Genomic DNA, 118,392 nt, shown 5'->3' on the forward strand with positions numbered 1-118,392 from the left:
TGGTGCCATGTCAGTTGTGCTGCAAGCACGGAAACCCAGGTCCAGTGTCACTCTGACCCTGAGCCATATCCCCAGACATGGGGACATCTAGCCCAGGTCCGTCTGTTTTGTGGGGGGGAGCACTGTGTCAGAGGGCTCAACACGGCCCCCTTAGTCACGTGCACATGAGTGACAGCCGCTTCCAGGCTGTGTCCTGGCTTAATGGGCATTCCAGGCCAGGCTCCTCACACTTCAGAAGGAAGGTCTGCCTCAGTGACTGCTTACAGGGGAACCGTTTCATTTTTACCTCTCTACTCCACGATGGGGCACTTCCTTGAAGTTCTGCAGGGTCAGGGTTTGAGAACTTGGTAAACAGAGGCCACTGTTCAGCTCTCCCTGGTGGTTTGTGCAATGCCAGACGCCAGGGCTTTCCCATGGGCGTGCTTCTGAAATTGTTAGGAAGAAGAGCTCCAGGCCCTTCACCTCCATATCATTTTGGTCAGTCTTGCCTTTTCTTGGACTTGCATGAAAAGTAGGATCCAGGCCAGTGGACTGAAGTCTGGGTGCCTTCCTGTGCGTGGGTCATTTCAGACATTCAGTGATTGAGGCCCTGATGTGCCTACCTGGGGAGAGGTTTTCCAAGCAAGCAACTGTGTGTAATCCAGTCTGCAAATAAATCCGTTGGTCACCAGATGCACTGGAAAGAAACACAGGCCTTAACATACCAAGTCAAAAAAGACCAGCTAGGGCACCTGGATGGCTCAGTCGGTTGAGCGTCCTGCTTTGTTTCGGTCCTGATCTCACAATTTGTGGGTTTAAGACTTGCATCAGGCTTTGCGCTGACAGAGCGGAGCCTGTTTTGGATTCTCCGTCTCCCTCTTTTTTTTGCCCCTGCCTTCCTCCTTGTGTTTGCTCTCAAAAATAAAAATAACCCAGGTAGGGCAGGGCTGCGCACAAAGTCCTGATTGACATCTGCGTGGGGAGCCTTCTGGAAATGGGATGTTGAAAGCTAGGACTCGGAAGAACCTTGTTTATGATGCTTGGCGGTGCTGGCTTGAAGCTCTTGAGCGCAAGTCCTCAGTAACTCCTGCCTACTCCAAGAGTAACACCCCCCGTCTTTATCTTAGCGTTTCTATTACTCCTCCGTATTTCAAAAGTTCACAGGTATGAAATGCTTATATTTATCAAAGCTAAAAATAGAAAAAGGGGGGTTGGCCCCTGAGTGGTGGCTCAGTTAAGTGCCTGACTTGATTTTGGCTCAAATTACGATATGGTTGGCCTCTGGGCTGGCAATGCAGAGCCTGCTTGGGATTCTCTCTCCCCTCTCTGCCCCTCCCCTGCTCTCTCTCAAACTAAATAAAAATAAACTTAAAAAAATTATAAAACCAGCTAGTGTCTAAAGCATCAAGGATTGTCACCTTCTCTAGGGAAAGGCACAAGAATTTGGAATAAATTCTTTCCCCTCCATCCCCTGACCAATGAGAGCAAGACCTTGGGAAATCTTGGAGGAGCTCGTATACCCGCCCCCAACCCCCACTGCTCGCTGTACTCACCTGTGCTTGGGGGCAGACAGCAACAGGTCCTCTGCATTTTCCCAGCCCTCCTGGATAAACATTCAACATCTCTGTGGCTTTGTCTTTGTACGTGACCAGGTCATTTCTCATGAATAGGCATTGCTTTTCCCGACTTGGGGAAACCCCTCATCAGCCCTTCTAGATACCAAGCCATTTTTCTACTCCCCTGGTGCCTTCCTCTCCCTTTCTAGAACCCACTTACAAATAGTCGTTTGTTTCTACTGATATGGGAGTTCTCAAAGTCCCCAGTGACTGCAGTGGTTCCAAATCAGTGGTACCTTCCCAGTCCTCTGATGGCTGCTGCCCGTCCTCTTCCTCCTGACCTCTCAACCGCAGCTGGCCCAGCTCCCAGGTGCTGGCTCCTGTGGGTCTGATGGGCTGAGAGCGCGCTCCCTCCACCCCAGCTCACCCGGAACCTCACGGTCCTCCTTGCCTCCTAGTTGTCTCACGATGCCCCAGCCGTCGGCTCAACCCAACAGGCTCTCTTGCAAATACAGGACAGGATAAATCACCCAGGCCCTCCCGCCTCGAGTTTGCAGCCTCGCTGGACTCCCCGCTTCCCTCAGCCCCTCCAGCCCTTGCCCCACAGAAGCCAGAGTGACTTCCTGACACCTTAAGTCACTGCAGTTCTAGAAACTCTCCAAGGACTTCCACTGCACTTGCCATGATCCGCAAGGCTGTACTCGATCTGGCCCCAGAGGCCCATGACCTCAGCTGCCGGCTCAGCCTTACTCACTGCAGTCCAGCCACACACAGGCCAGTGCTCCTCCTCCAAGGGGCTCAGGAGGCTCCCGCCTCAGCTTGGCCGGTGTCTGAAGCATCAGGGCCAGGTGCACACCCTGGCCCCCACCCGCAGCCATGACATCCCGGGGCTGGGGCATGGTGCCATGGACCACCTCACCACATTTACTTCCTAAGAAGTCTGAGGTAGAGGCCTCCCAGGTGAGGAGATGGCACTTGCCAGCCGCAGTCTGCACAGCCCACGCCCCCCACACACGGGCGTCTTGTGGCCACAAGGCTGGCTGCTCTGGGAGCAACGGCGACGGATTAGCCACCTCTGAGGCCTGCAGCTGGAGCTGAGGGATGACCAGCAGTCTTCACTAGGACCAGCTCCTGCCTGGAGCAGGAGGCTGCCCCAGGAGTCACTCATGTCCCTGCCTAGACAGGGGCTTGTCACCGGCACTAAATAGCCCTGTAAGAGGTATTGACATCCTAGGTGTCTAGGCCTGGGTGGAAGTGTTCGTGTCAGAAGGGCCAAAAGAAACATCTCAGCCAAAAGAAATGTCTGGACTGCACTGGCCTCAGAGGACCTCAGCCAGCCTGAATTCCAGGCCGTCTCAAAGGGCTGTACAAAGCTGCTCAGTGCCCTTGGAGGTGGAGGAGGACGAAAAGCAGGGGCGGCAGCAGCCAGAAGCAGGGGAGGTGGGAGGAAGAAGACCAAGAGCAAAGGTTCCACACCCTGCTCCAAACTCTCCCAGAGCTCTTAGAACAAAATTCACACTTAGAACAAAAATTTCCATCACAACCTCACGGCCCTACAAGGCCACGCTCCACAGTCCAAGGCGAAAGTCAAGGGGTCAGCAGGGAGACCAATCTATGCCCCGCACATGAACAGGCTGCAGGCAGTGGCTCACCTGCTCCACGAGAGGGAACGGGGGGGGGCAGGGCTCCAGGTGCTGTAGGGCCAAGGACAGTGCAGTGACTGGAGTCAAGCCCCTAGACACCAAGGCCGACAGCTTGAGCTCTTGAGCTGCCCCATCCCGTCTCACTGAGACCAAGCTGCTGGCACAGGGCAAGCAACGAGCAGCGTAAGAGAGGCAAGGTTGGAAAACAGGCCTTCTGGGACTTTCCGTTTTGATTTCTCTCATGGAGGGCAGAGGAGGCAGCTCAGGGTCACTCGTCCCACAGCCAGGGCAGGAGCAAGCAGACATCATGGTTGGACCCACATCGGGACAGAGCAGCTGCAGGACCCCTGTGGGTCACTCACTCAGCCAGGGCTGTGCTCACAGGCTCAACCTAGCCTGCAGAGGGGTGGACCCAACCAGCGCCTGAGCGGCCCGGTACCAGGGCTGAGTCCCGCCAGTGAGGGCCTTGCTTGAACACTCCATGGGCATCGTCTAACCTCTATCTGCAATCAAGGCCAAGCACGCTATCCCCCTGGCACCCAGCAGTGAAGGCAAGAAATCTGGCCATGTGCCCACTGGCCACAGGCAAGACTGCCTGCGCTGGGGGCACAGCATTCTATACACCAGGGGGGCCTCCGGGGTGTGTGGGAATGGGCCCAGGACATAGTTCAAACCATAGCTCAAACCTCCTGTCCCTCCAGCAGTTCCTGTGACTTTCCTTGGTCCTGCAAGGAACAGGAGAGGTCACCACACAATAGAGGGGGTCAAAGCCAAGGCCTGGGCCAGGAGTCTGGCCATGCCAGCCAGCCCTACACCTGCTACCTGTGCTGTAATCAGAAGGTTGAAGTCTGTGGTTTGGAGTGGGCCTCTGGGCCCAGGGTATGGGAGATGGGGAGGAGCAAACCTCTCCCATCCCCTCCCTCCTCAGAGTAGTAGACATATGCCCTGACTGTTAGCTAATGATACCATTTTCACAACTCTATGATCTGACTACTACTGTTGTCTCATTTTATAGATAGTATCACTGAGGCTCAGGAGAGCTTAACCATCTCACCCAGTGACCAAGAGCAGGGCCTGGATTCAATCTAACCTCTCTTATGTCCAGATCCCTGTAATTCAGCAAGGTAGAGAACAAGCAGGGATCAAATACCCGCACGGCTACAGACCACACATACCTCTTGTCCTCTCTGGGCCTCTGTTTCCCCAAATTATAAAATGAGAACACATAAAAGCATCATACCTCATAACATGATTTTCAGGACTAACTTACGTAGTTTCCATATCTTGATCTTCCACCTGAAACCTGAGTTCCCCTGCCCAATCTCCAGCAGCCCCTCCTCCCCAGGTATCGGCAGAGCCAGACCTGGGAGCCATTCCTGACTGTCTTCACATTCACACCCAACTCACCAGCACATCCCATCAGCTTTCCCCTCAAATACAGCCAGGATCTACCATTCTCCACCTCATCTCCTCTGGGGTTCCTGCCTGCCCACTACAGCAACCCACAGAGAACCTGTGAAGACCTAAGTCAGGTCCTACCCCTTCCCTACTCTAAATCCCTCCATGGCTCCCATGTCCCTGCAGTCATGGCCTGCAAAGCCCTACTCAGTCCGCCTCCAATCTCTTTATCCTCATCCCTCCCTGCACCCTAGCCTCACAGGCCTCATAAGTCTCTCTTGAACACACCAACCACATGTTCGCCTCAGGGCCTTTGCACTGGCTAGTCCCTCTATCTGAAACCCTCTCTTTCTACCCATCCCCACAGTTCCTTCTCTTAGTGCCTTTCCTGACCACTTATTTAAAACTGCAGGCTCATCCCACCCCACACTCCCAGTCCTCTCACCTGGCCCCCCTGCTCAGTCCTCCCTAGTGCCTCATCCCTGTTTCAACCCAGGGGCTCCTTTCCTACTACACGGGGAACCCTGAGAACTGGCTCTGTTTCATTCCCCACTTTTTTCTCTCAGTTCCCAGTGCCAGAAGAGACCCAGCACACAGTAGGTGCCAAGTAAGTGTTAACTATTACTACTACTAGTTACTCGCCTTCCACACTCTGTGAGTAGGGGTGCTGGAGAAGAGGGTAGATTGAAAACACCGACGGTATCCAGGACACTGGGGTGTGAGCCCTCTCAGTCATGAGGACTCTGAGATGATGCATGGGAGCAGCCTGGCACCAGAAGGTCTGGCACACAGTAGGTACTTAACAAATGCCCCTGATCCTTAAATGAGGGTATTCCCATAATTGCTATGTTCAAACCCTGAGCCACTCTCCTGAGACCTAGTCTGGGGAAAAGAGAGTCCCTCATAGAGGTGACTTGACCAGTCCAGGCCAAGGGCACAGAGCAGGCCTGGCACACAGTAGGCACTTAATTAAAGCCCTGAGACTTGGCTGCTGTTGGCGGCGCTTCCCCCAAGGCTGGCCCCGCCTGGCCACGCAAGGCTGCAGCTGGGCCAGGCTGGCCGGCCCGCCCCGCCAGGAGCAGCAGCAGGGGGCAGTATTTCCCGCTGATCCCAGCCTGGTCCCTCCTCTGCTGTTTGAAGAGAAACTAGCAGCGTTAACCCTCCCAAGCCAAACCTACCCAGGCTGCTTCTTATCCTCCTGTCCCCGACCTAGGCAGCCAGACTTGGTACGGAGCTGGCCTCCTGGCAGGGCAGGGGCCAAGGTGTCAGACCCGCAGGCTTTAGCCATCAGCCTACCCCTCTCGGAGCCTCAGTGTTCTCATTAGAGAAACAGGTTTCCCTAACCTCCAGGTTAAAGATGAGGATTTGGTGAGAGTGGGAGGCCGGGTGGGCATAACAGGCCGTCCTCCCCTCCACGAAGCCCCCACTGCAGGTCAGAAGCTCGCACCCCAGTCGCGCTGGCCTCATTTATCTGACCTAGGGAGGTTCACTGCAGACGGAGGTGACTTTGCAGCTCCGGTCGCTATCGCTTCCTGAGCTTCTCTTGGGAACAGGCCGTACCGCCCGCCCGAGGAGGCCGCTATCTGGGGAGGGAGGTGCAATTAAAAGCGCCCAAACCTCTCCCCAGGAGACCAAGGAGGGTTGGAAGGGACCATAGGGGCTGGCCTGGGCGGGGAGGACGCGTTTGGACTTGGGCTGGTAAAGCCCTGGTCTCGCTCCGCCCTTCGCCCCCGAGTCAGGAGACTCCAGCGCCTCCCTCTCTCCAGCCGGCCGGGAACTGCACGGCCCCTTTAAGAACGCGCGGCCCCGCCCGCCCCCTCGGGCCGGATCCGAATTCCAGGGAGGCGGGGCGGAGGCGGCGGGCGGGTGCGGAGGCCTCAGCCGCGGGACCGGATTGCTGTGACTCGGGCGGCGCCTCCCGGCGGCGGCCCCGGCCCCGCTCGGCCCGCCGGGGCGATGCTCCCCGAGGCCGCAGGATGAGCCAGGTGAGCGCGGGGACCCCCCAGCACCCCCTGCCTGGCGCGCACTCCCGGGGACCTGGTGGCTGCGGCCTCTGTTCCCCGGGGCTGTGTGACCTTGGGCAGCCCCTCACCCTCTCTGGGCCGAAGCCTGGAGGACAGCCGCGGCTGGCGGAGGCCATTCTGAGTCCCGGCCCGCACTCACCCAGCCTGCGGCGCTAGGGAGGCTCCTTGGAGGAGGCGGGGCCTCGCTCCGGCCAGCGGGCTGCCGGTGGCGCTTGGGCTCTGGGCCGCCTGGCTTTGCCACCCTCTGCTCTGCGACCTTGAGAGAGCTCTTACCCTCTCTGCACCTCAGTTTCCTCATCTGTAAAATGGAGATAATATCACTGGCACTCAGCCCTGGGCAGGGTCTTTGAGGTTACTGTTACTATTACTGCTGTTATGTCATTGTTATAATGACACATTCCTCATGGAAGGGGAGCTGAGGGAGGACCCGGGCACCTTCGCAGAGGAGGTGGGACGGGCATCAGCCTTGAGCGATGGAGGGTCGCTAACCGTTGCTGCATTTGGGACCTGGATTCCTGTCCTGCCTATCCATTGAGTGCATGGCTGTGGGCTTCATCTCTCTAGGGCTCCGCTTTTCACCTACCTTATTGGGCAGTAAGGATGCCTGCCTCCCTTCCAGGGAGGGAGGACACAGCCAAGCCCCCATTACCCCCCCCCCACAAATAGCAAAATAGCAAACATTTATAGATACTAAATCATTCATACAAATTATCCCATTGGGTCCTTCAAGGAAGGTAGTATTGTACCCATTTCACAGACAAGAAAACCGAGGTACAGTGAACTTTCTCACAGCTAGCACGCAAAACCAGGCATTTGGCCTGAGATGACAGGCAAGTACAGATGGTCAGGGGTTTAGTCTGTACTGAGTCCTCACAGCAATCCTGTGTCCCTGCCCATCCACAGTGACTCGGCCAGCCCGGGCATGGCGGACCCAGTGGCGGGCATCGCGGGCTCGGCAGCCAAGAGTGTGCGGCCATTCCGCTCAAGTGAGGCCTATGTGGAGGCCATGAAAGAGGACCTGGCTGAGTGGCTCAACGCCTTGTATGGCCTGGGTCTACCCAGTGGTGGTGAGGGCTTCCTGACAGGGTTGGCCACGGGCACCACTCTGTGCCAACATGCCAACGCCGTCACCGAGGCTGCCCGCGCTTTGGCCGCTGCCCGCCCGGCCCGCGGTGTGGCCTTCCAGGCACACAGCGTGGCGCCTGGCTCCTTCATGGCCCGAGACAACGTGGCCACTTTCATCGGCTGGTGCCGATCGGAGTTGGGTGTGCCCGAAGTGCTCATGTTTGAGACTGAGGACCTGGTGCTGCGGAAGAACGAGAAAAGCGTGGTGCTGTGCCTGCTGGAGGTGGCACGGCGCGGGGCCCGCCTCGGCCTGCTTGCCCCTCGCCTTGTGCAGTTTGAGCAGGAGATTGAGCGGGAGCTCCGTGCTGCACCCCCGGCCCCCAATGCCCCCGCTGCTGAGGAGGACGCCCCTGAAACTGCCACGGCGGCAGGGCCTCCTGCCCGAGGGCCCCGCATGACAGCCAGCGACCTGCGCAACCTGGACGAGCTGGTGAGTTCTTCAGGGAGTGTGCACACTCGCGGCCCTGCTTGTGCCCCCACTGGGCACCAGCGACGGGACAACCTGCCCCATAAAGTGGGTGCATGTGTTGAGCACCAAGTGTATTCCTGGCCCCAAGGAGAGGAGCAGACCCAGAGAGGGAGAGGTGCTGGGTGAGGTCTGAGGCCCAGCAGGGCCTGGGATGAAATCTGAGCTCCCCCTTTATGGGCTTCCAGTGCGCCAGATCAGCTCCTCCATCCAGGGGCATGATTTGAACCCTTCTGTACGCCCTTGAGTGCTGGACAGTTGCATCCACAACATCACAGAGCTTGAGGCTGAGTGGATACCTGTGCCGCTTGGCCCTGAGCAAGGTGCCTGGCACCCAGTAGGCTCTCAGTGAGTGCCTAGGGCAGGTTCCAGGAGCTCTACAGGCGCACCCACTCCCCAAGGGCTTATCTGGGAAGCCCAGGCCCAGAGCTTTCACTGCTGCTAGGAGCCAGAGGTCCTCTTAGGACGGGATTAGCTCTGCTGTGTGCATAGCAGGTGCTGGGCTGTGCCCCTGGCTCCCTGCTCTTTTTCCCAGGACCTAAGTATCCCTGACACCCCCGCAGCCTGGCCAAGAGTTGCCTTCTTATCAGAAGGGTAGGACCATGGTGTGCCTATCCCAGAGGGGGTAGCTGGACAGCCTTGAGCAGAGGCTGTTGTCCCACCCCGTCTTGGGCCTGGGTCACCCGAGGCTCCACCTGCTCATTTCCTCTGGCTCCACTGTGGGCTGGGAGGCGGGCAGAGCCGCCCACACGGCCAGCCTGGCAGCTCCTGGCTTGGGGGTGGGGGTGGGGCATGTGGGCAGATGTGTGCTCCCTGGGCGTGTGGCCTGTGTGCGGATGCTGGTATGTGTGTACTCTACATGTCTGTGGCACTGATGTGGTCTGGGTTCCCTGCACTCATGTCCCATGGCCTGTGTCCTCCCAGGACCTGGCCTCCCTGTGGGCCTCAGCCTATATGTCTGTGAAGTAGGTGAAGAGGGCGGGGAGTGAGGATGGGTTCCAGGGCTTCCCCAGGTTCAGGGGCCACAGGGTTGTACCTCAATGGGGTCCCGAGCCCTGGCCTCACCATTGCCCCTGACCTCCGAAAGCCAGAGGGGAAGGAGAGCTGGTGAAAGGTCAAATGTAGAGGCTGCACCCAAGTCTGGGGCAATACAATCTATGTCCCCTTTCCCCGGAAGGACCTGCTTCCTCCTACCCTGGAGCTGCTGACATCAGGCCCCAGGAGGAGGGACTTGGTCCCTGACCTCCAGCCTCTTCTCTCTGACCTCAGGTGAGGGAGATCTTAGGCTACTGCACCTGCCCAGACCAGTTTCCCATGATCAAGGTCTCGGAGGGAAAGTACCGAGTGGGAGACTCCAGTCTCCTCATCTTCGTGCGGGTAAGAGTTCGGGGCTGCCTGTCTGACAACAGCGCACAGTGGGCTGCCACGCCCATCAGACAGGCCGTGACCTGCCCATGCTGGGCTCCCACAGGTGCTGAGGAGCCACGTGATGGTGCGTGTGGGTGGCGGCTGGGACACCCTGGAGCACTATCTGGACAAGCATGACCCTTGCCGCTGCTCCTCCTCGGGTCAGTGCCTCTGGCAGGGATGGGGGGGGTGGCCGGCAGAGGGCTTGTCTTCTTGGCTCCACCCTTCAAATGCCACCTGTCCTCTCATCCCGCAGCCCACCGCCCGCCGCAGTCCAGGGCCCGCACCTTCTCCCCACAGAGGGTGTCTCCCACCCCCAGCCCCCGTGCTGGCAGCCCAGCCCCTGGGGCTGAGCGGCGGAGCTCCCGCTCAGAGGTGACACCTATTAGCTTACGCAGCTCAAAGGAGGGAACTGAGACCCCACTCAGGTGAGAGGCAGGAAGACAAAGGGGTGAGGGGTTCAAGTGGGGAGGCATCCCCCTGGCCTGGATGACGAAGGAGCCTGTGCTCCAGAGTGACTCACCCTGGGAAAAGTTCCCGTGGGTGGGGGCAGGCCTGGCTTCCTATCTCCATGGCAACACAAGCAACCCAACAACACAGCTGGGGTGGGCCCTGGGGGCTGGCCGGCAGCCAGTCCTACCGCTTCCCTCTGGCCTGCCCAGGAAGCTGGAGGCCTGGGGAGGGGGAGCTCAGAGCTTGGCGTCTTCCGCTGCCTGCGGGTGGCGTGGTGGCCCTGGCCGCCGGAAGCTGCCGCCCAGTGGCTCATTTCTCTCTGGAAGTCCCCAGGACACACGAAGCCCTTGATTGCCCCCAACCCTACCACAGGTGTCTTCCCTGCCCCTAACCACTCAGCTGTTTGTTCCTTCCACTGCCTGGTCTTTCTACACGCCAGCCCTCTCTAGAGATCCCGCATCTCTCTCTCTTGTTCCCTTGCCCCAGGGCCCGGGACCAGCTGCCCCCCCATCCCCGCTCCCGCCGCTGTTCTGGGGACAGCGACTCCTCAGCCTCCTCAGCCCAGAGTGGCCCCCTTGGTGCCCGCAGTGAAGACTCAGGCACCGGCTCCCGGAGGGAACGGCCCAGTCGGAGGCTAACCACAGGAACCCTGGCCTCCCCGAGACGGCCCCCAGCTCCGCGCAGCCAGTCCCGAGACCGGTTGGATCGGGGACGGCCACGTGGGGCCCCAGGAAGCAGGGGAGCCCAGCTGTTGGCCCCCAGCCCTGCCCGACGGGCCCGGAGCCAGGGCCGTGAGGAGCAGGCCACGTTGCTTGTGCGCAGAGACCGAGATGGGCAGCACTCGTGGGTCCCCCGGGGCAGGGTCAGCGGGGGCTCAGGCAGGAGCACTCCCCAGACTCCCCGGGCTCGCAGCCCTGCAGCCCCCCGGCCTCTGCGGGTCTCCAGCCCCAGTCCAGAGTTGGACACCACACCGGCCAGTGTCTTCCGCACCCCCCTGCAGCTTGACCCGAAGCAGGAGCAGCAACTGTTTCGGCGCTTGGAAGAGGAGTTCCTGGCCAATGCCCGAGCCCTTGAGGCTGCTGCTGGCGAGATCCCCACTGGACCAGCATCTGATGCAGCTCGGCCCCCAGACCCTCCAGCTCCTGACTCAGCCTACTGTTCCTCCAGCTCCTCCTCTTCATCCCTCAGTGTCCTGGGTAGCAAATGTGGCCAGCCTGGGGACTCTGGTCGGATGGCCAATGGGCTGCCTGGACCCCGAGGCCCAGCCCTGTCCAGCTCTTCTGATGAAGGCAGCTCCTGTCCTGGTGTAGGGGGCCCAAAAGATGCACCTGAGGGCCCCTTGGCCGGCCTAGAGCTCCCAAGGACCTGGGCACGGGGCCGGGTGGACACACAGCCAGACCGAAGACCCTCACGCATCCCAACGCCACGGGGCCCTCGCCGCCCATCTGGATCCGCAGAGCCTGGGTCCTGGCATGCCCTGCACTCAGTGAGCCCAAGGGCACAGCCAGACTCTTGGATGTGATGGACCAGCCCAGCTGCCCCTAGGCCCCTATTCCTTCTTTTCCTTTTCCTTTGTGGCCTTAACCCCTCTGCATCAGGGAGCTCCCCCTACCCCTGCCTCTTGGGTACCAGACCTCATGGGACCAGACCCCTTGGGACCACATGGCACAATGGGACCTCTGTTGTACATTCCGGTTGGGGGATGAGCGTTGCTATTTAATTACTAATATTATTGAATGCCTTAGAGGAGGCCAAATGAGGACCCTTCCCGAGGTCCTCTGGCCCTGCAGAGCCTGACAGTAAAGTATTTGTTCCAACCACTTGTGTCTGCTTCTTGGGTCAGCCTTGGGGTACCTTTTGGGGGAACCTTATTTCATGTTGGGATTCTGGCATTAACTGCCAGGAACCATGCCTGGCCTCTGACCTCTAAGGTTAAGATCATGCTACCCATCCAAGAAATGCTAAGTGTGCTTGTATGCTTGCATTGTTTCTTCCTTTATTACCTCCTGAGAGGTGCGATTTAAGATTGACCACCAAAGCCCCCAGGAGCTACCTGAGAGCTTCCAATCAGATTCATAGCAAGTCCCTTTCATCCAATGGGATTGTAACCCAATGAGGTCCAAGAAAGGACTGATCTTGCCCAATGTAGCTTGGGGCCTGGTTGGGTCCAAAGAGGCACAAAGAAGAGTCTTGTCGCCCAGGAGACTGGGTGGGAGGTTTTCCCATCCAATCAGAGAGGAGACTTTGTCTTGTCCAATCCGAGAGAAGTTGGGCAATTTCGTCCAATCCAGGTACTCAGTTGTTCACCAAACTGGGACCCTCCCCCCACCATCGGCGGCGTTGTAGTCCAATTCGGTCACATGAGGCTGCAGCGCGCCGGATGCAGCGCCCCCTGCAGGCGCAAGGCCGGGTGCGCGGGACGCGCACGCACCAAAGCGCAACGCAGCAGCTCGCGGAAGAGACGCAGCACGTGCCAGTTGTACTTGGCGGAACACTCGAGGTAGCCGCAGCGCCAGCCCCTGCGCACCAGGGCAGCCAGCGCGCGCCGAGGCCCGAAGCGCAGCCGCTGCCGGTCCCGCTTGTTGCCTACCACGAGGATGGGCGCCTCAGGTGCGCCTGCCGGCCTGAGGGGCCAGATGAGAATGAGGGCTGCGGTGCTGGACACTGACAGCCCACGGCCGGAGAACGCCCCCACCCCAAGGGGGTATGTACACTCCTGCGGCGGGAGACCCGTCCTAGGAAACACGAGACTCGTGTGGCCCAAAGAAGGCATCGCTGATAGTCCCGACACCGGGCCAGGACTGGGGAAGAACCCACCCATTACCCTCGGGCAAAGGCCCAACCAGACTGCCAAAAGCTCCCCTCCTCTAACCACACACACCTGTGGCCGCGTCCCTACCTGGTCTCTGAGATGCGCTGCCGTAGCGCCTTTACGTAGTCGAAACTATCCGGGCTGCAGATGTCGTAGACGAGCACGAAGGCGTCCGTGTCCTGCAAGCTCCAGTCCTTGGGGTCCGGCCACTCCTGGGGTGGGAGGCTGGAGTTTGCTAGAGACTCTTTCTCACTCTCCCACGCCCAGACCCTCTGAAGGGCTTTGACGCTAAACCCACGGTTCATCCTCACCCTTCAGCCAACGCCATCCTCCGTGCGCCAGCCATATCCCCAGGCCCCATGATCGCCAGGGTAAAAATGTCTACCCGTGCTTGAAGCCGGTCAGCTACCAGCCCTCCTTCACTCTCGGGCTCCTTTCTACCCACTGCTTCTCTTTTGCCTTCCAGCTTTCCAAAGCTCAACTTGGGTCATGCCCCTTCACCCCTCCCTGGTCACTACAGCTCCTCTAAGAAGAATTCCAAAGCACGGGGCTCCGTGTTCCCCAGGCCCTCAGAGATCACTGATTACGGACAGCTGTACACGTTCAGGCTCCCGCAGTACACGAGTGCTTTCCACGTGGAAGGCTTCTGCCACTTCATTTAATCAAAACTTCACTCATTAGAGGCACCTGGGTAGCTCAGTTGGTTAGGCCTCTGACTTCTGGCTCAGAGCATGATCTCCTGGTTTGTGGGTTGGAGCCCCACATCGGGCTCTGTGCTGACAGCTCAGAGCCTGGAGCCTGCTTCAGATTCATTCTCTCTCTCTCTCTCTCTCTCTCTCTCTCTCTCAAAGATAAATAAACATTTTTTTTTTTAAACTTCACTCATCATTCCAGGGTCAGCCCAAATGTCACCCCCTCCAGGAAGCCCTGCTTAATCCTGCTTGCTCTTTCCTCTTCACCTCTCTCAGGCATTCATCCAGCTCCAAGAATTCAAAGTCTGTCCTGGACTTTGCACAAATTAATGAAACGCGGCTTTGCTCCAACCAAGTCACAGGAATAAGGGTGCAGAGAATGACCCCTTCCCCTCCCCCTGGTAGTACACCTCTGTGTCTGGTCCCATCCTCCCCCACTGAGGCTCTGCGTAAGGTCTCAAACCTGCAGTGGTCACCCTCAGGAAGGCACAATCATGCTCCACCATGCACTGATCCAAACCCACCAACGGAGGCAGACAAATATACAGGCACTTATGAGTCAAAAAAGGCTGCTTTTCAAAATCGCCTGGCCCCTGGCCTGATCTTGGGCAACTCCAGGCCGGCAAGAAGGAGAGAGACCCACAAACCACCTGGACACATTTATCCTTCAATCCACGAAAACAGGCACTCCGGGGCTGTCCAGGTGGACATGCACGTGTGCACCAAGCACCCCCCCCCACACACACACACGCTGTCACACACCCCTGCCCGCCCCTCCAGCCGCTACCTCTGTCCCCCCGGGGTTCTGATTCGGGGGAGCGCCGTCGCCGTCCCGGATGCTCAGGTCGTAGACCGCGCCGTCGAGGAGCACCGCGGGCCGGTAGAGGCGTGGCCCGTCCGTGGGCCGGTGGCGTTCCGGGTAGTCACCGAACAGGAACTGGCGGATGATGGCCGTCTTGCCTACGCCAGGGGCGCCCAGCACGGCAACCCTCAGGCTGCCCCCCATGGCCCGCGCGCGCTGCCGCGCCCTGCGCTGGAAAACCTCATGGGCCAGCGCCGCGCTGTGCACTCCGCGTGCCCAGCCCCGTGCGCCCAGACCCCATGCTCCTCATCGGCCCCCTCCCCCCGAGCACCCGGGACCTGGAGAGGCCAGGCCAGAGGACGCGGCGAGGGGCGGGAGGGCAGATAGTCACGCTGGCCGACGGAGGACGCACGAGCAGCTCCGGCAGGTGCCGAAGCTCCGGAGAGAAGAGACCCCGCTCGCCGCGCAGACACCGCAGCCTCCGACCCGCAGCGCGACTGGAGGCTCCTCCCGCAGCCGGAGCACCGAGTTCCGACCTCCTGGCCGCGCGGGTCCCGCAGCGGAGCAGGGCGCGGGGACGGCGCTGCCTCTCGGAGCCTCCGTCCCTCCGTCCTTCTGTCTCTCTCTCCGGCGCCCTGAATTGTCGCTCCAGCCAGCGGCACGAGCGAGCGCGGAGCCTCCCGGAGGCGGAGATGAGGTAACCGCCCGCCAGCCCCTCCTACCTCCCCCTCTACCCACCCGGGATGCCCCTCGGGAAGGGTTGCGGGAAGGTGACTGGGGCGCAGGGAGCCCGGGGAGGGACCCAGCCCCCTCCGCGTCCCGCACTCCTCTCACCCGCTCCAAAATAGAAGTCCCTTACCGCCCACGTCCGCGTCCGCTCCTCCAGCACCGTTCCCCCAAGCTGGCTCCAGACAAACCCAGCGCACTGGAGTCAGGCCGCCTTGGGTCGGGTCTGACCCCATCTGTGTGACCTTGGGCGAGTCACCGCATTGCGCTGGCTATCTGCTCCATATCCATAAAAGGCAGACATCTTTCTTGATAACCTACTATGTGCGCGGCCCTTTACTAAGCTGTTGCCTAGTGATCACTGAATCTACAGCCTTATCCAGGTTATCTCCGTTTGAGAGAAGAAAATGGGCTGGAGAGGGGTCTCCAAGGTTGGGGAACAGTAGGTGGCCCCTGACCCACAGCCTTGTGGTCTCCTCTGAGGAGCCCTCCCGCCTTTGTCCTGCACACAAGGGTAAATGGCCAGCATTAAACAATGTATCAAATGGCCGTCATCCAGGTGGGGCTGAACAGAGTGTGCTGAGCTCAGTACACACTGGATTACAGCAGCTCAGCCCCAAATCCCTGTCCCAACAAGGCTGAAAGATCCAGAAATTGGTCAACACCACCTCTGTCACTGCTAAGGCCAAGTTTTCTGTCTGAGTCTCCACTTGTAGCTTCATTCAAAACCCAAATTCCCCCCTCCCTGGAGCTGGTGAAAAGCTCCTTCACCAACACAGCTTGGAAAGTCTGGGTTTGGCCAGCCCCCCATCCTCTGCTTCTGCTTGCCTTCTCCCTGCAGAGGAAGGGCTTCCACTTCTCAGACCAGATGCCCAGGCACTGGGTGTGAAATGTACAGACATCAGTGTTTCTGCACTGACCAAGGGTTTTCGCTTACCCAACTCTTCAACAAACATTTCCAGTCTTACTGCTTGCCAGGACTGGAGGGGTGGGGAGGATGGAGGAAGGGAAAACTCCCACCTTAGTAGAGTAGGTTCTAGAACACATGGGATCCAGGAGTTATAGGAGCATAGATAACAAACCCACTCCAGCCAGAAGGAGGTGGAGGAGAGAGGAGCTCAGCTCTGAAGTGAGGAGAGGGTGCATCTCTAGGAAGCCGGTGATGGCAACGGAGGGTATTTCTCTAGAGCACTGTTTGTGTTTTCATCCTCCCATGCCAGATAGGGGAACTGGGTCTGCTTTCACTCTTCTCCTCAGCCACTAGGGAGCTCAGAGTGACTTGTGGCTACCTCTGGCAGGTGTTCTAGGTCTTCAAGCCCTTTTCCTGGCTTCATTTTCCTTTCCTGCCATGATTCCCTTCACCCAACTTCCCCACTCAACTTTCTGACATTTGAAACTTGGGTTTTGTAAGCTGCCTCAATTCCTTGCAGGGAACAAGGCTGAGCATTAATAATTAATTCCCTTTTGGCATTCAGCAGGGTGTGCAGCTGACATCAGGATGGTCATCCTTAAGGTCCTGGGAGGGGCCCACATCTCTGACTGGAGCACCCTCTCCTCTTGCTTCTTGGGAGCAAGCCCACCCTTGAGAGCTAGTTCTGGAAGTGTCCTTCTTCCAGAAAGCCTTCCTTGATTCACTCTCTGACAGAGTGCCTTCCTGGGCAAGGCTTCTTCAGGACCAGCAAACAGGGCTCTGTGTGTCGGGGGGGGGGGGGTAAGGGGCAGATCTCTGGGTCCCAGTGTGGTTTCTCAGTGCGTGGTTTGGGAATGAGGAAACTGTCCTAATAAAGCTCCTACAAAGCCCTGCAGCCTGCACAGCGATCACCCATTCCCTAGGAACCTCGTGCATCAGCGCCCCTAACAGGAGTCTCCATTTAGCAAGGGCCTGTGATGTGGCGCATCTGTGCTCTTTGAGCCCTGGCAATGGGATGCAGTGGTTTGCCCAGGATTGCCTGGCAGGAAAGTGACAGCACAGCCACTGGAAGCTAGGACATTTGAGCCATTGAACCAGACGTTCTGAGCAGCCCAATTTTATCTAGGCCAGGGGACCAGAGTGCCTTCAGGAGAAGATCAGCCCCTGTCCTTGGTGGCCACTGAGCCATGCAGGAGTGGGCAGCCCAGCACTGGGCTTCCTGTCCTTGGTGGCCACTGAGCCCCTGTCCTTGGTGGCCACTGAGCCATGCAGGAGTGGGCAGCCCAGCACCGGGCTTCCTAAGGACTAGCAAGCCAGAGAACTCGGGCTTGGGTGAGAATTTCAAAGTTTCCCTCATCAGTCCCTTCACTCCTTCCCTGAAGGAGAGGCAGCCAGGGTGCTGTCTGCTGCACCACGGCTCCCACCCTCCTCCCAGGCTTCCATTTGGTGCCCCAGGGAGCCCTTGCCAAGCATCCAAACATCTTCTCCTTCAGGACTTGGTGCTGGGCCCCAGGTGGCCGAGCTGGTTCCTGCCTGCCTTCTGTGGCTTGTGAAGGAGTCACACATGCAGCCAGGTACAGACAGGTAGAAACAGGAGCACTGGGCTGGTTCCGGCCTGGGGGCTGAGAGGACCTAGGGGAGACACCGGCCAGTGGAGGTTTGGGGGCTCGGGAAGGTCCTAATGCCACAGCTAAGCTGAGCCCTGAAGGGTTGAACTACAGAAAGTTGGGTGGGCTGGGAGGCTGCTGAGAAGCCCTGGGCAGGGGTAGGCACCAGATGGAGAAATTTGAGCCCACAGCCTCCCAATGCCAGCCCACTGGGCACCCCCCTTCCCTACCACCTGGCCTGATACCAGCCCTCTCCTGGGGTTGAGAACCCTGGACTGCATCCAGCTTCTGGGGGCATTTGCTCTGCACTATGCCTCTGACCATGAATGTGGTCTGTCCTGTTAATCAGCGCATGATTCCATTTGTCCTAACAGTGACTCACTTCCGGAGCCCTGGATGGGGGGCGGTATCCCTGTCTCTCAAATGCTTGGTGTCTAGTGGGGTCCTTGGTCGTCATTATAATGCCACCCATTGTAGCGGTCAGCCTCTTAAAGGCCATCAGGACACAAGGGGGCAGCACAGAGCAGGGCTGCCAGGCCTCTTTCCAGGAGTGTGTTATCTGTGCAAGTTACTTAACCTCTAAGTTTCCCTCTCTGTAATGGGATAACAAGGTCCTGCCTTCACACAAGTTGTTGAGGGATGAGAGGAGAGAAAGTGGAGAGAAAAGCAAAACAACTTTAATAAGGTTGGGGAGGGACAAGATTTGTAAATTTAAAAACAATTTCATTTTTATATGCAAATAGCTGCTAGTTACAACCCTGTGGAGGGACATGGGGGTCTGACGGGTAACTACCCACAGAGAGTTGCTAGCTCTGTCTGCTGAGGGGGCCTAGAAGCACCACCCAGGAGAAACAAGCACACCTAGCACCTAGATCTTGGTTTCTAGGACCACTCGCCAGTGAAAGGAACCACGCTCCTTGGAGAAGTGGCTGATGTTAGGGTTGAGATAGAACTAATGTGAGTTGAGCCTGGAGCATCACGTAATGCTGGAAAGTAAGAAAGTTGCAAAGAGACAAAGGGATGAGGGCGTATCAAAAGGACACAGCGGCTCCCGAAAAGAGCTCCCAATGGCCAAAATGGACCAATTTAAGCAACAAAATAAATAATGTACTTTTGGATTAAGTCCAAATTGGAAAATAAATATCCATGAATCCAAACGGACATAAGTGACTGAATTAATAAATAAATACGAGAGTAGAAACAAATTCTTTCCTACAGAAGAATTTCAAATAATAATGTAGCCACTCCCTACCCCCACGATCTTTCCTGAGTGTAGGCTGCATGTGGTGATTTTGCTTCTAAAGAACAGAATAGGGAAAGGGAAGAGAGTAACTCCACAACAGAGAAAGCTTCGAAACACCACCGTGGCCAAGTGATCCAGGCCAGCGTGACAATACTAGAGCCATCCCAATGGTGTGTGACCCTGATTCGATGTGTCGAGAGGGCAACTCTCTGGCCTTCTTCCTAAAGACCCACAACCCCAATCTAACCATGAGACAAACATCAGACAAACCCAAACTGAGGGATAGTCTACAATATACCTGAAGAGTACTCCTTGAAATTGTCAAGGTCATGAAAAACAAAGTCTGAGAAACTGTCACAGATGACAGGAGCCTGAGGAGACACACACACATATAGAAAAGAATGGATGGGGTGCCTGGGCGGCTCAGTCAGTTGAGTACCTGACTTCAGCTCAGGTCAGATCCACGGTTTATGGGATCAAGCCTCGTGTTGGGCTCTGCGCTGGTAGTGTGGAGCCTGCTTGGGATCCTTCCCCACTTGTGCTCGCTCTCAAAATAAACTAAAAAAAAAAAAAAAAAAAAAAAAAAGAATGTAAAAGAGCCCATTTTACAAAGGAACCAAAAAAATTACTCCTGAATCTTTGTAAGAATAATTTTTAAAAATATTTGCTTATTTTTAAGACAGAGCGAGCAGGGGAGGAGCAGAGAGAGAAGGAGACAACTGAATCTTTTTAAAAAAATTTTTTTAATGTTTTATTTATTTATTTTTGATACAAAGAGAGACAGAGCATGAGGGGGGAGGGGCAGAGAGAGAGGGAGACACAGAACCGGAAGCAGGTTCCAGGCTCTGAGCTAGCTGTCAGCACAGAGCCTGACACAGGGCTCGAACCCACGAACGTGAGATCTGACCTGAGCTGAAGCCGGAGGCTTAACCGACTGAGCCACCCAGGCGCCCCAGGAGACAACTCAATCTTAAGCAGGCTTCAAGCTCTGAGCTGTGAGCACGACGCCCAACTCGAGGCTCGAACTCAGGTCATGAGATTAACAGCCTGAGCCAAAGTCAGATGCTTAACTGACAAGCCACCTATGTACCCCACATCTTTGTAATAAAAAATGTACATCTAAGGGCTTTTAAAATGAAGAAAACTTAAAATATTACAGAGATGGGACACCTAGCTAGCTCAGTCAGTGGAACATGCAATTCTTGATCTTGGGATTGTGGGTTCAGGCCCCACCCTGGGTGTAGAGATTACTTAAAAATAAAAAATATGCTGGGGCGCCTGGGTGGCTCAGTCGGTTAAGCGTCCACCTTCAACTCAGGTCATGATCTCATGGTTCATGAGTTTGAGCCCCACGCCAGGCTCTGTGGTGATGGTCAGAGCCTGGAGGCTGCTTCTGATTCTGTATCTCCCTCTCTCTGCCCCTCCCCGACTTGTGCTCTCTCTAAAAAATAAACATTCAAAAATTTTTTTGATAAAAAATAAGATTATTCTCTGTGCTGCAGTGTGGAGCCTGCTTGGGAATTTCTCTCTCTCTGTTCCTTCCCCGCTTCCTCTCTACCTCTCAAAATAAATAAATTTTTAAAAACTCTTTAAAAATAAAAATATTAAAATAATACAGAGACATAAAAGAAAGCATGAACTGATGGGGAAGCATCTACTTCTGTATTTGAATATAAAGATTAATGTTATTATTGACATCATTATAAGAAATGTCAATTCTCTGAGGTTAATGTAACCATTTGTTGTGATCCAAATAAAAACAGTACCACCAATTTTTTTAAAAAAAGACAAACAAGTTCCAAAGTTCAATTGGGACAAAGAGGGTGAATAAGATGATATTGTGAATATGAAAATACAAAGGTATGGTACTTTATTTATTTATTTATTTTAATGTTTATTATTTTTGAGAGAGAAGGAGAGAGACAGAGACAGCACATGAGCCGGGGAGGGGCAGAGAGAGAGGGAGACACAGAATCCCAAGCAGGCTCCAGGCTCTGAGCTATCAGCCCAGACCCTGACACAGGGCTTGAACTCACAAACCATGAGATCATGACCTGAGCCGAAATCGGATGCTTAACTGACTAAGCCACCCAGGTGCCCCAAAGTTACAATACTTAAAAAAAAACCCACTAGCCAACGAACAGACAAATTCTCTGGTACAGAAGAGTCCAGAAAAGCACTCATATACATATGGAAATGTAATCCATATTACAAATGACATTCCAGCTCTGTGGGGAAGAGATGAATTACTCAGTGAATGGTGTACAGGCAACTGGGTAACCATCTGGGAAAAGAGAACGTTGGATCCCTACCTCATCCCAAACATAAAGCCCAGATGGAACGTGGTTGAAATGCACAAAACGAAGATCAGACAAATACTAAATCAGGCAAGTATAGAAGAGGAAGATAGCATACAAAAACCATTTCGGCGTGGAAAACTAAGAAGGCAACAACAAGATGGGGAGAAATAATGACATATCAGTAAGAAGAGGACACTAACTCTACAGAAAAGGTTGGGCAAGGAATAGGATGAAGCAGCTCACAGAAAAGGACATACAAATGTCCTGAAAGCACACGAACAGAGGCACACTGAAAACACAGTAAGGTGGCAGTTTTCCCCGTCAGTGTGGCACACATCTGTACACTGGCTTGTTTGTGCAGGGGTGGGGGACGTAGGCATGTCGCTCCTGGCTGGCGGGAGTGGGCATTGGAGAATTTTTAGCAACAGCTACCAAAATGATAAGTGCACCTACCTCTGACCCAGCAACTCGTGTCCGAGGAATTTATCCACGTATAAAAGTGAATATTCTTTGCAGTATCACTTGTATTAGCAATACCCTAGACCCAACTCAATGGGCGTCACCGGGCTACTGGTTGGGGATGGTACCTCCATTCAATGGAAACGCATACAGCCATTACAAAAAGGCTTGAAGACTGTCTTCGTATGGGCTGATAATGGAAAAGTCTCCAAAATCTTAATGTGGTGCAGATCGGGGTGGATTCCATGCTACCCATTGTGTAAAAAGCGGGGGGAAAGTTGTATTTGACATCATCTTTGAGTCTCTCTTAAAAATTCTTTTTTTTACTTTTATTTATTCTTAGGAGACAGAGTGTGAGCCGGGGAGGGGCAGAGAGGAAGAGAGAGACACAGAATCTGAAGCAGAGTTCAGACTCTGACCTGTCAGGACAGAGCCCAACGCGGGGCTCAAACCCACAAACATGAGATCATGACTGGAGCTGAAGTCGGATGCTTAACCAACTGAGCCACCCAGGCGCCCCTTTGTCTCTTTGGAAGGTAACATTGCGTTCCTTTGGGAAGAGGAATGAGGAGTAGGATTTTTCACTTCTTTTTTTGCCTTTTGGATTTTGAGTCATGTGAATACATTGCCTTCTCAAAACAAGAAGTACACTTTAAAATATAAAATGCTACACCCTCTGGTCCAGCAATTCTGGAGCTAGATCCCACAGCTACATCTGTGCCCATGAGCGAGGACGTATGTAGGCAGATATTTACCATACCCTTGCTTGGACTCACAGAAGATGGAAACTTCCTGATGTCCATCCGCAGGCGCCAGCTGATGGCAGCCCGTCCACCCATGGAATTCTGAGGTGCGTCTGTTTGTACTGAGGACAGCAAAGTGCTGGTAGTGTCTGGAATGTACTGCCATTTGTTTAGTAACATCTCCATGGATTTGCTTGGGTGCCTGCACAGAATATTCCTGGAAAAAAACCCCAATCTAGCAACAAACTTGGCATCGAGAGAGAAAAACTAAGAACTGAGGAAGGTAGGAGGGACATTTTGGTGGCTAATCTTTTACCAAGGTCCAGAACCTAGCCCTCTCCGTAGGGAAACCACATCCTGCAAAAAACAACAAAACAAAACAAAACCCTAAAAACAAAGCAAACCACTAGCTAAAGATTAAAACAAAAGTAGAATGAGGCCACCCCCACAGGACTTACTTAGCTCAGTGTCTGGCGCACAGGGAACCTATGTGGCCCCCGGGCATTTGTTGGCCCTTTCAGAAATACCCGGTTGTTGGTGAACTTAACCGGCTGGGAAGGCCCAGAACATATGAGAATCTTCTATAGGATACTAAGGCTCCAGAGAGGTGTTAGGCCTGAGCACATCAGGACCAGGGAGTGCCAAGTGAGGGGGGTGAAAAGGCACGTGAGGGGCGACAGGGAAGCTGAAGGGTAGAGCTGGGACTGACTGGCTGTCCACTGAAGCATTTCTCATAAGACCTGGGCCCCAGGGGTGGCCCTGGTGCAGTGATGTGGTAAGGCCCAGGCTTGGGGGTCGGGGGGTGAAGATGCTCTCTCTGCCTGTTCTTCCTGCAAATGTGGACTCTGCTGGGGCCCATCATGCCAGGTACCACATAACTGGGGAAAAGGCACACTCATGTAAGGTCCTGTCCACAGCTTTGTAAGGGACGAGCACAGCTTTATATAGGACCCAAGGTGTCCAGCGACAGTCCAAGGTGCTCTGTCCCAGCAGACCAGCCTGTCTCATCAGCTCTGCCTTCTCACCCCAGTGACTCGGTCCTGGGCCTCATCATCCATCCTCCCCCCACTGGGGACAGCTCACCTGCACTTCCAATCTGCCCTCTGTGGCAGAGAGTGGGGAGCCATGACCCTGGCAGTACGCTCCCAGGGATTTGGGGTGGGAGCCAGGCCCTCAGGCAGTCAGTGGTGGCAGGCCACATAGCAAGCCAGGGTAAGTCTCATCAAGGGCTCAATACCCTGCTCCTCCAGCCCGCAGCTGAGGGTACAGCTGCATTGGTGTGGGGCCTTCTGAGCCCGGGACTTTCAGGTAAACTGAGAACTGGGTTGTGCAATCAAGGGATTTGGCTGCTCTAGACTTTTCAGGCCCAGGAGTTGAGAGGTGGGGCAGTGGAGAGCCAGGTACTCCTGACACTCTTCTTTCAGCCTCCCAGAGCTAGGAAAGCAGCAGTGGGTCAGAAGTAGGCAGTGCAGGGAGTGGCTGGGTTGAAATGGGGTCAGGGCACCCAGGCTTCTCCTCCCGCAGAGGCAGGCTGAAGGCCCACTGGCCACTAGGCACTGAGACCCACAGGCAGCCCTGGCTGTCAGGGCCCTGCCCAGGGTCTGGCTGCCCTCCCCTGGGATCCAGGCCAGTGCCAGCACTGAGGCCACACAGGATGTCCCTGGTGGTAGCTGGGGTGGGCTTAGTACCCGCACTCAGCCAGCCGCAGAAGTGGACAGGGGAAGGGCCTGCCCAGACAGGCCTGCTGCTCGGCAGACCCGACCGTTCCTTCTCTCCCGCAGCTGTCCCCGATCAGAGCACCTCCCCACTGCTCCTGGGAGCCTTCCTGATGGCAGGGAGCGGAGGAAAACCAAAACAGAAGTCAGCCCTTTGGGGCAACATCAAAAGGCAAGACGGCTGGGTGGAGCTGGGTCAAGGGTGGGAGAGGGGCCAGGGAGACAGCAGGCCTCTGAAGTCTGGTTTTAAGAACAGGGTAGCGGGAAAGGCACTGTCCTCAGACAGCCAGGGGAGGGGCTGGGCACACAGCTTGGGCCCTGGATCCTGGACCCAGGACCCCACCCAGAAGAGCCTCAGGACCTGACACACTGGCCAGGGACACACTTGATGTCATCAATTTTATTCACTTTCTCTTTTAGAAAATAAGAGTCAACATACATAATATATATATTATATATATATATATATTCTCTTTGTATATTATAGTTACTGCAGGGGTCAGAAAACCATTCTCAACCACTCAGAGGCAATTTTCAATTCTGACACTTAGTGGAGGGGGAATAAACTGTCGTGAATGCCAAAAGCAGAATCTTTCTTTATTATTAAACAGCAGTACAGGAAAACCTAATGGGTCTGTCAGACACAACTGAAACTCGGGAGGCCAGGGGAAGGGCAGCAGACACTAAGGAGAAACCCCAAAGAAACCCCAGATAGGAAGCACTGCGCTCGCCCACGGACCCCATCCCTCAGCCCTGTCTCTGCTTCAGGAACACAGGGGATGCCAAGGACTGGATCGTAGGCAGTGACCGTCCTCAGGAGCAAGAGAGGGAGTTGGGTGAGCGGGTGTGTGCAACTGCTAGGGGAGTAAGAGCCTGGGCGGGGGCTCTGGAAGTTTCTGCCCAGTCTTGCCCATGTGGGTCAGTGCCCAGAAGGCTGTGGCCCAACTGGCACAACCACAGGGCCCCAGCCTGGGTGGACGCAGGAGGGAGGGTAGGGGTGTAGGCCCTGGGGGCCCCAGACCCCTGACAGAAATGCTCCCCACCCCCCCACCATGAGAACCTTCCACACACACCAGGGCAGCATGGCATGAGAATGGCCAACAGGGAAGACCTAACACTGACCCAAGAGAGCCTGAAGGGCAGGGGGCTTCCTGGACCAGGAGCCTGAGGAGGGAGTCACACACTCGCTCTTCAGGCACCAGCTGGAAAAAGGAAGAGAAGAACCCTGGGTCGACCCGATCAGCTTCTATGGCCCCTCTGGCTCTGTTTTCTTTGGTCCCCTCCTCACCTGACCCTGACTGTCAGCAGCAACGGAAGAGGGGAGTCCCCGAGCTTTCACTCCAGGAGGAATGCTACCCCACCCCGAGGACCCAGGTGGGCCCGGCAGTCAGGACCAGGGAGCTCCGTGGATGGCCGAGAGCCTTGCTCAGCCTCTCCGGGAAGGAGGTGCTGCCACTCGGGGGGCTCCTCGATGGGGCTGGCAGAAGGCTGGGGTGGGCACTGGCTGGGGCCTCAGTTCTTGAGGACGGTCTCATAGGCCTGGTACACATGTTGGGACACCTCTGGTGCTCGACATTTCAGGGACAGCTGCAGGGCGGGGAAAGAGAGGTCAGGGGGTATAGAGAGCACTCAATTCCCCGAGCTCCTCTCTGGGGCTGGGAAGGAACACAGGGAGGGAAGAGAGGGGGAGACCAGATGGAAGAGTGCGGTGTGCACGTGTGACCTGGGGGCAGCACAGCTGGGGCAGATGTGCGGTAGAGCGGAGGGGCTGGCTGCTGCAGCCGGCTGGGCGTCGACCAAATATACTTACAGCCCACACACCTGCTGTCAGCCCAGCCACCGCGGCCCTGCTGGCAGGAGCATGAATCATGAGCAGGAGGCCGTCAGGGAGTGCCCAGCCCCCACCCCGCAGAGCTGCTGGGGCCCTTCACAGCCTGGGGAGGCCTGGGGTCTCTGAGGGGGCAGGGGAGATGAGAGGGAGCAGACCTCTGCCTGGAGAGACTGGGGGGCGGGCACTGGGGACTCTTCCTGGCTTCCCACACAGGAAGTTTTGCCGCATCGTGAGACTGAAGAGTAGAGGCAGAGGAGAAATGAGTGCTGCCACCACTTTTGCCAAAATTATTGCTTCTAAAGGGTGCGATTAGGAAAGGGAGGAGCGCATGGAGCTCCGGAAGCCAGAAGTGGTGGGCCGTGGGGCCCTGATCTTCTCTGGAGGGCTCTGTGAACACTGTGTTGGGAAGTGAGGGTACTGGCTCCTTAGTCAGATTTGCCTGGTTGGGAAGCTTTGGGGTGCCCTCTGCCTGGGGCCTGCAAGCACATCTGCCCGGCTTTGGGGAGCAGCAGGGTGAGGTGAGGGTGGCAGAGGCAGGGTGCACTGGAGCCAGGCCGGGATGTGAGCTGTGCAAGGTATGGCTGGGGAGAATGGAGGGGAAAGAGGAAGAGAAAAGCAATCTGCTAACCTCCAAGTCCTGCACCACGGGCACCGGCAGGGAGGGTGGGCATGCAGCAACCGAACATAGGAGACGGAAGTTACCATCACCGAAGCCACCGCCGCGGCCCCCACCCAACCACAGTGCCAGCACCACCGGTGGGGCCCAGGAGCAACATCTGGAGGGCCATGCCTGCCAGAGACTTCGGTGCAGGGGCAGAAGCAAAGCCTGGAGCTCTCTGGGGCATGGAACAGCAGCACGGCCTCCAGGATGACCATGCACTCCGTGGAAGCCATGTTCTGACTGGGGTCTGACACAAGGGCCAGGAAGGACAAGATGCTGGGAATCAGTGGCCTCCCACGCGGGCCCTCAGGCAGGAAAAGAGTGGGAGGATGGCCAGGGCATGGGCCCAGCAGTGCCATTTCCCAGTCAGGCGGGCCTCCGGCCAACTGTGCCACCTCACAGGGCCCAATGTTATAGAATCTTCTAGTTCAACTCACAGTTTGGTGACACAGTTTGGTGTGTGACTGGATAACCTGATGAGCTGAGCTGGGAGCTAGGGTCAGAATTCTGATGCTCATTCATGCCAGGTTCATAGGGATGCCAAACTCGCTGGGCTAGAATGCAGCCCAGCAGAACTGACCCCTAGTCTGGGAAGGAGCGAGGGCAGGAGAGGCTGCCCGGATCATGGAGGTAGATACCATGGGCTGGCAGGGTGGGAGCGGGGACTCTCACCATGAAGCTGGGGTTGCCTGGCTGGATACGCAGCTCTGCCAGCACCCAGATGCCGTTGGTCAGCTTCAGGGACTGGTAGAGCATGTCCTGGCCCTCCACGTTCCTCTTGGCAACCGTGAAGATGTTGCTGCTCTGTAGCCGGCTGCTCACAGCCTCTGAGAGTGAGAAGGGCCCCCAGTCAGCAGTGTGAGGGCCGGGGTCGCAGGTGCAGGGCAGTGTACACTGAGCAGGAGGGCAGGGGAGGGTGCAAAGTCCTACCTGCATTGAGGGGGCAGTCTCTGATCTGGAACTGGGCTTCATTTTCATTGGGAATGTCTTTCCATGTGGCCAGGAACATCTGTCGGTCTGGAGGGTGGGGGGCAGGGTAGAAGATGGGAACCCCGATAAACCCGTGGCCCTGCTCATTGACATCCAGCAGGAAGTGGGTCTGCTGGAGATGCCAACCTGAGCTGAAGATAGCTCCTGCTGCTTCCCTGAACAAACCCTCAGCTCTGTGAAGGTGGCCACCAGTGTGCTCTTAAAAGGTCCTGGGCTTCCCATGTCTGGGCCTTAAATCTCCCCTTCCCAGCACCCACGAATGCACTCCTTCCTGCTCTAGTCCAGGTTCTGCAGCCTGCTCGTTAATCACAGCCTGTGTCACAGGGCTTTTGTGGTGACTTAGAGATGATGTGGGAAAGTCGTCTGCATAGCTCTGAGCTGGCAAGGAGCCCTCCCGGCGTGGGGATGAGTGTTCTCAGGGGTTCCAGCCAGGGCACTGCAGATGGACATCAAGTGTGACCGGGTGTGGGCTCTGACCTTGGAAGCCCATAGGAGGACTGTCTAGAGCCCGTGGGGATGACTGAGGGGCAGAGCAGGAGAACCCAGGAGTGAAAGCTCCTGAATGGCATGCCCCCATTTCGGGGTCAGAGCTGGCCGGCAACGCATGGGGGGCCTTGATGGAGGTGTGACCCTCGCCTCAGGCTCTGCAGAGAGGCCGGCGACTCACAGACTTCACTGTGGGGCAAACCCAATCATTTTATTCCAGGGACTCCATGGGGCACCGTCAGGACTCACCCATCTTTCCATCCTCCACAAAGAGGATATGCAGTGGGTACAAAGTGCTGAAGTAGAAGACGTCAATGTTGTTCTTTACGGCCACCTAGGAACAAGGCCACCCTTTTGGTCCCTGATGCTCAATACCACCTCTGAGGCCCCAGGAAGGGCCTGTTCCTCGTGCCTCCCCGTGAGGAGGTTCCCTCACACACCTTCCCCGGTAACCATGTCCCTTCATCCCCTCAGATTAGGCCTCCCCTGCCAGCTCTTCGGCTAAGAGCACAACTCCAAGACACACCCCTTTGCCAACAAAGGCCAGACCCCAGACCTCTCTACCAGGCTCCCTCCCTGCGGTGAGTAGACAGGTGAAGACTGGGGTGCTTGGCCCTGCCTGGAGCCCACCTGGAGGTTGTTCAGAGGCTCCATCTTCATGACCGAGCCCACTGTGTTGAGAGGCAGGGAGATCTCCACAGTCTGGTTGGGGCTGAGTGGTGCGTGGACCTGGAGCGGGGCGGCAGGGGCCAGGCCGAAGCTGGGGAAAGAGAAGCCCCCGTGGGAATGACAGGGGGAGCAGGTGCTGTGTGTCAGGCTCCAGAGCTAGGGCACAGTTGGCAAGAGGCCTCTCCAGTCGGCTGGCCTCACCTCAGCTCTAGGCCCAGGAGAGAAGGATAAGTTCCTGATCCCACCCTCAATGGCCATGTGGGCAGGAGGAAGGAGCCCTGGGTCAGCTGCAAGCCTAAAGCCTATCTCTGCTCCTCTGGCCTGGGCACTGGGTAGGCCTGGGTGAACATGGCCTTGCTCTGTCCTGCCCTTGAGGAGCTCTGTCTAACACCAGGGCCTGGACTACAAGCTGCTCTTAACTGAAGTCTCTGCCGGCAATCCCCATCTCCCAAGAGGGATGTGACCACCCTCAGCAAGATGCCAGATTTCACTGTCTAGGTCAGAACTGGCCAGAGAGAGATTCAGGAAAGCCCTGCTTCTTGGTAAAGCAACATGTGGGTGTATCAGGAGGATCCCCATGAGTGTGATACATGACCATGACCCGACAGCTCACTGTGCCCAACCTGGACATTTGGTATTTACACCAACTCGTACCCTCATAAAAACAGCGAGAAGTATACATTCTCTCATCATCCAGGACACAGAGAATCAGGGAGGGACAGGCCTGTGTTCAGACCCTACGGGGTGAGTAGTACTGCTGAGATCCAGAGCTTGAGCTGCCTGACCCGGCCTGCACTTGCCTGTGATGGCAATCAGGCCTGCCTGGGACACGGTGGGAGGCGATGTGGGGGAACCCCAGGCCCCTGTGGTGGCCCAGCACTCCAGGCTTTCCTGGGAGCCTCCCCCACTGCCTGCTATGTGATCCTGACAAGGCACTTGTCCTCTCTGAGCCCAGGTGTTATTACCTACTGAACAGAGAATAATGGCACTGACTTCCCAGGGCTCAAAGTAAGATAATATGTACTCTTAAAGCCCTTGGCACAGGGTTTGCTACCCAGGAGGTTGTCAGCACACTGTACCTCTGTTATGGGCAAGCATCGGGACTGCCCCTTGGAACCCAGAGTGCTTCTAGGGCCTCCAGGGCCATCTGACGGCAGGTAGCAGAGCTGACGGACAGTCAGGACCCACTGGCTCGAGGGCTCTCCCTGGGGAAGCAGCCCCTTCAGTCAACTTCTTAGAGGCTCAGTTTGCTCATCACTAGAGCCGCTCAGGAAGAAGAATCATCAGGAGAGGCTGCCTGGGTCCCCTAGAGAGCCCTGGCCTTGCGGACCTGGCCCATAAAGACCCTCACAGTGTCAGAGAAGAAACCTTCCCCAGGACCTCCAGTGCAGGGAACCCAGTGGGGTGAGGAGCCCGGGGCAGCCACCACTCCCAGAGGCCCAGTCTGATGGTTTAATCCTGGGCCACAAGGGGTTGGGGTAGAAGGCCCACTCCCTGGCAGGCTTCGTAGAGCTGGGCCCTGAGATGGGAGCAACTCAGGCCTGGACAGGAGGCCATCTCCTGTTACGTGCGGTGTTTGCCAAAGGCAGGCTCCTAGTTTGGAGCTGGGGGCTTTTGTCAGCAAAACACTCTTTGAGCAGTGGAAGAAGGCTAAAATAAGGGGAGACACTCTCCCCCTCTGCCTGGTACTTTGGAGTCCATGTAAAGAGGTCACTGGGGAAGAAAAAAAAATCATGGCTTTAGAGAGGCCAAAAGGCCTGAGATGTAGTTGGGGGGAATATCTACCTTCACCAGAAACCAGGCACCGGACCCCCCTGAGGGCTCTGAGCTGCTGCCAACAGTCACCAGCATGGACTCTGGACAGATTGGCTGCAGGGAGCTCACCTGTTGCGGTTAAACTGGATGGCAAAGTCGGTCATGACCTGCAGGGCCTTGTTGGTCAGCTGCAGGTCCATGGAGATGGAGCCCACCTGGCGGGTGAAGGTACCGGATATCTCCAACCCCTTGGCCTTCATGGCCGGGAGCCACACCTGCGGGGAAGACAGCGGGGATGAAGCTCATGTTTGCCACTTCACTGAAACCTAACAGCTCACTGGGGGGGTCCTTTCCCCTCTCCTCCTTCACCTTCTCTCTCCCATCAACCACACCTGCCTTTACCACCAGGAGGTGACCATGTGGCTCCTGGGATGAGTGGCACGATCCTGCACGGCCCACCAAGGGCACCACCTCAGTGTGGCTGTGTATCAGAGCAGCCTGGGGTAGGGAGGGCTTTGGTGCACCCAAGGGCTGGCCAGTCTCCAGAGGTCCAAGAAGGAACACTCAGTCAGTAGCAGGAAGGTAATGAGACACATGGGTCCTGCTGGCCTCCTGAAGAGCCAAGTAGAATCAAGAGCACAAGAGCATCTGGGGCCTCAGCCAGAGCCTGAGGCCTCCCTGGCGGTCACAATCTGTCCTTCCTAGCGGAAGGCAGGGCTGGCCTTTTTTTTTTTTTTTTTAAAGTTTACTTATTTTGAGAGAAAGAAAGAGGAAGGGAGGTATGCATGTGCACACGAACAGAGGAGGGGGGGGGGGCGGAGAGAGACAGAATCCCAAGTATGCTCCATGCTGTCAGTGCAGAGCCTAACGCAGGGCTTGACCTCATGAACCGTGAGATCATGACCTGAGCCGAAATCCATAGTTGGACACCTAACCGACTGAGCCACCCAGGCGCCCCAGGGCTGGCCTTTTAATTGTAGAAACTGGCCTGACCAAGGACAGCACCTAAGAAGGCCTCTCTCGCCTGGCAGGCCCTCTGCTGCTTGGCTGCACGGGATCTCAGCTCAAGAGCCACCTCCGCTCACCTCGGTTCCTTCCCTACATTCACACTACCAAGACACTGTAACAGAGAAATGTGAGTCTGTGTGTCTGTCTCGCCTGCACTCAACCAGCACTTTGAGGAAAGGGGTCTGCTGTCTGTCTTTACATCCTTGGCTTACAGCCTCTGTGGCACCAGCATTCAGACAGCATTTGCAGAGTGAAACCGTTTGAATTAATGCCCCAATCATGAAGGACATCCACAGGCGTCACCCACAGCCGTGAAAATGCCCTTCGGGCCGCTTCTCTCTCAGAGGCCTTATCAGCCCCCTCCCGAGGTCAAAAGGCCCAGGTGCCCTCGAGAGCTTCCCCAAGGTACCCTGTATGGACAAATGTCTCACGACCTCTCAAGGTGCCAATACCAGAAACTTCAGAGACGTCTGTGTCCTCACCCTCAGCCGATCCCAACCCCTACACCACTGTCATGCAGCCCAGGCCCTGTGACATCTACTGCCAGGGGCTCTATTCCCCACAGGCACCACCTGCACTGAGCCACACAGTTCCCCAGGTAGGACAGCAGCTCACGTGGCTGGCCCAATCCCTCTTTTTCCACCCTTCTCAGCAGCCAAGTCACCTTTATTTATTTATTTTTATTCATTCATTCAGAGAGAGTACAAGCAGGGCAGAGGGAGAAAGAAAGAACCCAAAGCAGGCTCCAAGCTCAGCGTGGAGCCCAACACAGGGCTCAACCTCACGACCCTGGGACTGTGACCTGAGCCGAAATCAAGAGTCAGACGCTCAACCAACTGAGCTATCCAGGAGCCCCTATGGGTCATCTTTTATTATTTTTTTATTTTTATTTTTTTAAATTTTTAATGATTTATTTATTTTTGTTTTTTTTTTAATGTTTTTAATGTTTTATTTATTTTTGATACAGAGAGAGACAGAGCATGAGAGGGGGAGGGGCAGAGAGAGAGAGGGAGACACAGAACCAGAAACAGGCTCCAGGCTCTAAGCTAGCTGTCAGCACAGAGCCTGACGCGGGGCTCGAACCCACGAACGTGAGATCTGACCTGAGCCGAAGTGGGAGGCTTAACCGACTGAGCCACCCAGGCGCCCCTGTTTTATTTTTGATACAGAGAGAGACAGAGCATGAGAGGGGAAGGGGCAGAGAGAGAAGGAGACACAGAACCGGAAGCAGGCTCCAGGCTCTGAGCTAGCTGTCAGCACAGAGCCTGACGCGGGGTTCGAACCCACGAACGTGAGATCTGACCTGAGCTGAAGTCGGAGGCTTAACCAACTGAGTCACCCAGGCGCCCCAAGGGTCATCTTTTAAAATGTGAATCCAGGGGCGCCTGGCTGGCTCAGTCAGAGGAGCGTGCAACTCTTGATCTCAGGGTTGTGAGTTTGAGCCCCATGTGTGGTGTAGAGACTACTTAAATAAATAAAACTAAAAAAAAAAAGCAAATCTGACCACGGCATCCTTAAAAACCCTCTCAGTCTGGGATGCCTGGGTGGCTCACTCGGTTAAGCAAATGACTTCAGCTTAGGTCATGGTTTCACAGTTTGTGAGTTCGAGCCCTGCATCAGGCTGTGTGCTGACAGCTCAGAGCCTGAAGCTTGCTTTGGATTCTGTGTCTCTCACTCTGCTCCTCTGCCATTCATGCCTGCTCTCTCGGTCTCTCATAAATAAATAAAAGTTAAAAAACAAACAAACCAAAACCCTCCAGTCCTGCAATGGCTTCCACTCCCCATGGCCTCCAAGGCCTCATGCCCTCTCTGCCAGGCTTGGAATCCACCTGCTCTTCTCCCCCCACCCCTGGCCGCACCCCCATTGTTCCCTCTGTTTGGAAAGTGGTTCTGCAGGCCCCCCACCCCCATCCCATGTGCTAACCTGATCACCCTTTGTTTCCCCTGGACAAATGTGTGAAGGCAGAGTCTCAGGGCTTTAGCCTCAGCTGAGATGCAGCAAGCAGAGGGCTCAGAGAACACCCCCACAGTGGCTTCCCTGCACCCTGTACCACCCCCCACCAGCAGGCCCCCTTTTGCAGTTCTTGCAGAAGTGCCTGTCACTGGGACTGACTGCTGAGAGTGGGGACCTCATCTCTCTTGGTCACTGTGGGTTCATGGAGTCTAGCACAGGTCTGCCACAGAATTAATCCTCAACATTTCCTGAAGGACCCAAGGAAATACCACCACCCATTGGTCCAAATGCTTGAGGAACTCCAAGTTCTTGTGCAGAGAAAGCTTCATCCCCTTGACCAGGAACATTGGCGAACGGATTTCCCCCCACAGGCATAGGGGAAAATGCAGGTGAGACAGAGCATTCTAGGGAGTCACAGCGCTATGAGGAAAATGTAGACATACCTACTGCTTCTGAAGGCAGAGCACACCCACACCCCAGAAACTCCTGTGTCTGAGATAAAGGGGAAGGTCCTGCCTGTCCTGCAAGGATTCCTCTTGCAGGCAGCCTGCCCTGAATTCCTCTGACTGGGATGCCCTAACATCCCACTTCCAGCACTCCCTGTTGGCACACCCATCTGGCCCTCCACTAAGAAAAAGCAGTGACAGCCTCCAGGAAAACGAACACACAAGCAGAGGGCCAGCTCCCTGGGGGCCAGCTCCAGACTTAATATTCCCGACAGGTCTGCAGCCCTGACAAGGCCTGGCGCCCACAGGACTGTAGGAGTCATTGCTGCTCCGGGTTTCTAACATGTGTGCATCAGCCTCATGCAGTGAGGTGGCCAGTCTGGGGAGCAGTTCGTGATTCTGCCAACCTGTGGCACTGAGGCCGGCACACAGGGTGTTCTCAAATGCTCTGGGGCATGACCACGCAGGGGTCAGGAACAGAGGCTCTGGTGCCACCACCGTGCATCAGTTTCAGACTCTCACTTGCCAGCTACGTGACCTTAGGCTCACCAGCCAGATTTCTCAACCTCCGAACACGAGTCACAACACCCTAAGGCTTCTGGCAGGATTTAGTGGGATGGGGGCTGTGCCATGTGCATGCATTCCACAGCACAGAAGTGTGCAGCTGCTGGCACTTCCCGTCTAGACTTCCTGTCTGCCGTGGGCCCCTTGAGCCCACACCCCGCTATCACCACCGTAGGTGTAGCTAGCACACCTGGAGAGGCCAGGGCAGGGCAGGTGCTGGCTCGCGGGTCACCAGTCATAGCAGAGATATCTCATTGCCCCTGAAGCCCAGCAGCATCCTGCTCCGGAAGAGACGGGTGGGGCTCTGGCTGGGAATGAAGTGGCAGACGCAGTGTTTGACTGGAGCCTGGCCACGTGAGTCCCCTCTAGAGCTTCCTTGCTGCTGGGGGCCTGGCCCACATCGCGCTCTCCTCAGTGCTGGGCCCACATGATGTTGCCTCCCAAGCTCAGCTCTCCTTCCTTCCCCTCGCCCCCATCTCTGCAAATGGCACCTCCCCCATCCCACTACTTGAGCCAGCATCCTTTCCTCCCTGCCAACCCCCACATCCTGCCAGTCCCACTGCCTGAGCTCTCCAGTGCAGTCTTTTGTCTCCACCCTCCAAGGTGTCCACCATCTCCAGGGTGCCATCAGACTCCTACCAGTCTCCTCACTGGGCACCTTGCTTCTGTTCTAACCCTCTGACCTGCCCCACACACAGGGGGCAATCTCTCTTAAGTGCAAATCTGTTTCATCTCTGCTTAAAACCTTCTAACGGCTCCACAGCTAGGACTGAGAGAAACCCTCAGAGCCCGGTGCTGCTGACCTTGCAGGTTTCTTCCCTCCTGAATCTCTAGTGTAGCCAGGAGTCTTGAGGAAGTCCCGCCCCTAGGTACCATGGGGCGTCCTCAGGTGGCACAATGGTGGGGAGGCACCACATTTAGTGGGCTGGGGTCAGAGATGCTGGACATGCTGCTGGGAGGACAACAGTCCCCTCGATGAGCAATTGTCCTGCATCCCTCGAGTACACTTTGCATGGTTTCAACATACCCTGGGATTGTTAGGAACCTAACTGTGGTGAAAATCAAAGAAAGCCTGTTCCTCGTGTTGTTTTACTGGACCTTTACTGGGAGTCAGTCACCACTTCAGGAACTGAGGGCACCCCTGGCCACATCGCTTACAGCACCCAAACTACAAAACACCTGACAACTTCATCAGATCTTCTGGGGCGTGTGGGCCCAAACCTTTATAACACTGAAATACGCAATTTGATTCTCTTCCCTGTATGTCTCCTTTATGAAGTGACAGCATCTTACTAATTCTGAAATGATACACATAGGGAGGTTGCACAAGTCCACGAATCTCCTTTAAACACAGGAAATAATGGATGCACTAGGTTCCGTCTTATCCAGTGATAAGCGGTGTTTGGCACGGAGAACCGCTGCTCCCACGAGCCGGGACTTCTGCCAGCTGTCTCTCCCTCACCACCAGGCCCCTCCACAGGCTGTTACCTCCACTTGGAGCCCTCTCTCCACTTGTGTCTGGCCAATTCTGCCTTGATCTACAGGCCTGAGCTCTAGCAACTCTACTCTGGGAGGTCTTCCCAGGCCCCCAGGCCCAACCTAGCATCTCTTCCCTGCGCTCCCACAGCCCCTAGCTGCCCTCAGCATCATGTTGGCAAACTGTTGTTCCTGGAGCCCATTCTTGTTGGCCCGAGCCGATTCCGTGGAACGGGCCATCTAAGGAACCCACATATCAGTCAGTGTCTTAATTCTCTCCTCCTGCCGTGGAAGAAGGCATGGTACTTACTGCTTTGGGTGCCACGTACGATCCTGACAATGTGCCCACACCACTGGTCAGGTCAAAGAGGTCACTCAGGCCACTACCCATGGATGCTCCTAGGTTGGCTGGGACTGCTGCCGCCGGGGGTGCCACAAAGTTGGGGCCCCCGATCTGGAAAGGAAGGGAAAGGGGTCAGAGGTGGGCACATCAGGGGCCCAGGCAGGAGTGGAGCTGCCTGGCACTTCAGAAAATAGGACAGGGCAGGAGGGGGCTGCAGGGCTGTTGTCACAGCAACTCTAGGTTGCAGAGGCAAGACAGGATGAGGGGGGTGGAGAAGAGAGGCTGTGTCCTCCCATGACCTGCAAGCCTCCAACTTTAGGGGTGACCTCTGAGAAAGGGCTGGGACGCTTGTAAACTAACCCGCAGCCCACAGATAAAAGGAGCACCCGAGACCACTGCTGTGAGGCTGTGCTCAGCAGACAGGAGCACACTCTCTAGGATGTCACAGAGGACCTGTGGGAACTGAGAGGGTGGGTGATCCTTGGGATGACAAGGCAATTTTGTCTTAGGGTAGTGAGGATGGGACACTGGATAGAAGGCCATGGTTCAGCAGGAGGAGGGACGGCTTTGACATCATCCACCCCTTGGGGTGCTGGGCCAGCACTCAGGAAGAGCAGGGACAAAGGCTTGGGGGCACAGGGTTGAACCGTACCCCTTCAGGCTCATCCCCCATCTCCAAGCAGAAGCAGGCAGGGTGAAGAGAACAGGCAGCCACATGCAGAGAGAAAAGCCAGGAAAGAAGACAGAGACAAGAGAGAGAAGGAAAGAGGGAAAAGATTAGTTACTGCTGCTCCACTGAGAGGAGTCTATGGCAAGACAGTAAGACGTCTGTGCCAGGCGTAAGAGGGGGCCCAGACCATCTCTATGAAGGGCACCACTGCCTGGGCTTCACCCCACCACTCAGTTCCTGTGCCATGACCTTTCCTACCCTTTCCCTTATGATGCCTTGGGGACCTGAGCCAGACATGGCCAAGTGACAGGGGCTCTGCTACCCTTTCCACCTGGCTCTACTAGCTGCCTGGAGAAGTCCAAAGGAGATACTTAGTCCAGTCTTACCACCCCCTTTCTACAGGGGAGGAAGGACTGTCCCCAACTGCTCATGGGCCTCCCAGGCCTGCCGGGCTGCTGCCCTAAACTGGTGCAGGGTGTGGGGCTAAGTGGACACCAGTCTGGCTCCTCCAGCTTTATTGGGCCCAGGTCTCTTGGGGCTCAGTGGCTTGGCAAGGGGCCAAGGCCCCTGGAAGCCACATACTGTGCACTCTTGGAGGAAAGATCACCTGAACTCTTTAAGCCTTGGTTTTCCTCCCCTATAAGTAGGGAGCTACACTGTCACCTTGGCACACAGGTGTGCCTGAGGTCCCTGGTTGGTGAATGGCATAGACAGGGCCTTCAACGATTGCTCCTCTGAAGATCATTATCAGTGTCATCCAGAAGGGGCCCCAGGACATACCAGGCTATCGAGGCCTCCACCAAGAAGGTCCACAGCTCCCATCTGTACCGAGGAGGTGGCCAGGGGTGGGCCGCTCACCGGGGGGCCAAGGTCCAGGTTGAGGAGGTCACCCAGCAGGTCGCCCTGGGTGGGGATGACATCTGGCTGCTCACCAGAGGGTGCTCCAGCAGGGGCCGTCTCGGGGCTCTCCGTGCTCTCGCTCCTATGAGGACACGGGAGGGACAGGGTCAGCGGGGTGGGCATTGGGCTGTCTCAGGGAGGTCAGAGGCTCAGGTTCCAGGATCGCCCCCTAGGACAGGGATCTGTCTCCTCACAGTCCCAGAATCGCTGTCTACAGGCCCCCTCCTATTCCCCCTTCCCAAAACTGATCCAGCTTTTTGGCTCTCCAAGAGATCCAGCTTCCTGGGGGTGAGCGAAGGGAAGGGCCCCTCTGTATTTCCACCACTTTGTGCACTCTAAAGACTGGATGCCGGCCCTGGAAACCTGGGTACCCAGACCAAACCAACCACCAGGGGGTGGCAGAGGAGGGTGAGAAGAACAGGGCTCTGGAATTAGAATTGGGCCTGAGCCTAGCTGTGATGGCTGTGGGACGCCGCACAGACTCTTATGCTCTCTGTGCCTAATGTCCTTGTCTGTTAAATGGGGACACCTCTTGGTGCTATTGTAATGATCATACTTAGTCCACACCTGGTATGGAGTAAGCATTCATTAAAAAGTCACTAGAACTGGAATTTTCCTCAGACTCAGGTCTTGCCAGGGGTTCCCACATCAAGCCCGAGTGCCCGCGCTAATGACTTGGAAAACCAGGTGAGGAGGCTCAGCCTGGAGTCTGGCCCACGTCACTCACGAGGCGGTGCGAGGTGGCAGGCTCTTGTGCACAACGCCCCGGCCCCCCTCCACAAAGGCGCTGGGAGGCTTGTGATAGACCGAAGCCAGTGTGCCTATGTAGCAGATGAGCTCGTCCAGCAGTGTGGGCTCAATGAGGTCCGTCTCTTCGGAGATGAGTGGCTTCTCAGCCAAAACCACCTCCTTGGCAGCCACGGGGTCTGTGGAGAGCAGACGCCAGTAGATGTAGCCACGGTCCCGCAAGTCCGGGTTATCAGAGTCCTGGGGGAGTGGGGTGGGTGATGAGAAACCTATTAAACTCAGAGCAGAATAACAAGCTGAGGGAAAGCAGGGACACCCTCCTAAAACCCCGATCCAGACATGGTCACTGTGCTGGCCAACGACAGTGAACCCGAGCAGTGCCGCAAACCTGTCCCTAAACATGGCCTGGCCCCTTGGTTTCCTACTCGAGCCCAGCATTAAAGATGCAATTCCCACTCCTGTCCCCACTTCCCACGCCCCCTTCAAAATCTGCCCTCCCCGTCCTCCTACAAGACCCTCTGGTTCTCCTGGACCTCCCTCTCCTCTTTGGTTTACAGTCTGGCTCCGCTTCAGCACCTGACCCCACTCCATCTTGATTTATTTGTGACTGAGCTCCCTGCACAGGGATTCTGGATTACTCTAGGGCCAACCCCTCAATGGTGCCAGTCTTAGGGGCAGGACCTTGGGACAAAGGTCTAGCTACTTGGACCAAAGCGCCCCCTGCAGAGTGAGACCTGCACTGGGCGCAGCAGGGAGGCTGAGGCACTGACCTGAGTGGCCAAGCTGAGGACCTGCTGCACCAACTCCTGGGTCTCTGTTGGCTTCTTCAGAAAGAGTTTCACAATGGCTGTCAGTAGCTGAAGCTGGACCTGCAGGAAGACAGAGAGGTAATAAGAAAGAGTAGCAAGGGCTTCATGTGGGGAACGGAAGGAAACCAAGTCAGGCCCTCAAAGAGAGAAAAGGGTATTTTTCAAAGGTCCTGAAAGCCGAGAGCAGCTATCCCAGGTTTGGAGTTGGCCACAGAAAACAGACTAAGCCAGGGGGTTGATTGTTGGTAGCGATGAGTAGCATAAACCTTGGCGTTACCACTCAGGAAGGAGGGGGCCACTACTATTTGGACAGTCCACCCCATGGTCCTGAAAGCCTGACAGGGTTCCCAAACTCACAGCATCTTAAAGGAACTCATGCAGTTTAAAAAGACAACGTGTGTACCTGGTGTACTTCTTTTTTTTTTTTTAATTTTTTTAATGTTTTATTTATTTTTGATACAGACAGAGACAGAGCATGAGAGGGGGAGGGGCAGAGAGAGAAGGAGACACAGAACCGGAAGCAGGCTCCAGGCTCTGAGCTAGCTGTCAGCACAGAGCCTGATGGGGGGCTCGAACCCACGAACGTGAGATCTGACCTGAGCTGAAGTCGGAGGTTTAACCGACTGAGCCACCCAGGCGCCCCTTTTTTTCTTTTTTTTTTTTTTGAGAGACAGAGAGACAGCATGAGCAGGGGAGGGTCAGAGAGAGAGGGAGACACAGAATCTGAAACAGACTCCAGGTTCTGTCAGCACAGAGCCCAACGCGGGGCTCGAACCCATGAACCGTGAGATCATGACCTGAGCTGAAGCCGAATCCTTAACAGACTGAGCCACCCAGGCGCCCCTAGCTGGTGTACTTCTTAAAAGGGCCACCTGTCAATAAGCAGAGATGGTGCCAGGGGCACCCTGGGGACAGGGCCAGCAGGGCCCACAGAGCCAGCCTGTCATTGAGGAGCTGGGCTTCCACCAGAAGGTGGGAACCTCTCTTGCCCAGCCCTCTCTCGGCACTCCTTTCTCACCAAGCTGCTGCCCTCACCTGATCATGCCCCCTGCTGCCCTCAGCCTGGCCAACATCTTATTACCCCTCAGAGCTCATGCTGCCTGCACCCCCTCACTGGCATTGCCCTACAGTATTAGAAATGCTTTCCAGCCACCAGGTTGTCCTGTGGAGACAGGCCTTTGAGGGCAGAGATCATGCCTGTTATAACTGTATCCCTGGTTATTGCTTGATCTAGTGCCCAGTGCATTTAAGAAAAACCTGCCGACTCAAAAAACATCTCTGAAAGAACAATTCTCTGCACATAGTCCTTTCTTGGCCACGTCTCCTTTTTGCCAGTCCTGGGACAAGAGGAAGCCTGAGGCTCTGGAGCCAGGGCTGTGTCAGGGGCGGCCTGTGGCAGGAGGGTGGGAACAGGGCTGACAGCACCTTCTGGGCCAGGTCAACAGGAGGCAGAAATCCTAGCACACAGAGCGGGCTGATAGCAGGAGGCAGGATGGAGGGGATACAGTCCATTTTTGGAATCAGGCAATCCAGAGTCCATGCGATTTGGTTACACATGGGCAATGGCAGAGGAGCAGTGGGCTGGCTGTTGCCAAGGTAGGAGGCAGCCCAAGGAACTGGCTTCCAGGACCCGGCTACAGTCCCTGGACAGGTAGTCCAGGGGAAACCATTTATCCTCAGTTGGTGAGGGGAGGGGTGTTTTGCTTCAAGGGGTTCTTATGAGCTCTGCAAATGGCAATTTATCACAGCTGACTTCGAAGCTAGAGTTACATCACATCTCATTTGAACAGGACTCTGAACAAGTCACGTAACTTCTGAGTCTGCTTCCTTATCAATAGTGTGGATTTAAATACCTCACAGGGTTATTGGAAGAGTCAATGAGACAAGAAATGTAACGAACTGGGGTGCCTGGGTGGCTCAGTTGCTTAAGCATCTGGCTCTTGATTTCAGCTCAGGTCATGATCTCACAGTTCTATGAGATTAAGCATCATAGTGGGCTCAGTGCTGACAGCGCAGAGTCTGCTTGGGATTCTCTCCCTCTCTCTCTGCCTCTCCCCAGCTGGTACTCTCTCTTTCTCAAAATAAATAAATAAAAAAGCAGACAAACATTAAAAAAAGAAAGAAATGTAAAGAACCTATCAGGGATTCTGCACAATACACAATAGCTGTCACTGTGGTCATTGGTATCCCCACAGCCAGCAGACAGGGATTCTTTTTTTTTTTTTTAATTTTCTTAATGTTTATTTATTCCTTTTTTTAAATTTTTTTTTAATGTTTTATTTATTTTTGATACAGAGAGTGACAGAGCATGAGACGGGGAGGGGCAGAGAGAGAAGGAGACACAGAACCAGACGCAGGCTCCAGGCTCTGAGCTGTTAGCACAGAGCCTGATGCAGGGCTTGAACCCACGAACGTGAGATCTGACCTGAGCCGAAGTCGGAGGCTTAACCGACTGAGCCACCCAGGCGCCCCAATGTTTATTTATTCTTGACAGAGACAGAGCGCAAGTGGGAGAGGGGCACAGAGAGAGGGAGATGCAGAATCTGAAGCAAGCTCTAGGCTCCGAATTGTCAGCACAGAGTATGACGTGGGGCTCAAACTCCTGACTGAACTGTGAGATCACGACCTGAGCCGAAGTCGGACGCTCAACCGACTGAGCCACCCAGGTGCCCCAGCAAACAGGGATTCTTATCAAGTTCTCCTCAATTCAGGTCAGCTGGCTGCCTGGAATTACTCATCACTGTTGGGTCGGCTATGCTGCCTGGGAACTCTGGCCACTAGCCCAACTCTTCCCACCCCCTCACCAACACACAACATCCCTCATGTTAGCACACATGTTCACGGCAACCCTCCTGCAACGATGCCCCTGCCATCCAGACAGGGCAAGGCACAGGCTGGACTGACATACCACCTCAGTCAAGACTTTCTGAGCTCCAGGTCCATGAGTGGAAAGGCCTGGGAGCCCAGGAGAAGGGGACTCAAAGAGATAATCTAAAGTAAGTTTCCAAGCTGCAACGCACTTAGCAAGTATTCTTGTAAAAGTTCTGAATGGTGCTGTGAACCCAGGAGGCAAAGGGAGCTAGCCACTTAATTAAAACCACCACCACCATCACCATCATCCAGCTACTATTTGCGAGCACTGGAGTGGCCAGTTTACACACCTCATCCAATAAGCTTTGCAGGAACCCTGCGCTGGAGACAAAGAAACAGGCTTGGCAAGTTTAACTTGCTGCAGGGCACCCAGCAGGGGAGGAGCCTGGATTTCCTTGAGCGAGGCTCTGACCCAGCTTTTCCTTGGCCCAACTTTTCCTTGTCTGACTTCTCTAATCCTGGGCTCTTCAGCTGGCTTTGCCGGGAGGAAGCAGCTACAAAAGATTTCCTCTACTCTACAGGCAGAAACACCCCCCAGAGGACATCCTCTGCAGTAATCAATCCCAGGCAGGACTCGGCTGCAGGGGCACAAGTGATCCCAAACCACGCTCTGCTTCTCTCAGAGATAAGCGAGTGAGGGGGCAGGTGTGAAAGTGAAAGCAAGCCCGGGGCAGGCTGGCAGCCGCCTTGGCAGGTGGCAGTGGGAGCGGGTGATGGCAGGAGTTAGTACTATTATTTTGTGATGGACATCTGTTGTTTTTGCCCACCCAGCATCTAGTCTGTCTTCTGCTACCAGAAATGCTGGCTTTCCTTCAAGAAAATCACCCTCTTCTCTGCCCCGTCCAATCCCCAGAGACTGCGACAAATGTCCAACATAGTCACTTGGAATCATGGCGGCTGGCTCAGGAGAATGCAAACAGGCCAGGACTGTTGGTGGAACTACTGAGGGGAAGGGAGTTAGGGGAGTTGCTAAGCTGTAAGGACACAGCCTGGACCAACTGACCTCATGTAGGCCCCGCTCGTGGGAGCCTTCCTGAGGGAGAAGCCACCCCAGGGAGACAGAGACAGCCTGATGCCACCATCTGGGCACCCTCACCCAAGCATGCTGGAAGAGAGCACACTCCTGGAACTTGGCAGCGACAGGAACCGGCAGGTCCCCTTTGTTGCCTGCACCAATTTGCTTTCAAACCAGTTCTGACCAACACCAATACTATCATTCATGAGTATGGAATGATACATGTGCCCACCCATATGAGGGACCTTACACAAAGCATCTCATTTAACTTTCAGAGTGACAGGATGAGAGAAAGTCTTATGGTCTTTCTGAGTCTGAGTTAGAATTAGCATAAAGCCACCAAGCCAGGAAGGGGCAGAAGAGGGGTTTGGACTCTGGGGTCTCCTATTGCAAGGCTCATGCTCTGACCCAATAGGTTACACTTCCCAGTTGGACAGTAAAGATTTTTTGTGCTTACAAACATGTTTTAGAAGCCCGCTTGCATGAGCAGACAGTGCCTGGTTCACAGAAAATGGAATACAATATGAAAAGATGCTCAACCCTACTCAGAACAGAAATGCAACAAAACCAACCAAGGTACACTGTGTTGTTTATCAACCAAGGTACACTTTCGATTGGCAAAAATTGTTTGAGGATGTACTGGGCTAGCAAAAAGGTAAGGGGGCTGTGCCACCTCTGAGATTGGAATGTGAACCAGAATGCTCTCTACACCAAGGGAAATGTGGAACAGCTACTCACATCACCACTGCACAGGCCCTTTTACCAGAAAGAATTTATCCAAGGGGGCGTCTGCGTGGCTCAGTTGGTTACGTATTCGACTTTGGATCAGGTCATGATCTCACGGCTCATGGGTTCAAGTCCTGCGTTGGACTCCGTGTTGACAGCTCAGAGCCTAGATTCTGCGTCTCCTTCTCTCTCTGCCCCTTCCCTGCTCACACTTTGTTCCTCTCTCAAAAATATATAAACATTAAGAAAAAAAAAAGAATTTATCTAAGGATTTATCCCCCAGCTAGACTTGCAGATGTGTCCTACACAGGTTATTCACAGCAGTATTGATTTAAGAGCAGATGACAGACACCTTCATATCTATCTGGGGAGCCTGGTTAAATAAACATGGCAGTAAGCAGCTGCAGCTGCAGTTCCTTAAATTAGTAACAGTAGGGTATCTGGATACATTTTTAAGGGAAAAAGGCAAGGTGTTATACAAAGCAGGGTCCAGGCTCTGAGCTGTCAGCATAGAGCCTGACATGGGGCTCAAACTCACAAACTGTGAGATCATGACCTGAGCCAACGTCGGATGGATGCTTAACCGACTGAGCTACCCAGGTGCACCTTATTTATTTTTAAAGATTATGTATTCATTTTGAGAAAGAGAGAGAGAGAAGGAGAGAGCATGTGGGAAGAGTAGAGAGAGAGAGAGAGAGAGAGAGAGAATCCCAAGCAGGCTCTGCATTGTCAAGAGACAACAGAGCCAGTCAGGTGCCCCATGATAGTGTCTAAAAATAAATGAGAGGCAATTATGCACAGTTGAGCCTCATTATTCATATTTCAAATTTGCCTATTTCCTAAAATGTACTTGTAACCCAAAGTCAATGTCTGGGGGGCTTTCATGACCTTGCACAGCAAAGTGAAGAGCAGTGGAGAGTTCAAGTTGCCTGAGGTACATACTTGCAGCTGAGTCAAAGGAAGTCATACTCTGCCTTGTTCCCGCTCTCCTACCGTATATAAGTGGCTTTTTCACAATCTTAGTACCACATCTGTCACATTTTCTTGGGTTTTTTTTTTTTATGATTTCATTGTTTAAATGGTCCCCAAGTGTAACGCTGATGTGCTGTCTAGTGTTTCCAAGTGCAAGGAGGCTGTGATGTGCCTTATGGAGAAAATATGTATGTTAGTTAGGCTTCGTGCAGGTGTGAGTTAGATAGAGTACTGGTGGACATGAGTTCAATGTGAATGAATCAAGAATATATATTAAAGTGTCCCTAGAAAGAAACACACAAAAAATAAGATTATGTATTGACTGATGAAACTGTTGTAATCAGAGGCTTGTAGGAACTCAGCTCTATACTTCTCTTAGAAACAGTGGGTTCAGTACTCGCTAATTCAGTGTTTGCAGTGACTTTAGAGAACATAAGTACCATGAATAATAAGAAACAACTACATGTATATGTTTACTTGTACGTAGGGATGTGTATTCCTATACTATCTTTAGAAGTATCCCCCAAGAAACCAATAAATGACACTGATGATCTCTATGAGGAGAACTGGGTTGTCAGGGTGCCTGACTTCAGCTCAGGTCATGATCTCATGGTCTGTGGGTCTGTGGGTTGGAGCCCTTCGTCGGGCTCTGTGCTGACAACTCAACGCCTGAAGCCTGCTTTGGATTCTATGTCTCCCTCTCTCTCTGCCTCTCCCCAGCTTGTGCTTTCTCTCTCTCAATAATAAATAAATAAACTTAAAAAAATTATTAAAAAAACATTGGGTCATCCATCAGGAAAGTGGTAGAAGACTTTTCACTATATATCTGTTCGTATTTTTTCAATTTTGAACCAGGGCAAAGTTATTACTTATCCAAAGATAGATATGAAATGAAACCCAGAAGCTTGTGCCTTCAGCGCACACCATTAGTCTGTCCTCACTGTACCCGCTTAGGTACTGCAGAGTGAAAGGGAAAGGGGACACACCTGTCAGCCCTACATCCCTTGCCGGTCCACACTGTCAATGCTGTATTATGAAGGGCAGGGCCCTGAGGCCTGTTGGCTGAGGGGAGGGTTTGAGGGCAGGATGGCCTGTAGTGGTGCCAAGCCGCCAGTCGTGACCCACCCCTGGCCCAAGTCACCACACTGGACAGCTCACCTGAGTGCTCTCGTCGTGGAAGCCCTCTAGGAAGCTCTCCAGCAGCTCGTCAGCGTTGTCGATTCGCTCAGCATACTCGCCTACAATCCAAATCATGGCAGCCCGGGCCTCAGGCTCATCCAGGGAGTCCAGGTTCTCACACAGCGTGGCGATGACACTCTCGTACCTAAAAGATGGGCACACAGCCAGCATATGAGCAATAAAGGAACCCGGGTAACCCATGGGAGGCCCAGCAGGGGCCAAGAGACACAGGAAGCTGTTCCACAAGACTCTGAGAGGGTGGTGAGCAATGGGATTTGAGTTTATGTGTTACATTCTAGTGCTTATTTTGGTGTGGGGAGCAGAGGAGGAGAAGTAAGAAAAAAAAACAACGGCTTTCTTTTGAGAATGCCATTTATGGCAGAGAAATAAGGAAGAGGGGAGAGGCTCCTTCTTGCTTTTCCTCCCCGCCACCCCTGTCCCCAGCAAGAGCCACATCTCTCCCACACTGGGAAGGGTGGGCACGTACTTATTGGGGTACTTGCGGAAGATGTCCTTGATGACCACGATGGCTTCCTGGACCACGTAGTTGACCTTGGTCTGGATGAGATCCAGCAGCGTGCTCACACAGCGCTCTGCAGATTGCTGTGGGGAGAGGAATTTGGGCGAGGCCCTTGCACCCACTTCCAACAGAACCTCTGATGACCATGCCTTGGCCAAGGGCTCAGTCATACCTTGCCCCCTTCCCTGCCACAGCAGGAAAACAGGAGAACATGCTCCCCAGATAACAAGTGGGAGAATGCATACAAAATGACAGCCCGGGGATGTCAGGGACAGAGAGACAGAATTAGACTGAGAAGGCCGGCAGAGCTCCTGAGAGTGGGGAGGGTATTTGCAGGGCCTCCAGGCCAAGCCTTGAGGGCAGAATGACTGTGCTCTAGGCTGATACCACCCCTCTTCTACTGGTTTCTCAAAATGGGCTCCTATGACTCTATTTGAAAGTCTCTATTTGAATCCCACCCCCACCCCTTATTCCAATACGCTGCACTAGAGCCACAGAGCCCACGGTTACAGATGGGTGTGTTCATCTGCAACAACCTGAAGGCCTAAAAGCAATTACAGAGAGGAGCCTAATCAGATCCGCCCCCCTGGGGCCTCCAGGGGTGACCCTCAGGCCTTCTTGGACCATGAGCAGCTGGTGGATTCTGCTACAATCAGACTGCTTTCGGGGCACCTGTGTGGCTCAGTCGATTGAGTGTCCAACTTTGGCTCAGGTCATGATCTCACGGTTCGTGGGTTCGAGCCCCGCATTAGGCTTTGTGCTGACAGCTAGCTCAGAGCCTGGAGCCCGTCTTCAGATTCTGTGCCTCCCTCTCTCTCTGACCCTCCCCTGTTCATGCTCTCTCTCTCTCTCTCTCTCTCAAAAATAAATAAAACATTGAAAAAAAAATAGACTGCTTTCCTGGTTCCAGCTTCCTCCCCCTCCCTCTCCCCAACCTGAGGACAGAGTCCCAGAGCCTCACCTCCACTTTGATGGCACAGCGGCCGATGGCTCGCACAGCCTTCCGTACAAAGTCCACATCCACCTCTGTTGCATACTCTTTCAGCTCTGCCAGAACCTGTGGCCCGAACAGAGAGGACAGGGTTGGGGGAGGGGATGGAGAATCTAGCAGGGTAACCAGCACCCCGGACAATGCGTATGCACAGACCCCAGAAGGATGATAGTCTGTCTCCTACTTGAGATGGAAGAGCCAAGGGAAGGAGAGAGCTGTCAGGTGGCCCAGGAGGAAAGCAGGGAAGAACTAGTTGGCAGGGCTGGATGACCCTTGTTAGCCTGATCTAGCCAACATGGCCACCTAAATACCACTTTTCTATGGATAGATGATAAGTAACAGGGAGCACAAATGCCTTAATCAAAAAAATATCAGTAAGAGTTGTTGACTGCTTGCTTCTGGAGCCCTGTGCTAACACTCTTCATGAGATGGACTGTTAATGGTGAGACAAGGCAGCCTGCTCCGAGACCACAGCTTGGTGGTGGTGTTCCTGTCCAATACCAAAGCTCACGTCCCTGCTGCGGCCCTCTGCTGACCTGGGCGATGTTGGCCTGGGAGGCCAGACGGATCATGATGTCCAGCTTCTCCAGCTTCACGTAGATGGGGTCATTGTACTTCACAAAGAAGACCTTCATTTCGTGCTTCAGGATCTCGGGCCTGGTGGCAAGACAAGATTATCCAAAGAGCAAAAAGCAAGGCGTAAGTCCTATGAGAAAACCCCTTCCATGTTTACTGGGGCATTTCTGGGGTCTGAGGTAGATCCTGATATCTGTGACGGCAGTCATTGCCATGGCTGCACATTCCTGGGCGAGGGTCTACTGACTGGCCTGAAGGTTCTGACTGGCCATTTATGACCAACCATATCCTAGGAAGGGAAGAGGGAATACAAGCAAGAGACAGTTCATATTTGAGACGGAGCAGGCACCAGGTGACACGTGTGGCAATCAGACCTCATGCCCATCCTAGCTTGTGACCTCAGGCCTCTGTTTCCCCACTCATGAATCAAAATGACACTATATAGGAAGCGTTACCATTGCAGGCCTCAGTCTCCAGTCCTAGGAAGGCCTGGTGTCTGGAATTCAGTTTTCGGGAGTGTTCTCAGTGTTCCCTAAATGATAAAGGTGGCTAACTGCCTAGACTGTTTGTAGAAATAATATGATTTATGCTGAATATCTGCTTTCCTTCTAGGAGTCTGACATTTTGATAGGTGCCTATGTGACCAGCCCCCAGTAAAAAAACTAGGGCGCTGAGTCTCTACTCAGCATCCCTGGGCAGAAAAATTACACACAAGTTGCTGCAGTTTTTGTTGCTGGGGGAAGAGTGTGCTCTGTGTGACCCTCGCTGTACACGGATTCCTCCAGACTCCACCTATGTATCCTTCCAATGTCCACACTAAATTTGAGCTGTGAGAACAACTATATGCTGACGCCCATGAATCCTTCTAGTGAATCTCTGAGCATGGGGTTGGTCCCAGGGACCCCGATAGCCACCTACAGGGTGAGAGAGAGACAGGAAGCATCTAGCATGATCGATCCCAGCCTCTGACGAGGCACTTGTTATGCAGGAGCTGTCACCAGTGTTACTGCCCCTCCCTCAACTGGTACCACCCAACTCGTTTTCCTTAGATGAGGGAACCTGAAAGGTGCAGGGGCTTGCACCAGGTCACATGCCTAGTGCTGGTCAGGGTGGGAGAGTGAGTCACCACCCCAACTCTTATGCCCTTTCCAGCAGAAGAAAGGAAGGAAAAAGCAGGAGGGGAGAAGACACAGCAGACAGGAAGGAGGGACCCTATGCAGGGAGTGCTCAGTGCTGCTGTACAAGCCGCAGGGAGGTCCTTGCAAAGCAAGGAGCCTTTGTCGAGCCTGGTGGGGAAGACAGGAGCCCAAGCTGGGCGAAAGGAAGACTGATTTCTGCAATCAGGACTTGGCGAAAGCTGCCCAGCCATGTTGGGACTGGGCCAGGTGGTGCCTGGGCAACACGGTCGACTTAAGAGATTTGCCACGTTAAATATAGCACAGCCCTTCATGCTGATCAGGACATACAGGGCGCTGCACCTCAGTAAATCCCACACCCCAACTATGAATAAATCACCAGTCTCATGGCTCTGTGGAGGCACTTACGAAATTTTCCCAAATTTGCCTCCCAAACCTTCACAATAGTCACAATTCCACTGCTATCTCTAGGCCCCCAAGAGTGTCCTAAGAATCAGAATGACGCTTCAAGGACAGAGAGATGTGCTATCGTCCAAGAAACAATGTCCACAAGAGGCCCTTGTTCTCCACGTAGCCCTGCTCCCAGCAAGGAGGCCGCCGGAACACAAGGACGCTCATGAGTTAGTTGCTGAGAGAGCCATTTGACCAAAAAGGCTGGGACTCTGTTCTCTGGATTGTTCCAGGGAACCCCTCTTATTCTGGGCCCCTCAGACCTGCACTGCTAGGTGTTTTCCAGCACCACCCACCCTGGGTATCAGGCCCTTTTCCTTAGAAGCAGGGGCTTACAGCTGTGACTGTTCCCATGGGGGGAACAGAAATGGTCTTTTGAGTGACTTTTGCATCCCCCTCCTCAGCCCCAAGGCCGATGCAAAGTACGCAGCACCTCACCACTTTAGAGTCCTCCAAAGACTTCAGAGAATTTGGCTAAAGCTACAGACTCTGGGAAAACACACACACACAAAGAATCTTACACCGTTTCAGGAGGGTTCTGTGGACTATGGGGCTATCCCTGGTCCGTGGTTAAGAAGCACCACACTGCTCTTTACCTGACCTGCTACCTGATTAGGTGATGCCACAGTTTCTCATGCTCAGCACTACTGGCATTCTGGGAATGAGAGTTCTCCAAGCGGTGGAGGTGTCCTGTGTGCTATACAACGCTGAGCAGCATCCTTGGCCTCCAACCACTAGGTGCCAGTAGCACCTCCCAAAGCGTGACAACCAAAAATGTCCCAGACAATTCTAAATGTCTCTTGGGGAACAAAGCTGCCTGAGGCTAAGGACTCTGGGTTAAGCTATTGAGACTTCCTGCACGGTGATAGGACAGTGTCCCTTTAGTGTCTTGTTCCCAGCAGGAGATGCCCCCCGGCCCCGAGAGCACACGGCACGTGTGCAACAGCCTGGGTACCTTTTCTGCACGATGAGGTTGATATTGCGCAGGGCCACGTACTGCAGCTCAGGCTCGGCCGACAGCAGCGTGACCAGGGGTGGGGCCAGCTTCTTGAGCAGCGTGCCATAGTAGTCCAGGTCCTTGGACAACATCTCCATGAACTTCATTAGCACCTTCACAGCAGACAGCACCACAGCAGAGTTGGCGTGGGAGAGCCTGGGGGTGACCCGCTCACAGATACTGGGGTCCATTCCAAGGGGGAACAACCAGGAGAGACAGACAAGGGAAACACCCTGTTTTTAGTTATTGAGGGAGTATGTTTTCTGTAGGAGGATCAAGATCCTGCTTCTGGTGCTTGCTAATTGGCCCCAACAGGTTAAAGCCACGCAGAGTCTCAGTTTCCTCATCTAGAAAACGGAGGTGAGGGTACCAACTTCACAGGGTTGCTAAGGGCTAATAAGATAAATCACATAAAGCACCAAGCACAGTGCGTGGTAGTTAATAAATAGTGGGTAACCATCAAGTCCCTCCCTTCCTTTGCTGCAGGGGCATTCAAAAGGGTCAAGGTATCATGTGGGTTAAGACCAAAGGTCAGGGGACACCCAGGCAGGTGACCTGCATGACTTCTTCCACCTTCTAAGCCGGTGTTTCCTTACCTGTAAAATGTGGACAATGATGGGGCAGCTTCCAGAGAGGTGCGTTAAGGATCATCTAATGCATCAGAAGCGCCCAGCAGAGCCCCAGCCTCCCAGAAAGAATCCAACAAATGATGACTCTGGTACTATCCACCTCCTTTACTCAGCCCAAGGTGACTGGGGTCTCTGTCAGCAACCAGATCAGGCGCTGGCTTCTGTTCTGTCTGTATCATCCTGAGCAGGGAGCTGACTGCCTGGCTCTGGCCTCCCTTGAGATGTGTCTGAGGATGGTCTGCGGGGCAGAGCCCTGGCAGAGGGCCCAGGAGAGCTCTGAGGCCCAGTTCATGGTTGGAGCCCTACAAGGACCAGGTCCCGTTGGGCTGGCAAGCAAGGGGCAGCCTGCTCACCTCTGGGCCTCTCGGTCATCTTTAGGCGTATAGTTGGCCAGGCAGTCCAGGATGAAGATCTGGCCCCACTCGGTGCACTCATTCAGGGCTGTCAGGAGCTTATTAATAGACTGCGGGTTCAGGTCAAGCAGGTTGCTGCTGGGGTGAGACTCGGCAATCTCTGACAGGGCAGCCACTGCGTTTGCCACCACCTGGTTGAGAGGGTGAAAGGGGCAGAGGCTGGGGGCGCCGCTCGGGCCACAGGGCATTGGGGCTAATCATGCTGGCCAGTCAGAGGTTGAATATCCTGAAAGGAACAGGACCCAATGGGCAGGATCTGCAGCCTCGAGACCCCCTCCGAGCACTCACCCTACTGACTCCCCTGTAAACCAGAACAAACATAAGTGCCCATCACCAGTGGGAAAAAAAAAAAAAAAGAAGCAAAACAAAAGAAACAAAGGAAAGATCCGGCTCCAAATGCCTGGCAACAGAAAACATTCCTAGCAACCTAACACACGGCCCCTGTCCACCAGCTACAGCAGCTCACTTCAGGGGCTCTCAAGGGTCCTTCTCAGAGCTAGAAGATTCTCCAGAGCCCCTCAGGGCTGCTGATAACAGATGGGGGCTAGCGTCCAGGGGGGTTACCAGGTGAAGCACCGGGCTCTCAACCCATTTCCACCAGAGCAGTGTTTTTATATGCATCCTGAAGGGTTTTGAACTTTTCCCTGTTACAACGGTGTTCTACTGGCCAACCTGTAATGGCCACTCAGCACCTGTGTGTGATCGGTGTTTCTGTAGGACACTGTGGGATGGCTGGGCTGATGACGGTTGCATTTCACTTTTTTTTAAAGCTTTAAGTAATCCCTACACCCAACATGGGACTTGAACTCACAACCCTGAGATCAAGAATCGCACGCTCCCTAGGGTGCCTAGATAGCTTAGTCGGTTAAGTGTCTTTGTCTCAGGTCGTGATCTTGTGGCCCGTGAAATCGAGCTCTGCGTCAGGCTCTGTGCTCACAGGTCAGAGCCAGGAGTCTCCTTCAGATTCTGTGTTTCCCTCTCTCTGCCCCTTCCCTGCTCACACTTTGTCTCTCCATCTCTCTCTTTCTCTCTCAAATAAACATTAGAGGCACCTGCCTGGGTGGCTCACTTGGTTAGGCGTCCAATTTGGCTGAGGTTATGATCTCGCAGTCTGTGAGTTCAAAACCCGCATCAGGCTCTGAGCTGTCAGCACTGCTGACAAAATCTGTCTCCCTTTCTCTCTGCCCCTCCCCCACTCAGGTTCTGTCTCTCTCTGAAAAATAAACGTTTAAAAAAAAAAACTTAAAAAAAAAAAAGCCGCACACTCCTCCCACTGAGCCAGCCAAGCACTTCTGTGCCTCTGTGCATTTCACTTTAAACAGGGCCTGCCAAACTGCCCTCCAAACTGCTGCCATCCTGTGTGTGAGGGGAGGAGCACCCTCCCGGCCACACCCTGGTGCCCTGTCCTCCAGGCTGTGCTACTTCAAGAGGGACTCTCTGCAACCCTGCAAAGATGTGGTGAAAGGGAAAGTACCTCACATTCAGAGCTCACCAATGGTGTCATAAGTCAGTGACAGCAACTGGAGAGGGAAGGAGGGCACTAGTCTTGGTTGCATGCCCGCTGTGTGCCAAGCTGTGCCAGGCACATTACCTTCACAGGTTACACCTCACAGCACTCTTGCCAGCCATGGAGAATTAGATCCATCTTACTTACTGATGAAAAAAAGAGGGCTCTGGAAGGTTAGGCAGCCTGCTCAAGGTCGCAGAGCTCAGGTTAGAAAGAGTGTAGAGAAGGCAACTCAGGTCTAGCTCACTCCAAAGATGGTTCCCAAACCACTGCAGGGAGGAGAACAATTAGCCTTTCCAGCGAGGCTCTGACTTCCGGGAACCAGAGTGCCTGGTGGAGGGTCAAGCCAAGGAGGTCCCAAGCAACCCAGCAGGTAAAGGAACTGGCATGGTGGATGGCAACGGCTTACCATGGGGTTAGAGTCAGAGATGAGGTCCTTAAGGGTGTCCAGGAAGCCCTGGTCCTCTACCAGCTGGGCGTTGATGTCGTGGAGCTTGGCTACGCACACGGCCGCTGTTTTGCGCACGTATGGGTCCTCATCCTTCAGGCACTTCCGGAGTGGCTCACACAGGTACTCTGTGATCTTGTCAACGCGGATGCAGCCCATGGTCCGCACGGCCAGGGCCCGGATTAAGGGATTGGGATCCTCACAGTCCTGAGGAGAATCAGCCATTGGCCGGGGGAGCAGGGGTAGACTGAGCAACGTGGGGTGCTACTGTGGGGTCTCCCACCAACTGTGGCCAACAGTGCCAGCAGTAAGTGCATGTAGCCAGCATTTGCTAGATATGATGTTGGTGCTTTGTGCAAGATTGCCTCTGGTTCTCACAGCAGACATATAACACTGTTTCCATTTTACAGGTGGAACAGCTGAGGCTCCCAGGAAGACTGGGAGCTAGTCCAGTCACAGAGCAGAGCCGTGATTCAAACCCACATCCGTGTGGCACCATAACCCACAGAACCCCTCATGTGCCCGAATCTGAGCACTGACAGGGTGAGAGGAGCTACGAGGTTCTAAAGGTACACAGCACTGACACTTCAAGTTCTTGTTTGCTCCTTTATCTGGAGGATGGAAAACACAGAAAAGGGCAAAGTCTAGAAGGGGAACACAGAAGCTCTCAGATGCTTGCTGAACCCTGCCCTGGCAAAGGATGTAGGGCAATGGTGCATCCCAGGGGGACATGGGGATCAACAGGCCTTAGGCCACCTCATGTGTAATGATTTAGCGGGAGTGAGTTAGCAGGGTCTGCAGCAACTGATCTTCTGAGAGACTGGGAGCCCTCTGCTGGAGGACTAGGCAGCCTTCAGGCTAGGAATCGGAGGGACTAGAAAGGAGCCTGAGTGTTTTTGCTCAGGGCCACAGTGTTGTACCCCAAGAGAAGGAAGGGAGATGGAGCACTGAGCACCCGGGCCCTTCTGCTCCTCCTCCCACCAAGCTCGCACTCACCTTCACAAAGGTGTTGACAGCCATGATGGCCATGTCGGGCTGACTCTTGGCATAGTTCATCAAATACAGGTACACCAGCTTCTTCAGCTCCAGGTTGTCTGTCTGCATGCAGTTCACCACGTCCGGGAAGAGGGCACTGGAAAGTCAAAATGGTGTGAATGTGGGTAAGGCTGAAGAAAGGAAGATATTTCAAAGAGCAAATGGGGAATGGCAGGGGGGTGGGTGGTGCAGGGCACAGAGACAGCGGATAGGAGGGAAGTAAAAAGATAACAGGACTTCCTAGTAAAAGGGAGGACATCAGCTCTGCTCTGTTACCATGAAAACTTACTGGTAAAAACAGAACCCAACAGTTGATTTGAAAAGCAAAGTCCTCTGTTCTTGTCACAGGGTTCATTCACATTCAAGCTCTGTAGCCCATCAGACCTGGCTCAACCCCAGCTCTGTCTAACGCTAGCTGTATGAAGCCTCCACCAAGTCTCAGTTTCCTCACCTGCAGGAAAGGTGAAAGAAAACCCCATTATACAGAGCCCTTATGAAAACGAAAAGACAACATACTTTAGGTTTCTGTCCTTGACATCTGAGATGGGCCCAATATTTGAAAATAACTGCTTTCCCTCCCTGATACTTAACATGGCCCCTTGTATCAGGCTGTTGGTTCCAGGAGGTGGTAAGGAAGCAGGGATGGGCCATGTTGCTTTGACCACAATGGCCAGCTCAGGTGCCTACTAGAAACTAGGCCAGCATGTGTAGAGCAGGCGCTCCACACCAGGCTTGGCGCTAAGGGCTTTATATACATGGTCTCATTTAACAGTCCTGAGAAGCCAGGCTATTATCCTCATTTTACAGAAGACAATATGAGGTTCCTAAGAGTCAGCTTGCCTGAGGAGCCAGGTCTGGCTCTAAAGCCCATGCTCGTGACTACTATTAATCTGGGGGGAACCTCTTCTAACATGGTACCCCACAGGCCCAGAGCCACAGGCCCTTTCAGATGTGAAATATACTTTTTTAAAAAGTTAAAGAAAATTTTTAATGCTTAGTTATTTGAGAGAGAGAGGGAGAGAGAGAGAGGCAGGCACAGAGAGAGAGGGAGACACAGAATCTGAAGCAAGCTCCAGGCTCCGAGATGTCAGCAAAGAACCTGATGTGGGGCTTGAACTCGTGAACTGTGAGATCATGACCTGAGCCAAAGTCGGATGCTCAACCAACTAAGCCACCCAGGCACCCCTAAAAAGTGTTTTTTTTTTAAGTTTATTTATTTTGAGAGAGATAGAGAGCAAGCAGGAGAGAGGCAGAGAGAAAGAGGGAGACAGAATCCCAGCCAGGCTCTGTGCTGGCAGCAGATGCAGGGCCCCAACTCATGAACAGAACTGTGAGATCATAACCTGAGCCGAAGTCAAGAGTCAGACACTTCAACTGAGCCACCCAAGGCGCCCCAGAGATGTGAAATATGCTTAGTTAGAGGCCTATATTCTGTCTCTGGAATCATCACATCCCCTCTCAAGTCTTCTTGAGCCCCCCACAGGAAATGGCCAGTTGGTGCTGAAATTGAGGCATCACCTCAAAAGCCAAAGAATCAGAAAGCAAGAGGGGGGTGGAGAGGAGGGACAGCTGATGGGCATGTCACATGAGCACAAGTTCACTTGAGACGGAAGAATAAGATGCTTCCTCTGTGAGGAGGTGACAGCGGTGTTCTAGTTAAAGGAGAGCGGCTTTGTCCTGAAAGGATCTGACTTGGAAGGAGGCCCAGTTTTCCAGCAGACGCCTGATCCCTTTGCCACTCTGTCTACAGCAGGTCTCTCTGCAGAACTGTTTCTTCTGTGGCCCTGTCAGGGGGTCCCTTGCTGAGGTGACCACGGGATAGGGCAATCCATGGAGAAGTCTGGAGCAGTGTGACCCTGATGTGGGACCTGGATGAGCTGCTCCAGGCCTCGAGGCACAGAGGAGAGGCTATGGGTGGGATCGCCCTGGATTTGGATTTCAGAAGGGCTGGGCATGAGTCCTAGGTCTGTCATTAACCACGTGCCTACCGGGCAGTCACCACACTCCTTTACATGGTTTCTGTGTCCGTGAACACACCATTACCTACAATATGGGAATTGTAAGGAACGGCCAGGAAAACGTATCTGAAGGTGTTCTGCATACTCTCAAGTACTCTGCATTAAGTTGCTCCAAAATCTAGTTCCTCTTCTTGGGGACTTTATGACATGGTGGGCAGGGAAACACAAGTACATGTAAGGAAAGGACCAGAATTAGTGACAGAACACAGAGTAAGCACTGCACATTCAGGGCAGTGGGCTGGGGTGACGAGGGAAGGCAACAGGGAGACTTTGAGGAGGTTTTTAAGAGTTAGAAAAACGAGCCAGTAAATGGAAATGAGGAAAGGTACATTCTACACAAGGGCAACGCAGGAGCAAAGCAGAGGCAGCAATTTTACATATGATCTGCTCTAGCATCACATGCAAAGAAGAGGCAGCAAACTGCCGACAAATTCGACAAATCCCACGTGCAGGTGTGTGTTACTGGGACAGTGCTTATCCATTGTGTTTAACATCACCTGGCGATGGAAAACAGTGAGATTTAAAATGAAAAATCCAGATTTCCTGTTCTTTTAGAAAACCAGTAGACCTGCCCACGCTGGGTGCCATTTGGGCCAGCTGGCAGCAATCCTCTTGGAGTCTCTGACAGGGTTCACGCCAGAGCCACTTCACCGCCTTGTGCCTTTTTGACCTTGACTATGTCACTTACCCCGCTGCCGCCTGACCCCGGCAGCAGCTGAGCACGGGACCCCTTTGTTTGGAAAGGCCTTCTGTTTGGAAAGGAGGTTCAGGAAGGGAGAGGTAACATGGGGAGATATGGGTCCCAGAGATCCCCTCAAGGAGAGATCTGAACTAGCCCCACGCTATGAAGCACCCCTCCAACTGCCACCCGGCCTGAGCCTGCACACCTGACATCTTTGCCCACGGTCATGGACGCAATCACTTTTTTTACCGCCTCCTTCTTCTTCTCCTTCTTGTCACTGTTGAGCTCTGCCTTCAGCTCGAAGATCTCCCCTAAAAAAGGAGGAACACATGAGTGATCCAAGGCCACTCAGCCGGGGGGGCCATTTCTAGTCCTCAAATCCCAAAACAATGAGATTGTTTTAGGTCCTTGGCCTCAGTGACGGGCAGCAGAGAAGGACAACTCTTAGGAGAGGAATCATCAAGAGGAAGCTTGAAGGTCGTGCTGGGCTGGACAGAGGCAGCTGTGGAAGCTACCAAAGGTTCTGAGACAAAGTGTGAGGGCAAGTCCTGCTCAGCTAGACAATTAAACACATTCAGAGTAAAGTGCTCCTCAGCCACCCTCATCCAAAGTCCCCAAGGCAGCACGTGACAGAATCTAGGGACTAGAAATTGGAAGGGAGAGGGTAGGATTTGCTCGATTCCCACACTTGGCTTTTCCTGTTTTCCTGAACCTCGAGTTAAAACAGCGCACTCAGGGTTTCACTTCCTGAGCCACATGTGGTTGCTCAGCTCTGAAAATAGGAATTCAGCTGCCTCGCAAGGGCCGGAGCACATAATACACCGTTCTTAAGAACTTGATGATCTGGAAAAAACCAATGAGGAAATAGGGCTGTTCAGGGTCCAGATAACCCCGGTGACGGGTTACAAGGGCAGACTTTGGATCAGAAAGGCCTCCCGCCCTCACAACAGCAGCCGCCAGGATTTCCTGAGCCTCTCCTGAAGCCAGGTGCCACACTGACTTTTCCCCACTTCTCATTTCATCCTCATAATAAGTCTGCATTTCCCACTTTGCAGATGAGCACCTGGAGACTGTGAGAGGTTCAGTAACTTGCCCAAGAAAACGCAGCTAGAAGCAGGTAGGGCCAAGATTCAAAACCAGGTCTGCCCACTCCAAAGCCCACCTGCTCGGGCCAACCAGAGCCATCGCTTTGCTTTCCTTGTCTGTACTCTCTACTTTGACTGGAGCAGTGAATTCCCTCATTGAACACTCAGATATAAAATGCTCATCTCAGTGCCACCACTCCACTGCCTGCATTAAAGGAGGCTGCTCTTGTTATTAATTTGCCATGTGACCTTTGGCTTAGATCCTTCTTTTGTAGAAGGGGAGTGCTGGGTGGGAATAAAGCAGAGATCTAGATGGATTTACAGTGAGAAGAGGAAAACTTGCAGGTTTTTATCATGAATGAACGATGGAGTGTTCAGGAAAGAACTTAAGATGACAGACAGCAAACAAAGTTAATGAAGAACAGTCCCACAGCACAGCCCCGGGCAAGGCCACACTGAGGATATTGCTCAATAGAACCAGGAGGAATCTGCAGATCTTGCAGCTTACACTTGACTCTGTAGGACTAAAGGAACATGTGCCCTTCTCCTCCAAGACACTCAGGGGGGCACGTCTTCCTGCTGCAGGAGCCAACAGACCACGTGGACTTTGGCCCTGGGTCCGGCTGCAGGGCTGCCGCTGCTTTGCTTAAAGTGTTTGGTCAGATTCAATACAACTGGCCGTCAATTGATGGATGTAGGCCCGAGTCACCTCAGTTCTAAGAAGGCTGGTGAGATGAACTTGGGATCTGCCTATTTCTGAAATCCCTCTTTCCTCTAATGGGCCCCAGATCCAATCGGTCACCAAGCCTACTGCCTCCGTCACATACAAGGCACCCAATTCTCTCTACTCCCAGTGCTACCCCCACCCCCACCCCCACCGGCCCAGGTGCTATCATCTCTCAGGGGAGCTTTAGTAACTGCCTCTCCCCAGTCTTCATCCTCTTGCTTAAAATCATCACTGATGTCTGATTGGGATCCAGGCATCTCTCTACAGACATTCTCCTCAAAAGAAAACCCACAAAAACCCCACCACTGCTGCCCAATACACTTAGCAATAGGTTCACCCGCTTCAGCACCGCACCCCTCTCCAACCTTCCATCATACTCTTTGGGAACCTGTGTCTACTCTTTACCTTGGGCCGAGCGAGGGTTCCGCCCAAGGTCTTCCCGCAGCCCCGGGCACTGCCCTTATCATAGCACCTACCACTGTTTAGTGTGATTTCTATACTATTTTTATTAGACTGTCTTCTCTGCTTTACTGCAAGCAAAGCCAGGTCAGAGACTCCAACTGGTCTCTTCCACTGCACAGGGAAGGGGCTTAGTAAAAACTGGCTGACCAATAACTGAAGTGCTTGATCAGGGGCAGGCAGACCACAGGTCCAGCTCAGCTGCCGCGACGACACTCTTTTCATCAGGCCTGTGTCAGTCTCACTTGGAAGGAAGGAAGGAAGGAGGAAGGAAGGGCCAGTCAGAAAGAAGCTTACAGGGTTAAAGCACATTCGTCAGCCATTGCAAACTCCTGTTTTCCAGAAGGCAGCAAGCACCACGGGACCCTATAACGTAAGACTAGCTTAGCACATTTCAGTGCAGCAACTCAGCAGACTCACACTGAGTCGTTAGAACTGTGGGGAAATGTTTAAGATAATGTCAAATGAAAAACAGGATATAAATTCTGACTTCACGTAAAACATGTGCCCATGGATAAAGACCAGAAACACACACACACACACACACACACACACACACACACACACACACCACTGTGGGGTTACTGATAGGACTGTGTGCTTTCTTTCCTCCAGGAAAAAACATCATATTTAACAATGTCAGACCATGGGGAACAAAAGAGGGCTTTTTTCCCCTACACTTTGCAGCTAATGCTCTTCCCTTCCTTAGATCTAAAAGAAGTGGTCAATTTCTTACACCATCAACACTTCAATTTTCTGGATCCACAAGGGTAAATATGCTCTGGGTAATCCCCACCCATCGCTTCCAGGCCTCTACCCCTACCGCAAGCCCCACCCCAGCAGGGAGAAGACAGAAGGGTGGGCCACAGGGTAGGACAAGACCCCACAATGGAACAAACAGTACCTTTCTTGGTCGTGGTGAAATATTTTGAGTCAGTCATTTTGGTCCCTTATCTGTGGCCAGACTCTGCAAGACAAAAGAGAGGGGTGACTTTCCATTGTGTCCATTCCATTTTCAGTTATGGAGCACAGGAGAAGGAGGGAAGGATCCAGCACACGTGTGGTATGGGAAGATAGCTTCTTATCTCTCTGCTGGGAAAAGGAGCTATTAGATAATGGCTGATCAGATTTTGGAAGGTCATTCTGAGGGAACTATCAAATTTTTGAATGTGCATATCCTTTGACCCAGTGGTTCTACTTTTTTTTTTTAATGTTTTTTATTTTTTGAGAGACAGAGTGAGAGAGAGTGTGAGCAGGGGAGGAATAGAGAGAGAGAGGGAGAGGGAGACACGGAATCCAAAGCAGGCTCCAGGCTCTGAGCGGTCAGCAGGAGACCGACATGGGCACAAATTCATGAAGTGTGAGATCATGACCAGAGCCAAATCATATGCTCAACTGACTGAGCCACCCAGGTGCCCCCCAGCAGGTCTACTTCTAGGACTCTCCCACAGAAATACCTGCACACGGATATAAGGTTTTACTGCAGCACTGTCTGTAACAATACACTGCTGAAGATTAACTCAAATACCCATCAATAAGGGAATGACTAAGTACTCTGAAGAGTCCACAGATTAAAAAGCACTTAGTTACTGCCACCCTTTCTGGTGCTCACCCCACCCAGCACTCTTCTAAGTGCTTCACACAAATTAACCCATTAAAGCCTTATCACAGCCTCATGGAGGTACTATTGTGACCCCATATAGTCAAACGAGCTTGGAAGATGCCAAATTTGAAAAGATGGGAAGATTTCTTCTCTCCCCAACTTTTCTGAGCTTCTCTACCAGTGGTATGTGCTACTTGTCTCTAGAGGGCTAGAAATCTCTCTACATACTGTAGATTCCAGCATTCCTCAAATCTAACTGGCCAGTTTCCTCAAAGCATCTCTCAGGACATCTTTCGTCACAGTGTGAAGTGCTGTTCTAAGGCAATAGGACAAAGAAAGTGCCAAGGCATCCTTGTTCATTCAACATTTACTGAGCATCTACTACGTACCTTCAATAGCTCACCTTAATGAACAGACGGAAGATTAAAGATGCTACTCAGGGGCCAAGTACCCTGGTACATGACAGAGGAGACTCTTGAGGTTGTTCTAACATTTAAGAAGCTTTCATTTACAGAGCCCCTATTACAGCCAGGGGTACACACGATATCTCATTTAATCCTACCAATAAGATAATTGGTTTTAACCCTATTTTACAGATGGGAAAACAGAGGCTCATGGTTGTTAAGTAACTTGCCCAAACATGGCTTATAAATGGCTAAACCAGGAGCCCATCTCAGGGCTGCCTTAGCTCAGCAGCTGTATTTTATCAATGAAGGAATTCTGTTTCCCCTATCTCTGGAAGGGAGGATGGAGCCCGGACAGTGGCTAAGGACTCAGTCCAAACACCATAAGGCTTTCAAGTACAACTGTCCAGTCCCACCTATAATCTCACATGGTACAGAAAACCACACAACCCCCAAAATAGGAATTTGAATGGAAAAAACTCACTCACATTGTCCCTTTTGTTGCCTCCATGGAACATGCTCAGAGAACCCACCGAGGACACTTGTGATGCGCACTGGGCGTTAGATGTAAGTGATGAATCACTAAATTCTACTCCTGAAACCGATATCACACTATATGTTAACTAACTAGAATTTAAATAAGAGCCTGAAATCAAAAAGACACTTAATGAATTAATTAAGAATAAAAACATAAGGGCACTTGGCTGGCTCAGTCGGTTAAATGTCTGACACTTGGTTTCGGCTCAGGTAATGACCTCATGGTTTGTGGGATAGAGTCCTGTGTCGGGCTCTGAACTAACAGTACGGAGCCTGCTTGGGATTCTCTCTCTCTCTCTCTCTCTCTGCCTGTCCTCTGCTCATGCTCTTTCTCTCACAAAAATAAAAATAAATAAACTTAAAAAGAAAACACACATTTACATCTTCTTTCAATGCATTACTATGTGGGGGCAAGATAGAGGTTCCTGGTGGGATGAATGTGAGAGGTCAAGGATCATTTCAAAAGTCTCTGGAAACAAAGCTGACATAGCTCCTCTTCAGCCCAGATGGATTCTCCGGACTAAGCATGTATTCTTGGCAGGAAGGCAATGAGACTGCTCCCCAACTGAGACACCGATAGATTTTGTTGCACTGATCAATGGGAAACAAGTATGTGCCGTCTTGGGACACCTTACATCCTTTGTGGATCCCGTTAGAATAAAGGAATAAAGGCTTTGCTAACAAAACAGTTCAAAGAGAAAAATGACAACTCTCCTTTCCTTTTGGGATAAAAAGGGATGATGGCACTTTTCTGTAGGAGGTGCAGGAAAAAGCAGAGGAGACCGCTGTGTCTGATGACGGCAGTCCGCAGTGGGGACTCTCACTTGTAGGTCGTGGCAACAGGACTCAGGGCTCTGGGCGGATCCACCATGTCAGCCTGGTCCGTAGGTCCGTCCATCCTCCCTCCTCATGCCTGGCCCAGGGTCCTGCACACGGCCAGTGTTGAGTCTGAGTTGACAGTTGTTAAAAGAAATGAAAAGGGGCCAAGGAACATCCCAGGAGCCTCCGCTTGCTCTCTGACTGCTGGGTTATGTAACTATTTAGCATTTATTTCCTACAGGAGTTTGCTTACACTGAACATAATTTTCTTTTGAACCCACATAAAGCCATTTTCTCAGGGAAATCTCACCAGCCGATAGGTTCTTTCTGGAGTGTTGAGAATGAGCAGGTAAACAAAATCATGGGAAGTCTGCCACACAACAAAGGGAGTCACAAGCGTGAGCACAACCGGCAGTGGTATCTAAAACAAAAGTACCCCATTCACCAAGTTTAGTCTAAGAAGAGAAATCAATGAAAGCAAAAGAGGCTAAAAATTACAGACCAAAAGAATCATAGTAACATATGAACTCCTCCATTGTTAAATCTAGAAGGAAATCAAAGTGAACAAAAAGCAAAAACTAGTCTAATGACTGCGCTGCCCAGAAGTTCTTCCTTCTCCAACAGAGGAGGTTGTCGGGGGCTTTCCCCTCATCTGCAGGCACAAAACATCTGGGGGCCCCCAAATTCCCAGAACACAACCTCCTGGGGACAGATCTGTGTCGTATGCAACTGCTCAGGTGGAAGAAAGGGTAAGAAGCTTCTCTTTAGGGGGATTAAAAAGAGCCACAGAGCCGCAGGGTCAGCTAATTAAACTCCTACAGCTGCTGTCACCCATATAATGCTGAGCTTTGATGACACTCTTCCTTTTACAGGTGCTAAGCAACTACTCACAACTTAAACTGCTACCCAGCCCGGGTGCTGGCTGCTTCTTTTCTCTGCAGTGTCTATTTTGCATATCCCTCTGCAGAGGGCTCAAGGGGACTGATGATGCAGAAACCATATCCCTCTGAAGTTGTTTCACATAAAGGAAAATAAAGTGAAGGAGGAAGGGGAGGTAGGGAGAAGTGAAAATGGTTTTGCAAAGCCACCCAGAGCACAGATTTTTAGAAACCTCGTTTCACTGTGGAAGATCAGTTGCACCTTGTTGGTCTGCTAAGGGTGGTTATCTCCTGTGTCCTTCTCTGCAGTTGCTTCTTAGATGTCAATGCAAGAGATTTTTCATTCTTTCTGAAGGAATGGAAAAAACCCTGCAGTTTGGTCTAATGGACCAGATTTGTAGATGCCTCAGGAAAGCCGTGCTTTCTCTGGCACGGCTCCACTATCGCCATACTCTGTGTCCCTACTAATGGAGGCCAAAGGGGCTGAGACCTTGCTTGATGGATCTGATTGTGCACATGAGCCACAACTGACAACAGGCAGCCAATTCAGGCAAGAAAAAGCGTAGGGTTTAGATTCCATCTTTGGAAGTGGCAGGACGTACTTTAAAAAGCAATAATTGGAGGGAATTTTTGGTTTGGAAACTGCTCTGGCCAGTGTGCTGAGTCACTTTTGCTAAGGAGACAGCATTCTGGGCTGGGATACCCCTCACTTTCAGCATTTTCAGGCTAAGGAATGCCTCAAGGAGAGGGAAAGTCAAAATTAAAGAGGGACACACCTGGAAAGACTGGTTCTGTTTTTGAGGAGCTAGTAAAGTTGTGCTCACCTTAAATCTACCTTCCCACACTTCCAAGGTAATAACTTTGATCCCATAACTCCAGGACGAGTCCCTATTAACCTTACTTTAAAAAAAAATCCTACTCCCACTTTTCCCCTGCCACTAGGTTTAAAGCAAAGAAACTGTGTAATAAAGTCTGAAATGGAGTACTTTTATGTTTTCTAAAAGAATTATAAAGAAGTCCTTGGTACTAGGCACCTGGGTGGCTCAGTTGGTTGACTTCTGCTCAGGACCCCGATCTCGCAGTTCATGAGTTTGAGCTCCACATCTGGCTTGCTGCTAACAGCCTGTCAGAGCACAGCCAACTTCAGATCCTCAGTCCCCTGCTCTCTGCACACACACACACACACACATTTTAAAAAGTCCTTGGTGAGAAACACTGACACATTGGCCACGACAAAGATGTAATGCAATCTACGAGTGGGAAAATGAGGTCCTAGGAAGAAAATGGAAATTCATAAAAATATTCTCAGCTAAAGAGTTTGAATTTTAGCCACTGGAGTTGGAGTTAGGTTTAAGGAAAAAAATCTTCAACACTTTTTAAATTGTGAGTCTTCACATATCCCACTGTAGTTTTATGAACAAGAGATTAAGAATCTCTTTTTGTAAGCTAATAAAATGCATTTAAATCTATAAAAAACATATTAGGAATATTGAATTTATTAACATTTTTCTCCAAGGTCTCAAAATTGCTAATAACAATAATTATTTTATTTTATTTTAATCATTATTATTTAAGTAGGCTTCATGCCCAATATGGGGCGTGAACTCATGACCCTGAGATGAAGAGTCATGTGCTCTACTGACTGAGCCAACCAGGTGCCCCAACAATAACAATTTTAAAGGAAAGAATACTGAGCTGATATTAGTTTACTTCATCTCTATGATCCCATTCCTCTGTTGCAAATGGGGATGTCAGCACTTGTTCTGAGTTCACTCACTTCTGATGGGACAATGTGGGAATGAAGCACACTGACAAGTATGAACATTGTAAATATCGTGGGCTTCCATTTACATGAAATTCTAGAATAAGAAGAGCAAAACTAACTTGTGGTAGAAGTCAGATCGGTAGATGCTTCTAGCTGAGGACTGTCTTGAACGGGGGGCACAAGAGAACTCTAGGGGTGGGGCCCTGAGTGGTTCAGTTGGTTGAGCATCCAACTTCCGCTCAGGTCATGATCTCATGGATCTCATGGTGGTTCATGAGTTCAAGCCCCACATGGGGCTCACTGCTTTCAGCAAACAGTCTGTCCTCCTCCCTCCCCCACCTCTCTCTCACTCAGGCACTCTCTCTCAAAAATAAATAAAACATTAAAAAAAAAAAACCCTCTATGGGTGATGGAAATGATCTTTCCATTGATGCAGATACTAGCCAGACTATATACTTAGGAACTGAGCATTTCACTTGATGTAGATCATACAAATATTTAATTTTTTTAAATAACAAAATAAAATCCAATGCTGATGAAGAAAAATAGAAAATTGTATACTCTAGAGGAAATAAAGCTTTTCTGAGTATGGCATTAAATCAAGAAATCTAGGAGTTCAATTATATACAAACTAAGTTTCCCTGCATGGCCAAAAATATAATAAAAAAAACAAAAATATGCTAAACACACACACCAATTTTAATCACATTGCAGACAAAAACCTATTTGCCTTAATACATAAAAAGTGCCTAAAAACAAGAGAATGGCAAAGAATGCAGTATGCTCACAGAAAATGAAGAACAATGGTTTAAGTTTACTTGTAAGAGAAATTGATACTATAATGAAATACCATCCATCAGCTGCTGGATTGGTAAAGACCCAAAGGTCTGATAATATTCCATGCTCATGCTGATGTGGGAAAACAGACACCCTCATATGATGCTACAGGGTGGGGGTGGGGGTGTCTATATTGCTACAATCTCTACACCAATTTGGCGACAGCTCTCAAAATTGCAAAGGTCCTGACCCTTTGACCCAGCAAGTCCACTTCTGGGAATTTATTCTATATATATAAAAACTGTGTAGATCTAGTTATTCGTGTAGCATCCTTTGTAATAGCAAACTACTGTAAACACCTTAAATGTCCTTCCACAGAGCGCTTGTTTAAAAATTATGGCACAATCAGGGCAACTGGGTGGCTCAGTCAGTTAAGCGGTCGACTTCAGCTCAGCTCATGATCTCATGGTTCGTGGGTTTGAGCCCTGCATTGGGTTCTGTGCTGAGAGCTCAGAGCCTGGAGCCTGCTTTTGATTCTGTGTCTCCCTCTCTCTCTGCCCCTCCCCCACTCATGCTCTGTTTCAAAAATAAATAAAACTATTAAAAAATATTTTAAAAATTACGGCACAACATGGGATGCCTGGGTGGCTCAGTTGGTTAAGTGTCCAACTTCGGCCTACATCATGATCTTGCTGTTCCTGAGTTCGAGCCGCTCATGGGCTCTCTGCTGACAGCTCAGGGCCTGGAGCCTGTTTCAGATTCTGTGTGTGTCTCTCTCTCTGTCCCTCCCCTGTTCACATCGTTTCTCTTTGTCTCTCAAAAATTAATAAACATTAAAAAATTAAAAATAAAAAAGGAAAGGGTAAACAAGAAAAGTTAATTAACAGTAGTTTCTTCCAGAAAAGAAGCTGGATTGCCAAGGGATAGTGTGAGAGACTGACCTTTCATCACTCACCAGCTTAGATCTTGGGAATTTTATTTATTAAAATTTTTTTTAACATTTATTTATTTTTGAGAGACAGAGAAAGACAGTTCATGAGCAAGGGAAGGGCAGAGAGAGAGGGACACACAGAATCCAAAGCACGCTCCAGGCTCTGAACTAGCTGTCAGCACAGAGCCTGACGCAGGGCTTGAATCCACGAACTGTGAGATCATGACCTGGGCCGAAGTCAGATGCTCAACCGACTAACCCACCCAAGGGCCCCTATCTTGGGAATTTTATATCCTGTGCATACATCACCTCTTCTTTTTTTTTTTCTTCCAAGATTTTATTTAAATTCAAGTTTGTTAACAAAGAGTGTAGTACTGGTTTCAGGAGAATTTCGTGATTCATCACTTACATGTAACACCAAGTGCTCATCACAAGTCTGTATCAACTAACTCTTTCAAATATAATGCAGTGGGTTTTTTTTTTACATTTATTTATTTTTGAGAGAGAAAAAAAGAGTGTGAGAAAGCACACACATGTGCATGCACACAAGCAGGGGAGGGGCAGAGAGAGAGAGAGAGAGAGAGAGAGAGAGAGAGCGAGCGAGCATCGAAGCAGGCTCCAGGCTCTGAGCTGTCCGTGGAGAGCCCACTGCGGGGCTCAAACTCACAAACCGTGAGGTCATGACCTGAGCCAAAGTCAGATGCCTAACTGAGTGAGTTACCCAAGCGTCCCAAATATAACGCAGTTTAGAAAACAGTGAGGCATCTGTCCAAAGCACTGTTCCCAACCCCATGAGTATCCTCAGTCTCAGCTCAAACACAGCTGCCCCAGAGGAGCAGTCTCCGGACCCACAAGGGCAGAGGTCCCCCCGACATTTGACTCAATCATATCTCCACAGCCCTCTTCATAACTCTAATTTGGGATCTGTCCTGTTTAATGCTGTCAACCCAGTGACTGGCACTATGCCTGGCACATTCCGGGAGCTCCCCAAATGTTTGCTGACAAAATGAATGAAAAGGCTCCCAGAGAAGCCACAAAACCAGGGGCCTCTAGCAAATCAAGGTAAGAGGGCTCCCTGAGGAGACCAGAGAGTGACGATGGGGCAGACCAGGGACATAAGCCTTTGTGGATAAATTTCAACAAACATGGTAAGGCTGACCCAATGCCAAGATAGCTGCCAGGAAATCTGGCTTTGATCCCAACAGCTGTATGATCCTGGGCAAATCCATTTATGAGCCTTAGTTTTTCCAATTGTCAAACAAGAGAATTCAACCAGATCAATGACTTTTCAAGTCCCTTTTCCTTTTTAAACTGCTTAAAACAAAAACTGGATTGCTCTGGTTGACATAGGACTGGGGGACCTACAGCCAAGCTCATTCCAGTATGCCCAACTCCCCTCCTTCACCAGGGGCCCTTCAGGCAAGCCACAGTTCCATGGACAACAGTTTCAGCCTATTAAATGACACACAAACTCCCTCCCACATCTCACATTCTATGATTCTCTGCTAGATGAGAAATCCAACTCCTCACCAATGAGTGTTCTTCCAGGGTATCAAACTAGAAGAAGCGAAGCATGATCATTCTCAGAGCATGACAGAAGACGTTTCCAAGGGACAAGAGAAAACAAATGCAGAATGTAGCAGCCAGCAGACCTTATTAGGACTTCAGTAAAAAGGAAAACAGTAACAAGCCAAGCAACTCCTCAAATGGCCCACCAACGGCCAGAGAAAGGATGTTTCTAGGCTCAGGGTAGTGACTGGTGCCAGACAACCTATGCTATGCAATCGGATGAGAGGCATGAAATTGGCGGCACTAGCACAGTGCGTTCCACACCGTCGGCACTCAATGACTCAACAAGGGAGACCATCAGTATCATGAAATGAGCCAGAGAAGCAGCTTTAGGAAGGGGACAGGGGAAGGAGATATTTGGCAAGGTCTGATCCAGCTGCCAAGACTCATCTCTGAATTCAAGGGTATTCGGGCAGGGGAGAAATAATCCCTGAAAGTCTGTGTTGGTGACTTCCAACTCCAGTGCTGTTTAAAATTGTCACTGTTGGGGCACCTGGGTGGCTCAGTCAGCTGACCGGCTGACTTCGGCTCAGGTCATGACCTTACACTTTGTGAGATCAATCCCCGTGTCAGGCTCTGTGCAGATGGCTCAGAGCCTACAGCCTGCTTGGGATTCTGTGTCTCCTTCTCTCTCTGTCCCTTCCCAACTCACACTGTCTCTCTCTCAAAATAAATAAACATTAAAAAAAATTTTTTTAATTGCCACTGTTAAACCCTTGCCTAATGAATAGGTGTTCAGAAACCTGTTCTAATCGCTTCTTGGCCTTTTGGCTAAGATCAAGTGCAGAAACCTGTTCTAGGCACATGTTAGCTCAGGGACAGTCAAGACTACACAAGGAAGAATGAATAAAAGGGTTAGGGTGGTGTTGTTCCTTCTTTATTCAGAACAGGAAAGCCACACTTAATCATCCCACACGTTTGGCTGTTTCAGTTGTATCTCCAGGCCACGGGGTGATTCATTCACAAATATTCCCCTGCTCTGCCATGCTCTGGATGGGGGGCCTGCACCAGGAAGCCTAGAGTTTATAATAAGAGATGATGATTCTATTCACCACTCAGCACTCACTCACTGCTGCTCACCTGTCTGACAGCCCCCTTTTAAAAAGAAAAAGGTCCTGGGGCACCCGGTGGCTCAGTCGGTTAAGTGTCCGACTTTGGCTCAGGTCATGATCTCACAGTTTGTGAGCTTGAGCCCCACATGGTGTGGGGTGGTGTGGAGCTTGCTTGGGATTCTCTCTTTCCCTCTTTCTCCGCGCCTTCCCTGTGCACACTCTTTCTCTCTCTCTCAAAAATAAAGTTAAAAAAAAAAAAAAAAGGAAAAGGTCTACACAGTTAAGTCCTAAAGTTCACTTTAGAGACAGGGAAACAGGTAAGGCCAGCTTGAAGATTAAACAGTGACTCAGCAGTAGAGAAACCAGATTTCAGACTTTCTCTCTGAGACAATGTGGTCACCAAACTCAGCCAGACAGGCTCTTTCAGGTCAGTTCAGGAACTGTGAGAAAATAAGTTATGTTCGTCTTTGGGCTTGGCATGAAATTCAGAACAAAGGTGGCAGCGGTAGTCGTAATGGTAAACAGATCAAACAGATGTGCAGACACTATGTAAAGAGCCTCACATTTAATCCTCACAATAATCTGTGGAGAAGGTACTGATAATATCACAAGTTTACCGATGAGGAAACTGAAGCCCCGAGAGATCAAGACATTTGTCTGGAGTCACCGCCACAAATGGTAGCACTGACACTCTCTACGCCTGCCCCATAAGAGGTGCCACAGGTGCCACTCTGTCCAGCAAGGTAACTTCTCCTGTCTGAATGAAGCCCTGGGGAAACACACTCTCCAAGCTAAAGGATACGCGAAGTACGTTGCCACACATCCCTCCCTGCAGAGTCCCTTGAAAGTTGAACAACAGGTTATTTTAGGGCCAGCCCATCCAGCTTGGACAACAGGAATGTCAAGTTTGGTAATGTGCCTAGTAAAAGCCTGTCTGGGTGAGCGTGCCAAGTTATGGGCCTCCTGGGATTTGGATGAAAAGTGATCAACCAAAATCAATCTCCTGAGATTTACGAGCAATTAAAGCCTCAAAATGAAAAGTAAAGGCGGGTCCATGCCATGTGCAAATGTTCTTATACTAGCACTGGGTCTCTAGAACCTACTTCTAGAATCATGTGCCAGTTTTCAACTATCTGCAGACAGTAAGCCTTGGAAAGATCTGCTATCTACAAACAGGAAATTCCTCTGGACTTGAAGAAAGAAAGTACCAGGGGCTTCTTCTGAATAATGCTTAATCAAGATGAAAAGAGGCCAAAGACTATAAAACAAGGTGCCTTGAGATCTCAGTTTTCCCACCTATACAATGGGAATACTTTCTGAAGATCTCTCAACTGTTGGAGTCATGCATTCAGCATGTGTGACAGTGCGGGGCACTGTCAGCCCTGAGACGGGGACTGTGCCCCACACAGGAGCATGCAGCCAGCAGACAAAGGACAGCTTTCCCTCTGGGCTCTTACGGATGCAGAGGCCAGGAAAAGGACTACGGGTGAATAGCAGAGCAATCATGGCCTCCAGATAAGTGCCACTACTGCTCAGACAAGGAGGGTTCTGAGAAGGAGGGAACATCTAGGGAAGCCCTCTTAGATGAACAAGGGTTTGCCTGGATAGGAAAAGATGGGTCACATTTGGAAAAAAGAGGCCTGAGGGTGAACTGGAAAAGACCCACAAGACACTACACCGCTCAGACTAAACCACCAGCGACACTGACTGGGGTGCAGGCTCTGTGCTAAATGGTTTGTAGCCCTTCTCTCATTTAATTTTCAGGGTAACCCATTTATAAGTGAGGAATTAAAGATGTTGAGAGAGGAGTGACTTATCCAAGGCCAAAACAAGGCTGCGTGTTCAGGAGTTTGTGAGAGCCCCTGCCTGGCTGAAGGCAAGGACTTGGAAAGGAAAGGAGGAGACGAGGTTAGGCAAAGAAGGATGAGATTCACTGATGGTCTTGGATGCCAGAGAGTGTTAGATCCTGCAGGCAGAAGATGCACTGATCTTGTCAAGTAAAAAGTCTCACACTGACAAGCATCTGACACTGCTGATTACCCCCTCTTCCTTGAAACACCTTCTTCCCCTGGATTCCGGGATGCCATGCTCTCTGCTCTCCCCTCTACCCAACTGTGTGCTCCTTCTGAGTCTCCTTCGTGGGTTCTTCCTCCTCTCCCTCTGCTTCAACACTGGAGGGCCCCAGGCTCAGGCCTGGTACCTCTTCCCTTCCCCACCAGTGCTATCTCACCTCTTTGGTAAGCTCACCCAGTGTCAAGGCTTTAAGTATCATCTACATGCTGACAAATCACAAGTTTACATCCCCGGACCCAACCTCTCCCATGAACTCCCAGCACATATATCCAAACTGCCTAATCCACATCTGAACTTGACTGTCCGTATAGCTAACTGGTAGCCCAAACTGAACATGATAAAAATTGGCTAAAAACCTCAGTTGCCCTTGACAACACACACTTTCCCTCATATCCCACATCTAATCTATCAGCAAATCTTAGTGGGTCTACCTTCAAAATGAATCCAGAATCCATAAGGCGGCTTTTCACCAGCTCCATCACTACCACCAGGCCCCAAGCCACCACCACTGCTTATTGGGACTGTCACCAAAACTGCTTCTACACTGCTCCCGAAAACTCATTTCAACAACAAGCAGAATGACTCCGTTACAGTCTAAGGCAGAAAGTGCCACTCTTCTGTTCAAAATCCTCCAGCGGTTCTCTGTCTCACTCAGAGTAAAAGCCAAAATCTCTACAATGGCTTCATGGGCTATAAGGCCTTTATGAGACACATCCCTTCTGTCTCTCATTTACACACATACATACCATACCCATTATGAACTCTTCTCCCAGCGTTTTCCCCATCATTCCCTCAGTTCCAGTCACATGGGCCTCTTTGCTGACCCTTCAACATAATAGACATGTTTCTCCCTCAGGGCCTTTGCACATATGCACTGGTCACTGCCACAGAGGCCTTCTTCAGATAGTGTCATGGCTCAGTTCCTCATCTCTTTCAAATCTTACTCAAATGTCACCTTATCTGACCACTTTACTTAAAATTATACACGCATATCCCTGGGGAGCCTGGGTGGTTCAGTTGGTTAAGCATCCAACTCTTGGTTTCGGCTCAGGTCATGATCTCACGATTCAGGAGATCGAGCCCTGTGTTGGTCTCTACACTGATAACACCCCTGACCCACTCTCTCTCCCTCTCTCTCTCTCAAAATAGATATAAACTTCAAAAAAAAATTGTATACATCCTCAACCAATCCCCCTAACTCCCTAGCCTTCTTTCCTCCTTTTGTATTTCTTCAAGGTACTTATCACCAACATACTATAAAATTTATATATTTATTTAAAAATTTGTGTTTAATTATTTTTGAGAGAGAGCACAAGCTAGGGAGGGGCAGAGAGAGACAGACAGATAGACAGACAGAATTCAAAGCAGGCTGGAAGCGCTGAGCTATCAGCACAGAGCCAGATGTGGAGCTCAAACTCAAGATCAGCTATCAGATCATGACCTGAGCTGAAGTTGGTCGCTTAACTGACTGAGCCCCAGGTGCCCCTATAAAATGTATTTTTTAGTCTATTTTTCCCATCCATAATGTGCTCCATGAAGACAAAGATTTTTTCCATTTTATCCACCACTGTTAAGCTCCTAGACTGTTACCTGGCAAACAGTAGGTGCTCAATAAATACCTGAATTGGTGTTGAACTCTCCTCTTGGGGAATTTCAAGCTTTGTAAACCCACCTTAGCTAGAGACCAGCTTCCCCGTGTTCCACGTACAGGGTGTGCCAGCATCAGACATACATCTGCTCTGGGTGTCAAGCTATTTTGACAAAACTGAAGTTGAAAATGTCAGACCCCCGCTCCCAGCCCATTTTACAGCCAATACATGGAAACCAAGTAAGTAAAGAAAAGAGAGAAGAAAGGGCAAAGGTGGGAAGAAGATCCGGTGGCAACATCTCCAGGGGGAGAAAGGTCCAGGTCATTTCCTTCAGTGAGGCCAGATGGCCATCCCCTGCTCCCACAGGCGTCCGCTCAGGGGGCTCTGACACAGCCGTGAAGTGAGCACAGGTAGGCCCTTCCCTCTGCCTATAACCCTCGAGGCCCACATGCCTTCTGTTTCCTTTGTCAAGCTCTTCCCTGCTTTTGCCCTTGCTGAGCCTTCTGCCTGGATTATCTTCTCAGCTTCTAGAGTGGCTGCTCCAACTTATCTTTCAAATATCGGCTTAGATGACATCACTTCAAAGAAACCCAGGCCCTGCACTCATAGGTATTTTCCCGTCCTCGCCCTCACCCCTGTTCCTAGTTACAGGCTTGCTGAGTGCCTCCCATGCCATAAACAGGTCTACCTGCTAGGGATGCAGCAGTGAATAAACAGGACAAAAATCCTTCCCATCATGGAGCACACATCCCCGTGGCAGACAGGGACCACAAGCAAGCTAAACACATACAATATATACTATCTCAGAGAGTCACAAATGCCATGGAGGAAAAGGAAGCAGGGAAGGAGGATAGAGAATGTGGAGGAAGGGAGGAAAAGAGGTTGAAATTTAACCAGGTGTCCACCTTGAGAAGGTGACAGGTGACAGTGTCTGAGAAAAGAGCCTTCCAGGCCTAAGACAGTGAGAAGTGGGGGTGTCCCTGGATTGATTGAGGAACAGCACGGAGGCTGAGTAAGCCGTGGGTTATGCGGTCAGAGGAGAATGGAGGGGGCCTTCCAGGTCAAGGTAAGAACTCTGGCTTTCACCCTGAGTGAGGTGGGAGCTGCTAGAGGGTTTTGAGCAGGAGTTCTGAGATCTGACTTAAATTTCATTTCAACAGGGGCTGGCTGCTCTGCCTGCTTCCCTCATGGCTTATCAGTTCTTCTAATTATTACATTTGTTTTCTATTTCCTCTTTGCCTCCCCCAATGCCCCCAACCCATTAGAATGCAGTAAACAATCCAAGCCCAGAAACTGACTTGTTTACCCATCATTCCACTAAGCCCGGTGCCAGGCACACTGCAGGGCTCGATAAATACTGAATGAATAAATGCCAAATGTATGATGGCTCTGTCCTAAGTGTCTCAACATCCGGCCCCTCAGCCCTTAGAGATCAGAGAATGAAGACCACAGGAGCAGACTCGCCAGCTAATGACATTTTGTCATTCCACTCTCAATATGCTTAAGACCCTAAAAGCAATCAGGTGTGGCAAAAAGTGTGTGTCACCCAAGTCTAGTCCTCTACAGAGCTCTGCTTTGCCGAATGTTTCCAGTACTGAAAATCTACCATGCAGGACTGGTGGTAAGGCTTTGAGACCCATCTTCCAGCTCAAGTCCACAGAGGAGAGTCACTGAGGCAGGCATTCCAACCACTGATGAACTCTGGGCATTCTGGAGTCAACCAGCCATACTCTTCCTTTAACTGGAAGGGGTCCCCAAGGTCAGGGGTCAAGCCCAAGGCTAAAAACCCAAAAACCATGAGCTTCGGAGTCTATAACCACAGCCGAACCCCTTCTCAGCTCCATAAATAACAGGGGAGACGTCCCAAGAACAAGGGGTTAGAATAGGAAAGGTGTCTACAGCAGGTATGACAGGCTCTCCAGGGGGTCTACACAACTTAAGAAGCACAAGCATGCCACCACTGTAAAATGATAACTGCAATGTCACACACCTGAGGGATTTGTGGGGCTAAACCAGGTCAGTACACACAAAGCCTTCAGCAGTGCCCAGCTCACCAAGTGCTTGATGAATGCTAGCCACACTAACTACTACCTAGGGAGAGTGGCTGCCACCAGCACCTCCTTGCTGCTCCCCAACCCCAGGTCCCTAGAGGCCCCGAAGCACTCTGGTGTTTGGCTGGGTGGTAACCACAGTAGCCCAAGAGTAGTAATCCTATCATTAGTCAGATTTCTCCCTATCCCCCTGGAGTGACATGAGGAGGGACAGGAGATCATCTGGAAAATGCTTTGAATTCCTTAGGAATCAAGGAATCCTAACACTTCAATGCAATATTCATTCATTCACTGAACACTTACTGAGCACCTATGTGCCAGACATTTCACTAAGTGCTAGAGACACAGACAGTTAAGACAAGTCTTCCCCAGGGATTAAGGACCGTCTACTTACAAGACAGCCAAGTGAACAATGACAACCCATGGTGATCAGTGCCACAGGACATGGTGGAAGTTCAGGCCTGCAAGGTGGGGGAGATGATTAGATACGAAACTCCAAGGAGTGGTCCAGCAAAGAAAGAGGCATCTGTGACAGGGAATGGTATTCAGGCAGTGAGGACAGCACAAAGCAGAGACAGAGGTAAAGAGTTGGGGGTGGCAGAAGTGGCAAGCAGCTGAGTTTCACTGGAGCTGGGGAAGAGATGGAAGTGGGGAGTAGGAGAGATAAGGCAGGAGAGCCAGGCAGGAAAGCCAGGCGGGAGTCAGCCCAAAAGGCCTTGAAGGCTGTGATAAAGAATGTTAGTTTTAGCCTGAGGGCAATGAGGAGCCACTGATGGATAATCAAATAGGTTATTTTTTTTAAGGCTTTCCCAACTGCTCAAGTGATATTTTCTCTCTGGTGTTATTTGCTTCTGTGTGAAGATAAAAAAAACAGCAATAATGCAAAAACCATTTCTGGGCTGTGATCACTTATCAGTGACCTGTCTTGTGCAAACAACAACAACAAACCAAAAACCCTGTTCAGAAAAAGAAGTATCTACATGTAATGGATGCCCTCTCAGCTTTTGTAATTACACAAACGTGCAAAGCCCATACCCGAGCCATGCTTGCTCACTGTCAGCACGTCAGGCTTTGGTGCCAGATGTGAGGGTTTTCTGGGAAGTGAGCAGTCAAGACAGCAACAGTTTCGGAGGATGACCAGAAAAAGATGAAAGGCCAAGCCCAAAGCCAGTAGGACCAAAAGACCAAACTTGTCCTGAAACTTTTAGGAAGTGAAACAAGAAGGGTGGTAGTCGTCTTGTGTACATAAAAGTCTCTGCAGGAGGAAGTAACACCCCACAAAGCAGGGCTGGCAGCCTTCCTCAGACACAGGCCCCAAGGAGGCAACTGCCTAGAGTCAAGGCACCCATCCACAATAACAGTCCTTACACAAATTGCCTTATCTAATCCACACTCACACCACTGTTGGGGGGCGGTGGCGGGGTGCGGGGGAGATGGGGAGAAGGTGATGGTCAGTATTATCTTAGAGCTGAAGCGAAGGAGGACGAGCCTAAGTAAGTTGTCCAGGTCACACTACCAGGAAGCTGCTGAGCTGGGGTCGGAACTCAGGGTCGACTGATGGGGAGTCGGGGAGTGCTTCTGTCCTTACACCTGTGAGCCCTTCCAGTTGCCCAGGGTGAAGCCTCTCAACAGATACTCAACCCATACTCAACAGATCGTCTCTCCACAACCTCTGAGGGGTCTGATTCTTCGAGAACTATTGAAGTTACTCTCCATTACAGTTTTTAAGAGGTTGGAGGGAGCTGGTGGGCTTAACTCAGGACAGGGAGCCAGATGCTCTGAGCTCTGCTCATGTTCCCACCATCTGTGACAAGAAGCCTCATCTCGAATCCTCGCTTAGAAGGATGGAGATACGGTCACAATATTAAGTTTCTATGAATTCAGTGGAACTGGGAGAACAGATCATAGAGTTAAAAAAAAAAAGGTACTACAGTAATTATATCACAGCTTTCTTCAGAAGCATGTGGAAACCTTCACGCGTTCATTAAGTTTTGTTAACACTCAGGAGTGGATAGGAAGGCAGCAGGTTCCTCTTGTGCTGTTGGGGAAACTGAGGCAGAACTGGAGCAAGTGAATGTCTGCAAAGGAGAAAGGCTCAGACTCACAGAGTCTAGTCCTCCAGCCATCAAATGACCTCACCATCTCCCAAGCAAGATGTGCTCTCCGCAGCCAAGAAGCCAAGGGACCTGCACTTTTCTCAGAGAGACAGAGACCCTTCCCTTGAGAATATTCTTCAAGAATCCAGGGCCAAAAGATTTCCCAAAGTGTCACGTGCTTCTTCTCTTTTTTCCAAAAGGAATGCAGCTCAACCACTCTTAAGAGAGGGTCTGAATATTCCTAAATTATCTTCATGAATGGCGTGTTTTGTGTCTCACGGTTCTAACAATCAGGAAAAACTTCCACTTCTGTCCCAAAAGGTAAGCACTTATAGCAAGAGCCTGCAGGACTGTTTCACCCTAAATATGTGAATCAAATGCCCCTTATGAAGATTAGACGCAAAGTAATAAGACTACACTGTACCTGGTTGTGAATAAACAGAAGGGCAGCTAATGATATTAAATAGCCCTTACACCCCAACCTTGGTCCAGCCTCTTTTGTCTCTGCACTCTGCAGGTCCCTGGAAGCCTGGGTAAGAACCCTGGCTCTGCCTATACTACAGGACTGACCTGACCATGTGTGATTCAACCTCACTGTGCCTTAGTTTCCTTGTGGATAAAATGGGGATATCAACAACAGCTACTTTAAAAGGGTTGTTGTGAAGTTTGCATGTGGTATTGTATGCAAAGTGTTTAGCAGTGTCTGGTGCGCAGTAGGAACTCAATAACCAGTAGCTGGCATTTCGTCAATATTTTTAACATGATTACAGGTGTCCCCAGATAACCTGTCCATGAAGCGCCAACGGACAGATCAAGCCCAAGCCTAGCGTGGGGCAGAGGCGCAGGGCCGGTTCTTTATTTATTTATTTATTTATTTTTTCTGTTTGAACCTTGGTAAAGAGATAAGGCCCTGAATGACAGGGAGGCCTCGGAATGTGAAGGGGGCAACGAGGACCCGAAGAGGAGTTTCCCGTCTGGTCAAGTGCGGGCTCCTTGGGGCCTCAGTCTCTCCGGAGGACGCCCGAGGAGGGGGCTGCGGGCTAGAGAGGCTGGGATTGAGGCCGGTGGCCAAGTGGGCGCGAATGAATGAACCTGCAGTCCTTCTGCCTCGTCGGGGCTTGGGAAGCTACTCTCGCCCCCCTAGTGCCCCGTCCTCTCCGTGACCTCTGACCCCACAAACCTCCTCATCTCAGACCACCGCCTCCCCGCCCCACTCCTTCTCCTGCCTCGCCGGACTCCCTTCTTCCTCACCCGAAGGTCCGAACGGCTCCCGGCGCAACGGCGCGGCTCGGATCGCCAGCAAAATGTCCGCGGCCTCGTCCTCCCTCTCCCCCGGTGCGTCCGTCCGTACCGCCGGCCGCTCGGAGCCCCGCGGCTGTCACCTGCCGGGCGGAAGTGAGCTGCCCGCGCGCGGGCACTTCCGGTGGACGCACGGCCTGGGGGCGGGGTCAAGGGTACAACCCCGGCGGGGGTGGTGCCTGAGGGGCGGGGCCAGGAGGGGGCGAGGAAAACGGAATTAACCCCTCCCCAGCCGTGGCGCTGCCTAGCCACTGCCTTCCGTGGAGCGCTAAAAGCAGGAGCCCCCGAAATCAGTTAAGTTGCTTAAGGTGATGGACATGGAGAAGGTCGTACAGACAGACTTTAAGGGCCATCTCTTTCTTTTGTGTTACAGACGGGAAATCTCAGGCTCTCAGAAAGGCAAGGTTTTGCTCAAGACCGCTTACCTTATGGATGGAAAAGTCAAAACCAGAGCTGTAATACTAGTCTGGCGCTTACTGCACTTCTGTGCAGCCCTTTAGAAATTCCGACTGCAAGGGTAAACCCACACACCTCCAAGGAACTTTTATCCAAGAGGAACTTCATAATGTCCCTTTTTCCCTTTTCCTGAGACTGCCAGGACATCAATTCCTATTATCACCTCACTCTCGCCTCTGGTACTTTCTCCTCATAGATAATTTCGGATCATCCCCTTTAAAACAATATTTCGTGGCTGCTCTTTAAAAAGGTTTTACTGGCAATGAGTTTAACTATGACAAGCTCGTATTCTGACTCTAACGGTATTTTCTTTTTGACACGATAGTGATTTGACTAGTTCTCTTCGGGCACACTTGTAATCGAGTATGAGTGCCACCTATCAAAGGAGTTTCAGCAAAGACAATAAAGGTTTATAAAATAAAGTGTAGGCTGAGTAAAGAACACTTTTTTTAAGTTGCTTATTACTGCTATATGAGGCTGTTAATGTTAAAACAGTTATGCAGGAGTGCCTGGGTGGTTCAGTGGGTTCAGCGTCCTCTAATTTCTGCTTGGGGTTCTCTCCTTCTCTCCTTCTCTCGCTGCCCCTTCCATGCTCACTTGCTCTCAAATATAAATATATAAACTTTAAAATAAAACAAAATAGTCATGTTGAAACACTAGTCAGTTAATATGAGTTAGAAGTCTAAAGTAACATTTTCCATTTCTTGTATGTAAAAGGTGACTTTACTGCTTCCTCAGTAGTAGTACTTTTACAGGAAAAGTAAAGAACATCTTGTTTTTGTGTGTTTGGTGGGGGAAGTATTTCAATTATGAACTACAAATATATATAACTGCTAAGTGTTATTTCTAATGTCTTAAACCACTCAGATTAGCTAAAGATATATTTGTGTTCTTTTTGAGTACTTGCATAAGTTTTTCTAAAAAATATAAATACAGGGGCACTGAGGTAGCTTAGCTGATTAAGCGTCCAACTTCAGCTCAGGTTATGATCTCACAGTTCGTGGGTTCGAGCCCCACATCGGGCTCTGTGCTGACAGCTAGCTCAAAGCCCGGAGCCTGCTTCAGATTCTGTGTCTCCCTCTTTCTCTGACCCTCTCCTGCTCGTGTTCTCTCTGTGTCTCTCAAAAAAAATAACATTAAAAATTAAAAATATATAATTATACATTTAGTGAGCACTTCATATATGTAAGGCACTATCTTTACCTGCATTGCAGCATTAAACAAGTGACTTTGGTTTCACACTTCTTACATTATTCACCTAAGTGTTAGAAAACATTTCTTTTAAATACATCACTAATGTATCACCAGGTTATAAACCACATGCATGTATTTCACCAGAAAATAAGAAGAGGAATTACTTACATCCTCTAGATTGTATCAGTAAAATGTTTGCATTTGAAAAATGTGTTAACTTCAGAGGAAGGATGAAGTCAAATGTTAACCTAATGAAAAATTTTTGCTAAGTGAAAATATGAAAACCTGAACAATAGCAATGTTTGTTTGCTTTGCCTTTACTTACATTTTTCACATGCTTAAATATTAGATATTAAAAAGCCAAACAATCATGGGTTCCTCTACACCTCAGCTGGCATGATTTCTTAAGGTTTGTTCAACCTTTGTTTTGCTTACCTTTGTGTCATGTAGCCTGATTAACAAGGTGATAGTAAAAGACATGTTAAAATTTAAAAAATTTTTTAAACGTTTTTATTTTTAAGAGAGAGAGAGAGAGAGACAGCGCGAGCAGGGGAGGGTCAGAGAGAGAGGGAGACACAGGATCTGAAGACAGGCTCCAGGCTCTGAGCTGTCAGCACAGAGCCCAACGCAGGTCTCGAACCCACAAACCGTGAGATCATGACCTGAGCCAAAGTCAGATGTTCAACTTACTGAGCCATCCAGGCACCGCTAAAATTCTTTTTTAAAGTAATCTCTACATGCAGTATGGGGCTTGAACTCACAACCCAGAGATCAAGAATCATGTGCTCTTGTTGGAGTGAGCACTGGGTGTTATATGGAACCAATCTGACAATAAACTTTTTATAAAAGAAAAAAATCATAAAAAAACCCCACAAATATTTATTTATTTATTTAGGGAGAAAGAGAGCATGAGTGGGGGAGAGGGGCAGAGTGACACAGAGAGAGAGAGAGAGAGAGAGAGAGAGAGAGAGAGAGAGATACTCAGCCGACTGAGCCACCCAGGAGCCCACACAAATTCTTATGATCCATTCCTATCATTTACTAAGTGATCTAATTACCAATTTTTACATTCTCCAGTATATTAAAAAATATTTATTTTTTCACTGAACAAATAGGAGGGTAAGAGGCATAGAGCTCAAACTTTATTTGCAATGGAAGTATGAGGTAAATATAAGGTTGTTAAGTACGACCACAGGTCCACTAATAGTTCATGAGATACAAAAAATATCAGGTTCCTAAGAAATCAGGCAAATATCTATAGCTTTGTTGCTTCTAGCCAAGGAATAGTTTAAAAGTAAGTCATCAGCACATGAACTGCATATAACCCCAACCTTTTTTTAATGTTTATTTATTTTTGAGAGAGAGAGACCACACAAGCAGGGAAGGGCAGAGAAAGAGAGGGAGACACAGAATCCGAAGCAGGCTCTAGGCTCTGAGCTGTCGACCCCATAAACCGTGAGATCATGACCTGAACTGAAGTAGAGCCCTGTGTCAGACTGTTGACAGCTCAGAGCCTGGAGCTTGATTTGGATTCCGTGTGTATGTCTCTATGCCCTTCCCCTAGTAGTGCCCTTCCCCTTGTAGTGTGTGTCTCTATGCCCTTCCCCTAGTAGTGCCCTTCCCCTTGTAGTGTGTGTCTCTATGCCCTTCCCCTAGTAGGGGGCGCCTGGATGGCTCAGTCGGTTAAGCATCTGACTTCAGTTCAGGTCATGATCTCATGTTCGTGGGTTCGAGCCCTGCATCGGGCTCTGTGCTGACAGCTCAGAGCCTGGAGCCTGCTTCTGATTCTGTGTCTGTCATAAGTAAGCATATGGGCACCCGGGTGGCTCAGTCAGTTGGGCCTCTGACTTTGGCTCCAGTCATGGTCTTGTGGTTCGGGTTTCAAGCCCTGCATCGGGCTCTCTGCTGACAGCTGGAGTCTGCTTTGGATTCTGTGTCTCCCTCTCTCTCTCTGTCCCTCCCCTGCTCTACTCAGTGTGTCTCTCTCTCAAAAATAAATAAATATTTAAAACATAAATAAACATTTTTAAAAAGATTATTAAAAATTTGTTTAATGTTTATTTATTTTTGAGAGAGAGAGAGACAGAGTATGAGCATGGGAGGGGCAGAGACAGAGGGAAACACAGAATCCGAAGCAGGCTCCAGGCTCCGAGCTGTCAGGACAGGGCCTGACATGACGTGCGGCTTGAACTCACCAACAGCAAGATTGTTGACCTGAGTCGAAGTCAGATGCTCAACCTACTGAGCCACCCAGGTGCCCCTTCCCCATACTTTTTGAATGTGATTTTTCCCCATCTGGTATAAGGAAATGGATTGTAGAACTCTGCTGAGTTAAAAGGCTCACTATGCCGAAGGTGGTTGTTACCAACATTTTTTCCTAAGTCACTGGCAAGACTGAGCTCTCTCTCAGTCCCTATCTTACTGATTTTAAGAAGAAAGTTGTCATAATTGAGATTTACTAAGAAGTAGAAGGGACACACAATGTTCTAGTTTGCATATTATGATTACTGAGAAATCCATTGTCTACAACATAGCATCTCTAGCTATCCTTCCGTTAGCAATAGACAGCCCTGCAAGAACAGACATATCTCATGGACTAGACGTGAGTCTTGGGCTTTTTGCATTCTTCTTCTTTTTTTTAATGTTTACTTTTGAGAGAGAGAGCAAGTATGAGCGGGGAGTGGGGTGGGTGGAGGGGAGAACAGGGAGGAGGACAGAGGATCAGAACTGGGCTCTGGGGGCGCCTGGGTGGCTCAGTCGGTTAAGCATCTGACTTCAGTTCAGGTCATGATCTCATGTTCATGGGTTCGAGCCCCGCATCAGGCTCTGTGCTGACAGCTCAGAGCCTGGAGCCTGCTTCTGATTCTGTGTCTCCCTCTCTCTCTGCCCCTCCCCGCTCATGCTCTGTCTCTCTCTGTCTCAAAAATAAATAAAACATTAAAAAAATTTTTTAATAAAAAAAAAAAAGAAGTGGGCTCTGGGCTAAGAGCAACAATCTCGACACGTGACTCTAACTCACAAACTGTGAGATCATGACCTGAGCCAAAGTCAGCTGCTCAACTGACTGCGCCACCCAGTCGCCCTGGGCTTTTTGCATTCTTAACTTTAAAAACCTACCTCTGTAGGCAATAACCTTTAAAGAAATTATATAGCTTTTCCAATTTAATTTGGAGGCATTTCATAGAAGCTTCAATTTCTCTAGTCCAGTGGATCACACAAAGATTGAAAATTGAATGGTAATATCGTGTTTCATGAGTTCATGGTTGTTGGTGGCTGTTCCTCTTTATGTGTTACATTTCACATGTACTTTGTAATATTCTTCAGTAATTAATGTAATTTAAAAGAAATGAGGGATTTGATATACTGTGATGATAAAACATAGCAAAGAAAAAAACCCACACAGCTTTGTTTTAGAAAAAATGTTTTACTGGGTAACCACTATCTGCATTGTAGAGAGATGGAAATTCACTAGGAAGAAAAAGAAGAGTAAAAGTCATGGGCAGTCTCACTGTGCTGAGACAATCACTTTCAATATTCTGGTGAATATCCTTCTAGACTTCATACATCAGTTGGTATTTATTTTTGGTTTTATTTTTTTATTTTAGAGAGGGAGGGGGTGCAAGCAGGGAAGAGGGACAGAGGAGTAGGAGAGAAAGACTCTTAAACAGGCACCACACTCTGCGCAAAGCCCAACGTGGGGCTCAATCCCATAACGCTGCAATCCTGGCCTGAGCCAAAATCAAGAGTTGGACTCTCAACTGACTGAGCCACTCAGGGGCCCCTCAGCTGGTATTTTTTTAAGTTGAAGTAAATTTAGTTAATGGGGTTGTACCAGTGTCAGTTTCTTGCTTTTGATATTATACTGTCATTTAGTATTTTTATATCATTTTATACCATTTAGTATTTTTAACTCACTGATATACATAAATATAAATATGTTTCTACATGGGCTTTCTAATTCCTGTATAGTATTCCACCACATGAATGGTATTACTGTTCTCAAAAACAATCCCCTACAGTGGTATATTTAGGTTGCCACCAATCTATTAATATTATAAACTTAATAAACCAGTCTGCACAGCCTCGTCTGTATGTCCCATCTAAGATAGATATTACTGTTGTAATAGTTATTATAGTTTTGTATGTCTAATCAGCCTCAAGTCCTTTTTATTTTTTTAATAAAAAAATTTTTTTAATGTTTTTTTATTTATTTTTGAGAGACAGAGAGAGAGAGCATGAGCAGGGGAGGGTCAGAGAGAGAGAGACACATAGAATCCGAAGCAGGCTCCAGTCTCTGAGCTAGCTGTCAGCACAGAGCCCGACGCAGGACTCGAACCCACGAACTGTGAGATAATGACCTGAGCTGAAGCCGGATGCTTAACCAACTGAGCCACCCAGGCACCCCACAAGTCCTTTTTATAAATTTTATTTTGAAATAGTTATAGATTTACAGGATATTGCAAAAATAGTACATATAGTCCCATGTACCCTTTACCCCGCTTCCCTCAACAGTGACATGTGATATCTTGACAGTATAATATCAAAAGCAAGAAACTGGTACTGGCACAATCCCACTGTTAAATCCTTTTATGAAGTAGGCAGGGGACAAATAGAATAATTTTATATGTATGTCCCATGTTCCACATGCTACGCACAGCTGTCTAGAGGAACCACCTTCCCCTGATGATAAATGTTGACAAATGCTGTCAGCCTCACTGGAAAACAAAATTTCACTGGAAATGTAACATGGAAAGAGAAGAATTATCCAGCAAAACAAACCAGCGACCTAAAGGTACCAAGCTGGAAAGCATATGTGAAAGTGTCAAGTTAATGGTCTTCCAGAAGTCACAGTGTCAGCTTGTTCAGGAAGGACATCCTGAGGAAGGTGGCATCTGTGGTAGGCCTTGCCCAATGAGAACAGAGCTGCACAGGCTGAGGTGGAAGGAAAAGGCAATCCAGGGACAATAGCAGGAAGGCAAGGGAGGTAGGAAGGCGAGGGAGCCAGGCATCTGGGTCCATAAGAAAGCATTTCAGGGGCACCTGGATGGCTCAGTCGGTTGGGTGTCCAACTTTAGGCTTAGTCATGAGCTCACAGTTCATGGGTTTGAGCCCCATGTCAGGCTCTGTGCTGACAGCTCAGAGCCTGGAACCTGCTTCAGATTCTGTGTCTCCCTCTCTCTCTGCACCCCCACTCCCCCACTCATGCTCTGTCTCTCTCAAAAGTAGGCAAACATTAAAAAAAAATTTTTTTTAAAGAAAGCATTTCACAAGTCCCTACTCTGAACCAGGCCCTGGGCTGGGTGTTGGACAGTCACATGGATGAGGCAAAGGCCTGGCCCTTGCTAAACCTACAGTCTGTCTGCAATGGTGACAGAGCATTAGACCCAAATGCCATTGGTGCGGTGATAGGGGATGTCTTAGGGGCTATTGGGTGTCCAGAGCAGGAACTGAAACTCCCTGGAGTTGGGGGGACAGGGGAAGCCTGGACAAGTGGAGGGCATTTAATCTGGAACTGCGGAACAATGAATGTTTGTGGGGAATCTGCGGGGCTCCAGGTGCTATGTAGAGGGTCTCATTTGCTACTCACATCAGCCCCATCTTATCTGCGGGCAGGAGACGATGTAACTCCAATAGCTTAAGTCAAACAATGTGTGAATTGCTGGGTTAAGGGCAGAGCCCTAGAGCCCCAGGATATGTGCTTTTATGAGCCCCACTTGTTCACCTAAAATATATTTGTCACTCCTACCTGAGCCAGCCAGCAATAGGGGGCTACAACACCAACAAGAGATAGCACACCTCTCCTTAGGCTACTGTTGAGTGTGGGAGAAAGACAGATAAAGGGGCAATTATAACACAGCCCAGAAGGACCAGAGACGTACAGGAGATTCAGGCAGCAAACTCACCCTGGGAAAGTCAGGGAAGACTTCCTGGAAGAGGTGATGCCCTATAAAGAATGATATTACTACTATCAATAGCTGCCATGAACTAGGCACTGTGGTAGGCTCTTCCAAGTATTAACTCACTTCTCTCCCCACAATTTGAGGTTCCATGGCTGTCCCCAGGTAAAACTAAGAAAACAGGCTAGGGGGCATACTTCCCTGTGGGTCTGGGCCTCTTCTCCCACAGCTTGGCCTGACAGCTAAAAATATAGTACTAATAAGAAGAGGCACAGCTAAATGTCAAAGGCTGAATAATTATAGCTTGCAGAGGTAAAAGCTGGAAGCAGGGAAGGGGGCGCCTCTCGGGGATTCCCCTCTTCACCCCTACCACAGAACTAAGCTGGCCACTCTTCCTGAGTTACACTCACCATCAAAGACTGACAGCTGTGGCTAGAACAGTCACACCTGCACCTTATGCATCTCACCCGGCCACCAGAGACCCCAGGCCCAGAAGGAGCCCCTTACTTCAGGAGGGTGGAGCAGATCCATTGATGGCCAAACCCACAGGCAGAGAGAACGGACTTCTCCCAACAAATACACCTACCGGGACGCCTGGGTGGCTCAGTCAGTTGGGTGTCTGACTTCAGCTCAGGTTATGATCTCACGGTCTGTGAGTTTGAGCCCCATGTCAGGCTCTTTGCTGACAGCTCAGAACCTGAAGCCTGCTTCAGATTCTGTCTCCCCCTCCCTCACTTGTCTCTCTCTCTCTCTCTCTCTAAAAAATAAACAAACATTAAAAGTTTTTTTTAATACACCATTACTAACAATAACATCACATCCTGTTTGTGAAGAGGATGTTTTAAAACTTTACTCCAAGCCCTATTCACTTTATATTCTTCCATATTGAGCTGGCTGATGTTTGGCTAGCTTGTCCAACTCTTTGAACCTCAGTTTCTCTTTTTTAAAAATATTTACTTATGTTTTTGAGAGAGAGAGAGTATGAGCAGAAGAGGGACAGAGAGAGAGGGAGACACAGAATCTGAAGCAGGCTCCTGGCTCCGAGCTGTCATAACAGAGCCTGATGCGGGGCTCGAACTCACGAACCGTGAGACCATGACCTGAGCCAAGGTCAGAGGCTTAACTAACTGAGCCACCCAGGCACCCCAGTTTCTCTTCTTTTTTAAAAAAAAATATTTATTCTTTTGGAAAGCGCAAGTGGGGAAAGGGCAAAGACAGGAGACAGAGGATCCTGACAATCTGACAGCAACAAGCCTGATGTGGGGCTCAAACTCACAAACTGTGAGATCGTGACCTGGGCTGAAGTCCGATGCTCAACTGACTGAGCCACTCAGGTGCCCCACAGTTTCTTCTCCTTGAGAAGCCTCCACTCATTATGGGCCAAGCACGTTTGTATGCCCTTGACATCCATCCCTTCATGTTAACCTTCACCATTCTCAAGAGGTGGGGGCTACAATAACACTCAATTTACAGGTAAGCCTGCCGAGACCTTGAGAAGCTGAAGGACTTTCCTACTTTCACAAGGCATCAATGAGTCGAGCTGGCAGTCAAGGCTGATGACAACAGGGCCCATGTTTTCTCCTTCCCCAATCGGTACCTGCACTGTGAGGTTTTATCCAGAGGAAGATTGGGAGTTCTCTTGGTCATAAAATGACCAATGATCTGCTCCTGGTACTGTGTGCCCTTCAGTAAGTCCCCTTCTCTTTCTGACACACGGAATCTCCCATTATGTCCTTCCTACCCTCCAGCCACACGGGGTGCATTAATAAATAAAAGTTGCACAAATTAAGTAGTATTTCTCTTGATGCCCACTAGAGGGCACACAAGTGACACTAACTTCCAGTTTCCCTTCCGGTGTAATTGTTACCCAGGCAGCCCCAAAACATCCCTGGGTCTCAACCTTCCTTCTGGATTCTTCTTCATATGTGATAACTATCCCTCTACTTTAATTTCTGCTTGCTGTTTTTATTATTTTTACCCTACAAATGACTAAAAGTTACCTCAGATCCTTTCTGGAAGGAGGCAGGAGGTGACTTTGTCCACAGCCTCACTAACAACGCCAGCCCTGCACCTGCCGAGGGTGGGCAGCTTCACATTCTTCCAGCCCAGGGCCAGGCGTGGCACAGCCACCCCCCCCCCCTTGGGGGAGCAGAAGGGTCTAGCGGCTCCTGGGGACTCGTCCTCCGTCCCCATCTCTTCCTGCTGCAGATGCTCTCCTTACATCATCCCTGGTCCTCCCAGGAACAAAATTCTGCTCACCTTGCCCTGGCTCCATTGCTGCCACAACAGGCTGCTTCTCAAACAGCCCTGATCAGCCTCCCAGTGCCCCTAAGGGACCTGGACCACCCTCCACGGCTGCAGCTGAAGAGGCCAGGGTCTGAACCCCACCTGGGCTCCAGTCCCCAACTGCCCCTTACTTTCCACTTTGGAAAATGGGGCTGATGGGCTTCCTTCTGTGGTTAAGGAGATTAAGTTGTACAATTTATAGTCAGTGCCTGGCAATCTGCTACTTCTATTAATATTAGTTCAGCTCAGCCACTTCCTGGCTGTGTATCTAGGAGCACATAACTTAGCTTCTTTGAGCCTCAGCTTTCCCATCTGGAAAATGGGGCTTACACAGATGTCAAGAGAATTGCACTGGATATTGTAGGTAATGTTCTTAGAGCAATGCCTAGCAAGCACCAAGTGACTAGTAAGGATTGCAATTATTAAAGGCCATAAATTAGGGCACAAAAGAAATATTAATAAACTAATATAGTAGAATCAGAATTCATAAATCATTCTTAGATTGTAATCTAAAAGACTAGATATCAATAATAAAATCAGAAAACTGACCCTACGCCTGGCAAATAAAGCACCCTCTGTTAAATAACACCGGAATCTTCTGGGTAAGGGAGTGAATTCCATACGTGCGTGTATCCTCACACTCTCCTGAAATCCCACCAAAACTACATTAAGGCGGGAGGGCACCTGCCAGGCTCAGTCAGCAGAACATGTGACTCTTGATCCTGGGGTTGTGAGATTGAGCCCCATGATGGATGTAGAGCTCACTAAAAACAAAAAAAACAAAAATTCGAAATCCACAAGAACCATAAGAACAACAGACGATAGGAAGAACACTAAAAGCTGAATGCAAATGGATAAAAGGTTACTGACTTAGCTGAATCCTAAGCCACAAGAAGGGAAGCCAAGAAGCAAGCTAATTTATACTGCAGGACCCGAAAGATTCAGGAACTGGTGGCACCAGAAATGTCTGGAAGTGGGAGTGAAGAATTGAGTAAAATTTGGAGGATCGGGTGAACGTCTGAAAAGGAGTAAGACACCCCCGGATCCTTCCCTGGTTCTGACTGTCAGACAACTGCCCCCTTCCCTCCCACAGAAGACTGAGGTCTACTCTCAGAAAATACCAGCATAGTTGGGGGGCGGGGATCACAGTAAAAACAGGTGAAACAGGGATCCCGGTCAGTGAGGACCACAGTGGACAAGGCCACGTCCACCAGGGCCATCACTCAGCTGTCAGTACCTCACTCAAACCTGAGGAAGCACTCGAGGATCAGCAGGCATTTGAGGAATATGGATGTCAGAGGCCAAGAGGTCAGACAAGTAAAACAGCATAGATACAATCTAGGCTAGTTGTGGCATACACATAGATTATTCTGGAAGGAAACAGAAGAAGCTGATAACATTGATACCTGTGGAGAAGAGACTTGCGTGGCTGAAGGCCATGGGAAGGTAGGAGATATTTCACAGTACTTCCAAACTTCTTTTTAAGCTTTTAAGTAATCTCTACACCCAACACGGGGCTCAAACTCACAATCCCAAAGCCAAAAGTTGGATGCTCCACTGATGGACCCAGCCAAGTGTCCCTAAACTTTCTATTTTTCCTTAAGTAGCTCAATACCCAACGTGGGGCACAACATCACAACCCCCAAGATCAAGAATCATATGCCTTGCCAACTGAGCCAACCAGGCACCCCTAAACTTTTCATTTTTAAGTACTTCTGGACTTACAGAGAAGTTACAAAAAATGCCACTCACCTTTCACCCAGCTTTGTCTGATATTTACACCTTATCTAACCATAGTGCAATGCTCAAAATCATTGATACTAAACCATAACTAATTTAGCTACAGCCCTCATTCAAAATTCACCAGTTTTCCTATTGATGTCTTTTTCCCATTTCAGGGTCTGATCCAGGATCTCACATTGCATTTTATCATCATGTCTCTCTCTATTTTTTTAATGTTTATTTTTTGAGAGCAGGGAGAGGCAGAGACACAGAATCTGAAGCAGACTCCAGGTTCTGAGACATCAGCACAGAGCCTGATGTGGGGCTTGAACCTACAAACTGTGAGATCATGACCTGAGCTGAAGTCAGATGCTTAACCAACTGAGCCCCCCAGGTGGTGCCCCCATTGTGTCTCTTTAGTCTCCTCCAGTTGCTGACAGTTTCTCCTTTTTTCTACAAACTTTAAGCATTATGCATTTTTGGCAATACCAAAAAGTGATGTACTCTCATCAGCATATATCAGGGGAGACAGGATATATGACATGACATATCCTACTAATGGTGATGTTGAGGCGCCTGGGCGGCTCAGGCGGTTAAGCATCGGACTCTTGATTTTGGCTCAGGTCATGATCTCACAGTTTGTGGTACTGAGTCCCACATCAGACTCCGCGCTGACAGTGAGGACCTGCTTGGGATTCTCTCTTCTTCTCTCTCCCCCCCCCAAATAAAAAAATAAACATTTAAAGAAGCGATCGGCAATGTCAACCATGGCCACCTCATTGAGGATGTGTCCATCATTTTCTCTGACTTCCTATTTTTCCTTCGGAATCAATGGATGTCTTGTGGGGGATTACTTGTGGGGAATGTCTTGTGAGGCATTACTGTTGTGTTTGCTTACTGATGATTTTCTATTTCCCTGAGTCCCTCTACATTTATTAGTTGAAATTCTGCCAGGAAGAGATGCCCTTTTTTCCCCAATTAATTTATTCAATTATTTATTTCTACATAGTGAATTATTTATTTAAATTCAATTCTTTATTAGCCATATGAACTTATGGGCATTTTGAGTTATAATCTGAACCAATCATTTATTTTGCTGATCATTGTCCCCAGCTTTGGTCCTTGGGAATTCTTTCATGTTGGCTCCTTTCAACATGACCCCATTTTTTTTTTTAGTACTTCTGTATTCTCTGGTACCTCAAGATGTTTCCAGGCTCATCCTGTATTTTATCTGTCCCAGCACTGGAATCGAACCATTTTTCCAAGTAAATTACCCTGGGATCATGATTTTATTAAGTGCAGATTAAAATGATCAATTGTGTTTCCTTTAGATTAATATTTTATTTATTTCTGAGAGAGAGAGAGCAAGCAGGGGAGGGGCAAAGGGGGAGAGAGAGGGAGAGAGACAGAGGGAATCTTTTTTAAAGCTATTTTTGAGAGAGAGAGGGAGAGTGCACTCAGGTACGCACCTGCACGCAAGTGGTGGAGGGACAGAGAGAGACAGGAGAAAGAGAATCCCAAGCACTAACAGTGCAGAGTCTGATACAGAGCTCAAACCCACGAACTGTGAGATCATGACCTGAGCTGAAGTCAGATGCTTAACCAACAAGAGAGAGAATCTTAAGCAGGCTCCACGCTCAGCACAGAGCTGGCCTAGGGGCTCGATTTCACAACTGTGGGATCATGACCTGAGCCAAAATCAAGAGTCAAGTCGCTTAACCAAGTGAGCTGCCCAATCGCTCCTCAGATTAATATTAACAAGCTTACCTGAACATGCCTTCCTGGGTATGTTGTACGCATTTTCTCTTTTTCTTCCTTCCTTTTCTTTCTTAATGAGGTTTTTTTTTTTTTTTAAGTAGGCTCCATGCCAATGTGGGGCTTGAACTCATGACCCTGAGATCGAGTTGCATATCCTACCGACTTGAGCAAACCAGGCACCCCTATATGCATTATCTTCAATCCTCATGTTACCTCTGCAAGTTGTGCACCATTAACCTTCTTTTATACACAGAGAAACTGAGGCTCAAAACTCAGTTCAAAAATGTCAAATTGAGAGTGTGAATCCAGGTCTATGGGCCTCCAAAGCCTGGGCTCTCTTCTCTGATGGATAATGGGAGTTGGGAAGGGCACAGGGACATGAAGCAATAGACAAATCCATACCAACAGCTAGAAGGATCTTAATGGGTACCTCAGAGACTCTGGTAGGTCTCTAATGTGTTCATTTGGCTAGGCTGGATGACATTTCTCACAATTCCCTTCCCTGGTTAGGCCATAGTAGAGGTTCTTATGAAAGATTTAGGGGGATAATAGTGAAACAGCAATGCTTTTTGTAGCTCCCACATATTGAAGTGGATTGACTGGCTCACTTTGCGGGCCTGAGGCTGAGGCAGGCTGCCGGGGTCCAAGGACCCAGAGGAGGGGGGTCCCACAGGACCAGCCAAGAGGGTCCTTGGCTTCACACAGGATACAAATCAAATGCAAGCCAAGAAAAAGTGCGAGCAGAGTTTATTAAAGAGAGAGAAGAGTGTAGATGTGGACAGAGCATTCCAGGAGACTTGGAAAGGAAGGAAGAGTGAGTCTCATCTTCGGCAGGGGTCTGGGGTTTTTACTGAGGTTTGTGGTCCAATGCCTGTGTCATCTTAGGCACCCATGAACAAAGACGACTGTTTCAGTGTCCACCGTAAGTCACTTATGCCCTGGAGCCAGGGGTCTTGGTGAGTCAGTGGTCTTGGAAAATGTTCATGACGACCCAGGTCACTCCTTAGATGTTATCTGTTGTGCTGGAAGACTCCAAAGAAATCATTAATTTCTTGACCTTTACAAGGAGGACATGCATTACCTGTACGAGAAGCTCTCCTACCCTGGGGTCAGCACTCGGCTTTAACTCTCGCTAAGCCAGGTGTGTGTGTGTTTAGATCTATGAGAAGGGCCAGGCTTCTCCAGAAACCCCAAGGCTGGCAGCAGCAAGAACCAGGGTCCCCAGTCTGCCATCATGGGTTCCAGATCGTTCCTGTGGATCCCAGAATGCCCTCATACATTACAATCCTCTGCCCTGGCCGACAGCCTGCTCTATGTCTTCAAGATCCAGCATCAGACTCGATGACAACATCCGTCCAGAGACCACTTAGGCAGCTCCCATAATTGCCCAAGTTCAAATACCTGGGACAAATCTCTTCCTCTCTATGGCCTGGTATTTCTTGCTTGACTCCTGACTAAATCGAAGGAGGGACCCTGGTCCAGAGCAGGCAGGTTCTAGAGCTCAGGGCCTCCAAAGGCCGTCAGTGTGAGGTGCTCCTGACAGACCCACTCAGAGTCCAACTTTCCTAACTCTGCTGAAGCTACCTGTGGCTGGAGGAGGACAGACTTTGCCAAGCCAGTGCCAACCACAAAAAGCTGCAGTTACCTGCCATCCCATGGATTTTCCTAAGCAAAATAAAAGGAGACCCAGAATCCCACACAATATAAATCAGATCCTTTGCATCACAAGGGGTACTATGGTAAGTGGGCATCGCAGAACTGGGACACCCTGGGGATCAAAAGGGTGATGAGTCTGTAGATGGGGTATTAACACCCCACCAGGATGGATCCCTCGCCCCACGGGAGAACAGTTTGGATACTAGCACCAAGGCTAGGGCACTGCTCTAGAGCTCAGTGTGTGTGTGTGGGGGGGGGGGGACTCAGTTGGTTGAGCATCCTACTTTGGCTTAGGTATGATCTCACGGTTCGGGAGCTCAAGCCCCGCATCAGCCTCCCTGCTGTCCCGGTGAAACCTGCTTCAGATCCTCTGTTCCACCCCCCACTGCCCCTCTCTCTCTTTATCAAAAATAAATAAACATTAAAAAAAAAAGAAAAAAGACACACATGTGAGCCGGGCTCCCAGCTGGGGGAGAACAGACTTCCACGATGCTCAGACTCTGAAGCTCGAACCCTAAATGGCCACCAGAGGGCTCTCAAGCCACGTCCAGGAAGAAAGTGATGTCCCAAGGCTGCTGGGAGGTAGAGGAAGAATCCAGGATAGAGGAGTGGGGTTCTCCAAGGTGGAACAGGGCAAATTCCCTGTGCAAGGCAGCAAGTCACATCTGTAGGAACTCTCGGTGCTGTAGCTCCATCTGATCCACCTTAGGTAGCTGCGTTAGTGCCCCCTGGGGACCCCCACTGGGGCAACATCCCTGGGAGGGCCTGATGCTATCATGGCGCAGGGTTGGGAGGCTGGAGGGGGCAGCCCTCAGACTGATGAGGGTTTCTGATACTCCTTCACTGCTCACCAACTGCATGATCCACCGCCCCTTGTTTAGACCTCAGTTTCCTCATCGTACAAGGAGGCTGGATCAGATATCATTCAGGTGGCTTCCAGCCCATGAGTAATAATGGTGATGATGGCAGCAATAAGGATAGCAGCGACATTCGCCATAAACTTAGTATGTGTCAGACTCCACACTAAAACAATTTAATTTGACTGTCTTCCTTAATCTGCATGATAACCCTATGGGGTAGGCACAACTGTCATCCCCATTTCATAGGTGAAAACACGGAGGCTCACACAGCTGGAAATGAGTTGGGCTAGGAGAGCGATAATACAGCTGGGAAGAGCCCAGCCCAGATGATATCACATGGACCTGGGCTTGGACCCAGGTTCTGGCGTTTTTAGCTGTGTGACCCTGAACAAGTCACTCATCCTCTCTGTGCCTCAGTCTCCTCTGATACCCACTCCACAGGGCCGCCACAAGGACTAAAAGCAGTAATGCCAAATGCCTGGTACACAGGGAGCACGCCACATCAATCACTCTTCCATATTCAATGCGTTATTATCTGTGGCTGGGATGTGAACCACAGTTTACTTGGTCCCTCAGCACTGCCTCTCCACCCTCTGGGTAAACCCCTGTTGAAGCGGAAGGTGAAATGCTGCCTGGGTTGAAGACTTGGATTTCAAGACAGGCTCAGGTTGCCACAGCCGCAGAGCAGGACTGCCAGGTGCCCAGAAAACTGCCTGGCCCCATTCTTGGGACAGACGAACCTGCCCCCAGGGAAGGGGGGCTGCATGAGCATTCTCGCTCTCCTGGCCAGCTGCCTCTGCCACCCCATCAGGTGGCCTGTAGGCAGCCTCTGACCCCAGGATCTTCCCGTTTGTTCCTCACCAAACTCTCTGCAACCCCTCTGCAAGGCTCACCCACTAGATAACAGAATACCTTGTAGCCTTTCATGGTCTGCCCTTTGAAAGATATCACCTCTCTGTCCCCCCAGGTTGGCCTTACCCAGATCCCTCACCCAGTAACCCCCAATCTGGCTGATTCCTTCGCCCCCTACCCAGCTCACCTGCCTCAGTACCAAGCAGATGCTGTTCTCATAGAGGATGTTGCTGGTATTTGTGTCTGGTGGATGCCATCAAGGGATAGGGTTGGCAGTGCCCCTGGTCTCCTGGATCCCTACCATCTGGTTTCTACTAACACTGCTATTCTTTGCACACAGGGTAGCCCCCTGGGAGTGGAGGGGCTGCTGCCTTTCCAGTGCCTCACAGAGCCAGGCACACAGTGGGGCTCATGAGAATGTGAATGAATGAATGAATGAACACATGAATGAATCAAGTGAAAGAAAAAAACAATGATGCAGGGTTGGGTTTGGTCTTTGGATTTGGGGGACTCAAAGGCCCTCAATGACACGGGAACCCTGGATCTGTTTCGTGACTCTGTCTGTCGCCACTCAACAGCTATGGGACCTTCGTCAAGGCTCTCAACTTCCCCAAGCCTGTTTCCTCTTCTGTAAACCAGGGAGAGTCACAGTCTCTGCCGCTTGGAGCCAATGTAGAGACACCATGGAAAGAAGTGAGCACAGCCTGGTACCGTTATGATTACCATCCTGTGAATCCCCACCCTCCTGAGCCATCTGGGAACTGGAGGTGGGTTTGGAGGTGCAGGGGTGGTGCTCACCTGGTAGCGAGCGTGCCGGCATGAAACTCTAGTGGTGAGACTTGGGTAGGGACTTGGGGCAGGAGGCCAAAGGTGTGAGCCCCCGGCCAGCTCAGTGGCCCAGCCCTGTTTACACTCCACCCAGTGTGGCACGTGGCCATTGGTCATTGCTTCCTCACCACCCTCCCATCCCTAGCTTCCTCCGATCCAGTCCTCAGTCAGTGGGAGCCTTCAAATATTGCATCTGAGACATGTTCAGCTCCTGCCTGAACCCATCTTGAGCGCGATCCTCCTAGCCACTCCCTTCTCCTCCCTCACCCTTTTGCTCTGAGCTCCAGCCATCTGGATCTCCTCTCAAATTCCTCAAGTCACTCTACTTGTGCTGGTCACTCTGTTCTTTGCCCCTTCTCTAGCAACTTCTTGTTACTAGCTCAACAACAAGAACCTGACCAGGTCTTGTGTTCAGCATCCTCTCCAGGGGAGGGATCCCAACACCAGCTGGGTAGGAGTCAGGAGGTTCTGATCCCAAGAACGCCCTCCAACCCCCCCCCTTTGTCCATCCCCATGTTCTAGGCCTGTGCCTTGGAGGGCTCTCCTGAGCCACGAGGAGCCGGGCCTGACCAGAAGCTGGCCCGCTGCAGGCACTGCAGACAGCTCCCTTCCCAAGTGCTGCACCAGGCTCTTTCTCTGTAACCTCCAGCTCCTGGTGGCTGTAAATCTTGTCCTGGCAGGGACTGCACACCCTGTCTGCTAGCTCAGGCAAGGCTGATTCCCTCACCCTTCTGGTTCCGCAGGGCGCAGTTCTTCTTGGGGCCAGGGCAGGATGCCCAGGGCCAGCAACTGCAGTGTTCTCCCTGTCATCCTTCAAGGCCATCCCCAGGGGCGGGGCTCCCCACTCACCTGCCCTTCCCCTCTCGGCCTCGCTTTCTCCATCTGAAATACAGGGGGCTTGGGTCTGAATCTTTCTAGAAATTCTGATGACACAATCACCATCCCTCAACTCACATATACAAAACACAGTTTTGCATAAAACTTTACCAATCACTTCCCCCACAGATCTGCCTGGTTAGGAACCTCTGTATTTCAAGAGCTATTGTTATTTGCAAAAAGCAAGTTGCAAAACAGAATGCACAATCTTCTTAAATCATAAATATCAACACTTGTAAATGCATAAAAGAACCTGGAAGAATATATATAATAAAAGGATCCAGAGCTTATCTCTGGAAAGTAGGGTTGCAGGGCCGTTCACCATCCACTTCAGACATTTTTGTAACTGAATCTTTTTTTTAACAAGTGCATGCTACTTTGAGGAATTTCCCCCTCATTTAAAATATAATCCTATAATCTTATCACCAACAATCTCAAATTCTCCAGAGCATCATCCTTTGGTTGAGCATAATGATCATGAGCATTCAGGCTTCTGAAGTCTGATCAACAATAGATTAACAGGATTAAGACCATGACTTGACACTTAACCGATGGGTTCCTCTGAGCAAGGTAATTAACCTCTCTAGTCCTCACTTTATTCTCAATAATTGGGTTAGTAGTTAACTCCTACACCTCAAAGGATTTCTTACATTGGCAAGAAGAAAAATGTAACAATCCCTTTTTTTTTTTAAAGTAAAGACTCTTTTTTCTTTGTTGAGAGAGCGCGAGCGCTCGTACACACTAGCAGGGGAGGGGCAGAGAGAATCGCAAACAGGCTCTGTGCCCATCCCAAAGCAGAGCTTGATCCCAATGACTGCGAGATCACAACCTGAGCCTAAACCAAGAGTCAGACGTTTAACCTGACTGTGCCACCCATGCACCCCTAAAAGGAAAGACTCTTGAGTGAGGCAGACACTTAAGACCCTGCCCGGATCCCCAATAGAGGTGTCACATCTTGTTAACTGTTTTCATTGGCCCTGGCCAACATCTTCCCAGTTGTTGGGTCTCACACTGGATCACTGGAAGGTCCCCACAGGGCCAGGAGCCCATAGGACAAATGTGGCTTAATGGAGTCTGACCTGGACTCTTGTGTCTGGCACCAATTCAGCAATGGGATATAAAAAACCCAGACATCACCTCATCGCTGTTTCATCAAAAAAGGAAGACTTTCTCCCTGCACATCCCTGCAGAGGACAAATTCTTGCTGGCTGTGTGGCCTGGGAGGGAGCAGGAAGAGAAGAAAAAGGAATCTGGGGAGTTTTCCCCATCTTGGGGGTCAGAGGGCAGCCTGGGTCACCATAACAGCCTTGGGACTGGCTCCTTGGTAACCATGACAACAAAGGTAACCAGGTACTGTGTGGGTGCCTGACAAGCATGAACCTCTCCTCCCCTCCCCACATCCTGTGAGGGAGGTACTGGCATCCCTTTCTGACAGCGGTGTGGGTCCTTGTCTGAGGTCACTGAGTACAGCCGGGATTTGCCCCCAGTCCAAGTGACTCCAGGGCCACTGTTCTCAGCATCCCGGCAGCCAAGAGGCCTATGGCATAAGCACAGCTCTCCTCAAATGCCATGTGTGACCTTGGATAGGTCTGAGACCCTTCCTGAGTATCGCCTCAGGGCTTTTCAGAGGAAAACTCCAGTCCACCCAGCCTCCAGGATAGTTCTGCCATGAGTTAACATTTTGGGCTTTCCTGGAAGATTTGGTCTGAACACAGGGCCTGACAGCCTCAGAAAGAAAAATAAAACAAAAAGCAAACAAACAAAACCTCCACAGGACCAGAGAGTCTCCAAGAGCTAGGGCAGAAAGGTTCCCATAGTCCTGGATACCCAGTGTGCTCCTCCTAGAAGCTGATCCAGCCCTGCCAGTGGCCCTGGCCCTGCCTGTTCTGTCTACCTGGCTCCGGGTCCTCATGGCTCCTTGTCTATTCCTGCTCTAAAGGACCTAGGGTCCCTTCATGCCTCACTAGGTGCTGGTCAGAAAACTGGAGACCCTGTAAGCTTTTCAGGACTCCTCATCTGGCCTGCCCAAGGCAGTGCCCCAGCATGACTCAGTAGAGGTGGGCCTCACTGACCCCCATGCCCTGTCTTCCTTTCCTTTCCCACTCTACAGGGTCATTGCTGGGACAGGGGGCACAGGGGTGTTTCAGGAAAAGCTATGAATCCAGATTTTTATGTTAAATCACCCAGCTGTCACATGTTGACAACCATACCAGTCATTTGTTATGTGATCTCAGACCCATTCCCTGCTCTTCCTCCGCTTTGCTTGGCATCCCAGGTGCTCAGCCCTGTGAACTACATTTCCCAAGCTCCTCTGCCAACTTACTCTGGTTAGGTTCAGCCAATGGGAGGCACTGAAGAAAGACTGGCAGATGGTAAGAGGCCAGGGTATTTCCCAGCTCTCTGTGCAGTACCTGGGTCTCCTCCAAAGCCACAGTGCCCTCCAGACAGCCCATCCTCCGTGCATCCAGGTCACAAGTTTGGGCAACCATTCCTACTGCCTCCTATTTGGCTTTTCAAAATTGTCGCTACTGACCCCCATAAAGTGGTCTCTGTTTTTCTGGCTGATATGGCAATTGATTCAAATCCTCTTTTTTTCTACAATTTTAATCATAGTATAATATATATAACATAAAATTCACCATTTTAACCATTTCTAAGTGCACAATTCAGTGACAATAATTACATTCACAATGCTATGCAACCATGACAATTATTTCCAAATGAATTGTTTTTTTAATACCCTTGGTTGGGGGAGGGGCTGAACCAAGCTGCCCCGCAGGCCACATCAGCCTGTGGGCTGACCACTTGTGACCTTGGCTTTGCAGGTGGCAAATATTCTCTCATGTATTCCCCTGCCCGAGCATCCCAAATCCCACGATATTAATGGGAAAGGACGAATGACCCCTATTCCATACAGGAAACTGGAGCTCAGGCAGGCCACCGACCAAGACATCCCATTCCCAGCCCTGTGCTCTTACACCCATCCAGCTTCCTGTTTCCCTCCTTCCCCTAGTCGTCTTCAAACCTCCGCACACAGGTCCCCTGCTGCTCTGCCCCCCAACAGAGTAAACTCCTGCCATGCGGCTACCCCTCAGAGTGTCACCGGGGGAGAGGGCAGGGGTGTGGTCCTTGAGGTCTACATACCCAAGGACACCACTCTCTGGGCACCAAGTAAGAGTAAGAATAATACCACCACCAACAATAATACAACCTAATGTTTATTCACATTCAGTTGACATGTAGAAAGGAAGAGCTGAGCTTTCTAGAGGTCAGATGGAAATTTGGGAAAACTCAGAACAGAGGCCTTCATAATTAAAACAAGCTGACTACAAACTTATGGGGGGGGGGCTATTACATTCCCCAAGCGGGTGCTTTGTCTCTTAATCCTCATGAATGTCCTGAGAAAACAGAGGCTCCTTAAGGCCCATCTGGTTCTGCAGCAGGAAGGGGTGGGGCCGGGACTCCAACCCAAGTCTCCTTGTGCCCGAAGACTGAGGCAGCTCCATACCCCTGTGCTCACTCCGGCCTCCTGCCTTTGGACGAGCTCCTCCCCTATCTGGGCTGCCACCATGAAGGATAAGAAAATGGATGTCAGACTGGGCTGAAGGGGCCCCCCATGGCCTGCCGCAGCCTTTCCGCCATCGCTGGGTAGGGTCCTGGACTGGTGCCCGGGCTCTGGTGCAGCCCGAGTCGAGCTAGGCAGGCCCTCAGCCAACTGCTGAAGAGGCACAATAGCAGTGGGGAGAGGGAACTGGGGCAGAGGACAGAGGCTTTTGGTGGCCCCAAATCTCTGCCAGGGCATGGTGGGCACTCTGTGGCAAACTCTGAGCCTCTGTGGGTGATGGGGAATCTCACAGGTGTGGGTTTAAACCTGGCTCTGAATAACACAAACCCAGGTTTGTCTGTGAACACACAAACCTGCTCTGAAGGACATTTGTGAATCATCCTCGTTACCTCCAGGGGAGGCACTGGGTGGCTGGGGACAGAAGAGAGGGAGGGAGACTTTTTGTTGTCTACCCTTTGGGTCTCTTGGCTTTTAAGCCATTAATAAATCACTTAAAAAGTTTAAACTCTGGTTTGGTAAATCATTGCTGTGTGACCTTGAGCATGTCACTTAACCTCTCTGAGCTTCTATTTCCCCAGTTCTAAAACAGGGTTAATCATAGCACTTACTTCATAAGGAAAGAGTACAGCATAAGTGAAAATATTCACACACAGTGCTTAGCATGGTGCCTGAGACACAGTAAAAGGATTGCTATTATTATTAATCTTGTTATGATTGTTATTGGCCATTTGCCTGTCAGACCCCAAGCAAGGGCTACTACAAAGTCCTCTGACACCTTCCAAGACCTCCTCCTGGAGATGGAGACCGTTCCAGCAAACGTCAGCTCTGTTACTCTTAGGTCTGAGAGTTGGGTAGATCATGTCACCTCTCTGTGCCTCAGCTTCTTCCTCTATGAAACAGAGATACTGGAACTTGCCCACTGTTGATAAGATTACTAACAATCAAGATTTACCACATATGGTGGCAGGCACAGGGTGCCAAGGTGAGGGCAAGGGGCTCACAGCCTGGTGGGGAGGCAGCTAAACTAGCAGATACTTCGGGTACCTGGGTGGCTAGCTGGTTGAGTGTCCTACTTCGGCTCAGGTCATGATCTCACAGTTTGTGAGTTTAAGCCCCGCACTGGGCTCTGCTCTGAGCGCAGAGTCTGCTTCGGATCCTCTGTCTCCCTCTCTCCCTCTCTCTCTCTGCTCCTCCCCCACTTGTGCTTGCTCTCTCTCAAAAATAAACATTTAAAAAAATCAACAGATGCTTGCGACAGGAGAGAGATAAATGGGAGATAGGGGAAAGGACGATAAGAGAGGTTGGCAGAGGAGCGTAACCCAGCCAGGGGTGGAAAGGGCACCAAGGAAGCCTTCCTGGAAGAAGTGTTGCCGCAGCTGAGCACTGAATGATGACCAGGAGTTGGTCAGTCAGAGAAGAAAGAGGGTCAGAATACAGACTGCAGATAGAGGAGGCTGTAAGAACAAGGGCTAGAGGTCTAAGACCCAGGGGGCTGTTCCAGAACCAGCAAGAAGGAAATGAAGCCAGCCCCCCTGAGGGCAGTGGGAAGATGAGGGGGAGCTCTGGTCATCTCAGAGGACTGTCTGGTTTCAGAGGCCAAGTCTACCACTTATCTGCTGCGCAACCTTGGGCGAGGTACTTAACTTCTCTGTGCCAAACGAGACAAACAGTTCTTACTCCATTCTGTTGTGAGGATAAAAGCGAGTTAATTCACGTACGGTGCTTGGAACAGGGGCTGGCGCACAGCCGTGTACTGCTCTGTCCTCCACGGGTCCAGGCGTGCAGTGGCCTTCAAGGAGACTGAATGATTTGCTGAGTGGATGAACAAATGAGCAAATAGGGTGCCAAGTCCCATGCCCCCTCTTCTGACCCCCAGGGGTGAAACCTGCTCTGGCCTCCCCACTTTCTGCTCACCCCTGAGCTGGGATCACACAGATCACCTGGAGGCACACTGACGCTCCTCCCCCCACCCCTCCTGGGAACCACCTCAGCCACAAAATGCCCATGGCTAGTTGATCCCTCATCTGTGACACCATCTGCAGGAACCTCTACAGGAGAGCCCTGGGCATGGGGAGCTAAGCTACACGTTGAAGGGGAAGGAGAGCCCTGTTTACTGTCACCTGCTAGCGCTGTGTCTGGCACAGGGGTCCACCTCCAATAACTCATTTCCCCATTTTATGGATGAAGAGAACGAGGTTCAGGAAGGTAAGGACTGGCTTGGGGGGAAAGAGGAGTCCAGCCCAAGGTTGCAAGCTCCAAAGCTTGGCTTCTCCACCACCCCTATCACCCACCCTATCTTAACCCTCTCCAGTTTGCCTGGCCTGGTTGCTGATGTCCCTGTTCAGACACACAGGGAGACCTATTTTGAGGTGAAAGATTCAGGGTCAGGGGGAGATAAAAAGAAATCAGAAGAATGAATGTCAGGGCTGAGACCTTCAGGATCATTCACACAGTACAAATGGGGAAACAGACACAGAGATTCCATAAGCCACTCTGAGGTGCCCAGTCCATTCATGGCAGGGTTGTGGTTGGACCTTGACCTTCCTCTCAATGCACCACATGTCTCATTATCCCAGGTGCCTGGCAGGCTGTAGACGGAGACAGTGCTGTCTGCAAACTGGAACCAGGAGAGGGGAAGGAGTGGTCAGCAGGCAGTTTGGGTGGAGAGCACTCTGAGGGAGCTGCAAGGCAGGCAGTGCGGGGCGGGGGGGGGGGAGCTGGAGTGAAGACTAGCACCCAGCAAGGGACAGCACACCCCTCCATCCCCGCCCTCCGTCTACCACAGCAACAGGGATGCTGCGGATGCTCCTGCGGCCCTGGCTAGTCCCCAGCCAGGCTCACAGCTCTGCAGAGGGAGGGATGTGGGAGGAGATGCTGAGTCGGGCTCAGCCTGCTCTAGCTCAGCTCCAGCTGCAGTGAGAACAGAATGGCCAGAAAGGCCTGCCAGGGGGTGACCTGGTGACCTTACCTTGCAGCAGGACAGGAGGAGAGGGCTTCAGTTCCCTGCTTGGCCCAACCTGCAGGCCCAGAGAAAGGGTCCTGGAGAAAGGGGGCAAGAAGGGGGCTGGGGGCTGCACAGAGGAGAAGCTTCTTCGGGCTCCAGGACTGGGTCTGAAGAGGCATCCAGGCCCTGCCCTGGGGGACTTGATGGTCTAAGACAGAGAAGGGGAGATGGAGACCTGACACAATTCACTGTGTAATAAGAGAGCTGAAATGAGGTGACAAAAGGCACTTGATCATGATATTGATAGTAATAATAAATAATAATGGTTCCATTGTATTATGTGTAACCGCTGGGCCAGTCACTGTGAGCCTCAGTACAGCTCCACCTGGAAGACACTATTTTTCCCCTTTTCATAGATGACATAACTGAGGCTCACATAGTAACATGACAGCTTGCTCAATCCTAGCCTGGGAGACCCTTGAGTGCCCCTCCTCCCAGGCTCCTCTGAGGTCCAGGGCTCATTTTGTGGTGAGCCCTGCTCTATCCTCTGCCCAGTGCCTTAAATGCAATCTGCACTCAGTACTCAAGATGAATGGAGGGTGAAGCCAGCCCCACCTTGAGCAGAGAGAGGGAACATGCAACCTCCCTGCCCCTGTCTGCATACATGAGGATGCGTCCAGCCGTGGGTCTGTATCTGACAAAACGTGGTCTGATCTGACCTCACAGTGTCTCAAGAGGTGGCCAAAATCTGGAAAATCACCCCTATTTCACAGATGAGAAAATCGAGGCTGAGAGAGGTTATGCACCTTGCTTGGGGCCCCTAGCCAGCCACTGGTAGGTCAGGCTCCCTCCCCACCTCCTGGAGCCTATCCGCCCTCTCTGAGGGAGGGCTGGACTTGCTACTGGGAATAAACAAAGCCAGCGATGGCTAACATTTAGACAGCGCTTACAATGTGATGCCATGCAGCATCTCCTCTGATCCTCCCAACAACCTTTTGTTTCTTTGTGACAGTCTCCTGAGATATAAATCACACACCATCCATACAATTCAGCCATGTAAAGTGTACGAGTCAATGTTTTTTAGTATATTGTTGTGCAACCACCACCGCGGTTGATTTTAGGACATTTTCATCCCCACAAAAAGAAACCGCATACTCCTGAATAATCATCCCTCGATTCCCTCATCCCTCCAGCTCTAAAGAAACCAGTAACCTACTTTCTTCTTTATAGGTCTGCCTATTCTGGACACTTCATATAAATGGGATCATATAATAGCCAACAAACTTATGAATGGGTTATCTTATCCCCATTTCCCAGATGGCAGTAACTGAGGCTTAGATGAAAGCCTTACGAGGGCCTTTATAAAATTTTTAAATGTTTATTCACTTTGAGAAAGAGAAAGAGAGAAAAGAGAGAGAGTAAACTGGAGAGGGGCAGAGAGAGAGGGAGACAGAAATCCAAACCAGGCTCTGCACTGGCAACACAGAGCCTGAGATGGTACTTGAACTCACCAACTGTGAGATCATGACCTGAGCCAAAGTCAGACGCTTAACCAACTGAGCCACCCAGGTGTCCCACCAAGGGTGTTTAATGAAGCAGGACAGGAAGGCTTGAAACCCAGGCTCACCTGACTCAGAGGCCCTGCTCTTCGTCATTCACTCCACCAGTCAGTGAGGACTGGAGCTCAAGGACCACTCTGCTTCTCTCTTCCCTTCTACAAGAACCCAAGGCCCCACCCTTAAATTCCTCCATCACACCTGGGGGTTCTGCCAGGGACCCCTGTGGTTCTTTCACAACCCCTGCTCTTTGATCCTCTAGGCCTCAGTGATGCCACCTCCTTTGGGAAGCTCTCTCTGATTGTTCACCTTTCTTGGAGCTTCCACTGCCCATGTGCCCATGTGCATTTGCCCATGGAAGACTGGGCAGCCAGGCTCCCTCTCTGTGTGAGTAGGAAACTGAGGCCCTGGGAGGTGTCTGGGGTGACCCAGAGAGACCAAGCAGAGAGGGGATTGAGGCCAGATCCCTGAGTCCTACACCAATTCCTTTCCCACTGACCTATTCCAAAGGGGAATCCTTTATCTCCTCCATCCTCACCCCATCCCAAAGTGATGCCATTGGCCCTATGAGAAAGAAGGGGAAACTGAGGCTCAGAAAGTCCAGCGATCCACCCAAGGCTACAGACACGGAACCAGGCCTCACCTCCTGATTCCCCAACTTGCTCCCCTCTCCCCACCACATGGTGGGTCAGAAGCACCAGTTTGTGACTCCCTCAGGCCCTGGGCTTGCCCTTCTATCAGCCCTTCTGAAACTGGTTCCTTATTTGTTTGTGGTAAGAGGAGATGGGACTCCTGTTTTTCTGGCTGTATTTCCAGTGCAGGCCTGGGCCTGGAGCAGGTCTCAAGAAATGTTTGTGGAATGGATGATGAAAGAAGGGAAGGAGGGGAGGAATAAGGTTTGAGGGGTGGGGGTGGGGGGTTCAGCCCTTGCACACGATGCCATTTACAAGCATCAGGGTGTCTTACACCAGTTCTTCCGACCCCTAAAATTGAGAACTTCTGACATTTTGGGGTCTCACACCTCTTGGAGAATCACTCACACAATCCTGCACGCAGTTTTGAAGGCTCCTGGCCCCCTGCAGCTCACCCACAGGCCAGAACTAGCAGTCTCCATAGTGCAAGTAGAAAATCCTGTCCTATGTCACACAGCCCTGTCCTGGGGACACAACAGATATGAATGCACTTCATAAAAGCCAGAAGGATAGCACGCACTTCAGCTGTGTCATCTCCAACCACGAGACTGCACCTTGCTGCTGCAGCCCCTGGCACACAATGCAGCAGTCCTGACACCATTCCTCTGCCTTTTCTGTCCTCAGATGGCCTCTGCCACACCCCAGGGGCTGCCACCAGCCAGGGATGTGCAGGAATACCCGTTAGTATTACTTCAGCCACCATCAGACCTGGCAACCTATGCCAGCAGTATCAGGGGTGGGGGCCACCAGTATCTCTTATCTGAGTCCCTTGCGGACACAGCAGGACCCTGCCTCTCCTCCCTCGCCCCTAACACTTCCTTAGTCCCAGGGGGCAGAGGGTGCAGAGTCTGAAACTCAGGAACTCTCCCAGCGCCAGGATGGTGCTGCAGAAGGTTGTGTTTAGTGTGTTTTCTAGGCCAGAAGTGGTGTGAGTCTTTTTGCATATGTTTTCCACCAAATCTCAAATGAGGCTGGTATTGTTAGCGCCCCATTTTACGGATGCAGAAACTGAGGCATGGAGAGGAGAGGTCACTAGCCTGAGGTGCTCTGCGGGGAAGTGGGAATGGTGGCACCCAGCCTTGGGTTGGTCTGACCTGAGCAGTGGGCTCTGTATCATTGGAGGAGTAAGCCTCCCCCAGAAGTTACTGCTAATTAGAAGTTGTCTGCTCCCCTTCACCCACATATGGTATCTGTCCTTGGAAGTCTAGCACCGGCACATTCAGAGTGAGGTGGCAGATTCACATTCATTAGAAATTCTCAGGGGATGCATAGTTTGCTGAACCTCAACTTGTCTATTCATCTGCAGTGATAAAATATTAAAGCCAGAAGGTGCCATTGCCATTATGATTGTCTAGTCTCTACATTTTAGGAAGGGCAAACTGAGGCTCAGAGATGCAGGGGACTTGGCCAAAGCATTCCTAAGTCACAGATAATTGGGAACAAACCCAGGCCTCAAGACATCATGTCAGTGCTACCTAAAAATCAAAATATGTGAGCTCAGGAAACAATGTCCAGGGTCTTCTGGCCGAAGTGTCTCATTTTACAGAAGGGGGAAACAGACTCAGAGAGAGTGGAGTGGGAGGGAGATACAGGCAGGTAGAGTGCACCATCAATGAACCCGAAAGTCCCAGTTTTTTTTTTTTAATACTGTGACCTGAGACATGTGAGGTGACCTCTCTGAGTCTAGTCTGTGAAGTAGAAATAACAAAACTAATAGTGTAAGGGTCATGGTCACGCGGGGCTGAGCGTGACGCAGTATAAAGGACGTTGGTCCTTGGGCCAGCACCCAACACATATTTAATACTGGTAGGCCCTTGTCGTTTTCTCCGCCTGCCATCCTGCCTTCCAGATCAAACATGTCTCAGAACAGTATAGTGGGTAAGATTGTGGACTGCTGCTTCAGCCACTTGTTAGCTGGGTAACCTTGAACTGGTTACTGTTCTGTGTTTTGGGGCCTCAAATAACCTCAGTCAGCGGGGGATGGCAAGTACAGTACCTACCAAACAGGGGCGTGGTGAGGTGGAAATAGCACATGTGATGGGCTCTGTGTAAAGCCAGGCACGCAGTAAGTGCTCGGTAAATCCAAGGTATCACTTTTACCCCTTACTTGCGTGGCCACGTCTCATGTCTGTCACATCCCAGGCTGCAGAGTGCCTGGTTCACCAGGAAGGAGCTAATCCCCAACCTTTAGGACTCTCCTGTCTCAGGACTACTAACGCAGCAACGGAAGGAGATCCCAGGGCTCTGCGCGTCCACACGGGATAGGCTGACCCACCTCCGATGTCTCAGTGCCTGACTGATGACAGGAATTCTGAAAATACTGGACGAAATCCCGGTTTTTTGCAGGACATACATAGAAGTGTCCCGAACCCCCATCTTACAAGTGCAGAAACGGAGATCTGAGGAGAGGGCGGGTGCTGCTCACAGATGCACGGACACGTGCCCAGGGCTGGTTGCACGGGTGCCCTCGTAGGCGGCACCCTCCCCCAGGGAAGAGCCTCTGCCGCAGGAGCCCCTCCCAGAGCCCCGCCTCCTCCGCTCGGTGGTGGGCCTCTGGCCCTCTCGCACGCTTAGCGGCGTCTGTCGGGGGAGTTACTCACAACGAAGGAGACGACGGCAGCCAAGGCCGCCTCCACCTTCCCTTGGTCTCTGGGGATGCCTCTGACCCGATGCCGCGGCGACTAAGGCTGCCGGGAAGTCGGGTCTGGGCTGAACGCCGTGCGCCCGGCTTGTCCGAGCCTGGGACTTGGGAGGAGCGCTCCATAATCCTCGGTGGCTGGAGGGAGCCTTCGGGCGTTTCCGGGGCCGAGGGGCGGGGCTGAGCGTGACGCAGACGTCACCGTAGCCGCCTGCAGAGGGCGCTGTTGTGCGATTCGTTCAGTTGGATTGTGAGCCAAGCATTCAGGAGACACAGGAATCCGCTCTGCAGTCCTGGAACCTCGGTTTCTTGCTCTGGAAAATGGGTTTGATGGCAAGTCTGGTGAGGCTTCAGTGTGACCTGGATAAATTTATGAACGCAACTAGGAGAAACACTGATAAATATGCAGTTACTGAACCTGCCTTGGTTTGTTCATCTGTAAATGGGGATAATTGTACCTTCCTGCCCTGTGCATATTGTGAGAGTTGCAAACTGTGGGGGAAATGTGTATAAAGGGCGTGGCAACTAGTAAGCACCCACTAAATGGCAATATTTGTGGTAATAGGCAAAGTGCCCTGCCAGGCCAGGAAATAATGTCCAAGACTTGATTCCTGTCCTCAAGGAGCTCCAGTCCTAGAACCAGAAACAAAGTAGCTGGGAGCTGCAGTGAAAGCACTGGCTGGGAGTCAGACATGCCACTGGCCACTTGGGCCTGTTTCCTCCTCCTTTGTCTTGAGGCCCTCTACCCTAGATTCCATGGATTCTGGCTTGTGAAAAGCACTCCAAGATATATTATAATTAGATGCATAAAGTGGAATAGAGACTCTACAGTCTCTACAGCCTCTAGAGTCACCACCAATTGGCATTTATTCATACAACAAATTTGACTGAGCCAATACTTTGGAACTAGATCCTAGGGGCGCAATATTGAGTAAGAGATGGCTCTTGCCCTTGGGGAGCTCACAGTTCAGTTAGGGGCAAATAAATAGCTGTTTAGGATAGTGTTGGGCTAGAATGAGGAACAGACAGAGGACCTGTGGAAACCCAAAGGAAGCAGCTATCAAAACTTTGGATGTTAGGGAAAGTTGCTAAAGGAGTAGGTAACATGAAGTAGCTGAAGGATGGAAAGGAATTATGTGAAGGAGGGGCAAAGAGTGAATACTGGAGTGAAGGAAAGGATTTCAGACAAGAAGTTCATGGTGAAAGAGAATATGGCAGAATCCAGAATTCCATGGAGGCAGCCCTGGAAGGCAGACAAGATTTGGGCAGATAGGGATGTTGGCAGGGGAGGGCATACCAGTTCTCTCTGTCCATTCCATCCAGTTCTTCCTGCTCCAAAGCCACCACCAAGGAACATGTCTGTGTCCTTCCATCTGCGCCTCAAGTACTTATGTCCCCACAGCTGGTTCATGCACTGCACACATCCTGAGCCTCAGGTGCAAGGACCACTCCCTACACCTACAGGTCAGAAGGCACGGGTGCTAGGGACTCCAGCACATGTCATCATCTAGGACCCAGGACATATATTTAGGAAATGAGCAGGGCACACATCACATGGAGATGAAGGAAGGCTTAGGATGGAATGATAAAGCATGTTGGCATTCCTGGGAAAGATCTGGTTGTGAGCAAAGACAGGAAGATGGGACAGGGTGGTTTTCTAGAGCCAGACTGTGAAGTTAGTGCCCGGCAAATGATTTAATCTCTTCAGGCCTCAATTTTGTTACCAAAGATTCTCAGAGTGGATGTGACACCATAATGAGAGAATGTACATAAAAGGCAAGAGCAGGAGCTCAAACAGTGAACTTGGAAGGCTGGTTGAGAATAGATCCCGAGGCAGTTCTGCTCTAGGGACACTGGCGTAGAATGCACAGTATAGATAATCCCTCAGCAAAGATGCTGACTTAAGAAGATCAGGGTGGACCTGGGAATATGCATTGCTGATCAGTTCCGAGGCAGAACTATTTTTAAAATTTTAATAAAAAGCACATTATCTCAGGGCACCTGGGTGGCTCAGTTGGTTAAGCCTCCAGCTTTGCCTCAGGTCATGATCTCACGGTTTGTGGGTTCAAGCCACGCGTCAGGCTCTGAGCTAGCTGTTAGCCAGGAGCCTGTCTTCCGATTCTGTGCCTTCCTCTTTCTCTGACCCTCCCTTGCTCATGCTCTCTCTCAAAAATAAATAAAACACACACAAAAAAGCACATTATCTCCACTAACTCCACCTAGGACAGCAATGACCTCAAGTTCAGCTCTGTCTCCTCCTTTCTCCACCACTAACCTCCCCAGAAGCCAGGAAGCATTCAGGCGCCCAGCAGAGCTTTTTATGTGTAACTGAGTCCCCAGTCCAGGTCCTCCTTGGGCTCCTGCAGTGTTCCGTCTATGGCAGGCACCTAGCTCAGGCCCAAGGAAGAGGTTTCAGAAACTTTCCTGGCATGTCTCCTTCCTGCTGGCATTTGGTGCCTTTGGGTGGTCCCTGTGTGTCTTCACGCAGCTTGACTGTCCACCAAGCTTCATGTCCACCAGGTCGTGCCCACTTGCAGGGGCCTTTTTAAAGCCTAAGTAATGCCTCATTTACCTGCTAACACCGACCATATGGAATGACCTTTTATCAACTGATAGTTCTCCCCTCAAGTCCCCAAAGCCTCAATTTAAACTTATTGGCATATAATCTTTCTAAAATTTACTATGTACTGCCTTCTCTTCTGGAATAAAGAAATGAAACATCACTGAAACCTTTTTTCTTTTTTTTTTTTTGAAACCCATTCTGGAAACAGGGAAGTACAGGAGGCTTAGGTGTGAGTCACAGCCCCTCCACTACTTTGCTCTGTGACCTTGGTAGGTCACTTTCTTTCTCTGACCTAGATGTTCTCCTCTGTATTAGAGGATACCCTGCAGAGTTGTTGCAGACACTACACATGTAGGTGGCCAGCACGCAGCAGGCAGGAGCCCACCACATGGAGGTTGCCAAAATTGTTTTCTTGATGACTCCGGATCTACACTGTGAACATCAATTATGATTCCATGACTGCTTTCTACTATCAGTCTCTCCTCAGGTCAGGCCATCCAGAAAGCTGAGTTGGCTGTTATTTTAGCTTCCTGACTGTACTGCCTGGAAAGCCTCCTCCCTCAGAGACAATGCCAGTTCTCAGTGCCCCTTGCTTCAACTAAGATGACAGAAGGAATGCCCAGAGCAAAGCCCCAGCCAGCTGTGATGGAACTGGGGAAGTGTTGGGTCCATTTCTACAACAGTGGCCCTATGGGAACCTAGTTGGACCTTCCCATGAACATGAGAGGTGGTAGCACAATGCTGTAGTTCATTAGACTTAAGTTCAAATCCCAGGTCCAGCACTTTCTAACTGGGACAAGTCACCCAACCTCTCTGGGCCTCCAATTCCCAGACCATGAAGTGGAGATAGTGACAGTATCTATCGACATCATATGGTTACAGGGATGAGCAAGGCCAGGGGTAAGATCAGAGGCACCTCCTCCCCCTCTTTAGCTAACAACCTTTATTCCTATCATTGCTTAGCCTCTTGCTCTACATTACAAGAATATAACAGCACCTAGGGCATGTGTAACACAGCAAACCAGCTGCTAGAACTGGTCCCTTAGGAAAGTGCAGTGAATTACCTCACTCCTAGTCTATGAATCACAGCCCCAAGTCATTCATCTATGATTACCCACAAAGGAACTGGAGCAGGGGACATGGGGCGGATCAGTAAATCCACCCACCAGCCCATGACCTTTGCAGCAGAATTCTCCTTCCCACTTGGTGCCACCCCAGGGTGCAGACAAGTGGGCAGGCAGGTCTGCTGCAGGCTTTCAGCAGCAGCAGGGAGATTCCCTGGTGGTTAACCTATGGGTGGACACTAGGCGGAGGAGGCTTATGCAAAACTGCACATAGTTCAGTTTTTACTGTTTCCTTCATAAAAGGAATAGAGGAAGGGAGGCTGCCTCCCTTTACTATAAATCAAGCCCTGCAAAAAATAGGACATCTCTAAGGACAGGGGAGGAGGAGGGGAGAGATAAAGAGGACAGAGAAATTGGGGGAAAGCAACAGGGGTGTGATACAGGGAAAAGGAAAGGAGAGAGGAAGGGGAAAAAAGTGGATAAGGGAAAGAAGAGACGGAGAATGTAGAGCACGACGAAGGGGATGAGAGACAAGGAGAAAGAGAAATGCTCAGCTTTTTATAGATGTATACACTTGATCTTAGCCAAAAGTCCGAGAAGCGATTATCATAGATTTCTGCACATAATTGCTGAAGTCAAAAAGGAATACTAAGGGAGAATGCAGCCAAATAGACAAGGCTGTAGCCCAGCAAAAGTGAGGACACACTTGTGCCCACGAGGCTCCAAGCTTGAGGGAAGGGGCCCGGGAGGGTGGAGGGAGTGGGGGCAGTGTACAGAGCACACTTTCAAGCCCACCTTTCTCCTTCCCTACTCCCTGCTAGGGCCTGAAAGGCCTGGCAGCCTGGGAGCTGTCCAGATGCCTGGTGCTGAACAGTATGGGAGCTTACTGGCCTCTCAGACAGGACTGCTCTATCATTATACACTGAACCCACATTTCCTATAGAACTTTGGAATGTCTATCAATGGACATGTGGCAATATGCCAAGAACAAACAATAGAGTAGAAGGCTTTCATAATGCAATTCAAAGCTCTGTAACAAATATGCATCCTAGTATTTGGAAATGGATACCTCTCTTAATGAAGGAAGAAAGAAAAAAATGTGATGCTATGTGAGATGAATCAGCCAGCAAAAAATGTGTAATACTATGAACAAATGACTTTGAGACAAGTGCTTAGGCACAATCCACAAAATAAAGTCAGTTACTTGCAGTATTGCCACGAATCTACACACATTTAAAATGCATTCCAATATTTTGTATTTTGCAATAGTCTTTTAAAATTTTGTTCTTCAGGGGCACATAGCTGGCTCAGTCAGGACAGTGTGATTCTTGATCTAGGGGTTGTGAGTTCAAGCCCCATGTTGGGTGTAGAGCTTACTTAAAAAGTTGTTACTCCTTTTTCATGTTTCATTATGTCCTTTTAAGTGAATGTCCTTCTTTTATTTTTTTGTAATTTTGTCTGAGAAAAACAGACAAGATCCAAGGGAGCCCAGATGGCAGCTGAGGGAGAACACTGGGGTGTTCTGAGTGGGTCCTTCAGTGGGCCACCATGGGAGACACATGGGGTCAGGAAGGACCTATGATCAAACAGGTTTGGGCAACTCAGCACACTCCACCTACCTTTAGGAAATTTTCATTGTTCATTGCCAAGACCAGCCATGAAACTCCTCTTTTCCTCTCCTTTTTGGAGGAACATTTATCATCCTCAAGAAGGTGCCTTAGAAAATGCTGGACTAGGATTTGGGAAGGATTTGAGGATTCTTGTCACAGGGAGGCAATTTTAGAGGCTATGGGATTCCGTAACCTCAGTGCTTTGTGTGTGCCTACCACATAGTAGGTGCTCAGTAAACATATAAGGGATGGATGGATGGATGGACGGGTGGATGGATGGATGGAGGATTATGCTGTTCTCATTTCTAAATGGTAAAAATTGAGGGGAGGAAGGTGAAAGAGGTGTGAGACCCAAGGACTCAGGACAGAACCATTTTAGTTCTTTTTATACCACAAGTTTGGCTGGAGAACTGATGGAATTCATTCATTCATTCAACCAATGGCAACACAGAGTAAATGCAGTATGGTGGATTAGCACTAAAGACTCAGAGGGGATAATTAACTAAATACCAGGGTAAAGGAGGTCAGAAATGGCTTTCTAGAGGTGAGTCAGATGGGCCCTTTGGAATAATGAACTCTCAGCTCCCACTCTCATGTTATTTTTCCAGCCACACAATCATACTTGGGATTTCTTGCTTGGAATCCATAGGCAGCTGTGATCCCATGGTCATGGCCCCCTGACCTTGACAGAATCCATCTTGGACCCCTCCCCTCTTTTATCCAGCCCCTCTCACCACTTTCTCCCTTGCTGTCATCTGTACATCCTACACTCAGAGGATGTATCTGCATTATGCAGATGACTGAAAAGACTCAAAGGATCTTCTGGCAAAATTCCAAGCAGAATGACAAGTAAATGGGGAGCCACTTTTGAGCATGGAGGCCCTGCTCAAGCCCCCCAAATGCCATTCTCAGAAGCCTCAAACCAGACACTCACCTCCATCCTCACAGCATCAACTGCAGACCAGCCCCTCTGCCCCCTGCAAACAGGTTCATGACTGGATCTTTAAATGGGGGGAAAAATGCTTCATCATGTTCTGCTTCTCCATTTGAAACTAGAAACTCCCTTCCCCCTCTTTGCTCCTCCCCAGCGTACTCTCCTTCCAGTAAAACATGGTTAAAGGGACAGCACCATTGCTTCTTCATCTCTGAGGGTCTGCTTAGAACCAGGGGTCTGGGAATGAGGCAGAAGGCAAGGAAAAACAAACTGGCAGAGGTCTTTTCTGGAGGGATCTGTCTGTTTCCATCCTGGGGATCCCACCAAACGAAAACCAGCGTAAAGTAGAAGTGCAGTGGGGGTTGAGATAACTGCCTCAGGAACATTCAGATCTCGGTGGAGAGTCTTAAAGCTCCCTCCAAGAAAAAGACGGTGGGGGATCCTTTCAGCTACCAAAGGAGCAGTGGGGCAGCCCAGGTATGTAAATGGGAGAACATCATAGAAAACATGGGACTGGACCACCTGGCAGAAAGTCAAGGGGCTGTGTCCCTGGCTCCCAGAGTGACCCTGCCAGATCATCCATTGCCCCCTCCTCAGTTTTTATCTGCATAACATATACGCATACCTCCCTCCCCTCTTCCCTCAAGAAGAAGGCAGAGAGATTAACCCCTTTCTCTCCAGAAAGAACAGATCCTGTCCTTGGTGCTGAAGCTACAGACGCAGCCTGCCCCCACTCCCAAGGAATTTCACATGAGAATGAAAGCCCAAGAAAAAGTCGTATAACACCAGCAGCTGCAAGGCACCCCAAATTCCAGGGACCCCTTTTCTATCTGACTCTCCGTTATGAGGGATCATGCGGGTAAGGGACTATGGGGGTAAGGGATTTTAGTACCCTGAAAGCATTCCACCAGTTTACTGGGGGCGATAAGGGATGCCTATTGCAGCACCCACTCCTCTGTTGTGGGGGTTGGGGAGAGATGACAAGTCGAAGTGGAGGATATGAGGGAAGGAGGACTTCCTAGTTGTAGGAAAGCGGCTGCCATATCCATGGACAGTATATGGGTATATGGGTTCTCCCTCCCTGTTCAGTCAGAGACACCCCCCCAAAGCAGAACCTGAGGGGGGAGGGTTCTAGTTGCAGCCTGTCCCAGGGCAGGGCCCCCTCTTACAGATGGGAAAATCAGGGGTGGGGGACACAACCTGTCCAAGGTCATTTAGCCAGCAAACTGTGGAGCTGACCTCAGTGTGTAGACCCTGGCCTGAATTCTCTGACTCTCCCACAGCCCATGTTCCTCCTGCCTATTCATGAGATCCTCTGCCTCTTTCACGGAGGGCCCCCCTTGCTGGGGCCAGCTGCAGAGTCTACCTCCTCCTATACCATGGAAATCACTGTGTCTCCCATCTGGGCTCCCCTTTCTCCATCTTTTGAAATGTTTCCCATACCCTCAATTCAGGGTAGCTTGCCGCCCTTGCCAATTCCAAGTCCCCCTCCCCTATTCCACAGCCGGCTACAGTTTCTTGAGGCCTCTCCCGGTACGTCCCAAGCTACTAGGGAAAAAGTGTACCTCCTTCAGGAGTCTTTTATCTCTACCTTCCGTAGCATCCACCATGAGTCCGTTTAGGATTACTTTGCTCCCTCCCTATTCCGGGCCGGTTCCAGACACACTACACCCCCTATCTTAAGGTCCTCTCTAACTTTCAGGAAAATGCTGCGCCCCCCTCTCATTCAGGGGTCCCCTCAACCTACTGACTACAGAGTCATCCATCGCTCCCTCCCAAAGGCGCCCTGCCCCTATTCCTACCAGGACTCCTGTCCTCTTCCCATTTAGGGCCCCTTTTCTGTTTCCGAACACAGTGGCAGGGTCTTCTAACTCGCACCCGGATGTCTCCGCCATTCCACTGCAGGAGTCCTCTACCCTCTAACTCGACCTCAGGGTGGTCCTCTGACGCCGCCTTCAATCCAGAGTCCCCCTGCCCCGCCCCTCTCACTGCGGCGTAGCTGTCCGACCCGGGCCGCCGGGAGGAGGAGGGCGGGGCCCTCCTCCCCCGCCCTACCCCCCCCAACTGCCTAGGGGCTGGACCCGACCGGGCTGCTATAAAAAGGCCGGCATCCCAGCGCTGCCGCAGTGCCGCCCGCCCCGTCTCAGTCTCGGGCTTCCCCCTCCTCCGGCGGCCGCACCTGCTCCGGCCATGATGAGCTTCAGCGGCGCGGACGCGCTGCTGGGCGCCCCGTTCGCGCCGCTACATGGAGGCGGCAGCCTGCACTACGCGCTGGCCCGCAAGGGCGGAGCGCGCTCTGCTGCCGGCTCATCCAGCGGCTTCCACTCTTGGGCGCGGACATCCGTGAGCTCTGTATCCGCTTCGCCGGGCCGCTTCCGCGGTGCAGCAGCCACCTCGAGCACCGACTCGCTAGACACGCTGAGCAACGGACCAGAGGGCTGCGTGGTGGCAGCAGCGGCGGCCCGCAGCGAGAAGGAGCAGCTGCAGGCGCTGAACGACCGCTTCGCAGGCTACATAGACAAGGTGCGGCAGCTCGAAGCACACAACCGCAGTCTGGAGGGCGAGGCGGCGGCACTGCGGCAGCAGCAGGCGGGCCGCGCCGCTATGGGCGAGCTGTATGAGCGAGAGGTGCGCGAGATGCGCGGTGCGGTGCTGCGCCTAGGCGCGGCGCGCGGCCAGCTGCGCCTAGAGCAGGAGCACCTGCTGGAAGACATCGCGCACGTGCGCCAGCGCCTAGACGACGAGGCCCGGCAGCGGGAGGAGGCTGAGGCGGCAGCGCGCGCACTCGCGCGCTTTGCGCAGGAGGCTGAGGCGGCACGCGTCGAGCTGCAGAAAAAGGCGCAAGCACTACAGGAAGAGTGCGGCTACCTGCGGCGTCACCACCAGGAGGAGGTGGGCGAGCTGCTTGGCCAGATCCAGGGCTGCGGCGCCGCGCAGGCGCAGGCTCAGGCCGAGGCGCGCGACGCCCTTAAGTGCGACGTGACGTCGGCGCTGCGCGAAATCCGCGCGCAACTTGAAGGCCACGCGGTGCAGAGCACGCTTCAGTCGGAGGAGTGGTTCCGAGGTTCGTAGGCGGGCAGTGGTGTGGGGGAGAGGGCGCCCCCTGTTGGTCTGGCAGAGTAGACTCTGTGTGAAAGTGGCTGGGGTGGAGGGTGTGCTGCTCAGCTTCCCCCCCCCCCCCCCCCCCCCCCCC

The 118,392-nt window shown here is 51.2% G+C and overlaps 4 protein-coding genes, 1 long non-coding RNA gene and 1 other non-coding gene across 12 annotated transcripts in view; 3 read left to right on the forward strand and 3 right to left on the reverse strand.

Moving 5' to 3' along the window:
* The first annotated feature begins 6,422 nt into the window (after positions 1-6,422).
* On the forward strand, positions 6,423-11,871 carry GAS2L1 (growth arrest specific 2 like 1). The gene is made up of 6 exons (XM_029922257.1): positions 6,423-6,561; positions 7,504-8,155; positions 9,461-9,568; positions 9,663-9,759; positions 9,855-10,026; positions 10,538-11,871. The coding sequence occupies exons 2-6, from the start codon at positions 7,523-7,525 to the stop codon at positions 11,571-11,573; spliced, it is 2,046 nt and encodes a 681-aa protein (XP_029778117.1). The 5' UTR covers positions 6,423-6,561; positions 7,504-7,522; the 3' UTR covers positions 11,574-11,871.
* A 151-nt stretch (positions 11,872-12,022) lies between these two features.
* On the reverse strand, positions 12,023-16,128 carry RASL10A (RAS like family 10 member A). Its single transcript, XM_029922258.1, has 3 exons — positions 14,343-16,128; positions 12,951-13,075; positions 12,023-12,675 (listed from the first exon to the last, which is right to left on the reverse strand). The coding sequence occupies exons 1-3, from the start codon at positions 14,559-14,561 to the stop codon at positions 12,408-12,410; spliced, it is 612 nt and encodes a 203-aa protein (XP_029778118.1). The 5' UTR covers positions 14,562-16,128; the 3' UTR covers positions 12,023-12,407.
* Positions 16,129-24,636: 8,508 nt separating this feature from the next.
* AP1B1 (adaptor related protein complex 1 subunit beta 1) lies at positions 24,637-79,359 on the reverse strand. 5 transcript variants are annotated; one of them, XM_029921501.1, is made up of 23 exons: positions 79,201-79,359; positions 60,710-60,772; positions 57,740-57,845; positions 54,796-54,931; positions 53,761-54,006; positions 51,785-51,975; positions 50,761-50,982; positions 48,180-48,300; positions 47,614-47,709; positions 46,620-46,735; positions 46,112-46,277; positions 39,331-39,429; positions 38,541-38,800; positions 37,694-37,895; positions 36,896-36,916; positions 36,211-36,354; positions 30,582-30,727; positions 28,659-28,788; positions 28,278-28,362; positions 27,483-27,569; positions 27,225-27,379; positions 26,520-26,528; positions 24,637-25,647 (listed from the first exon to the last, which is right to left on the reverse strand). In XM_029921501.1, the coding sequence occupies exons 2-23, from the start codon at positions 60,744-60,746 to the stop codon at positions 25,573-25,575; spliced, it is 2,850 nt and encodes a 949-aa protein (XP_029777361.1). In that variant the 5' UTR covers positions 60,747-60,772; positions 79,201-79,359; the 3' UTR covers positions 24,637-25,572. The 5 variants fall into 5 exon arrangements, with proteins under 5 accessions (XP_029777361.1, XP_029777362.1, XP_029777364.1 ...); XM_029921502.1 differs by lacking the exon at positions 79,201-79,359 and adding an exon at positions 62,301-62,356; XM_029921504.1 differs by lacking the exon at positions 36,896-36,916.
* On the reverse strand, positions 29,905-30,001 carry LOC115278586. Its single transcript, XR_003902990.1, has one exon. It is a non-coding gene; the product is annotated as a small nucleolar RNA SNORD125 (small nucleolar RNA).
* Positions 79,360-79,456: 97 nt separating the features above from the next.
* LOC115277347 lies at positions 79,457-80,145 on the forward strand. The gene is made up of 2 exons (XR_003902384.1): positions 79,457-79,541; positions 79,622-80,145. It is a non-coding gene; the product is annotated as an uncharacterized LOC115277347 (long non-coding RNA).
* A 37,192-nt stretch (positions 80,146-117,337) lies between these two features.
* Positions 117,338-118,392, forward strand: part of NEFH (neurofilament heavy) — an 8,189-nt gene continuing 7,134 nt past the window's right edge. For all 3 annotated transcript variants that reach the window (XM_029922833.1, XM_029922835.1, XM_029922834.1), the window contains exon 1: positions 117,338-118,263. In XM_029922833.1, coding sequence (XP_029778693.1) covers positions 117,390-118,263 — 874 coding nt within the window. In that variant the 5' untranslated portion in view covers positions 117,338-117,389. The remainder of the gene's footprint in view (positions 118,264-118,392) is intronic.

Source organism: Suricata suricatta, chromosome 14 (assembly GCF_006229205.1).
Source record: "Suricata suricatta isolate VVHF042 chromosome 14, meerkat_22Aug2017_6uvM2_HiC, whole genome shotgun sequence".
NCBI lineage: Eukaryota > Metazoa > Chordata > Mammalia > Carnivora > Herpestidae > Suricata > Suricata suricatta.

Coding starts and splice junctions, on each gene's coding strand:
- GAS2L1 (XM_029922257.1), top strand. CDS start 7,523: ATGGCGGACCCAGTGGCGGGCATCGCGGGCTCGGCAGCCAAGAGTGTG. Junction 8,156..9,460: donor TGCGCAACCTGGACGAGCTG/GTGAGTTCTTCA, acceptor CTCTGACCTCAG/GTGAGGGAGATCTTAGGCTA. Junction 10,027..10,537: donor GGAACTGAGACCCCACTCAG/GTGAGAGGCAGG, acceptor CCCTTGCCCCAG/GGCCCGGGACCAGCTGCCCC.
- AP1B1 (XM_029921501.1), bottom strand. CDS start 60,746: ATGACTGACTCAAAATATTTCACCACGACCAAGAAAG. Junction 57,846..60,709: donor TTTCACCACGACCAAGAAAG/GTACTGTTTGTT, acceptor CTCCTTTTTTAG/GGGAGATCTTCGAGCTGAAG. Junction 27,570..28,277: donor TGTGGAGGATGGAAAGATGG/GTGAGTCCTGAC, acceptor CCCACCCTCCAG/ACCGACAGATGTTCCTGGCC.
- RASL10A (XM_029922258.1), bottom strand. CDS start 14,561: ATGGGGGGCAGCCTGAGGGTTGCCGTGCTGGGCGCCCCTGGCGTAGGC. Junction 13,076..14,342: donor AGAACCCCGGGGGGACAGAG/GTAGCGGCTGGA, acceptor CTCCCACCCCAG/GAGTGGCCGGACCCCAAGGA. Junction 12,676..12,950: donor CAGCGCATCTCAGAGACCAG/GTAGGGACGCGG, acceptor CTGGCCCCTCAG/GCCGGCAGGCGCACCTGAGG.